This window comes from Cetorhinus maximus, chromosome 7, assembly GCF_964194155.1.
Source record: "Cetorhinus maximus chromosome 7, sCetMax3.hap1.1, whole genome shotgun sequence".
Classification (NCBI taxonomy): Eukaryota; Metazoa; Chordata; class Chondrichthyes; order Lamniformes; family Cetorhinidae; genus Cetorhinus; species Cetorhinus maximus.
The window spans coordinates 146,529,408-146,673,586 of record NC_135885.1 but is presented as its reverse complement, the minus strand read 5'-3'; positions in this window follow the sequence as shown (position 1 = coordinate 146,673,586).

Here is a 144,179-nt window from a genome sequence, read left to right as displayed (position 1 = left end):
CTCAGTCTCAGTGCTATGGCTCTCACTCTCAGCATGATGGATCTAAGTCTCAGTGCTATGGATCTCAGTCTCAGCACGAGGGATCTCAGTCTCAGCATCATGGAACTGAGCAGGTGGATCTCAGTCTCAGCATGATGGATCTCAGTCTCTGCATGATTGGTGTCAGCCTCAGTGCAATGCATCTCAATCTCAGCATGATGGATCTGAGCAGGTGGATCACAGTCTCAGCATGTTGGATCTCAGCCTCAGTGCAACGGATCTCAGTCTCAGCATATTGGATCTGAACAATGTGATTCTCAGTCTCAGCGTGATGGATCTCAGTCTCAGCATGATGGATCTGAGCAGGTCGATCTCAGTCTCAGCATGATTGATCTCAGCCTCAGTGCAATGGATCTAAGTCTCAGCATGATGGATCTGAGCAAGTGGATCTCAGTTTGAGCATGATGGAACTGAGCAGGTGGATCTCAGTCTCAGCAGGATGGATCTCAGACGCAGCATGATGGATCTGAGCATGTGGATCTCAGTCTCAGCATAATGGATCTCAGTCTGAGCATGATGGATCTGAGCAGGTGCATCTCAGTCTCAGCATGATGGATCTCAGACTCTGCACGATGGATCTAAGCAGGTCGACCTCAGTCTCAGCATGATGGATCTGAGCAGGTGGATCTCAGTCTCAGTATGATGAATCTCAGCCTCACTGCAATGGATCTCAGTGTCAGTACGATGGGTCTCAGTCTCAGCATGATGGATCTCATATCTCAGTGCGCTGGATGTCAGTCTCGGCAAGATGGATCTGAGGACGTGGATCTGAGTCGCAGCATGATGGATCTCAGTCTCAGTGCAATGGTTCTCAGTCTCAGCATGATGGATCTGAGCAGGTGGATCTCAGTCTCAGTATGATGGATCTCAGCCTCAGTGCAATGGATCTCAGTGTCAGCACGATGGGTCTCAGTCTCAGCATGATGGATCTCATATCTCAGTGCGCTGGATGTCAGTCTCGGCAGGATGGATCTGAGGACGTGGATCTGAGTCGCAGCATGATGGATCTCAGTCTCAGTGCAATGGTTCTCAGTCTCAGTGCAATGGATCTCAGTCTCAGCATGATGGATCTGAGCAGGTCGATCTCAGTCTCAGCATGATGGATCTGAGCAGGTGGATCTCAGTCTCAGTATGATGGATCTCAGCCTCAGTTTAATGGATCTCAGTTTCAGCACGATGGATCTCAGTCTCAGCACGATGGATCTCAGTCTCAGCACAATGGATCTCAGTCTTAGCGTGATGGATCTCAGTCTCAGTGCGATGGATCTCAGTCTCGGCATGATCGATTTTAGCAGCTGGATCTCAGTCTCAGCATGATGGATCTCAGTTTCAACATGATGGATCTCAGACTCAGCATGGCGGATCTCAGTTTCACATGATGGATCTCAGTCTCAGCATGATGGAAGTCAGTCTCAGTGCGATGGATCTCAGTATAATTGCGATGGATCTCGGTCTCAGTGCAATGGATCTCAGTCTCAGTGCGATGGATCTCAGTCTCAGCATGAACGATATCAGTCTCAGTGCGATGGATCTAAGTCTCAGCATGATGGGTCTCAGTGTCAGCACGATGGATCTCAGTCTCAGCACGATGGATCTCAGTCTCAGCACGATGGATCTCAGTCTCAGCGCAATGAATCTCAGTCTCAGCACGATGGATCTCAGTCTCAGCATGATGGATCTCAGTCTCAGTGCTATGGATCTCACTCTCAGCATGATGGACCTCAGTCTCAGTGCGATGGATCTCTGTCTCAGCACAAGGGATCTCAGTCTCAGCTTGAGGATCTGAGCAGATGGATCTCAGTCTCAGCGTGATGGATCTCAGTCTCTGCATGATGGATCTCAGCCTCATTGCAATGGATCTCAGTCTCAGAATGATGGATCTCAGTCTCAGCATGATGGATCTCAGTCTCAGGGCGATGGATCTCAGTCTCAACATGATCGATCTGAGCAGGAGGATCTCAGCCTCAGCATGATGAATCTTAGTCTCAGCATGATGGATCTCATTCACAGTGCGATGGATCTCAGTCTCAGCATGACGGATCTCAGGCTCAGTGCGATAGATCTCAGTCTCAGCACGATGGATCTCAGTCTCAGCATGATGGATCTGAGCAGGTCGATCTCAGTCTCAGCATGATTGATCTCAGCCTCAGTGCAATGGATCTAAGTCTCAGCATGATGGATCTGAGCAAGTGGATCTCAGTTTGAGCATGATGGAACTGAGCAGGTGGATCTCAGTCTCAGCAGGATGGATCTCAGACGCAGCATGATGGATCTGAGCATGTGGATCTCAGTCTCAGCATAATGGATCTCAGTCTGAGCATGATGGATCTGAGCAGGTGCATCTCAGTCTCAGCATGATGGATCTCAGACTCTGCACGATGGATCTAAGCAGGTCGACCTCAGTCTCAGCATGATGGATCTGAGCAGGTGGATCTCAGTCTCAGTATGATGGATCTCAGCCTCACTGCAATGGATCTCAGTGTCAGTACGATGGGTCTCAGTCTCAGCATGATGGATCTCATATCTCAGTGCGCTGGATGTCAGTCTCGGCAAGATGGATCTGAGGACGTGGATCTGAGTCGCAGCATGATGGATCTCAGTCTCAGTGCAATGGATCTCAGTCTCAGCATGATGGATCTGAGCAGGTGGATCTCAGTCTCAGTATGATGGATCTCAGCCTCAGTGCAATGGATCTCAGTGTCAGCACGATGGGTCTCAGTCTCAGCATGATGGATCTCATATCTCAGTGCGCTGGATGTCAGTCTCGGCAGGATGGATCTGAGGACGTGGATCTGAGTCGCAGCATGATGGATCTCAGTCTCAGTGCAATGGTTCTCAGTCTCAGTGCAATGGATCTCAGTCTCAGCATGATGGATCTGAGCAGGTCGATCTCAGTCTCAGCATGATGGATCTGAGCAGGTGGATCTCAGTCTCAGTATGATGGATCTCAGCCTCAGTTTAATGGATCTCAGTTTCAGCACGATGGATCTCAGTCTCAGCACGATGGATCTCAGTCTCAGCACAATGGATCTCAGTCTTAGCGTGATGGATCTCAGTCTCAGTGCGATGGATCTCAGTCTCGGCATGATCGATTTTAGCAGCTGGATCTCAATCTCAGCATGATGGATCGCAGTTTCAACATGATGGATCTCAGTCTCAGCATGGCGGATCTCAGTTTCACATGATGGATCTCAGTCTCAGCATGATGGAAGTCAGTCTCAGTGCGATGGATCTCAGTATAAGTGCGATGGATCTCGGTCTCAGTGCAATGGATCTCAGTCTCAGTGCGATGGATCTCAGTCTCAGCATGAACGATATCAGTCTCAGTGCGATGGATCTAAGTCTCAGCATGATGGGTCTCAGTGTCAGCACGATGGATCTCAGTCTCAGCACGATGGATCTCAGTCTCAGCACGATGGATCTCAGTCTCAGCGCAATGAATCTCAGTCTCAGCACGATGGATCTCAGTCTCAGCATGATGGATCTCAGTCTCAGTGCTATGGATCTCACTCTCAGCATGATGGACCTCAGTCTCAGTGCGATGGATCTCTGTCTCAGCACAAGGGATCTCAGTCTCAGCTTGAGGATCTGAGCAGATGGATCTCAGTCTCAGCGTGATGGATCTCAGTCTCTGCATGATGGATCTCAGCCTCATTGCAATGGATCTCAGTCTCAGAATGATGGATCTCAGTCTCAGCATGATGGATCTCAGTCTCAGGGCGATGGATCTCAGTCTCAACATGATCGATCTGAGCAGGAGGATCTCAGCCTCAGCATGATGAATCTTAGTCTCAGCATGATGGATCTCATTCACAGTGCGATGGATCTCAGTCTCAGCATGACGGATCTCAGGCTCAGTGCGATAGATCTCAGTCTCAGCACGATGGATCTCAGGCTCAGTGAAATGGATCTCAGTCTCAGTGCGATGGAACTCAGTCTCAGTGCGATGGATCTCAGTCTCAGCACGATGGATCTCAGTCTCAGCGCGATGGATCTCAGTCTCAGTGCGATGGATCTCAATCTCGGCATGATGGATTTGAGCAGGTGGATCTCAGTCTCAGCATGATGGATCTCAGTTTCAACATGATCGATCTCAGTCTCAGCATGTTGGATCTCAGTTTCAACATGATGGATCTAAGTCTCAGCATGATGTAAATCAGTCTCAGTGCAATGGATCTCAGTCTCAGTGCGATGGATCTCTGTCTCAGCACAATGGATCTCTTTCTCAGTGCGATGGATCTCAGTCTCACCATGATGGAACTTAGTCTCAGCATGATGGATCTCAGTCTCAGTGCGATGGATCTCAGTCTCAGTGCTATGGATCTCACTCTCAGCATGATGGATCTCAGTCTCAGTGCGATGGATCTCAGTCTCAGTGTGATGGATCGCAGTCTCAGTATGATGGATCTCAGTCTCAACACGATTGATCTCAGTCTCAGCATGACGAATCTCAGTCTCAGCGTGATGGATCTCAGTCGCAGCGTGATGGATCTCAGTCTCAGCATGATGGATCTCAGTCTCAGTGCGATGGATCTCAGTCTCAGTGCGATGGATCTGTCTAAGCACGATGGATCTCAGTCTCAGCACGATGGATCTCAGTCTCAGCATGATGGAACTCAGTCTCAGCGCAATGAATTTCAGTCTCAGCACGATGGATCTCAGTCTCAGCATGATGGATCTCAGTCTCAGCACGAGGGATCTCAGTCTCAGCACGATGGATCTCAGTCGAAGTGCAATGAATCTAAGTCTCATCACGATGGATCTCAGCCTCAGTGCGATGGATCTCAGTCTCAAAAATGGATCTCAGTCTCAGCATGATGGATCTCAGTCTCAGCATGATGGATCTCAGTCTCAGCATGATGGATCTCAGTCTCAGTGCGATGGATCTCAGTCTCAGCATGAAGGATCTCAGTCTCAGCATGATGGATCTCAGTCTCAGCATGATGGATCTCAGTCTCAGCATAATGGATCTCAGTCTCAGTGCGATAGATCTCAGTCTCAGCAAGATGAATCTCAGTATCAGAACGATGGATCTCAGTCTCAGTGCGTTGGATCTCAGTCTCAGTGCTATGGATCTCAGTCTCAGCATGATGGATCTCAGTCTCAGTGCGATGGATCTCAGTCTCAGCACGAGGGATATCAGTCTCAGCATGATGGACCTGAGCAGGTGGATTTCAGTCTGAGCGTGATGGATCTCAGTCTCAGCATGATGGATCTCAGCCTCAGTGCAATGGATCTCAGTCTCAGCATGATGGATCTCAGTCTCAGGGCGATGGATCTCAGTCTCGACATGATGGATCTGAGCAGGTGGATCACAGTCTCAGTATGATGGATCTCAGCCTCAGAGCAATGGATCTCAACCTCAGCACGATGGAACTCAGTCTCAGCACGATGGATCTCAGTCTCAGTGCGATGGATCTCAGTCTCAGTGTGATGGATCGCAGTCTCAGTATGATGGATCTCAGTCTCAGCACGATGGATCTCAGTCTCAGCATGATGAATCTCAGTCTCAGCGTGATGGATCTCAGTCTCAGCGTGATGGATCTCAGTCTCAGCATGATGAATCTCATTCTCAGCACGATGGATCTCAGTCTCAGCGTGATGGATCTCAGTGTCAGCGTGATTGATCTCAGTCGCAGCATGACGGATTTCAGTCTCAGTGCGATGGATCTCAGTCTCAATGAGAAGGATCGCAGTCTCAGTATGATGGATCTCAGTCTCAGCACGATGGATCTCAGTCTCAGCATGATGAATCTCAGTCTCAGCGTGATGGATCTCAGTCTCAGCGTGATGAATCTCAGTCTCAGCGCGATGGATCTCATTCTCAGCACGATGGATCTCAGTCTCAGCGTGATGGATCTCAGTCTCAGCGTGATGGATCTCAGTCTCAGCATGATGGATCTCAGTCACATCGTGATGGATCTCAGTCTCAGCATGATGGATCTCAGTATCAGCATGATGGATCTGAGCAGGTGGATCTCTGTCTCAGCATGATGGATCTCATCCTCAGTGCAATGGATCTCCGTCTCAGCATGATGGATCTGAGCATGTGGATCTCAGTCTGAGCATGATGGATCTGAGTATGTGGATCTCAGTCTCAGCATGATGGATCTCAGTCTCATCATGATGGATCTCAGTCTCAGCATGATGGATCTGAGCAGGTGGATCTCAGTCTCAGCATGATGGATCTCAGACTCAGCACGATGGATCGAAGCAGTTCGATCTCAGTCACAGAATGATGGATCTGAGCAGGTGGATCTCAGTCTCAGTATGATGGATCTCAGCCTCAGTGCAATGGATCTCAGTCTCAGCATGATGGATCTCAGTCTCAGCATGATGGATCTCATGTCTCAGTGCGCTGGATGACTGCCTCGGCAAGATGGATCTGAGCAGGTGGATCTCAGTCTCAGCATGATGGATCTCAGCCTCAGTGCAATGGATCTCAGTCTCAGCATGATGGCTCTCAGTTTCAACATGATGGATCTCAGTCTCAGCATTAAGGATCTCAGTCTCAGTGCTATGGATCTCAGTCTCAGTGCGATGTATCTCAGTCTCAGTGTGATGGATCTCAATCTCAGCATGATGGATCTCAGTCTCAGCATGATGGATCTGAGCATGTGGATCTCAGTCTCAGCATGATGGATCTCAGTCTCAGCATGATGGATCACAGTCTCAGCAAGATGGATCTGAGCATGTGGATCTCAGTCTCAGCATGATGGATCTCAGTCTCATCATGATGGATCTGAGCACGTGGATCTCAGTCTCAGTATGATGGATCTCAGCCTCAGTGCAATGGATCTCAGTCTCAGCACGATGGATCTCGGTCTCAGCATGATGGATCTCATATCTCAGTGCGCTGGATGTCAGTCTCGGAAAAATGGATCTGAGCAGGTGGATCTCAGTCTCAGCACGATGGATCTCAGACTCACCACGATGGATCTGAGCAGGTGGATCTCAGTCTCAGCACGATGGATCTGAGTCTCAGCATGATGGATCTCATATCTCAGTGCGCTGGATGTCAGTCTCGGCAAAATGGATCTGAGCAGGTGGATCGCAGTCTCAGTGCGATAGATCTCAGTCTCAGCATGATGGATCTGAGCAGGTCGATCTCAGTCTCAGCATGATGGATCTCAGTCTCAGCATGATGGATCTCAGTCTCAGCACGATGGAACTCAGTCTCACCATGATGAATCTGAGCAGGTGGATCACAGTCTCAGTGCGATGGATCTCAGTCTCAGCATCATGGATCTGAGTAGGTGGATCTCAGTATCAGTGCGATGGGTCTCAGTGTCAGTGTGATGGATCTCAGTCGCAGCATGACGTATTTCAGTCTCAGTGCGATAGGTCTCAGTCTCAGTGAGAAGGATCGCAGTCTCAGTATGATGGATCTCAGCCTCAGCACGATGGATCTCAGTCTCAACACGATGAATCTCAGTCTCAACATGATGGATCTCAGTCTCAGCATGATGGATCTCAGTTTCAACATGATGGATCTCAGTCTCAGCATGATGGATCTCAGTCTCAGTGCGATGGATCTCAGCCTCATTGCGATGGATCTCAGTCTCAGTGCATTGGATCTCAATCTCAGCATGATGGATCTCAGTCTCAGCATGATGGTTCTCAGTCTCAGCACGATGGATCTCAGTCTCACCATGATGGATCTGAGCATGTGGATCACAGTCTCAGTGCGATGGATCTCAGTCTCAGCATGATGGATCTGAGCAGGTGGATCTCAGTCTCAGTGCGATGGATCTCAGTGTCAGCGTGATTGATCTCAGTCGCAGCATGACGGATTTCAGTCTCAGTGCGATGGATCTCAGTCTCAATGAGAAGGATCGCAGTCTCAGTATGATGGATCTCAGTCTCAGCACGATGGATCTCAGTCTCAGCATGATGAATCTCAGTCTCAGCGTGATGGATCTCAGTCTCAGCGTGATGGATCTCAGTCTCAGCGCGATGGATCTCATTCTCAGCACGATGGATCTCAGTCTCAGCGTGATGGATCTCAGTCTCAGTGCGATAGATCTCAGTCTCAGCAAGATGGATCTCAGTGTCAGTGCTATGGATCTCAGTCTCAGCATAATGGATTTCAGTCTCAGTGCAATGGGTCTCAGTCTCAGTGCGATGGATCTCAGTCTCTGCACGAGGGATCTCAGTCTCAGCATGATGGACCAGAGCAGGTGGACCTCAGTCTCAGCGTGATGAATCTCAGTCTCAGCATGATGGATCTCAGACTCACCACGATGGATCTCAGTCTCAGCATGAAGGATCTGAGCAGATGGATCTCAGTCTCAGCATGACGGATCTCAGCCTCAGTGCAATGGATCTCAGTCTCAGCATGATGGATCTGAGCAAGTGGATCTCACTCTCAGCGTGATGGATCTCTGTCTCAGCATGATGGATCTCAGCCTCAGTGCAATGGATCTCAGTCTCAGCATCATGGATCTGAGCAGGTGGATCTCAGTCTCAGTATGATGGATCTCAGCCTCAGTGCAATGGATCTCAGTCTCAGCGTGATGGAACTCCGTCTCAGCATGATGGATCTCATGTCTCAGAGCGCTGGATGACAGCCTCGGCAAGATGGATCTGAGCAGGTGGATCTCAGTCTCAGCAGGATGGATCTCAACCTCAGTGCAATGGATCTCAGTCTCAGCATGATGGATCTCAGTTTCAACATGATGGATCTCAGTCTCAGCATGATGGATCTCAGTCTCAGTGCGATGGATCTCAGCCTCATTGCGATGGATCTCAGTCTCAGTGCAATGGATCTCAATCTCAGCATGATGGATCTCAGTCTCAGCATGATGGTTCTCAGTCTCAGCACGATGGATCTCAGTCTCACCATGATGGATCTGAGCAGGTGGATCACAGTCTCAGTGCGATGGATCTCAGTCTCAGCATGATGGATCTGAGCAGGTGGATCTCAGTCTCAGTGCGATGGATCTCAGTGTCAGCGTGATTGATCTCAGTCGCAGCATGACGGATTTCAGTCTCAGTGCGATGGATCTCAGTCTCAATGAGAAGGATCGCAGTCTCAGTATGATGGATCTCAGTCTCAGCACGATGGATCTCAGTCTCAGCATGATGAATCTCAGTCTCAGCGTGATGGATCTCAGTCTCAGCGTGATGGATCTCAGTCTCAGCGCGATGGATCTCATTCTCAGCACGATGGATCTCAGTCTCAGCGTGATGGATCTCAGTCTCAGCGTGATGGATCTCAGTCTCAGCATGATGGATCTCAGTCACATCATGATGGATCTCAGTCTCAGCATGATGGATCTCAGTATCAGCATGATGGATCTGAGCAGGTGGATCTCTGTCTCAGCATGATGGATCTCATCCTCAGTGCAATGGATCTCCGTCTCAGCATGATGGATCTGAGCATGTGGATCTCAGTCTGAGCATGATGGATCTGAGTATGTGGATCTCAGTCTCAGCATGATGGATCTCAGTCTCATCATGATGGATCTCAGTCTCAGCATGATGGATCTGAGCAGGTGGATCTCAGTCTCAGCATGATGGATCTCAGACTCAGCACGATGGATCGAAGCAGTTCGATCTCAGTCACAGAATGATGGATCTGAGCAGGTGGATCTCAGTCTCAGTATGATGGATCTCAGCCTCAGTGCAATGGATCTCAGTCTCAGCATGATGGATCTCAGTCTCAGCATGATGGATCTCATGTCTCAGTGCGCTGGATGACTGCCTCGGCAAGATGGATCTGAGCAGGTGGATCTCAGTCTCAGCATGATGGATCTCAGCCTCAGTGCAATGGATCTCAGTCTCAGCATGATGGCTCTCAGTTTCAACATGATGGATCTCAGTCTCAGCATGATGGATCTCAGTCTCAGTGCTATGGATCTCAGTCTCAGTGCGATGTATCTCAGTCTCAGTGTGATGGATCTCAATCTCAGCATGATGGATCTCAGTCTCAGCATGATGGATCTCAGTCTCAGCACGATGGAACTCAGTCTCACCATGATGAATCTGAGCAGGTGGATCACAGTCTCAGTGCGCTGGATCTCAGACTCAGTGCGATGGTTCTCAGTCTCAGTGCGATGGATCTCAGTTTCAGCACAATGGATCTCTTTCTCAGTGCGATGGATCTCAGTCTCAGCATGATGGATCTTAGTCTCAGCATGATGGATCTCAGTCTCAGTGCGATGGATCGCAGTCTCAGCACGATGGATCTCAGTCTCAGCATGATGGATCTCAGTCTCAGTTCGATGGATCTCAGTCTCAGCACGATGGATCTCAGTCTCAGTGCGATGGATCTCAGTCTCAGTGCGATGGATCTCAGTCTCAGTGCTATGGATCTCACTCTCAGCATGATGGATCTCAGTCTCAGTGCTATGGATCTCAGTCTGAGCACGAGTGATCTCAGTCTCAGCATGATGGATCTGAGCAGGTGGATCTCAGTCTCAGCATGATGGATCTCAGTCTCAGCATGATTGGTGTCAGCCTCAGTGCAATGGATCTCAATCTCAGCATGATGGATCTGAGCAGGTGGATCACAGTCTCAGCATGATGGATCTCAGCCTCAGTGCAATGGATCTCAGTCTCAGCATATTGGATCTGAGCAAGTGATTCTCAGTCTCAGCGTGATGGATGACAGCCTCGGCAAGATGGATCTGAGCAGGTGGATCTCAGTCTCAGCAGGATGGATCTCAACCTCAGTGCAATGGATCTCAGTCTCAGCATGATGGATCTCAGTTTCAACATGATGGATCTCAGTCTCAGCATGATGGATCTCAGTCTCAACACGATGAATCTCAGTCTCAGCATGATGGATCTCAGTCTCAGCACGATTGATCTCAGTCTCAGCACGATGGATCTCAGTCTCAGTGCAATGGATCACAGTCTCAGTGCGATGGATCTCAGTCTCAATACAATGGATCTCAGTCTCAGCACAATGGATCTCAGTCTCAGTGCGATGGATCTCAGTCTCAGCATGATGGATCTTAGTCTCAGCATGATGGATCTCAGTCTCAGTGCGATGGATCTCAGTCTCAGCATGATGGATCTCAGTCTCAGCATGATGGATCTCAGTCTCAGCACGATTGATCTCAGTCTCAGCACGATGGATCTCAGTCTCAGCACGATTGATCTCAGTCTCAGCACGATGGATCTCAGTCTCAGTGCAATGGATCTCAGTCTCAGTGCGATGGATCTCAGTCTCAGCACGATGGATCTCAGTCTCAGCACAATGGATCTCAGTCTCAGTGCTTTGGATATCACTCTCAGCATGATGGATCTCAGTCTCAGCATAGTAGATCTCAGACTCACTGCAATGGATCTCAGTCTCAGCATGATGGATCTGAGCAGGTGGTTCACAGTCTCAGCATGATGGATCTCAGCCTCAGTGCAATGGATCTCAGTCTCAGCATGATGGATCTGAGCAAGTGGATCTCAGTCTGAGCATGATGGATCTGAGCATGTGGATCTCAGTCTCAGCATGATGGATCTCAGTCTCAGCATGATGGATCACAGTCTCAGCATGATGGATCTGAGCAGGTGGATCTCAGTCTCAGCATGATGGATCTCAGACTCAGCACGATGGATCGAAGCAGGTCGATCTCAGTCTGAGCATGATGGATCTGAGCAGGTGGATCTCAGTCTCAGTATGATGGATCTCAGCCTCAGTGCAATGGATCTCAGTCTCAGCGTGATGGAACTCAGTCTCAGCATGATGGATCTCATGTCTCAGAGCGCTGGATGACAGCCTCGGCAAGATGGATCTGAGCAGGTGGATCTCAGTCTCAGCAGGATGGATCTCAACCTCAGTGCAATGGATCTCAGTCTCAGCATGATGGATCATAGTTTCAACATGATGGATCTCAGTCTCAGCATGATGGATCTCAGTCTCAGTGCGATGGATCTCAGTCTCATTGCGATGGATCTCAGTCTCAGTGCGATGGATCTCAGTCTCAGCATGATGGATCTGAGCAGGTGGATCTCAGTCTCAGTGCGATGTATCTCAGTGTCAGCGTGATGGATCTCAGTCGCAGCATGACGGATTTCCGTCTCAGTGCGATGGATCTCAGTCTCAGTGAGAAGGATCGCAGTCTCAGTATGATGGATCTCAGTCTCAGCACGATGGATCTCAGTCTCAGCATGATGGATCTCAGTCTCAGCGTGATGGATCTCAGTCTCAGCGTGATGGATCTCAGTCTCAGCGTGATGGATCTCAGTCTCAGCGCGATGGATCTCAGTCTCAGCGTATTGGATCTCAGTCTCAGCATGATGGATATCAGTCTCAGCATGATGGATCTCAGTCTCAGTGTGATAGATCTCAGTCTCAGCAAGATGGATCTCAGTGTCAGTGCTATGGATCTCAGTCTCCGCATAATGGATTTCAGTCTCAGAGCAATGGGTCTCAGTCTCAGTGCGATGGATCTCAGTCTCAGCACGAGGGATCTCAGTCTCAGCATGATGGACCAGAGCAGGTGGATCTCAGTCTCAGCGTGATGAATCTCAGTCTCAGCATGATGGATCTCAGACTCACCACGATGGATCTCAGTCTCAGCATGAAGGATCTGAGCAGATGGATCTCAGTCTCAGCATGATGGATCTCAGCCTCAGTGCAATGGATCTCAGTCTCAGCATCATGGATCTCAGTCTCAGTATGATGGATCTCAGCCTCAGTGCAATGGATCTCAGTCTCAGCGTGATGGAACTCAGTATCAGCATGATGGATCTCAGTTTCAACATGATGGATCTCAGTCTCAGCATGATCGATCTCAGTCTCAGTGCGATGGATCTCAGCCTCATTGCGATGGATCTCAGTCTCAGTGCAATGGATCTCAATCTCAGCATGATGGATCTCAGTCTCAGCATGATGGTTCTCAGTCTCAGCACGATGGATCTCAGTCTCACCATGATGGATCTGAGCAGGTGGATCACAGTCTCAGTGCGATGGATCTCAGTCTCAGCATGATGGATCTGAGCAGGTGGATCTCAGTCTCAGTGCGATGGCTCTCAGTGTCAGCGTGATTGATCTCAGTCGCAGCATGGCGGATTTCAGTCTCAGTGCGATGGATCTCAGTCTCAATGAGAAGGATCGCAGTCTCAGTATGATGGATCTCAGTCTCAGCACGATGGATCTCAGTCTCAGCATGATGAATCTCAGTCTCAGCGTGATGGATCTCAGTCTCAGCGTGATGGATCTCAGTCTCAGCGCGATGGATCTCATTCTCAGCACGATGGATCTCAGTCTCAGCGTGATGGATCTCAGTCTCAGCGTGATGGATCTCAGTCTCAGCATGATGGATCTCAGTCACATCATGATGGATCTCAGTCTCAGCATGATGGATCTCAGTATCAGCATGATGGATCTGAGCAGGTGGATCTCTGTCTCAGCATGATGGATCTCATCCTCAGTGCAATGGATCTCCGTCTCAGCATGATGGATCTGAGCATGTGGATCTCAGTCTGAGCATGATGGATCTGAGTATGTGGATCTCAGTCTCAGCATGATGGATCTCAGTCTCATCATGATGGATCTCAGTCTCAGCATGATGGATCTGAGCAGGTGGATCTCAGTCTCAGCATGATGGATCTCAGACTCAGCACGATGGATCGAAGCAGTTCGATCTCAGTCACAGAATGATGGATCTGAGCAGGTGGATCTCAGTCTCAGTATGATGGATCTCAGCCTCAGTGCAATGGATCTCAGTCTCAGCATGATGGATCTCAGTCTCAGCATGATGGATCTCATGTCTCAGTGCGCTGGATGACTGCCTCGGCAAGATGGATCTGAGCAGGTGGATCTCAGTCTCAGCATGATGGATCTCAGCCTCAGTGCAATGGATCTCAGTCTCAGCATGATGGCTCTCAGTTTCAACATGATGGATCTCAGTCTCAGCATGATGGATCTCAGTCTCAGTGCTATGGATCTCAGTCTCAGCATGATGGATCTCAGTTTCAACATGATGGTTCTCAGTCTCAGCATGATGGATCTCAGTCTCAACACGTTGAATCTCAGTCTCAGCATGATGGATCTCAGTCTCAGCACGATTGATCTCAGTCTCAGCACGATGGATCTCAGTCTCAGTGCAATGGATCACAGTCTCAGTGCGATGGATCTCAGTCTCAATACAATGGATCTCAGTCTCAGCACAATGGATCTCAGTCTCAGTGCGATGGATCTCAGTCTCAGCATGATGGATCTTAGTCTCAGCATGATGGATCTCAGTCTCAGTGCGATGGATCTCAGTCTCAGCATGATGGATCTCAGTCTCAGCATGATGGATCTCAGTCTCAGCACGATTGATCTCAGTCTCAGCACGATGGATCTCAGTCTCAGCACGATTGATCTCAGTCTCAGCACGATGGATCTCAGTCTCAGTGCAATGGATCTCAGTCTCAGTGCGATGGATCTCAGTCTCAGCACGATGGATCTCAGTCTCAGCACAATGGATCTCAGTCTCAGTGCTTTGGATATCACTCTCAGCATGATGGATCTCATTCTCAGCATTATAGATCTCAGACTCACTGCAATGGATCTCAGTCTCAGCATGATGGATCTGAGCAGGTGGTTCACAGTCTCAGCATGATGGATCTCAGCCTCAGTGCAATGGATCTCAGTCTCAGCATGATGGATCTGAGCAAGTGGATCTCAGTCTGAGCATGATGGATCTGAGCATGTGGATCTCAGTCTCAGCATGATGGATCTCAGTCTCAGCATGATGGATCACAGTCTCAGCATGATGGATCTGAGCAGGTGGATCTCAGTCTCAGCATGATGGATCTCAGACTCAGCACGATGGATCGAAGCAGGTCGATCTCAGTCTGAGCATGATGGATCTGAGCAGGTGGATCTCAGTCTCAGTATGATGGATCTCAGCCTCAGTGCAATGGATCTCAGTCTCAGCGTGATGGAACTCAGTCTCAGCATGATGGATCTCATGTCTCAGAGCGCTGGATGACAGCCTCGGCAAGATGGATCTGAGCAGGTGGATCTCAGTCTCAGCAGGATGGATCTCAACCTCAGTGCAATGGATCTCAGTCTCAGCATGATGGATCATAGTTTCAACATGATGGATCTCAGTCTCAGCATGATGGATCTCAGTCTCAGTGCGATGGATCTCAGTCTCATTGCGATGGATCTCAGTCTCAGTGCGATGGATCTCAGTCTCAGCATGATGGATCTGAGCAGGTGGATCTCAGTCTCAGTGCGATGTATCTCAGTGTCAGCGTGATGGATCTCAGTCGCAGCATGACGGATTTCCGTCTCAGTGCGATGGATCTCAGTCTCAGTGAGAAGGATCGCAGTCTCAGTATGATGGATCTCAGTCTCAGCACGATGGATCTCAGTCTCAGCATGGTGGATCTCAGTCTCAGCGTGATGGATCTCAGTCTCAGCGTGATGGATCTCAGTCTCAGCGTGATGGATCTCAGTCTCAGCGCGATGGATCTCAGTCTCAGCGTATTGGATCTCAGTCTCAGCATGATGGATATCAGTCTCAGCATGATGGATCTCAGTCTCAGTGTGATAGATCTCAGTCTCAGCAAGATGGATCTCAGTGTCAGTGCTATGGATCTCAGTCTCCGCATAATGGATTTCAGTCTCAGAGCAATGGGTCTCAGTCTCAGTGCGATGGATCTCAGTCTCAGCACGAGGGATCTCAGTCTCAGCATGATGGACCAGAGCAGGTGGATCTCAGTCTCAGCGTGATGAATCTCAGTCTCAGCATGATGGATCTCAGACTCACCACGATGGATCTCAGTCTCAGCATGAAGGATCTGAGCAGATGGATCTCAGTCTCAGCATGATGGATCTCAGCCTCAGTGCAATGGATCTCAGTCTCAGCATCATGGATCTCAGTCTCAGTATGATGGATCTCAGCCTCAGTGCAATGGATCTCAGTCTCAGCGTGATGGAACTCAGTATCAGCATGATGGATCTCAGTTTCAACATGATGGATCTCAGTCTCAGCATGATGGATCTCAGTCTCAGTGCGATGGATCTCAGCCTCATTGCGATGGATCTCAGTCTCAGTGCAATGGATCTCAATCTCAGCATGATGGATCTCAGTCTCAGCATGATGGTTCTCAGTCTCAGCACGATGGATCTCAGTCTCACCATGATGGATCTGAGCAGGTGGATCACAGTCTCAGTGCGATGGATCTCAGTCTCAGCATGATGGATCTGAGCAGGTGGATCTCAGTCTCAGTGCGATGGCTCTCAGTGTCAGCGTGATTGATCTCAGTCGCAGCATGGCGGATTTCAGTCTCAGTGCGATGGATCTCAGTCTCAATGAGAAGGATCGCAGTCTCAGTATGATGGATCTCAGTCTCAGCACGATGGATCTCAGTCTCAGCATGATGAATCTCAGTCTCAGCGTGATGGATCTCAGTCTCAGCGTGATGGATCTCAGTCTCAGCGCGATGGATCTCATTCTCAGCACGATGGATCTCAGTCTCAGCGTGATGGATCTCAGTCTCAGCGTGATGGATCTCAGTCTCAGCATGATGGATCTCAGTCACATCATGATGGATCTCAGTCTCAGCATGATGGATCTCAGTATCAGCATGATGGATCTGAGCAGGTGGATCTCTGTCTCAGCATGATGGATCTCATCCTCAGTGCAATGGATCTCCGTCTCAGCATGATGGATCTGAGCATGTGGATCTCAGTCTGAGCATGATGGATCTGAGTATGTGGATCTCAGTCTCAGCATGATGGATCTCAGTCTCATCATGATGGATCTCAGTCTCAGCATGATGGATCTGAGCAGGTGGATCTCAGTCTCAGCATGATGGATCTCAGACTCAGCACGATGGATCGAAGCAGTTCGATCTCAGTCACAGAATGATGGATCTGAGCAGGTGGATCTCAGTCTCAGTATGATGGATCTCAGCCTCAGTGCAATGGATCTCAGTCTCAGCATGATGGATCTCAGTCTCAGCATGATGGATCTCATGTCTCAGTGCGCTGGATGACTGCCTCGGCAAGATGGATCTGAGCAGGTGGATCTCAGTCTCAGCATGATGGATCTCAGCCTCAGTGCAATGGATCTCAGTCTCAGCATGATGGCTCTCAGTTTCAACATGATGGATCTCAGTCTCAGCATGATGGATCTCAGTCTCAGTGCTATGGATCTCAGTCTCAGCATGATGGATCTCAGTTTCAACATGATGGTTCTCAGTCTCAGCATGATGGATCTCAGTCTCAACACGTTGAATCTCAGTCTCAGCATGATGGATCTCAGTCTCAGCACGATTGATCTCAGTCTCAGCACGATGGATCTCAGTCTCAGTGCAATGGATCACAGTCTCAGTGCGATGGATCTCAGTCTCAATACAATGGATCTCAGTCTCAGCACAATGGATCTCAGTCTCAGTGTGATGGATCTCAGTCTCAGCATGATGGATCTTAGTCTCAGCATGATGGATCTCAGTCTCAGTGCGATGGATCTCAGTCTCAGCATGATGGATCTCAGTCTCAGCATGATGGATCTCAGTCTCAGCACGATTGATCTCAGTCTCAGCACGATGGATCTCAGTCTCAGCACGATTGATCTCAGTCTCAGCACGATGGATCTCAGTCTCAGTGCAATGGATCTCAGTCTCAGTGCGATGGATCTCAGTCTCAGCACGATGGATCTCAGTCTCAGCACAATGGATCTCAGTCTCAGTGCTTTGGATATCACTCTCAGCATGATGGATCTCATTCTCAGCATTATAGATCTCAGACTCACTGCAATGGATCTCAGTCTCAGCATGATGGATCTGAGCAGGTGGTTCACAGTCTCAGCATGATGGATCTCAGCCTCAGTGCAATGGATCTCAGTCTCAGCATGATGGATCTGAGCAAGTGGATCTCAGTCTGAGCATGATGGATCTGAGCATGTGGATCTCAGTCTCAGCATGATGGATCTCAGTCTCAGCATGATGGATCACAGTCTCAGCATGATGGATCTGAGCAGGTGGATCTCAGTCTCAGCATGATGGATCTCAGACTCAGCACGATGGATCGAAGCAGGTCGATCTCAGTCTGAGCATGATGGATCTGAGCAGGTGGATCTCAGTCTCAGTATGATGGATCTCAGCCTCAGTGCAATGGATCTCAGTCTCAGCGTGATGGAACTCAGTCTCAGCATGATGGATCTCATGTCTCAGAGCGCTGGATGACAGCCTCGGCAAGATGGATCTGAGCAGGTGGATCTCAGTCTCAGCAGGATGGATCTCAACCTCAGTGCAATGGATCTCAGTCTCAGCATGATGGATCATAGTTTCAACATGATGGATCTCAGTCTCAGCATGATGGATCTCAGTCTCAGTGCGATGGATCTCAGTCTCATTGCGATGGATCTCAGTCTCAGTGCGATGGATCTCAGTCTCAGCATGATGGATCTGAGCAGGTGGATCTCAGTCTCAGTGCGATGTATCTCAGTGTCAGCGTGATGGATCTCAGTCGCAGCATGACGGATTTCCGTCTCAGTGCGATGGATCTCAGTCTCAGTGAGAAGGATCGCAGTCTCAGTATGATGGATCTCAGTCTCAGCACGATGGATCTCAGTCTCAGCATGATGGATCTCAGTCTCAGCGTGATGGATCTCAGTCTCAGCGTGATGGATCTCAGTCTCAGCGCGATGGATCTCAGTCTCAGCGTATTGGATCTCAGTCTCAGCATGATGGATATCAGTCTCAGCATGATGGATCTCAGTCTCAGTGTGATAGATCTCAGTCTCAGCAAGATGGATCTCAGTGTCAGTGCTATGGATCTCAGTCTCAGCATAATGGATTTCAGTCTCAGTGCAATGGGTCTCAGTCTCAGTGCGATGGATCTCAGTCTCAGCACGAGGGATCTCAGTCTCAGCATGATGGACCAGAGCAGGTGGATCTCAGTCTCAGCGTGATGAATCTCAGTCTCAGCATGATGGATCTCAGACTCACCACGATGGATCTCAGTCTCAGCATGAAGGATCTGAGCAGATGGAGCTCAGTCTCAGCATGATGGATCTCAGCCTCAGTGCTATGGATCTCAGTCTCAGCATGATGGATCTGAGCAAGTGGATCTCACTCTCAGCGTGATGGATCTCTGTCTCAGCATGATGGATCTCAGCCTCAGTGCAATGGATCTCAGTCTCAGCATCATGGATCTGAGCAGGTGGATCTCAGTCTCAGTATGATGGATCTCAGCCTCAGTGCAATGGATCTCAGTCTCAGCGTGATGGAACTCAGTATCAGCATGATGGATCTCAGTTTCAACATGATGGATCTCAGTCTCAGCATGATGGATCTCAGTCTCAGTGCGATGGATCTCAGCCTCATTGCGATGGATCTCAGTCTCAGTGCAATGGATCTCAATCTCAGCATGATGGATCTCAGTCTCAGCATGATGGTTCTCAGTCTCAGCACGATGGATCTCAGTCTCACCATGATGGATCTGAGCAGGTGGATCACAGTCTCAGTGCGATGGATCTCAGTCTCAGTATGATGGATCTGAGCAGGTGGATCTCAGTCTCAGTGCGATGGATCTCAGTGTCAGCGTGATTGATCTCAGTCGCAGCATGACGGATTTCAGTCTCAGTGCAATGGATCTCAGTCTCAATGAGAAGGATCGCAGTCTCAGTATGATGGATCTCAGTCTCAGCACGATGGATCTCAGTCTCAGCATGATGAATCTCAGTCTCAGCGTGATGGATCTCAGTCTCAGCGTGATGGATCTCAGTCTCAGCGCGATGGATCTCATTCTCAGCACGATGGATCTCAGTCTCAGCGTGATGGATCTCAGTCTCAGCGTGATGGATCTCAGTCTCAGCATGATGGATCTCAGTCACATCATGATGGATCTCAGTCTCAGCATGATGGATCTCAGTATCAGCATGATGGATCTGAGCAGGTGGATCTCTGTCTCAGCATGATGGATCTCATCCTCAGTGCAATGGATCTCCGTCTCAGCATGATGGATCTGAGCATGTGGATCTCAGTCTGAGCATGATGGATCTGAGTATGTGGATCTCAGTCTCAGCATGATGGATCTCAGTCTCATCATGATGGATCTCAGTCTCAGCATGATGGATCTGAGCAGGTGGATCTCAGTCTCAGCATGATGGATCTCAGACTCAGCACGATGGATCGAAGCAGTTCGATCTCAGTCACAGAATGATGGATCTGAGCAGGTGGATCTCAGTCTCAGTATGATGGATCTCAGCCTCAGTGCAATGGATCTCAGTCTCAGCATGATGGATCTCAGTCTCAGCATGATGGATCTCATGTCTCAGTGCGCTGGATGACTGCCTCGGCAAGATGGATCTGAGCAGGTGGATCTCAGTCTCAGCATGATGGATCTCAGCCTCAGTGCAATGGATCTCAGTCTCAGCATGATGGCTCTCAGTTTCAACATGATGGATCTCAGTCTCAGCATGATGGATCTCAGTCTCAGTGCTATGGATCTCAGTCTCAGTGCGATGTATCTCAGTCTCAGTGCGATGGATCTCAATCTCAGCATGATGGATCTCAGTCTCAGCATGATGGATCTCAGTCTCAGCACGATGGAACTCAGTCTCACCATGATGAATCTGAGCAGGTGGATCACAGTCTCAGTGCGCTGGATCTCAGACTCAGTGCGATGGTTCTCAGTCTCAGTGCGATGGATCTCAGTTTCAGCACAATGGATCTCTTTCTCAGTGCGATGGATCTCAGTCTCAGCATGATGGATCTTAGTCTCAGCATGATGGATCTCAGTCTCAGTGCGATGGATCGCAGTCTCAGCACGATGGATCTCAGTCTCAGCATGATGGATCTCAGTCTCAGTTCGATAGAACTCAGTCTCAGCACGATGGATCTCAGTCTCAGTGCGATGGATCTCAGTCTCAGTGCGATGGATCTCAGTCTCAGTGCTATGGATCTCACTCTCAGCATGATGGATCTCAGTCTCAGTGCTATGGATCTCAGTCTGAGCACGAGTGATCTCAGTCTCAGCATGATGGATCTGAGCAGGTGGATCTCAGTCTCAGCATGATGGATCTCAGTCTCAGCATGATTGGTGTCAGCCTCAGTGCAATGGATCTCAATCTCAGCATGATGGATCTGAGCAGGTGGATCACAGTCTCAGCATGATGGATCTCAGCCTTAGTGCAATGGATCTCAGTCTCAGCATATTGGATCTGAGCAAGTGATTCTCAGTCTCAGCGTGATGGATGACAGCCTCGGCAAGATGGATCTGAGCAGGTGGATCTCAGTCTCAGCAGGATGGATCTCAACCTCAGTGCAATGGATCTCGGTCTCAGCATGATGGATCTCAGTTTCAACATGATGGATCTCAGTCTCAGCATGATGGATCTCAGTCTCAACACGATGAATCTCAGTCTCAGCATGATGGATCTCAGTCTCAGCACGATTGATCTCAGTCTCAGCACGATGGATCTCAGTCTCAGTGCAATGGATCACAGTCTCAGTGCGATGGATCTCAGTCTCAATACAATGGATCTCAGTCTCAGCACAATGGATCTCAGTCTCAGTGCGATGGATCTCAGTCTCAGCATGATGGATCTTAGTCTCAGCATGATGGATCTCAGTCTCAGTGCGATGGATCTCAGTCTCAGCATTATGGATCTCAGTCTCAGCATGATGGATCTCAGTCTCAGCACGATTGATCTCAGTCTCAGCACGATGGATCTCAGTCTCAGCACGATTGATCTCAGTCTCAGCACGATGGATCTCAGTCTCAGTGAGAAGGATCGCAGTCTCAGTATGATGGATCTCAGTCTCAGCACGATGGATCTCAGTCTCAGCATGATGGATCTCAGTCTCAGCGTGATGGATCTCAGTCTCAGCGTGATGGATCTCAGTCTCAGCGCGATGGATCTCAGTCTCAGCGTATTGGATCTCAGTCTCAGCATGATGGATATCAGTCTCAGCATGATGGATCTCAGTCTCAGTGCGATAGATCTCAGTCTCAGCAAGATGGATCTCAGTGTCAGTGCTATGGATCTCAGTCTCAGCATAATGGATTTCAGTCTCAGTGCAATGGGTCTCAGTCTCAGTGCGATGGATCTCAGTCTCTGCACGAGGGATCTCAGTCTCAGCATGATGGACCAGAGCAGGTGGATCTCAGTCTCAGCGTGATGAATCTCAGTCTCAGCATGATGGATCTCAGTCTCAGCATGATGGATCTCAGTCTCAACACGTTGAATCTCAGTCTCAGCATGATGGATCTCAGTCTCAGCACGATTGATCTCAGTCTCAGCACGATGGATCTCAGTCTCAGTGCAATGGATCACAGTCTCAGTGCGATGGATCTCAGTCTCAATACAATGGATCTCAGTCTCAGCACAATGGATCTCAGTCTCCGTGTGATGGATCTCAGTCTCAGCATGATGGATCTTAGTCTCAGCATGATGGATCTCAGTCTCAGTGCGATGGATCTCAGTCTCAGCATGATGGATCTCAGTCTCAGCATGATGGATCTCAGTCTCAGCACGATTGATCTCAGTCTCAGCACGATGGATCTCAGTCTCAGCACGATTGATCTCAGTCTCAGCACGATGGATCTCAGTCTCAGTGCAATGGATCTCAGTCTCAGTGCGATGGATCTCAGTCTCAGCACGATGGATCTCAGTCTCAGCACAATGGATCTCAGTCTCAGTGCTTTGGATATCACTCTCAGCATGATGGATCTCATTCTCAGCATTATAGATCTCAGACTCACTGCAATGGATCTCAGTCTCAGCATGATGGATCTGAGCAGGTGGTTCACAGTCTCAGCATGATGGATCTCAGCCTCAGTGCAATGGATCTCAGTCTCAGCATGATGGATCTGAGCAAGTGGATCTCAGTCTGAGCATGATGGATCTGAGCATGTGGATCTCAGTCTCAGCATGATGGATCTCAGTCTCAGCATGATGGATCACAGTCTCAGCATGATGGATCTGAGCAGGTGGATCTCAGTCTCAGCATGATGGATCTCAGACTCAGCACGATGGATCGAAGCAGGTCGATCTCAGTCTGAGCATGATGGATCTGAGCAGGTGGATCTCAGTCTCAGTATGATGGATCTCAGCCTCAGTGCAATGGATCTCAGTCTCAGCGTGATGGAACTCAGTCTCAGCATGATGGATCTCATGTCTCAGAGCGCTGGATGACAGCCTCGGCAAGATGGATCTGAGCAGGTGGATCTCAGTCTCAGCAGGATGGATCTCAACCTCAGTGCAATGGATCTCAGTCTCAGCATGATGGATCATAGTTTCAACATGATGGATCTCAGTCTCAGCATGATGGATCTCAGTCTCAGTGCGATGGATCTCAGTCTCATTGCGATGGATCTCAGTCTCAGTGCGATGGATCTCAGTCTCAGCATGATGGATCTGAGCAGGTGGATCTCAGTCTCAGTGCGATGTATCTCAGTGTCAGCGTGATGGATCTCAGTCGCAGCATGACGGATTTCCGTCTCAGTGCGATGGATCTCAGTCTCAGTGAGAAGGATCGCAGTCTCAGTATGATGGATCTCAGTCTCAGCACGATGGATCTCAGTCTCAGCATGATGGATCTCAGTCTCAGCGTGATGGATCTCAGTCTCAGCGTGATGGATCTCAGTCTCAGCGCGATGGATCTCAGTCTCAGCGTATTGGATCTCAGTCTCAGCATGATGGATATCAGTCTCAGCATGATGGATCTCAGTCTCAGTGTGATAGATCTCAGTCTCAGCAAGATGGATCTCAGTGTCAGTGCTATGGATCTCAGTCTCAGCATAATGGATTTCAGTCTCAGTGCAATGGGTCTCAGTCTCAGTGCGATGGATCTCAGTCTCAGCACGAGGGATCTCAGTCTCAGCATGATGGACCAGAGCAGGTGGATCTCAGTCTCAGCGTGATGAATCTCAGTCTCAGCATGATGGATCTCAGACTCACCACGATGGATCTCAGTCTCAGCATGAAGGATCTGAGCAGATGGAGCTCAGTCTCAGCATGATGGATCTCAGCCTCAGTGCTATGGATCTCAGTCTCAGCATGATGGATCTGAGCAAGTGGATCTCACTCTCAGCGTGATGGATCTCTGTCTCAGCATGATGGATCTCAGCCTCAGTGCAATGGATCTCAGTCTCAGCATCATGGATCTGAGCAGGTGGATCTCAGTCTCAGTATGATGGATCTCAGCCTCAGTGCAATGGATCTCAGTCTCAGCGTGATGGAACTCAGTATCAGCATGATGGATCTCAGTTTCAACATGATGGATCTCAGTCTCAGCATGATGGATCTCAGTCTCAGTGCGATGGATCTCAGCCTCATTGCGATGGATCTCAGTCTCAGTGCAATGGATCTCAATCTCAGCATGATGGATCTCAGTCTCAGCATGATGGTTCTCAGTCTCAGCACGATGGATCTCAGTCTCACCATGATGGATCTGAGCAGGTGGATCACAGTCTCAGTGCGATGGATCTCAGTCTCAGTATGATGGATCTGAGCAGGTGGATCTCAGTCTCAGTGCGATGGATCTCAGTGTCAGCGTGATTGATCTCAGTCGCAGCATGACGGATTTCAGTCTCAGTGCAATGGATCTCAGTCTCAATGAGAAGGATCGCAGTCTCAGTATGATGGATCTCAGTCTCAGCACGATGGATCTCAGTCTCAGCATGATGAATCTCAGTCTCAGCGTGATGGATCTCAGTCTCAGCGTGATGGATCTCAGTCTCAGCGCGATGGATCTCATTCTCAGCACGATGGATCTCAGTCTCAGCGTGATGGATCTCAGTCTCAGCGTGATGGATCTCAGTCTCAGCATGATGGATCTCAGTCACATCATGATGGATCTCAGTCTCAGCATGATGGATCTCAGTATCAGCATGATGGATCTGAGCAGGTGGATCTCTGTCTCAGCATGATGGATCTCATCCTCAGTGCAATGGATCTCCGTCTCAGCATGATGGATCTGAGCATGTGGATCTCAGTCTGAGCATGATGGATCTGAGTATGTGGATCTCAGTCTCAGCATGATGGATCTCAGTCTCATCATGATGGATCTCAGTCTCAGCATGATGGATCTGAGCAGGTGGATCTCAGTCTCAGCATGATGGATCTCAGACTCAGCACGATGGATCGAAGCAGTTCGATCTCAGTCACAGAATGATGGATCTGAGCAGGTGGATCTCAGTCTCAGTATGATGGATCTCAGCCTCAGTGCAATGGATCTCAGTCTCAGCATGATGGATCTCAGTCTCAGCATGATGGATCTCATGTCTCAGTGCGCTGGATGACTGCCTCGGCAAGATGGATCTGAGCAGGTCGATCTCAGTCTCAGCATGATGGATCTCAGCCTCAGTGCAATGGATCTCAGTCTCAGCATGATGGCTCTCAGTTTCAACATGATGGATCTCAGTCTCAGCATGATGGATCTCAGTCTCAGTGCTATGGATCTCAGTCTCAGTGCGATGTATCTCAGTCTCAGTGCGATGGATCTCAATCTCAGCATGATGGATCTCAGTCTCAGCATGATGGATCTCAGTCTCAGCACGATGGAACTCAGTCTCACCATGATGAATCTGAGCAGGTGGATCACAGTCTCAGTGCGCTGGATCTCAGACTCAGTGCGATGGTTCTCAGTCTCAGTGCGATGGATCTCAGTTTCAGCACAATGGATCTCTTTCTCAGTGCGATGGATCTCAGTCTCAGCATGATGGATCTTAGTCTCAGCATGATGGATCTCAGTCTCAGTGCGATGGATCGCAGTCTCAGCACGATGGATCTCAGTCTCAGCATGATGGATCTCAGTCTCAGTTCGATAGAACTCAGTCTCAGCACGATGGATCTCAGTCTCAGTGCGATGGATCTCAGTCTCAGTGCGATGGATCTCAGTCTCAGTGCTATGGATCTCACTCTCAGCATGATGGATCTCAGTCTCAGTGCTATGGATCTCAGTCTGAGCACGAGTGATCTCAGTCTCAGCATGATGGATCTGAGCAGGTGGATCTCAGTCTCAGCATGATGGATCTCAGTCTCAGCATGATTGGTGTCAGCCTCAGTGCAATGGATCTCAATCTCAGCATGATGGATCTGAGCAGGTGGATCACAGTCTCAGCATGATGGATCTCAGCCTTAGTGCAATGGATCTCAGTCTCAGCATATTGGATCTGAGCAAGTGATTCTCAGTCTCAGCGTGATGGATGACAGCCTCGGCAAGATGGATCTGAGCAGGTGGATCTCAGTCTCAGCAGGATGGATCTCAACCTCAGTGCAATGGATCTCGGTCTCAGCATGATGGATCTCAGTTTCAACATGATGGATCTCAGTCTCAGCATGATGGATCTCAGTCTCAACACGATGAATCTCAGTCTCAGCATGATGGATCTCAGTCTCAGCACGATTGATCTCAGTCTCAGCACGATGGATCTCAGTCTCAGTGCAATGGATCACAGTCTCAGTGCGATGGATCTCAGTCTCAATACAATGGATCTCAGTCTCAGCACAATGGATCTCAGTCTCAGTGCGATGGATCTCAGTCTCAGCATGATGGATCTTAGTCTCAGCATGATGGATCTCAGTCTCAGTGCGATGGATCTCAGTCTCAGCATTATGGATCTCAGTCTCAGCATGATGGATCTCAGTCTCAGCACGATTGATCTCAGTCTCAGCACGATGGATCTCAGTCTCAGCACGATTGATCTCAGTCTCAGCACGATGGATCTCAGTCTCAGTGAGAAGGATCGCAGTCTCAGTATGATGGATCTCAGTCTCAGCACGATGGATCTCAGTCTCAGCATGATGGATCTCAGTCTCAGCGTGATGGATCTCAGTCTCAGCGTGATGGATCTCAGTCTCAGCGCGATGGATCTCAGTCTCAGCGTATTGGATCTCAGTCTCAGCATGATGGATATCAGTCTCAGCATGATGGATCTCAGTCTCAGTGCGATAGATCTCAGTCTCAGCAAGATGGATCTCAGTGTCAGTGCTATGGATCTCAGTCTCAGCATAATGGATTTCAGTCTCAGTGCAATGGGTCTCAGTCTCAGTGCGATGGATCTCAGTCTCTGCACGAGGGATCTCAGTCTCAGCATGATGGACCAGAGCAGGTGGATCTCAGTCTCAGCGTGATGAATCTCAGTCTCAGCATGATGGATCTCAGACTCACCACGATGGATCTCAGTCTCAGCATGAAGGATCTGAGCAGATGGATCTCAGTCTCAGCATGATGGATCTCAGCCTCAGTGCAATGGATCTCAGTCTCAGCATGATGGATCTGAGCAAGTGGATCTCACTCTCAGCGTGATGGATCTCTGTCTCAGCATGATGGATCTCAGCCTCAGTGCAATGGATCTCAGTCTCAGCATCATGGATCTGAGCAGGTGGATCTCAGTCTCAGTATGATGGATCTCAGCCTCAGTGCAATGGATCTCAGTCTCAGCGTGATGGAACTCCGTCTCAGCATGATGGATCTCATGTCTCAGAGCGCTGGATGACAGCCTCGGCAAGATGGATCTGAGCAGGTGGATCTCAGTCTCAGCAGGATGGATCTCAACCTCAGTGCAATGGATCTCAGTCTCAGCATGATGGATCTCAGTTTCAACATGATGGATCTCAGTCTCAGCATGATGGATCTCAGTCTCAGTGCGATGGATCTCAGCCTCATTGCGATGGATCTCAGTCTCAGTGCAATGGATCTCAATCTCAGCATGATGGATCTCAGTCTCAGCATGATGGTTCTCAGTCTCAGCACGATGGATCTCAGTCTCACCATGATGGATCTGAGCAGGTGGATCACAGTCTCAGTGCGATGGATCTCAGTCTCAGCATGATGGATCTGAGCAGGTGGATCTCAGTCTCAGTGCGATGGATCTCAGTGTCAGCGTGATTGATCTCAGTCGCAGCATGACGGATTTCAGTCTCAGTGCGATGGATCTCAGTCTCAATGAGAAGGATCGCAGTCTCAGTATGATGGATCTCAGTCTCAGCACGATGGATCTCAGTCTCAGCATGATGAATCTCAGTCTCAGCGTGATGGATCTCAGTCTCAGCGTGATGGATCTCAGTCTCAGCGCGATGGATCTCATTCTCAGCACGATGGATCTCAGTCTCAGCGTGATGGATCTCAGTCTCAGCGTGATGGATCTCAGTCTCAGCATGATGGATCTCAGTCACATCATGATGGATCTCAGTCTCAGCATGATGGATCTCAGTCTCAGCATGATGGATCTGAGCAGGTGGATCTCTGTCTCAGCATGATGGATCTCATCCTCAGTGCAATGGATCTCCGTCTCAGCATGATGGATCTGAGCATGTGGATCTCAGTCTGAGCATGATGGATCTGAGTATGTGGATCTCAGTCTCAGCATGATGGATCTCAGTCTCATCATGATGGATCTCAGTCTCAGCATGATGGATCTGAGCAGGTGGATCTCAGTCTCAGCATGATGGATCTCAGACTCAGCACGATGGATCGAAGCAGTTCGATCTCAGTCACAGAATGATGGATCTGAGCAGGTGGATCTCAGTCTCAGTATGATGGATCTCAGCCTCAGTGCAATGGATCTCAGTCTCAGCATGATGGATCTCAGTCTCAGCATGATGGATCTCATGTCTCAGTGCGCTGGATGACTGCCTCGGCAAGATGGATCTGAGCAGGTGGATCTCAGTCTCAGCATGATGGATCTCAGCCTCAGTGCAATGGATCTCAGTCTCAGCATGATGGCTCTCAGTTTCAACATGATGGATCTCAGTCTCAGCATGATGGATCTCAGTCTCAGTGCTATGGATCTCAGTCTCAGTGCGATGTATCTCAGTCTCAGTGTGATGGATCTCAATCTCAGCATGATGGATCTCAGTCTCAGCATGATGGATCTCAGTCTCAGCACGATGGAACTCAGTCTTTCCATGATGAATCTGAGCAGGTGGATCACAGTCTCAGTGCGCTGGATCTCAGACTCAGTGCGATGGTTCTCAGTCTCAGTGCGATGGATCTCAGTTTCAGCACAATGGATCTCTTTCTCAGTGCGATGGATCTCAGTCTCAGCATGATGGATCTTAGTCTCAGCATGATGGATCTCAGTCTCAGTGCGATGGATCGCAGTCTCAGCACGATGGATCTCAGTCTCAGTGCGATGGATCTCAGTCTCAGTTCGATGGATCTCAGTCTCAGCACGATGTATCTCAGTCTCAGTGCGATGGATCTCAGTCTCAGTGCGATGGATCTCAGTCTCAGTGCTATGGATCTCACTCTCAGCATGATGGATCTCAGTCTCAGTGCTATGGATCTCAGTCTGAGCACGAGTGATCTCAGTCTCAGCATGATGGATCTGAGCAGGTGGATCTCAGTCTCAGCATGATGGATCTCAGTCTCAGCATGATTGGTGTCAGCCTCAGTGCAATGGATCTCAATCTCAGCATGATGGATCTGAGCAGGTGGATCACAGTCTCAGCATGATGGATCTCAGCCTCAGTGCAATGGATCTCAGTCTCAGCATATTGGATCTGAGCAAGTGATTCTCAGTCTCAGCGTGATGGATGACAGCCTCGGCAAGATGGATCTGAGCAGGTGGATCTCAGTCTCAGCAGGATGGATCTCAACCTCAGTGCAATGGATCTCAGTCTCAGCATGATGGATCTCAGTTTCAACATGATGGATCTCAGTCTCAGCATGATGGATCTCAGTCTCAACACGATGAATCTCAGTCTCAGCATGATGGATCTCAGTCTCAGCACGATTGATCTCAGTCTCAGCACGATGGATCTCAGTCTCAGTGCAATGGATCACAGTCTCAGTGCGATGGATCTCAGTCTCAATACAATGGATCTCAGTCTCAGCACAATGGATCTCAGTCTCAGTGCGATGGATCTCAGTCTCAGCATGATGGATCTTAGTCTCAGCATGATGGATCTCAGTCTCAGTGCGATGGATCTCAGTCTCAGCATTATGGATCTCAGTCTCAGCATGATGGATCTCAGTCTCAGCACGATTGATCTCAGTCTCAGCACGATGGATCTCAGTCTCAGCACGATTGATCTCAGTCTCAGCACGATGGATCTCAGTCTCAGTGCAATGGATCTCAGTCTCAGTGCGATGGATCTCAGTCTCAGCACGATGGATCTCAGTCTCAGCACAATGGATCTCAGTCTCAGTGCTTTGGATATCACTCTCAGCATGATGGATCTCAGTCTCAGCATTATAGATCTCAGACTCACTGCAATGGATCTCAGTCTCAGCATGATGGATCTGAGCAGGTGGTTCACAGTCTCAGCATGATGGATCTCAGCCTCAGTGCAATGGATCTCAGTCTCAGCATGATGGATCTGAGCAAGTGGATCTCAGTCTGAGCATGATGGATCTGAGCATGTGGATCTCAGTCTCAGCATGATGGATCTCAGTCTCAGCATGATGGATCACAGTCTCAGCATGATGGATCTGAGCAGGTGGATCTCAGTCTCAGCATGATGGATCTCAGACTCAGCACGATGGATCGAAGCAGGTCGATCTCAGTCTGAGCATGATGGATCTGAGCAGGTGGATCTCAGTCTCAGTATGATGGATCTCAGCCTCAGTGCAATGGATCTCAGTCTCAGCGTGATGGAACTCAGTCTCAGCATGATGGATCTCATGTCTCAGAGCGCTGGATGACAGCCTCGGCAAGATGGATCTGAGCAGGTGGATCTCAGTCTCAGCAGGATGGATCTCAACCTCAGTGCAATGGATCTCAGTCTCAGCATGATGGATCATAGTTTCAACATGATGGATCTCAGTCTCAGCATGATGGATCTCAGTCTCAGTGCGATGGATCTCAGTCTCATTGCGATGGATCTCAGTCTCAGTGCGATGGATCTCAGTCTCAGCATGATGGATCTGAGCAGGTGGATCTCAGTCTCAGTGCGATGTATCTCAGTGTCAGCGTGATGGATCTCAGTCGCAGCATGACGGATTTCCGTCTCAGTGCGATGGATCTCAGTCTCAGTGAGAAGGATCGCAGTCTCAGTATGATGGATCTCAGTCTCAGCACGATGGATCTCAGTCTCAGCATGATGGATCTCAGTCTCAGCGTGATGGATCTCAGTCTCAGCGTGATGGATCTCAGTCTCAGCGCGATGGATCTCAGTCTCAGCGTATTGGATCTCAGTCTCAGCATGATGGATATCAGTCTCAGCATGATGGATCTCAGTCTCAGTGCGATAGATCTCAGTCTCAGCAAGATGGATCTCAGTGTCAGTGCTATGGATCTCAGTCTCAGCATAATGGATTTCAGTCTCAGTGCAATGGGTCTCAGTCTCAGTGCGATGGATCTCAGTCTCAGCACGAGGGATCTCAGTCTCAGCATGATGGACCAGAGCAGGTGGATCTCAGTCTCAGCGTGATGAATCTCAGTCTCAGCATGATGGATCTCAGACTCACCACGATGGATCTCAGTCTCAGCATGAAGGATCTGAGCAGATGGATCTCAGTCTCAGCATGATGGATCTCAGCCTCAGTGCAATGGATCTCAGTCTCAGCATGATGGATCTGAGCAAGTGGATCTCACTCTCAGCGTGATGGATCTCTGTCTCAGCATGATGGATCTCAGCCTCAGTGCAATGGATCTCAGTCTCAGCATCATGGATCTGAGCAGGTGGATCTCAGTCTCAGTATGATGGATCTCAGCCTCAGTGCAATGGATCTCAGTCTCAGCGTGATGGAACTCAGTCTCAGCATGATGGATCTCATGTCTCAGAGCGCTGGATGACAGCCTCGGCAAGATGGATCTGAGCAGGTGGATCTCAGTCTCAGCAGGATGGATCTCAACCTCAGTGCAATGGATCTCAGTCTCAGCATGATGGATCTCAGTTTCAACATGATGGATCTGTCTCAGCATGATGGATCTCAGTCTCAGTGCGATGGATCTCAGCCTCATTGCGATGGATCTCAGTCTCAGTGCAATGGATCTCAATCTCAGCATGATGGATCTCAGTCTCAGCATGATGGTTCTCAGTCTCAGCACGATGGATCTCAGTCTCACCATGATGGATCTGAGCAGGTGGATCAGAGTCTCAGTGCGATGGATCTCAGTCTCAGCATGATGGATCTGAGCAGGTGGATCTCAGTCTCAGTGCGATGGATCTCAGTGTCAGCGTGATTGATCTCAGTCGCAGCATGACGGATTTCAGTCTCAGTGCGATGGATCTCAGTCTCAATGAGAAGGATCGCATCTCAGTATGATGGATCTCAGTCTCAGCACGATGGATCTCAGTCTCAGCATGATGAATCTCAGTCTCAGCGTGATGGATCTCAGTCTCAGCGTGATGGATCTCAGTCTCAGCGTGATGGATCTCAGTCTCAGCGTGATGGATCTCAGTCTCAGCGTATTGGATCTCAGTCTCAGCATGATGGATATCAGTCTCAGCATGATGGATCTCAGTCTCAGTGCGATAGATCTCAGTCTCAGCAAGATGGATCTCAGTGTCAGTGCTATGGATCTCAGTCTCAGCATAATGGATTTCAGTCTCAGTGCAATGGGTCTCAGTCTCAGTGCGATGGATCTCAGTCTCAGCACGAGGGATCTCAGTATCAGCATGATGGACCAGAGCAGGTGGATCTCAGTCTCAGCGTGATGAATCTCAGTCTCAGCATGATGGATCTCAGACTCACCATGATGGATCTCAGTCTCAGCATGAAGGATCTGAGCAGATGGATCTCAGTCTCAGCATGATGGATCTCAGCCTCAGTGCAATGGATCTCAGTCTCAGCATGATGGATCTGAGCAAGTGGATCTCACTCTCAGCGTGATGGATCTCTGTCTCAGCATGATGGATCTCAGCCTCAGTGCAATGGATCTCAGTCTCAGCATCATGGATCTGAGCAGGTGGATCTCAGTCTCAGTATGATGGATCTCAGCCTCAGTGCAATGGATCTCAGTCTCAGCGTGATGGAACTCAGTCTCAGCATGATGGATCTCATGTCTCAGAGCGCTGGATGACAGCCTCGGCAAGATGGATCTGAGCAGGTGGATCTCAGTCTCAGCAGGATGGATCTCAACCTCAGTGCAATGGATCTCAGTCTCAGCATGATGGATCTCAGTTTCAACATGATGGATCTCAGTCTCAGCATGATGGATCTCAGTCTCAGTGCGATGGATCTCAGCCTCATTGCGATGGATCTCAGTCTCAGTGCAATGGATCTCAATCTCAGCATGATGGATCTCAGTCTCAGCATGATGGTTCTCAGTCTCAGCACGATGGATCTCAGTCTCACCATGATGGATCTGAGCAGGTGGATCACAGTCTCAGTGCGATGGATCTCAGTCTCAGTATGATGGATCTGAGCAGGTGGATCTCAGTCTCAGTGCGATGGATCTCAGTGTCAGCGTGATTGATCTCAGTCGCAGCATGACGGATTTCAGTCTCAGTGCGATGGATCTCAGTCTCAATGAGAAGGATCGCAGTCTCAGTATGATGGATCTCAGTCTCAGCACGATGGATCTCAGTCTCAGCATGATGAATCTCAGTCTCAGCGTGATGGATCTCAGTCTCAGCGTGATGGATCTCAGTCTCAGCGCGATGGATCTCATTCTCAGCACGATGGATCTCAGTCTCAGCGTGATGGATCTCAGTCTCAGCGTGATGGATCTCAGTCTCAGCATGATGGATCTCAGTCACATCATGATGGATCTCAGTCTCAGCATGATGGATCTCAGTATCAGCATGATGGATCTGAGCAGGTGGATCTCTGTCTCAGCATGATGGATCTCATCCTCAGTGCAATGGATCTCCGTCTCAGCATGATGGATCTGAGCATGTGGATCTCAGTCTGAGCATGATGGATCTGAGTATGTGGATCTCAGTCTCAGCATGATGGATCTCAGTCTCATCATGATGGATCTCAGTCTCAGCATGATGGATCTGAGCAGGTGGATCTCAGTCTCAGCATGATGGATCTCAGACTCAGCACGATGGATCGAAGCAGTTCGATCTCAGTCACAGAATGATGGATCTGAGCAGGTGGATCTCAGTCTCAGTATGATGGATCTCAGCCTCAGTGCAATGGATCTCAGTCTCAGCATGATGGATCTCAGTCTCAGCATGATGGATCTCATGTCTCAGTGCGCTGGATGACTGCCTCGGCAAGATGGATCTGAGCAGGTGGATCTCAGTCTCAGCATGATGGATCTCAGCCTCAGTGCAATGGATCTCGGTCTCAGCATGATGGCTCTCAGTTTCAACGTGATGGATCTCAGTCTCAGCATGATGGATCTCATTCTCAGCACGATGGATCTCAGTCTCAGCGTGATGGATCTCAGTCTCAGCGTGATGGATCTCAGTCTCAGCATGATGGATCTCAGTCACATCATGATGGATCTCAGTCTCAGCATGATGGATCTCAGTATCAGCATGATGGATCTGAGCAGGTGGATCTCTGTCTCAACATGATGGATCTCATCCTCAGTGCAATGGATCTCCGTCTCAGCATGATGGATCTGAGCATGTGGATCTCAGTCTGAGCATGACGGATCTGAGTATGTGGATCTCAGTCTCAGCATGATGGATCTCAGTCTCATCATGATGGATCTCAGTCTCAGCATGATGGATCTGAGCAGGTGGATCTCAGTCTCAGCATGATGGATCTCAGACTCAGCACGATGGATCGAAGCAGTTCGATCTCAGTCACAGAATGATGGATCTGAGCAGGTGGATCTCAGTCTCAGTATGATGGATCTCAGCCTCAGTGCAATGGATCTCAGTCTCAGCATGATGGATCTCAGTCTCAGCATGATGAATCTCATGTCTCAGTGCGCTGGATGACTGCCTCGGCAAGATGGATCTGAGCAGGTGGATCTCAGTCTCAGCATGATGGATCTCAGCCTCAGTGCAATGGATCTCAGTCTCAGCATGATGGCTCTCAGTTTCAACATGATGGATCTCAGTCTCAGCATGATGGATCTCAGCCTCAGTGCAATGGATCTCAGTCTCAGCATGATGGCTCTCAGTTTCAACATGATGGATCTCAGTCTCAGCATGATGGATCTCAGTCTCAGTTCGATAGAACTCAGTCTCAGCACGATGGATCTCAGTATCAGTGCGATGGATCTCAGCCTCAGTGCGATGGATCTCAGTCTCAGTGCTATGGATCTCACTCTCAGTATGATGGATCTCAGTCTCAGTGCTATGGATCTCAGTCTGAGCACGAGTGATCTCAGTCTCAGCATGATGGATCTGAGCAGGTGGATCTCAGTCTCAGCATGATGGATCTCAGTCTCAGCATGATTGGTGTCAGCCTCAGTGCAATGGATCTCAATCTCAGCATGATGGATCTGAGCAGGTGGATCACAGTCTCAGCATGATGGATCTCAGCCTTAGTGCAATGGATCTCAGTCTCAGCATATTGGATCTGAGCAAGTGATTCTCAGTCTCAGCGTGATGGATGACAGCCTCGGCAAGATGGATCTGAGCAGGTGGATCTCAGTCTCAGCAGGATGGATCTCAACCTCAGTGCAATGGATCTCAGTCTCAGCATGATGGATCTCAGTTTCAACATGATGGATCTCAGTCTCAGCATGATGGATCTCAGTCTCAACACGATGAATCTCAGTCTCAGCATGATGGATCTCAGTCTCAGCACGATTGATCTCAGTCTCAGCACGATGGATCTCAGTCTCAGTGCAATGGATCACAGTCTCAGTGCGATGGATCTCAGTCTCAATACAATGGATCTCAGTCTCAGCACAATGGATCTCAGTCTCAGTGAGATGGATCTCAGTCTCAGCATGATGGATCTTAGTCTCAGCATGATGGATCTCAGTCTCAGTGCGATGGATCTCAGTCTCAGCATTATGGATCTCAGTCTCAGCATGATGGATCTCAGTCTCAGCACGATTGATCTCAGTCTCAGCACGATGGATCTCAGTCTCAGCACGATTGATCTCAGTCTCAGCACGATGGATCTCAGTCTCAGTGCAATGGATCTCAGTCTCAGTGCGATGGATCTCAGTCTCAGCACGATGGATCTCAGTCTCAGCACAATGGATCTCAGTCTCAGTGCTTTGGATATCACTCTCAGCATGATGGATCTCAGTCTCAGCATTATAGATCTCAGACTCACTGCAATGGATCTCAGTCTCAGCATGATGGATCTGAGCAGGTGGTTCACAGTCTCAGCATGATGGATCTCAGCCTCAGTGCAATGGATCTCAGTCTCAGCATGATGGATCTGAGCAAGTGGATCTCAGTCTGAGCATGATGGATCTGAGCATGTGGATCTCAGTCTCAGCATGATGGATCTCAGTCTCAGCATGATGGATCACAGTCTCAGCATGATGGATCTGAGCATGTGGATCTCAGTCTCAGCATGATGGATCTCAGACTCAGCACGATGGATCGAAGCAGGTCGATCTCAGTCTGAGCATGATGGATCTGAGCAGGTGGATCTCAGTCTCAGTATGATGGATCTCAGCCTCAGTGCAATGGATCTCAGTCTCAGCGTGATGGAACTCAGTCTCAGCATGATGGATCTCATGTCTCAGAGCGCTGGATGACAGCCTCGGCAAGATGGATCTGAGCAGGTGGATCTCAGTCTCAGCAGGATGGATCTCAACCTCAGTGCAATGGATCTCAGTCTCAGCATGATGGATCATAGTTTCAACATGATGGATCTCAGTCTCAGCATGATGGATCTCAGTCTCAGTGCGATGGATCTCAGTCTCATTGCGATGGATCTCAGTCTCAGTGCGATGGATCTCAGTCTCAGCATGATGGATCTGAGCAGGTGGATCTCAGTCTCAGTGCGATGTATCTCAGTGTCAGCGTGATGGATCTCAGTCGCAGCATGACGGATTTCCGTCTCAGTGCGATGGATCTCAGTCTCAGTGAGAAGGATCGCAGTCTCAGTATGATGGATCTCAGTCTCAGCACGATGGATCTCAGTCTCAGCATGATGGATCTCAGTCTCAGCGTGATGGATCTCAGTCTCAGCGTGATGGATCTCAGTCTCAGCGTGATGGATCTCAGTCTCAGCATGATGGATCTCAGTATCAGCATGATGGATCTGAGCAGGTGGATCTCTGTCTCAGCATGATGGATCTCATCCTCAGTGCAATGGATCTCCGTCTCAGCATGATGGATCTCAGTCTCATCATGATGGATCTCAGTCTCAGCATGATGGATCTGAGCAGGTGGATCTCAGTCTCAGCATGATGGATCTCAGACTCAGCACGATGGATCGAAGCAGTTCGATCTCAGTCACAGAATGATGGATCTGAGCAGGTGGATCTCAGTCTCAGTATGATGGATCTCAGCCTCAGTGCAATGGATCTCAGTCTCAGCATGATGGATCTCAGTCTCAGCATGATGGATCTCATGTCTCAGTGCGCTGGATGACTGCCTCGGCAAGATGGATCTGAGCAGGTGGATCTCAGTCTCAGCATGATGGTTCTCAGCCTCAGTGCAATGGATCTCAGTCTCAGCATGATGGCTCTCAGTTTCAGCATGATGGATCTCAGTCTCAGCATGATGGATCTCAGTCTCAGTGCTATGGATCTCAGTCTCAGTGCGATGTATCTCAGTCTCAGCATGATGGATCTTAGTCTCAGCATGATGGATCTCAGTCTCAGTGCGATGGATCTCAGTTTCAGCACAATGGATCTCTTTCTCAGTGCGATGGATCTCAGTCTCAGCATGATGGATCTTAGTCCTAGCATGATGGATCTCAGTCTCAGTGCGATGGATCGCAGTCTCAGCACGATGGATCTCAGTCTCAGCATGATGGATCTCAGTCTCAGTTCGATGGATCTCAGTCTCAGCACGATGGATCTCAGTCTCAGTGCGATGGATCTCAGTCTCAGTGCGATGGATCTCAGTCTCAGTGCTATGGATCTCACTCTCAGCATGATGGATCTCAGTCTCAGTGCTATGGATCTCAGTCTGAGCACGAGTGATCTCAGTCTCAGCATGATGGATCTGAGCAGGTGGATCTCAGTCTCAGCATGATGGATCTCAGTATCAGCATGATTGGTGTCAGCCTCAGTGCAATGGATCTCAGTCTCAGCATGATGGATCTCAGTCTCAGCATGATGGATCTCATGTCTCAGTGCGCTAGATGACTGCCTCGGCAAGATGGATCTGAGAAGGTGGATCTCAGTCTCAGCATGATGGATCTCAGTCTCAGTGCTATGGATCTCAGTCTCAGTGCGATGTATCTCAGTCTCAGTGTGATGGATCTCAATCTCAGCATGATGGATCTCAGTCTCAGCATGATGGATCTCAGTCTCAGCACCATGGAACTCAGTCTCTCCATGATGAATCTGAGCAGGTGGATCACAGTCTCAGTGCGCTGGATCTCAGACTCAGTGCGATGGTTCTCAGTCTCAGTGCGATGGATCTCAGTTTCAGCACAATGGATCTCTTTCTCAGTGCGATGGATCTCAGTCTCAGCATGATGGATCTTAGTCTCAGCATGATGGATCTCAGTCTCAGTGCGATGGATCGCAGTCTCAGCACGATGGATCTCAGTCTCAGCATGATGGATCTCAGTCTCAGTTCGATGGATCTCAGTCTCAGCACGATGGATCTCAGTCTCAGTGCGATGGATCTCAGTCTCAGTGCGATGGATCTCAGTCTCAGTGCTATGGATCTCACTCTCAGCATGATGGATCTCAGTCTCAGTGCTATGGATCTCAGTCTGAGCACGAGTGATCTCAGTCTCAGCATGATGGATCTGAGCAGGTGGATCTCAGTCTCAGCATGATGGATCTCAGTCTCAGCATGATTGGTGTCAGCCTCAGTGCAATGGATCTCAATCTCAGCATGATGGATCTGAGCAGGTGGATCACAGTCTCAGCATGATGGATCTCAACCTCAGTGCAATGGATCTCAGTCTCAGCATGATGGATCTCAGTTTCAACATGATGGATCTCAGTCTCAGCATGATGGATCTCAGTCTCAACACGATGAATCTCAGTCTCAGCACGATGGATCTCAGTCTCAGTGCAATGGATCACAGTCTCAGTGCGATGGATCTCAGTCTCAATACAATGGATCTCAGTCTCAGCACAATGGATCTCAGTCTCAGTGCGATGGATCTCAGTCTCAGCATGATGGATCTTAGTCTCAGCATGATGGATCTCAGTCTCAGTGCGATGGATCTCAGTCTCAGCATTATGGATCTCAGTCTCAGCATGATGGATCTCAGTCTCAGCACGATTGATCTCAGTCTCAGCACGATGGATCTCAGTCTCAGCACGATTGATCTCAGTCTCAGCACGATGGATCTCAGTCTCAGTGCAATGGATCTCAGTCTCAGTGCGATGGATCTCAGTCTCAGCACGATGGATCTCAGTCTCAGCACAATGGATCTCAGTCTCAGTGCTTTGGATATCACTCTCAGCATGATGGATCTCAGTCTCAGCATTATAGATCTCAGACTCACTGCAATGGATCTCAGTCTCAGCATGATGGATCTGAGCAGGTGGTTCACAGTCTCAGCATGATGGATCTCAGCCTCAGTGCAATGGATCTCAGTCTCAGCATGATGGATCTGAGCAAGTGGATCTCAGTCTGAGCATGATGGATCTGAGCATGTGGATCTCAGTCTCAGCATAATGGATCTCAGTCTCAGCATGATGGATCACAGTCTCAGCATGATGGATCTGAGCAGGTGGATCTCAGTCTCAGCATGATGGATCTCAGACTCAGCACGATGGATCGAAGCAGGTCGATCTCAGTCTGAGCATGATGGATCTGAGCAGGTGGATCTCAGTCTCAGTATGATGGATCTCAGCCTCAGTGCAATGGATCTCAGTCTCAGCGTGATGGAACTCAGTCTCAGCATGATGGATCTCATGTCTCAGAGCGCTGGATGACAGCCTCGGCAAGATGGATCTGAGCAGGTGGATCTCAGTCTCAGCAGGATGGATCTCAACCTCAGTGCAATGGATCTCAGTCTCAGCATGATGGATCATAGTTTCAACATGATGGATCTCAGTCTCAGCATGATGGATCTCAGTCTCAGTGCGATGGATCTCAGTCTCATTGCGATGGATCTCAGTCTCAGTGCGATGGATCTCAGTCTCAGCATGATGGATCTGAGCAGGTGGATCTCAGTCTCAGTGCGATGTATCTCAGTGTCAGCGTGATGGATCTCAATCGCAGCATGACGGATTTCCGTCTCAGTGCGATGGATCTCAGTCTCAGTGAGAAGGATCGCAGTCTCAGTATGATGGATCTCAGTCTCAGCACGATGGATCTCAGTCTCAGCATGATGGATCTCAGTCTCAGCGTGATGGATCTCAGTCTCAGCGTGATGGATCTCAGTCTCAGCGTGATGGATCTCAGTCTCAGCATGATGGATCTCAGTATCAGCATGATGGATCTGAGCAGGTGGATCTCTGTCTCAGCATGATGGATCTCATCCTCAGTGCAATGGATCTCCGTCTCAGCATGATGGATCTGAGCATGTGGATCTCAGTCTGAGCATGATGGATCTGAGTATGTGGATCTCAGTCTCAGCATGATGGATCTCAGTCTCATCATGATGGATCTCAGTCTCAGCATGATGGATCTGAGCAGGTGGATCTCAGTCTCAGCATGATGGATCTCAGACTCAGCACGATGGATCGAAGCAGTTCGATCTCAGTCACAGAATGATGGATCTGAGCAGGTGGATCTCAGTCTCAGTATGATGGATCTCAGCCTCAGTGCAATGGATCTCAGTCTCAGCATGATGGATCTCAGTCTCAGCATGATGGATCTCATGTCTCAGTGCGCTGGATGACTGCCTCGGCAAGATGGATCTGAGCAGGTGGATCTCAGTCTCAGCATGATGGATCTCAGCCTCAGTGCAATGGATCTCAGTCTCAGCATGATGGCTCTCAGTTTCAACATGATGGATCTCAGTCTCAGCATGATGGATCTCAGTCTCAGTGCTATGGATCTCAGTCTCAGTGCGATGTATCTCAGTCTCAGTGCGATGGATCTCAGTCTCAGCATAATGGATCTCAGTCTCAGTGCGATGGATCTCAGTCTCAGCATGATGGATATGAGCTGATGGATCTCAGTCTCAGCATGATAGATCTCAGTCTCAGCATGATGGATCTCAGTCTCAGCATGATGGATATGAGCTGATGGATCTCAGTCTCAGCATGATAGATCTCAGTCTCAGCATGATGGATCTCAGTCTCAGTGCTATGGATCTCAGTCTCAGTGCGATGTATCTCAGTCTCAGCATGATGGATCTCAGTCTCAGCACGATGGAACTCAGTCTCACCATGATGAATCTGAGCAGGTGGATCACAGTCTCAGTGCGCTGGATCTCAGACTCAGTGCGATGGTTCTCAGTCTCAGTGCGATGGATCTCAGTTTCAGCACAATGGATCTCTTTCTCAGTGCGATGGATCTCAGTCTCAGCATGATGGATCTTAGTCTCAGCATGATGGATCTCAGTCTCAGTGCGATGGATCGCAGTCTCAGCACGATGGATCTCAGTCTCAGCATGATGGATCTCAGTCTCAGTTCGATGGATCTCAGTCTCAGCACGATGGATCTCAGTCTCAGTGCGATGGATCTCAGTCTCAGTGCGATGGATCTCAGTCTCAGTGCTATGGATCTCACTCTCAGCATGATGGATCTCAGTCTCAGTGCTATGGATCTCAGTCTGAGCACGAGTGATCTCAGTCTCAGCATGATGGATCTGAGCAGGTGGATCTCAGTCTCAGCATGATGGATCTCAGTATCAGCATGATGTGTGTCAGCCTCAGTGCAATGGATCTCAGTCTCAGCATGATGGATCTCAGTCTCAGCATGATGGATCTCATGTCTCAGTGCGCTGGATGACTGCCTCGGCAAGATGGATCTGAGCAGGTGGATCTCAGTCTCAGCATGATGGATCTCAGTCTCAGTGCTATGGATCTCAGTCTCAGTGCGATGTATCTCAATCTCAGTGTGATGGATCTCAATCTCAGCATGATGGATCTCAGTCTCAGCATGATGGATCTCAGTCTCAACACGATGAATCTCAGTCTCAGCACGATGGATCTCAGTCTCAGTGCAATGGATCACAGTCTCAGTGCGATGGATCTCAGTCTCAATACAATGGATCTCAGTCTCAGCACAATGGATCTCAGTCTCAGTGCGATGGATCTCAGTCTCAGCATGATGGATCTTAGTCTCAGCATGATGGATCTCAGTCTCAGTGCGATGGATCTCAGTCTCAGCATTATGGATCTCAGTCTCAGCATGATGGATCTCAGTCTCAGCACGATTGATCTCAGTCTCAGCACGATGGATCTCAGTCTCAGCACGATTGATCTCAGTCTCAGCACGATGGATCTCAGTCTCAGTGCAATGGATCTCAGTCTCAGTGCGATGGATCTCAGTCTCAGCACGATGGATCTCAGTCTCAGCACAATGGATCTCAGTCTCAGTGCTTTGGATATCACTCTCAGCATGATGGATCTCAGTCTCAGCATTATAGATCTCAGACTCACTGCAATGGATCTCAGTCTCAGCATGATGGATCTGAGCAGGTGGTTCACAGTCTCAGCATGATGGATCTCAGCCTCAGTGCAATGGATCTCAGTCTCAGCATGATGGATCTGAGCAAGTGGATCTCAGTCTGAGCATGATGGATCTGAGCATGTGGATCTCAGTCTCAGCATGATGGATCTCAGTCTCAGCATGATGGATCACAGTCTCAGCATGATGGATCTGAGCAGGTGGATCTCAGTCTCAGCATGATGGATCTCAGACTCAGCACGATGGATCGAAGCAGGTCGATCTCAGTCTGAGCATGATGGATCTGAGCAGGTGGATCTCAGTCTCAGTATGATGGATCTCAGCCTCAGTGCAATGGATCTCAGTCTCAGCGTGATGGAACTCAGTCTCAGCATGATGGATCTCATGTCTCAGAGCGCTGGATGACAGCCTCGGCAAGATGGATCTGAGCAGGTGGATCTCAGTCTCAGCAGGATGGATCTCAACCTCAGTGCAATGGATCTCAGTCTCAGCATGATGGATCATAGTTTCAACATGATGGATCTCAGTCTCAGCATGATGGATCTCAGTCTCAGTGCGATGGATCTCAGTCTCATTGCGATGGATCTCAGTCTCAGTGCGATGGATCTCAGTCTCAGCATGATGGATCTGAGCAGGTGGATCTCAGTCTCAGTGCGATGTATCTCAGTGTCAGCGTGATGGATCTCAATCGCAGCATGACGGATTTCCGTCTCAGTGCGATGGATCTCAGTCTCAGTGAGAAGGATCGCAGTCTCAGTATGATGGATCTCAGTCTCAGCACGATGGATCTCAGTCTCAGCATGATGGATCTCAGTCTCAGCGTGATGGATCTCAGTCTCAGCGTGATGGATCTCAGTCTCAGCGTGATGGATCTCAGTCTCAGCATGATGGATCTCAGTATCAGCATGATGGATCTGAGCAGGTGGATCTCTGTCTCAGCATGATGGATCTCATCCTCAGTGCAATGGATCTCCGTCTCAGCATGATGGATCTGAGCATGTGGATCTCAGTCTGAGCATGATGGATCTGAGTATGTGGATCTCAGTCTCAGCATGATGGATCTCAGTCTCATCATGATGGATCTCAGTCTCAGCATGATGGATCTGAGCAGGTGGATCTCAGTCTCAGCATGATGGATCTCAGACTCAGCACGATGGATCGAAGCAGTTCGATCTCAGTCACAGAATGATGGATCTGAGCAGGTGGATCTCAGTCTCAGTATGATGGATCTCAGCCTCAGTGCAATGGATCTCAGTCTCAGCATGATGGATCTCAGTCTCAGCATGATGGATCTCATGTCTCAGTGCGCTGGATGACTGCCTCGGCAAGATGGATCTGAGCAGGTGGATCTCAGTCTCAGCATGATGGATCTCAGCCTCAGTGCAATGGATCTCAGTCTCAGCATGATGGCTCTCAGTTTCAACATGATGGATCTCAGTCTCAGCATGATGGATCTCAGTCTCAGTGCTATGGATCTCAGTCTCAGTGCGATGTATCTCAGTCTCAGTGCGATGGATCTCAGTCTCAGCATAATGGATCTCAGTCTCAGTGCGATGGATCTCAGTCTCAGCATGATGGATATGAGCTGATGGATCTCAGTCTCAGCATGATAGATCTCAGTCTCAGCATGATGGATCTCAGTCTCAGCATGATGGATATGAGCTGATGGATCTCAGTCTCAGCATGATAGATCTCAGTCTCAGCATGATGGATCTCAGTCTCAGTGCTATGGATCTCAGTCTCAGTGCGATGTATCTCAGTCTCAGCATGATGGATCTCAGTCTCAGCACGATGGAACTCAGTCTCACCATGATGAATCTGAGCAGGTGGATCACAGTCTCAGTGCGCTGGATCTCAGACTCAGTGCGATGGTTCTCAGTCTCAGTGCGATGGATCTCAGTTTCAGCACAATGGATCTCTTTCTCAGTGCGATGGATCTCAGTCTCAGCATGATGGATCTTAGTCTCAGCATGATGGATCTCAGTCTCAGTGCGATGGATCGCAGTCTCAGCACGATGGATCTCAGTCTCAGCATGATGGATCTCAGTCTCAGTTCGATGGATCTCAGTCTCAGCACGATGGATCTCAGTCTCAGTGCGATGGATCTCAGTCTCAGTGCGATGGATCTCAGTCTCAGTGCTATGGATCTCACTCTCAGCATGATGGATCTCAGTCTCAGTGCTATGGATCTCAGTCTGAGCACGAGTGATCTCAGTCTCAGCATGATGGATCTGAGCAGGTGGATCTCAGTCTCAGCATGATGGATCTCAGTATCAGCATGATGTGTGTCAGCCTCAGTGCAATGGATCTCAGTCTCAGCATGATGGATCTCAGTCTCAGCATGATGGATCTCATGTCTCAGTGCGCTGGATGACTGCCTCGGCAAGATGGATCTGAGCAGGTGGATCTCAGTCTCAGCATGATGGATCTCAGTCTCAGTGCTATGGATCTCAGTCTCAGTGCGATGTATCTCAATCTCAGTGTGATGGATCTCAATCTCAGCATGATGGATCTCAGTCTCAGCATGATGGATCTCAGTCTCAACACGATGAATCTCAGTCTCAGCACGATGGATCTCAGTCTCAGTGCAATGGATCACAGTCTCAGTGCGATGGATCTCAGTCTCAATACAATGGATCTCAGTCTCAGCACAATGGATCTCAGTCTCAGTGCGATGGATCTCAGTCTCAGCATGATGGATCTTAGTCTCAGCATGATGGATCTCAGTCTCAGTGCGATGGATCTCAGTCTCAGCATTATGGATCTCAGTCTCAGCATGATGGATCTCAGTCTCAGCACGATTGATCTCAGTCTCAGCACGATGGATCTCAGTCTCAGCACGATTGATCTCAGTCTCAGCACGATGGATCTCAGTCTCAGTGCAATGGATCTCAGTCTCAGTGCGATGGATCTCAGTCTCAGCACGATGGATCTCAGTCTCAGCACAATGGATCTCAGTCTCAGTGCTTTGGATATCACTCTCAGCATGATGGATCTCAGTCTCAGCATTATAGATCTCAGACTCACTGCAATGGATCTCAGTCTCAGCATGATGGATCTGAGCAGGTGGTTCACAGTCTCAGCATGATGGATCTCAGCCTCAGTGCAATGGATCTCAGTCTCAGCATGATGGATCTGAGCAAGTGGATCTCAGTCTGAGCATGATGGATCTGAGCATGTGGATCTCAGTCTCAGCATGATGGATCTCAGTCTCAGCATGATGGATCACAGTCTCAGCATGATGGATCTGAGCAGGTGGATCTCAGTCTCAGCATGATGGATCTCAGACTCAGCACGATGGATCGAAGCAGGTCGATCTCAGTCTGAGCATGATGGATCTGAGCAGGTGGATCTCAGTCTCAGTATGATGGATCTCAGCCTCAGTGCAATGGATCTCAGTCTCAGCGTGATGGAACTCAGTCTCAGCATGATGGATCTCATGTCTCAGAGCGCTGGATGACAGCCTCGGCAAGATGGATCTGAGCAGGTGGATCTCAGTCTCAGCAGGATGGATCTCAACCTCAGTGCAATGGATCTCAGTCTCAGCATGATGGATCATAGTTTCAACATGATGGATCTCAGTCTCAGCATGATGGATCTCAGTCTCAGTGCGATGGATCTCAGTCTCATTGCGATGGATCTCAGTCTCAGTGCGATGGATCTCAGTCTCAGCATGATGGATCTGAGCAGGTGGATCTCAGTCTCAGTGCGATGTATCTCAGTGTCAGCGTGATGGATCTCAGTCGCAGCATGACGGATTTCCGTCTCAGTGCGATGGATCTCAGTCTCAGTGAGAAGGATCGCAGTCTCAGTATGATGGATCTCAGTCTCAGCACGATGGATCTCAGTCTCAGCATGATGGATCTCAGTCTCAGCGTGATGGATCTCAGTCTCAGCGTGATGGATCTCAGTCTCAGCGTGATGGATCTCAGTCTCAGCATGATGGATCTCAGTATCAGCATGATGGATCTGAGCAGGTGGATCTCTGTCTCAGCATGATGGATCTCATCCTCAGTGCAATGGATCTCCGTCTCAGCATGATGGATCTCAGTCTCATCATGATGGATCTCAGTCTCAGCATGATGGATCTGAGCAGGTGGATCTCAGTCTCAGCATGATGGATCTCAGACTCAGCACGATGGATCGAAGCAGTTCGATCTCAGTCACAGAATGATGGATCTGAGCAGGTGGATCTCAGTCTCAGTATGATGGATCTCAGCCTCAGTGCAATGGATCTCAGTCTCAGCATGATGGATCTCAGTCTCAGCATGATGGATCTCATGTCTCAGTGCGCTGGATGACTGCCTCGGCAAGATGGATCTGAGCAGGTGGATCTCAGTCTCAGCATGATGGTTCTCAGCCTCAGTGCAATGGATCTCAGTCTCAGCATGATGGCTCTCAGTTTCAGCATGATGGATCTCAGTCTCAGCATGATGGATCTCAGTCTCAGTGCTATGGATCTCAGTCTCAGTGCGATGTATCTCAGTCTCAGCATGATGGATCTTAGTCTCAGCATGATGGATCTCAGTCTCAGTGCGATGGATCTCAGTTTCAGCACAATGGATCTCTTTCTCAGTGCGATGGATCTCAGTCTCAGCATGATGGATCTTAGTCTCAGCATGATGGATCTCAGTCTCAGTGCGATGGATCGCAGTCTCAGCACGATGGATCTCAGTCTCAGCATGATGGATCTCAGTCTCAGTTCGATGGATCTCAGTCTCAGCACGATGGATCTCAGTCTCAGTGCGATGGATCTCAGTCTCAGTGCGATGGATCTCAGTCTCAGTGCTATGGATCTCACTCTCAGCATGATGGATCTCAGTCTCAGTGCTATGGATCTCAGTCTGAGCACGAGTGATCTCAGTCTCAGCATGATGGATCTGAGCAGGTGGATCTCAGTCTCAGCATGATGGATCTCAGTATCAGCATGATTGGTGTCAGCCTCAGTGCAATGGATCTCAGTCTCAGCATGATGGATCTCAGTCTCAGCATGATGGATCTCATGTCTCAGTGCGCTGGATGACTGCCTCGGCAAGATGGATCTGAGAAGGTGGATCTCAGTCTCAGCATGATGGATCTCAGTCTCAGTGCTATGGATCTCAGTCTCAGTGCGATGTATCTCAGTCTCAGTGTGATGGATCTCAATCTCAGCATGATGGATCTCAGTCTCAGCATGATGGATCTCAGTCTCAGCACCATGGAACTCAGTCTCTCCATGATGAATCTGAGCAGGTGGATCACAGTCTCAGTGCGCTGGATCTCAGACTCAGTGCGATGGTTCTCAGTCTCAGTGCGATGGATCTCAGTTTCAGCACAATGGATCTCTTTCTCAGTGCGATGGATCTCAGTCTCAGCATGATGGATCTTAGTCTCAGCATGATGGATCTCAGTCTCAGTGCGATGGATCGCAGTCTCAGCACGATGGATCTCAGTCTCAGCATGATGGATCTCAGTCTCAGTTCGATGGATCTCAGTCTCAGCACGATGGATCTCAGTCTCAGTGCGATGGATCTCAGTCTCAGTGCGATGGATCTCAGTCTCAGTGCTATGGATCTCACTCTCAGCATGATGGATCTCAGTCTCAGTGCTATGGATCTCAGTCTGAGCACGAGTGATCTCAGTCTCAGCATGATGGATCTGAGCAGGTGGATCTCAGTCTCAGCATGATGGATCTCAGTCTCAGCATGATTGGTGTCAGCCTCAGTGCAATGGATCTCAATCTCAGCATGATGGATCTGAGCAGGTGGATCACAGTCTCAGCATGATGGATCTCAACCTCAGTGCAATGGATCTCAGTCTCAGCATGATGGATCTCAGTTTCAACATGATGGATCTCAGTCTCAGCATGATGGATCTCAGTCTCAACACGATGAATCTCAGTCTCAGCACGATGGATCTCAGTCTCAGTGCAATGGATCACAGTCTCAGTGCGATGGATCTCAGTCTCAATACAATGGATCTCAGTCTCAGCACAATGGATCTCAGTCTCAGTGCGATGGATCTCAGTCTCAGCATGATGGATCTTAGTCTCAGCATGATGGATCTCAGTCTCAGTGCGATGGATCTCAGTCTCAGCATGATGGATCTCAGTCTCAGCATGATGGATCTCAGTCTCAGCACGATTGATCTCAGTCTCAGCACGATGGATCTCAGTCTCAGCACGATTGATCTCAGTCTCAGCACGATGGATCTCAGTCTCAGTGCAATGGATCTCAGTCTCAGTGCGATGGATCTCAGTCTCAGCACGATGGATCTCAGTCTCAGCACAATGGATCTCAGTCTCAGTGCTTTGGATATCACTCTCAGCATGATGGATCTCAGTCTCAGCATTATAGATCTCAGACTCACTGCAATGGATCTCAGTCTCAGCATGATGGATCTGAGCAGGTGGTTCACAGTCTCAGCATGATGGATCTCAGCCTCAGTGCAATGGATCTCAGTCTCAGCATGATGGATCTGAGCAAGTGGATCTCAGTCTGAGCATGATGGATCTGAGCATGTGGATCTCAGTCTCAGCATGATGGATCTCAGTCTCAGCATGATGGATCACAGTCTCAGCATGATGGATCTGAGCAGGTGGATCTCAGTCTCAGCATGATGGATCTCAGACTCAGCACGATGGATCGAAGCAGGTCGATCTCAGTCTGAGCATGATGGATCTGAGCAGGTGGATCTCAGTCTCAGTATGATGGATCTCAGCCTCAGTGCAATGGATCTCAGTCTCAGCGTGATGGAACTCAGTCTCAGCATGATGGATCTCATGTCTCAGAGCGCTGGATGACAGCCTCGGCAAGATGGATCTGAGCAGGTGGATCTCAGTCTCAGCAGGATGGATCTCAACCTCAGTGCAATGGATCTCAGTCTCAGCATGATGGATCATAGTTTCAACATGATGGATCTCAGTCTCAGCATGATGGATCTCAGTCTCAGTGCGATGGATCTCAGTCTCATTGCGATGGATCTCAGTCTCAGTGCGATGGATCTCAGTCTCAGCATGATGGATCTGAGCAGGTGGATCTCAGTCTCAGTGCGATGTATCTCAGTGTCAGCGTGATGGATCTCAATCGCAGCATGACGGATTTCCGTCTCAGTGCGATGGATCTCAGTCTCAGTGAGAAGGATCGCAGTCTCAGTATGATGGATCTCAGTCTCAGCACGATGGATCTCAGTCTCAGCATGATGGATCTCAGTCTCAGCGTGATGGATCTCAGTCTCAGCGTGATGGATCTCAGTCTCAGCGTGATGGATCTCAGTCTCAGCATGATGGATCTCAGTATCAGCATGATGGATCTGAGCAGGTGGATCTCTGTCTCAGCATGATGGATCTCATCCTCAGTGCAATGGATCTCCGTCTCAGCATGATGGATCTGAGCATGTGGATCTCAGTCTGAGCATGATGGATCTGAGTATGTGGATCTCAGTCTCAGCATGATGGATCTCAGTCTCATCATGATGGATCTCAGTCTCAGCATGATGGATCTGAGCAGGTGGATCTCAGTCTCAGCATGATGGATCTCAGTCACAGAATGATGGATCTGAGCAGGTGGATCTCAGTCTCAGTATGATGGATCTCAGCCTCAGTGCAATGGATCTCAGTCTCAGCATGATGGATCTCAGTCTCAGCATGATGGATCTCATGTCTCAGTGCGCTGGATGACTGCCTCGGCAAGATGGATCTGAGCAGGTGGATCTCAGTCTCAGCATGATGGATCTCAGCCTCAGTGCAATGGATCTCAGTCTCAGCATGATGGCTCTCAGTTTCAACATGATGGATCTCAGTCTCAGCATGATGGATCTCAGTCTCAGTGCTATGGATCTCAGTCTCAGTGCGATGTATCTCAGTCTCAGTGCGATGGATCTCAGTCTCAGCATAATGGATCTCAGTCTCAGTGCGATGGATCTCAGTCTCAGCATGATGGATATGAGCTGATGGATCTCAGTCTCAGCATGATAGATCTCAGTCTCAGCATGATGGATCTCAGTCTCAGCATGATGGATATGAGCTGATGGATCTCAGTCTCAGCATGATAGATCTCAGTCTCAGCATGATGGATCTCAGTCTCAGTGCTATGGATCTCAGTCTCAGTGCGATGTATCTCAGTCTCAGCATGATGGATCTCAGTCTCAGCACGATGGAACTCAGTCTCACCATGATGAATCTGAGCAGGTGGATCACAGTCTCAGTGCGCTGGATCTCAGACTCAGTGCGATGGTTCTCAGTCTCAGTGCGATGGATCTCAGTTTCAGCACAATGGATCTCTTTCTCAGTGCGATGGATCTCAGTCTCAGCATGATGGATCTTAGTCTCAGCATGATGGATCTCAGTCTCAGTGCGATGGATCGCAGTCTCAGCACGATGGATCTCAGTCTCAGCATGATGGATCTCAGTCTCAGTTCGATGGATCTCAGTCTCAGCACGATGGATCTCAGTCTCAGTGCGATGGATCTCAGTCTCAGTGCGATGGATCTCAGTCTCAGTGCTATGGATCTCACTCTCAGCATGATGGATCTCAGTCTCAGTGCTATGGATCTCAGTCTGAGCACGAGTGATCTCAGTCTCAGCATGATGGATCTGAGCAGGTGGATCTCAGTCTCAGCATGATGGATCTCAGTATCAGCATGATGTGTGTCAGCCTCAGTGCAATGGATCTCAGTCTCAGCATGATGGATCTCAGTCTCAGCATGATGGATCTCATGTCTCAGTGCGCTGGATGACTGCCTCGGCAAGATGGATCTGAGCAGGTGGATCTCAGTCTCAGCATGATGGATCTCAGTCTCAGTGCTATGGATCTCAGTCTCAGTGCGATGTATCTCAATCTCAGTGTGATGGATCTCAATCTCAGCATGATGGATCTCAGTCTCAGCATGATGGATCTCAGTCTCAGCACGATGGAACTCAGTCTCTCCATGATGAATCTGAGCAGGTGGATCACAGTCTCAGTGCGCTGGATCTCAGACTCAGTGCGATGGTTCTCAGTCTCAGTGCGATGGATCTCAGTTTCAGCACAATGGATCTCTTTCTCAGTGCGATGGATCTCAGTCTCAGCATGATGGATCTTAGTCTCAGCATGATGGATCTCAGTCTCAGTGCGATGGATCGCAGTCTCAGCACGATGGATCTCAGTCTCAGCATGATGGATCTCAGTCTCAGTTCGATGGATCTCAGTCTCAGCACGATGGATCTCAGTCTCAGTGCGATGGATCTCAGTCTCAGTGCGATGGATCTCAGTCTCAGTGCTATGGATCTCACTCTCAGCATGATGGATCTCAGTCTCAGTGCTATGGATCTCAGTCTGAGCACGAGTGATCTCAGTCTCAGCATGATGGATCTGAGCAGGTGGATCTCAGTCTCAGCATGATGGATCTCAGTCTCAGCATGATTGGTGTCAGCCTCAGTGCAATGGATCTCAATCTCAGCATGATGGATCTGAGCAGGTGGATCACAGTCTCAGCATGATGGATCTCAGCCTCAGTGCAATGGATCTCAGTCTCAGCATATTGGATCTGAGCAAGTGATTCTCAGTCTCAGCGTGATGGATGACAGCCTCGGCAAGATGGATCTGAGCAGGTGGATCTCAGTCTCAGCAGGATGGATCTCAACCTCAGTGCAATGGATCTCAGTCTCAGCATGATGGATCTCAGTTTCAACATGATGGATCTCAGTCTCAGCATGATGGATCTCAGTCTCAACACGTTGAATCTCAGTCTCAGCATGATGGATCTCAGTCTCAGCACGATTGATCTCAGTCTCAGCACGATGGATCTCAGTCTCAGTGCAATGGATCACAGTCTCAGTGCGATGGATCTCAGTCTCAATACAATGGATCTCAGTCTCAGCACAATGGATCTCAGTCTCAGTGCGATGGATCTCAGTCTCAGCATGATGGATCTTAGTCTCAGCATGATGGATCTCAGTCTCAGTGCGATGGATCTCAGTCTCAGCATGATGGATCTCAGTCTCAGCATGATGGATCTCAGTCTCAGCACGATTGATCTCAGTCTCAGCACGATGGATCTCAGTCTCAGCACGATTGATCTCAGTCTCAGCACGATGGATCTCAGTCTCAGTGCAATGGATCTCAGTCTCAGTGCGATGGATCTCAGTCTCAGCACGATGGATCTCAGTCTCAGCACAATGGATCTCAGTCTCAGTGCTTTGGATATCACTCTCAGCATGATGGATCTCAGTCTCAGCATTATAGATCTCAGACTCACTGCAATGGATCTCAGTCTCAGCATGATGGATCTGAGCAGGTGGTTCACAGTCTCAGCATGATGGATCTCAGCCTCAGTGCAATGGATCTCAGTCTCAGCATGATGGATCTGAGCAAGTGGATCTCAGTCTGAGCATGATGGATCTGAGCATGTGGATCTCAGTCTCAGCATGATGGATCTCAGTCTCAGCATGATGGATCACAGTCTCAGCATGATGGATCTGAGCATGTGGATCTCAGTCTCAGCATGATGGATCTCAGTCTCATCATGATGGATCTGAGCACGTGGATCTCAGTCTCAGTATGATGGATCTCAGCCTCAGTGCAATGGATCTCAGTCTCAGCACGATGGATCTCGGTCTCAGCATGATGGATCTCATATCTCAGTGCGCTGGATGTCAGTCTCGGAAAAATGGATCTGAGCAGGTGGATCTCAGTCTCAGCACGATGGATCTCAGACTCACCACGATGGATCTGAGCAGGTGGATCTCAGTCTCAGTATGATGGATCTCAGCCTCATTGCAATGGATCTCAGTCTCAGCACGATGGATCTGAGTCTCAGCATGATGGATCTCATATCTCAGTGCGCTGGATGTCAGTCTCGGCAAAATGGATCTGAGCAGGTGGATCGCAGTCTCAGTGCGATAGATCTCAGTCTCAGCATGATGGATCTGAGCAGGTCGATCTCAGTCTCAGCATGATGGATCTCAGTCTCAGCATGATGGATCTCAGTCTCAGCACGATGGAACTCAGTCTCACCATGATGAATCTGAGCAGGTGGATCACAGTCTCAGTGCGATGGATCTCAGTCTCAGCATCATGGATCTGAGTAGGTGGATCTCAGTATCAGTGCGATGGGTCTCAGTGTCAGCGTGATGGATCTCAGTCGCAGCATGACGTATTTCAGTCTCAGTGCGATAGGTCTCAGTCTCAGTGAGAAGGATCGCAGTCTCAGTATGATGGATCTCAGCCTCAGCACGATGGATCTCAGTCTCAACACGATGAATCTCAGTCTCAACATGATGGATCTCAGTCTCAGCATGATGGATCTCAGTTTCAACATGATGGATCTCAGTCTCAGCATGATGGATCTCAGTCTCAGTGCGATGGATCTCAGCCTCATTGCGATGGATCTCAGTCTCAGTGCATTGGATCTCAATCTCAGCATGATGGATCTCAGTCTCAGCATGATGGTTCTCAGTCTCAGCACGATGGATCTCAGTCTCACCATGATGGATCTGAGCAGGTGGATCACAGTCTCAGTGCGATGGATCTCAGTCTCAGCATGATGGATCTGAGCAGGTGGATCTCAGTCTCAGTGCGATGGATCTCAGTGTCAGCGTGATTGATCTCAGTCGCAGCATGACGGATTTCAGTCTCAGTGCGATGGATCTCAGTCTCAATGAGAAGGATCGCAGTCTCAGTATGATGGATCTCAGTCTCAGCACGATGGATCTCAGTCTCAGCATGATGAATCTCAGTCTCAGCGTGATGGATCTCAGTCTCAGCGTGATGGATCTCAGTCTCAGCGCGATGGATCTCATTCTCAGCACGATGGATCTCAGTCTCAGCGTGATGGATCTCAGTCTCAGCGTGATGGATCTCAGTCTCAGCATGATGGATCTCAGTCACATCATGATGGATCTCAGTCTCAGCATGATGGATCTCAGTATCAGCATGATGGATCTGAGCAGGTGGATCTCTGTCTCAGCATGATGGATCTCATCCTCAGTGCAATGGATCTCCGTCTCAGCATGATGGATCTGAGCATGTGGATCTCAGTCTGAGCATGATGGATCTGAGTATGTGGATCTCAGTCTCAGCATGATGGATCTCAGTCTCATCATGATGGATCTCAGTCTCAGCATGATGGATCTGAGCAGGTGGATCTCAGTCTCAGCATGATGGATCTCAGACTCAGCACGATGGATCGAAGCAGTTCGATCTCAGTCACAGAATGATGGATCTGAGCAGGTGGATCTCAGTCTCAGTATGATGGATCTCAGCCTCAGTGCAATGGATCTCAGTCTCAGCATGATGGATCTCATGTCTCAGTGCGCTGGATGACTGCCTCGGCAAGATGGATCTGAGCAGGTGGATCTCAGTCTCAGCATGATGGATCTCAGCCTCAGTGCAATGGATCTCAGTCTCAGCATGATGGCTCTCAGTTTCAACATGATGGATCTCAGTCTCAGCATGATGGATCTCAGTCTCAGTGCTATGGATCTCAGTCTCAGTGCGATGTATCTCAGTCTCAGTGCGATGGATCTCAATCTCAGCATGATGGATCTCAGTCTCAGCATGATGGATCTCAGTCTCAGCACGATGGAACTCAGTCTCACCATGATGAATCTGAGCAGGTGGATCACAGTCTCAGTGCGCTGGATCTCAGACTCAGTGCGATGGTTCTCAGTCTCAGTGCGATGGATCTCAGTTTCAGCACAATGGATCTCTTTCTCAGTGCGATGGATCTCAGTCTCAGCATGATGGATCTTAGTCTCAGCATGATGGATCTCAGACTCAGCATGATGGATCTCAGTCTCAGTTCGATAGAACTCAGTCTCAGCACGATGGATCTCAGTCTCAGTGCGATGGATCTCAGTCTCAGTGCGATGGATCTCAGTCTCAGTGCTATGGATCTCACTCTCATCATGATGGATCTCAGTCTCAGTGCTATGGATCTCAGTCTGAGCACGAGTGATCTCAGTCTCAGCATGATGGATCTGAGCAGGTGGATCTCAGTCTCAGCATGATGGATCTCAGTCTCAGCATGATTGGTGTCAGCCTCAGTGCAATGGATCTCAATCTCAGCATGATGGATCTGAGCAGGTGGATCACAGTCTCAGCATGATGGATCTCAGCCTCAGTGCAATGGATCTCAGTCTCAGCATATTGGATCTGAGCAAGTGATTCTCAGTCTCAGCGTGATGGATCTCAGTCTCAGCATGATGGATCTGAGCAGGTGGATCTCAGTCTCAGCATGATGGATCTCAGCCTCAGTGCAGTGGATCTAAGTCTCAGCATGATGGATCTGAGCAACTGGATCTCAGTCTCAGCAGGATGGATCTCAGTCTCAGCATGATGGATCTGAGCATGTGGATCTCAGTCTCAGCATAATGGATCTCAGTCTCAGCATGATGGATCTCAGTCTCAGCATGATGGATCTGAGCAGGTGCATCTCAGTCTCAGCATGAAGGATCTCAGACTCTGCACGATGGATATAAGCAGGTCGATCTCAGTCTCAGCATGATGGATCTGAGCAGGTGGATCTCAGTCACAGTATGATGGATCTCAGCCTCAGTGCAATGGATCTCAGTGTCAGCACGATGGATCTCAGTCTCAGCATGATGGATCTCATATCTCAGTGCGCTAGATGTCAGTCTCGGCAAGATGGATCTGAGGACGTGGATCTCAGTCTCAGCATGATGGATCTCAGTCTCAGTGCGATGGATCTCAGTCTCAGTGCGATGGATCTCAGTCCCAGTGCGATGGATCTCAGACTCAGCAGGATGGATCTCAGTCTCAGCATGATGGATCTGAGCATGTGGATCTCAGTCTCAGCATAATGGATCTCAGTCTCAGCATGATGGATCTCAGTCTCAGCATGATGGATCTGAGCAGGTGCATCTCAGTCTCAGCATGAAGGATCTCAGACTCTGCACGATGGATCTAAGCAGGTCGATCTCAGTCTCAGCATGATGGATCTGAGCAGGTGGATCTCAGTCACAGTATGATGGATCTCAGCCTCAGTGCAATGGATCTCAGTGTCAGCACGATGGATCTCAGTCTCAGCATGATGGATCTCATATCTCAGTGCGCTAGATGTCAGTCTCGGCAAGTTGGATCTGAGGACGTGGATCTCAGTCTCAGCATGATGGATCTCAGTCTCAGTGCAATGGTTCTCTTTCTCCGTGCGATGGATCTCAGTCTCAGCATGATGGATCGGAGCAGTTCGATCTCAGTCTCAGCATGATGGATCTGAGCAGGTGGATCTCAGTCTCAGTATGATGGATCTCAGCCTCAGTGCAATGGATCTCAGTCTCAGCATGATGGATCTCAGTATCAGCATGATTGGTGTCAGCCTCAGTGCAATGGATCTCAGTCTCAGCATGATGGATCTCAGTCTCAGCATGATGGATCTCAGTCTCAGTGCGCTGGATGACTGCCTCGGCAAGATGGATCTGAGCAGGTGGATCTCAGTCTCAGCATGATGGATCTCAGTCTCAGTGCTATGGATCTCAGTCTCAGTGCGATGTATCTCAGTCTCAGTGTGATGGATCTCAATCTCAGCATGATGGATCTCAGTCTCAGCATGATGGATCTCAGTCTCAGCACGATGGAACTCAGTCTCTCCATTGATGAATATGAGCAGGTGGATCACAGTCTCAGTGCGCTGGATCTCAGACTCAGTGCGATGGTTCTCAGTCTCAGTGCGATGGATCTCAGTTTCAGCACAATGGATCTCTTTCTCAGTGCGATGGATCTCAGTCTCAGCATGATGGATCTTAGTCTCAGCATGATGGATCTCAGTCTCAGTGCGATGGATCGCAGTCTCAGCACGATGGATCTCAGTCTCAGCATGATGGATCTCAGTCTCAGTTCGATGGATCTCAGTCTCAGCACGATGGATCTCAGTCTCAGTGCGATGGATCTCAGTCTCAGTGCGATGGATCTCAGTCTCAGTGCTATGGATCTCACTCTCAGCATGATGGATCTCAGTCTCAGTGCTATGGATCTCAGTCTGAGCACGAGTGATCTCAGTCTCAGCATGATGGATCTGAGCAGGTGGATCTCAGTCTCAGCATGATGGATCTCAGTCTCAGCATGATTGGTGTCAGCCTCAGTGCAATGGATCTCAATCTCAGCATGATGGATCTGAGCAGGTGGATCACAGTCTCAGCATGATGGATCTCAGCCTCAGTGCAATGGATCTCAGTCTCAGCATATTGGATCTGAGCAAGTGATTCTCAGTCTCAGCGTGATGGATGACAGCCTCGGCAAGATGGATCTGAGCAGGTGGATCTCAGTCTCAGCAGGATGGATCTCAACCTCAGTGCAATGGATCTCAGTCTCAGCATGATGGATCTCAGTTTCAACATGATGGATCTCAGTCTCAGCATGATGGATCTCAGTCTCAACACGTTGAATCTCAGTCTCAGCATGATGGATCTCAGTCTCAGCACGATTGATCTCAGTCTCAGCACGATGGATCTCAGTCTCAGTGCAATGGATCACAGTCTCAGTGCGATGGATCTCAGTCTCAATACAATGGATCTCAGTCTCAGCACAATGGATCTCAGTCTCAGTGCGATGGATCTCAGTCTCAGCATGATGGATCTTAGTCTCAGCATGATGGATCTCAGTCTCAGTGCGATGGATCTCAGTCTCAGCATGATGGATCTCAGCCTCAGTGCAATGGATCTCAGTCTCAGCATGATGGCTCTCAGTTTCAACATGATGGATCTCAGTCTCAGCATGATGGATCTCAGTCTCAGTGCTATGGATCTCAGTCTCAGTGCGATGTATCTCAGTCTCAGTGCGATGGATCTCAATCTCAGCATGATGGATCTCAGTCTCAGCATGATGGATCTCAGTCTCAGCACGATGGAACTCAGTCTCACCATGATGAATCTGAGCAGGTGGATCACAGTCTCAGTGCGCTGGATCTCAGACTCAGTGCGATGGTTCTCAGTCTCAGTGCGATGGATCTCAGTTTCAGCACAATGGATCTCTTTCTCAGTGCGATGGATCTCAGTCTCAGCATGATGGATCTTAGTCTCAGCATGATGGATCTCAGACTCAGCATGATGGATCTCAGTCTCAGTTCGATAGAACTCAGTCTCAGCACGATGGATCTCAGTCTCAGTGCGATGGATCTCAGTCTCAGTGCGATGGATCTCAGTCTCAGTGCTATGGATCTCACTCTCATCATGATGGATCTCAGTCTCAGTGCTATGGATCTCAGTCTGAGCACGAGTGATCTCAGTCTCAGCATGATGGATCTGAGCAGGTGGATCTCAGTCTCAGCATGATGGATCTCAGTCTCAGCATGATTGGTGTCAGCCTCAGTGCAATGGATCTCAATCTCAGCATGATGGATCTGAGCAGGTGGATCACAGTCTCAGCATGATGGATCTCAGCCTCAGTGCAATGGATCTCAGTCTCAGCATATTGGATCTGAGCAAGTGATTCTCAGTCTCAGCGTGATGGATCTCAGTCTCAGCATGATGGATCTGAGCAGGTGGATCTCAGTCTCAGCATGATGGATCTCAGCCTCAGTGCAGTGGATCTAAGTCTCAGCATGATGGATCTGAGCAACTGGATCTCAGTCTCAGCAGGATGGATCTCAGTCTCAGCATGATGGATCTGAGCATGTGGATCTCAGTCTCAGCATAATGGATCTCAGTCTCAGCATGATGGATCTCAGTCTCAGCATGATGGATCTGAGCAGGTGCATCTCAGTCTCAGCATGAAGGATCTCAGACTCTGCACGATGGATATAAGCAGGTCGATCTCAGTCTCAGCATGATGGATCTGAGCAGGTGGATCTCAGTCACAGTATGATGGATCTCAGCCTCAGTGCAATGGATCTCAGTGTCAGCACGATGGATCTCAGTCTCAGCATGATGGATCTCATATCTCAGTGCGCTAGATGTCAGTCTCGGCAAGATGGATCTGAGGACGTGGATCTCAGTCTCAGCATGATGGATCTCAGTCTCAGTGCGATGGATCTCAGTCTCAGTGCGATGGATCTCAGTCCCAGTGCGATGGATCTCAGACTCAGCAGGATGGATCTCAGTCTCAGCATGATGGATCTGAGCATGTGGATCTCAGTCTCAGCATAATGGATCTCAGTCTCAGCATGATGGATCTCAGTCTCAGCATGATGGATCTGAGCAGGTGCATCTCAGTCTCAGCATGAAGGATCTCAGACTCTGCACGATGGATCTAAGCAGGTCGATCTCAGTCTCAGCATGATGGATCTGAGCAGGTGGATCTCAGTCACAGTATGATGGATCTCAGCCTCAGTGCAATGGATCTCAGTGTCAGCACGATGGATCTCAGTCTCAGCATGATGGATCTCATATCTCAGTGCGCTAGATGTCAGTCTCGGCAAGTTGGATCTGAGGACGTGGATCTCAGTCTCAGCATGATGGATCTCAGTCTCAGTGCAATGGTTCTCTTTCTCCGTGCGATGGATCTCAGTCTCAGCATGATGGATCGGAGCAGTTCGATCTCAGTCTCAGCATGATGGATCTGAGCAGGTGGATCTCAGTCTCAGTATGATGGATCTCAGCCTCAGTGCAATGGATCTCAGTCTCAGCATGATGGATCTCAGTATCAGCATGATTGGTGTCAGCCTCAGTGCAATGGATCTCAGTCTCAGCATGATGGATCTCAGTCTCAGCATGATGGATCTCATGTCTCAGTGCGCTGGATGACTGCCTCGGCAAGATGGATCTGAGCAGGTGGATCTCAGTCTCAGCATGATGGATCTCAGTCTCAGTGCTATGGATCTCAGTCTCAGTGCGATGTATCTCAGTCTCAGTGTGATGGATCTCAATCTCAGCATGATGGATCTCAGTCTCAGCATGATGGATCTCAGTCTCAGCACGATGGAACTCAGTCTCTCCATTGATGAATCTGAGCAGGTGGATCACAGTCTCAGTGCGCTGGATCTCAGACTCAGTGCGATGGTTCTCAGTCTCAGTGCGATGGATCTCAGTTTCAGCACAATGGATCTCTTTCTCAGTGCGATGGATCTCAGTCTCAGCATGATGGATCTTAGTCTCAGCATGATGGATCTCAGTCTCAGTGCGATGGATCGCAGTCTCAGCACGATGGATCTCAGTCTCAGCATGATGGATCTCAGTCTCAGTTCGATGGATCTCAGTCTCAGCACGATGGATCTCAGTCTCAGTGCGATGGATCTCAGTCTCAGTGCGATGGATCTCAGTCTCAGTGCTATGGATCTCACTCTCAGCATGATGGATCTCAGTCTCAGTGCTATGGATCTCAGTCTGAGCACGAGTGATCTCAGTCTCAGCATGATGGATCTGAGCAGGTGGATCTCAGTCTCAGCATGATGGATCTCAGTATCAGCATGATTGGTGTCAGCCTCAGTGCAATGGATCTCAGTCTCAGCATGATGGATCTCAGTCTCAGCATGATGGATCTCATGTCTCAGTGCGCTGGATGACTGCCTCGTCAAGATGGATCTGAGCAGGTGGATCTCAGTCTCAGCATGATGGATCTCAGTCTCAGTGCTATGGATCTCAGTCTCAGTGCGATGTATCTCAGTCTCAGTGTGATGGATCTCAATCTCAGCATGATGGATCTCAGTCTCAGCATGATGGATCTCAGTCTCAGCACGATGGAACTCAGTCTCTCCATGATGAATCTGAGCAGGTGGATCACAGTCTCAGTGCGCTGGATCTCAGACTCAGTGCGATGGTTCTCAGTCTCAGTGCGATGGATCTCAGTTTCAGCACAATGGATCTCTTTCTCAGTGCGATGGATCTCAGTCTCAGCATGATGGATCTTAGTCTCAGCATGATTGATCTCAGTCCCAGTGCGATGGATCGCAGTCTCAGCACGATGGATCTCAGTCTCAGTGCGATGGATCTCAGTCTCAGTTCGATGGATCTCAGTCTCAGCACGATGGATCTCAGTCTCAGTGCGATGGATCTCAGTCTCAGTGCGATGGATCTCAGTCTCAGTGCTATGGATCTCACTCTCAGCATGATGGATCTCAGTCTCAGTGCTATGGATCTCAGTCTGAGCACGAGTGATCTCAGTCTCAGCATGATGGATCTGAGCAGGTGGATCTCAGTCTCAGCATGATGGATCTCAGTCTCAGCATGATTGGTGTCAGCCTCAGTGCAATGGATCTCAATCTCAGCATGATGGATCTGAGCAGGTGGATCACAGTCTCAGCATGATGGATCTCAGCCTCAGTGCAATGGATCTCAGTCTCAGCATATTGGATCTGAGCAAGTGATTCTCAGTCTCAGCGTGATGGATGACAGCCTCGGCAAGATGGATCTGAGCAGGCGGATCTCAGTCTCAGCAGGATGGATCTCAGTCTCAGCATGATTGGTGTCAGCCTCAGTGCAATGGATCTCAATCTCAGCATGATGGATCTGAGCAGGTGGATCACAGTCTCAGCATGATGGATCTCAGCCTCAGTGCAATGGATCTCAGTCTCAGCATATTGGATCTGAGCAAGTGATTCTCAGTCTCAGCGTGATGGATGACAGCCTCGGCAAGATGGATCTGAGCAGGTGGATCTCAGTCTCAGCAGGATGGATCTCAACCTCAGTGCAATGGATCTCAGTCTCAGCATGATGGATCTCAGTTTCAACATGATGGATCTCAGTCTCAGCATGATGGATCTCAGTCTCAACACGTTGAATCTCAGTCTCAGCATGATGGATCTCAGTCTCAGCACGATTGATCTCAGTCTCAGCACGATGGATCTCAGTCTCAGTGCAATGGATCACAGTCTCAGTGCGATGGATCTCAGTCTCAATACAATGGATCTCAGTCTCAGCACAATGGATCTCAGTCTCAGTGCGATGGATCTCAGTCTCAGCATGATGGATCTTAGTCTCAGCATGATGGATCTCAGTCTCAGTGCGATGGATCTCAGTCTCAGCATGATGGATCTCAGTCTCAGCATGATGGATCTCAGTCTCAGCACGATTGATCTCAGTCTCAGCACGATGGATCTCAGTCTCAGCACGATTGATCTCAGTCTCAGCACGATGGATCTCAGTCTCAGTGCAATGGATCTCAGTCTCAGTGCGATGGATCTCAGTCTCAGCACGATGGATCTCAGTCTCAGCACAATGGATCTCAGTCTCAGTGCTTTGGATATCACTCTCAGCATGATGGATCTCAGTCTCAGCATTATAGATCTCAGACTCACTGCAATGGATCTCAGTCTCAGCATGATGGATCTGAGCAGGTGGTTCACAGTCTCAGCATGATGGATCTCAGCCTCAGTGCAATGGATCTCAGTCTCAGCATGATGGATCTGAGCAAGTGGATCTCAGTCTGAGCATGATGGATCTGAGCATGTGGATCTCAGTCTCAGCATGATGGATCTCAGTCTCAGCATGATGGATCACAGTCTCAGCATGATGGATCTGAGCATGTGGATCTCAGTCTCAGCATGATGGATCTCAGTCTCATCATGATGGATCTGAGCACGTGGATCTCAGTCTCAGTATGATGGATCTCAGCCTCAGTGCAATGGATCTCAGTCTCAGCACGATGGATCTCGGTCTCAGCATGATGGATCTCATATCTCAGTGCGCTGGATGTCAGTCTCGGAAAAATGGATCTGAGCAGGTGGATCTCAGTCTCAGCACGATGGATCTCAGACTCACCACGATGGATCTGAGCAGATGGATCTCAGTCTCAGCATTATGGATCTCAGTCTCAGCATGATGGATCTCAGTCTCAGTGCTATGGATCTCAGTCTCAGTGCGATGTATCTCAGTCTCAGTGCGATGGATCTCAGTCTCAGCATAATGGATCTCAGTCTCAGTGCGATGGATCTCAGTCTCAGCATGATGGATATGAGCTGATGGATCTCAGTCTCAGCATGATAGATCTCAGTCTCAGCATGATGGATCTCAGTCTCAGCATGATGGATATGAGCTGATGGATCTCAGTCTCAGCATGATAGATCTCAGTCTCAGCATGATGGATCTCAGTCTCAGTGCTATGGATCTCAGTCTCAGTGCGATGTATCTCAGTCTCAGCATGATGGATCTCAGTCTCAGCACGATGGAACTCAGTCTCACCATGATGAATCTGAGCAGGTGGATCACAGTCTCAGTGCGCTGGATCTCAGACTCAGTGCGATGGTTCTCAGTCTCAGTGCGATGGATCTCAGTTTCAGCACAATGGATCTCTTTCTCAGTGCGATGGATCTCAGTCTCAGCATGATGGATCTTAGTCTCAGCATGATGGATCTCAGTCTCAGTGCGATGGATCGCAGTCTCAGCACGATGGATCTCAGTCTCAGCATGATGGATCTCAGTCTCAGTTCGATGGATCTCAGTCTCAGCACGATGGATCTCAGTCTCAGTGCGATGGATCTCAGTCTCAGTGCGATGGATCTCAGTCTCAGTGCTATGGATCTCACTCTCAGCATGATGGATCTCAGTCTCAGTGCTATGGATCTCAGTCTGAGCACGAGTGATCTCAGTCTCAGCATGATGGATCTGAGCAGGTGGATCTCAGTCTCAGCATGATGGATCTCAGTATCAGCATGATGTGTGTCAGCCTCAGTGCAATGGATCTCAGTCTCAGCATGATGGATCTCAGTCTCAGCATGATGGATCTCATGTCTCAGTGCGCTGGATGACTGCCTCGGCAAGATGGATCTGAGCAGGTGGATCTCAGTCTCAGCATGATGGATCTCAGTCTCAGTGCTATGGATCTCAGTCTCAGTGCGATGTATCTCAATCTCAGTGTGATGGATCTCAATCTCAGCATGATGGATCTCAGTCTCAGCATGATGGATCTCAGTCTCAGCACGATGGAACTCAGTCTCTCCATGATGAATCTGAGCAGGTGGATCACAGTCTCAGTGCGCTGGATCTCAGACTCAGTGCGATGGTTCTCAGTCTCAGTGCGATGGATCTCAGTTTCAGCACAATGGATCTCTTTCTCAGTGCGATGGATCTCAGTCTCAGCATGATGGATCTTAGTCTCAGCATGATGGATCTCAGTCTCAGTGCGATGGATCGCAGTCTCAGCACGATGGATCTCAGTCTCAGCATGATGGATCTCAGTCTCAGTTCGATGGATCTCAGTCTCAGCACGATGGATCTCAGTCTCAGTGCGATGGATCTCAGTCTCAGTGCGATGGATCTCAGTCTCAGTGCTATGGATCTCACTCTCAGCATGATGGATCTCAGTCTCAGTGCTATGGATCTCAGTCTGAGCACGAGTGATCTCAGTCTCAGCATGATGGATCTGAGCAGGTGGATCTCAGTCTCAGCATGATGGATCTCAGTCTCAGCATGATTGGTGTCAGCCTCAGTGCAATGGATCTCAATCTCAGCATGATGGATCTGAGCAGGTGGATCACAGTCTCAGCATGATGGATCTCAGCCTCAGTGCAATGGATCTCAGTCTCAGCATATTGGATCTGAGCAAGTGATTCTCAGTCTCAGCGTGATGGATGACAGCCTCGGCAAGATGGATCTGAGCAGGTGGATCTCAGTCTCAGCAGGATGGATCTCAACCTCAGTGCAATGGATCTCAGTCTCAGCATGATGGATCTCAGTTTCAACATGATGGATCTCAGTCTCAGCATGATGGATCTCAGTCTCAACACGTTGAATCTCAGTCTCAGCATGATGGATCTCAGTCTCAGCACGATTGATCTCAGTCTCAGCACGATGGATCTCAGTCTCAGTGCAATGGATCACAGTCTCAGTGCGATGGATCTCAGTCTCAATACAATGGATCTCAGTCTCAGCACAATGGATCTCAGTCTCAGTGCGATGGATCTCAGTCTCAGCATGATGGATCTTAGTCTCAGCATGATGGATCTCAGTCTCAGTGCGATGGATCTCAGTCTCAGCATGATGGATCTCAGTCTCAGCATGATGGATCTCAGTCTCAGCACGATTGATCTCAGTCTCAGCACGATGGATCTCAGTCTCAGCACGATTGATCTCAGTCTCAGCACGATGGATCTCAGTCTCAGTGCAATGGATCTCAGTCTCAGTGCGATGGATCTCAGTCTCAGCACGATGGATCTCAGTCTCAGCACAATGGATCTCAGTCTCAGTGCTTTGGATATCACTCTCAGCATGATGGATCTCAGTCTCAGCATTATAGATCTCAGACTCACTGCAATGGATCTCAGTCTCAGCATGATGGATCTGAGCAGGTGGTTCACAGTCTCAGCATGATGGATCTCAGCCTCAGTGCAATGGATCTCAGTCTCAGCATGATGGATCTGAGCAAGTGGATCTCAGTCTGAGCATGATGGATCTGAGCATGTGGATCTCAGTCTCAGCATGATGGATCTCAGTCTCAGCATGATGGATCACAGTCTCAGCATGATGGATCTGAGCATGTGGATCTCAGTCTCAGCATGATGGATCTCAGTCTCATCATGATGGATCTGAGCACGTGGATCTCAGTCTCAGTATGATGGATCTCAGCCTCAGTGCAATGGATCTCAGTCTCAGCACGATGGATCTCGGTCTCAGCATGATGGATCTCATATCTCAGTGCGCTGGATGTCAGTCTCGGAAAAATGGATCTGAGCAGGTGGATCTCAGTCTCAGCACGATGGATCTCAGACTCACCACGATGGATCTGAGCAGGTGGATCTCAGTCTCAGTATGATGGATCTCAGCCTCATTGCAATGGATCTCAGTCTCAGCACGATGGATCTGAGTCTCAGCATGATGGATCTTATATCTCAGTGCGCTGGATGTCAGTCACGGCAAAATGGATCTGAGCAGGTGGATCGCAGTCTCAGTGCGATAGATCTCAGTCTCAGCATGATGGATCTGAGCAGGTCGATCTCAGTCTCAGCATGATGGATCTCAGTCTCAGCATGATGGATCTGAGCAGGTCGATCTCAGTCTCAGCATGATGGATCTCAGTCTCAGCATGATGGATCTCAGTCTCAGCACGATGGAACTCAGTCTCACCATGATGAATCTGAGCAGGTGGATCACAGTCTCAGTGCGATGGATCTCGGTCTCAGCATGATGGATCTGAGTAGGTGGATCTCAGTATCAGTGCGATGGGTCTCAGTGTCAGCGTGATGGATCTCAGTCGCAGCATGACGTATTTCAGTCTCAGTGCGATAGATCTCAGTCTCAGTGAGAAGGATCGCAGTCTCAGTATGATGGATCTCAGCCTCAGCACGATGGATCTCAGTCTCAACACGATGAATCTCAGTCTCAACATGATGGATCTCAGTCTCAGCATGATGGATCTCAGTTTCAACATGATGGATCTCAGTCTCAGCATGATGGATCTCAGTCTCAGTGCGATGGATCTCAGCCTCATTGCGATGGATCTCAGTCTCAGTGCATTGGATCTCAATCTCAGCATGATGGATCTCAGTCTCAGCATGATGGTTCTCAGTCTCAGCACGATGGATCTCAGTCTCACCATGATGGATCTGAGCATGTGGATCACAGTCTCAGTGCGATGGATCTCAGTCTCAGCATGATGGATCTGAGCAGGTGGATCTCAGTCTCAGTGCGATGGATCTCAGTGTCAGCGTGATTGATCTCAGTCGCAGCATGACGGATTTCAGTCTCAGTGCGATGGATCTCAGTCTCAATGAGAAGGATCGCAGTCTCAGTATGATGGATCTCAGTCTCAGCACGATGGATCTCAGTCTCAGCATGATGAATCTCAGTCTCAGCGTGATGGATCTCAGTCTCAGCGTGATGGATCTCAGTCTCAGCGCGATGGATCTCATTCTCAGCACGATGGATCTCAGTCTCAGCGTGATGGATCTCAGTCTCAGCGTGATGGATCTCAGTCTCAGCATGATGGATCTCAGTCACATCATGATGGATCTCAGTCTCAGCATGATGGATCTCAGTATCAGCATGATGGATCTGAGCAGGTGGATCTCTGTCTCAGCATGATGGATCTCATCCTCAGTGCAATGGATCTCCGTCTCAGCATGATGGATCTGAGCATGTGGATCTCAGTCTGAGCATGATGGATCTGAGTATGTGGATCTCAGTCTCAGCATGATGGATCTCAGTCTCATCATGATGGATCTCAGTCTCAGCATGATGGATCTGAGCAGGTGGATTTCAGTCTCAGCATGATGGATCTCAGACTCAGCACGATGGATCGAAGCAGTTCGATCTCAGTCACAGAATGATGGATCTGAGCAGGTGGATCTCAGTCTCAGTATGATGGATCTCAGCCTCAGTGCAATGGATCTCAGTCTCAGCATGATGGATCTCAGTCTCAGCATGATGGATCTCATGTCTCAGTGCGCTGGATGACTGCCTCGGCAAGATGGATCTGAGCAGGTGGATCTCAGTCTCAGCATGATGGATCTCAGCCTCAGTGCAATGGATCTCAGTCTCAGCATGATGGCTCTCAGTTTCAACATGATGGATCTCAGTCTCAGCATGATGGATCTCAGTCTCAGTGCTATGGATCTCAGTCTCAGTGCGATGTATCTCAGTCTCAGTGCGATGGATCTCAATCTCAGCATGATGGATCTCAGTCTCAGCATGATGGATCTCAGTCTCAGCACGATGGAACTCAGTCTCACCATGATGAATCTGAGCAGGTGGATCACAGTCTCAGTGCGCTGGATCTCAGACTCAGTGCGATGGTTCTCAGTCTCAGTGCGATGGATCTCAGTTTCAGCACAATGGATCTCTTTCTCAGTGCGATGGATCTCAGTCTCAGCATGATGGATCTTAGTCTCAGCATGATGGATCTCAGACTCAGCATGATGGATCTCAGTCTCAGTTCGATAGAACTCAGTCTCAGCACGATGGATCTCAGTCTCAGTGCGATGGATCTCAGTCTCAGTGCGATGGATCTCAGTCTCAGTGCTATGGATCTCACTCTCATCATGATGGATCTCAGTCTCAGTGCTATGGATCTCAGTCTGAGCACGAGTGATCTCAGTCTCAGCATGATGGATCTGAGCAGGTGGATCTCAGTCTCAGCATGATGGATCTCAGTCTCAGCATGATTGGTGTCAGCCTCAGTGCAATGGATCTCAATCTCAGCATGATGGATCTGAGCAGGTGGATCACAGTCTCAGCATGATGGATCTCAGCCTCAGTGCAATGGATCTCAGTCTCAGCATATTGGATCTGAGCAAGTGATTCTCAGTCTCAGCGTGATGGATCTCAGTCTCAGCATGATGGATCTGAGCAGGTGGATCTCAGTCTCAGCATGATGGATCTCAGCCTCAGTGCAGTGGATCTAAGTCTCAGCATGATGGATCTGAGCAACTGGATCTCAGTCTCAGCAGGATGGATCTCAGTCTCAGCATGATGGATCTGAGCATGTGGATCTCAGTCTCAGCATAATGGATCTCAGTCTCAGCATGATGGATCTCAGTCTCAGCATGATGGATCTGAGCAGGTGCATCTCAGTCTCAGCATGAAGGATCTCAGACTCTGCACGATGGATATAAGCAGGTCGATCTCAGTCTCAGCATGATGGATCTGAGCAGGTGGATCTCAGTCACAGTATGATGGATCTCAGCCTCAGTGCAATGGATCTCAGTGTCAGCACGATGGATCTCAGTCTCAGCATGATGGATCTCATATCTCAGTGCGCTAGATGTCAGTCTCGGCAAGATGGATCTGAGGACGTGGATCTCAGTCTCAGCATGATGGATCTCAGTCTCAGTGCGATGGATCTCAGTCTCAGTGCGATGGATCTCAGTCCCAGTGCGATGGATCTCAGACTCAGCAGGATGGATCTCAGTCTCAGCATGATGGATCTGAGCATGTGGATCTCAGTCTCAGCATAATGGATCTCAGTCTCAGCATGATGGATCTCAGTCTCAGCATGATGGATCTGAGCAGGTGCATCTCAGTCTCAGCATGAAGGATCTCAGACTCTGCACGATGGATCTAAGCAGGTCGATCTCAGTCTCAGCATGATGGATCTGAGCAGGTGGATCTCAGTCACAGTATGATGGATCTCAGCCTCAGTGCAATGGATCTCAGTGTCAGCACGATGGATCTCAGTCTCAGCATGATGGATCTCATATCTCAGTGCGCTAGATGTCAGTCTCGGCAAGATGGATCTGAGGACGTGGATCTCAGTCTCAGCATGATGGATCTCAGTCTCAGTGCAATGGTTCTCTTTCTCCGTGCGATGGTTCTCATTCTCAGCATGATGGATCTGAGCAGGTGGATCTCAGTCTCAGTATGATGGATCTCAGCCTCAGTGCAATGGATCTCAGTCTCAGCACGATGGATCTCAGTCTCAGCACGATGGATCTCAGTCTCAGCACGATGGATCTCAGTCTCAGCGCGTTGGATCTCAGTCTCAGTGCGATGAATCTCAGTCTCGGCATGATGGATTTGAGCAGGTGGATCTCAGTCTCAGCATGATGGATCTCAGTTTCAACATGATGGATCTCAGTCTCAGCATGGTGGATCTCAGTTTCAACATGATGGATCTCAGTCTCAGCATGATGGAAATCAGTCTCAGTGCGATGGATCTCAGTCTAAGTGCGATGGATCTCAGTCTCAGTGCAATGGATCTCAGTCTCAGTGCGATGGATCTCAGTCTCAGCATGATGGATCTCAGTCTCAGTGCGATGGATCTAAGTCTCAGCATGATGGATCTCAGTGTCAGCACGATGGATCTCAGTCTCAGCACGATGGATCTCAGTCTCAGCACGATGAATCTCAGTCTCAGCACGATGGATCTCAGTCTCAGCATGATGGATCTCAGTTTCAGCACGATGGATATCAGTCTCAGCACGATGGATCTCAGTCTCAGCACGATGGATCTCACTCTCAGCATGATGGATCTCAGTCTAAGTGCAATGAATCTCAGTCTCAGCACGATGGATCTCAGCCTCAGTGCGATGGATCTCAGTCTCAGAAAATGGATCTCAGTCTCAGCATGATGGATCTCAGTCTCAGCATGATGGATCTCAGTCTCAGCATGATGGATCTCAGTCTCAGCATGATGGATCTCAGTCTCAGTGCGATGGATCTCAGTCTCAGTGCGATGGATCTCAGTCTCAGTGCGATGGATCTCAGACTCAGTGCGATGGATCTCAGTCTCAATATGATGGATCTCAGTCTCAATGCGTTGGATCTCAGTCTCAGAACGATGGATCTCAGTCTCAGCATGATGGATCTCAGTCTCAGCATGATGGATCTGAGCAGGTGGATCTCAGTCTCAGCATGATGGATCTCAGTCTCAGCATGATGGATCTGAGCAAGTGGATCTCAGTCTCAGAATGATGGATCTCAGCCTCAGTGCAATGGATCTCAGTCTCAGCATGATGGATCTGAGCAGGTGGATCTCAGTCTCAGCGTGATGGATCTCAGCCTCAGTGCAATGGATCTCAGTCTCAGCATGTTGGATCTCAATCTCAGTGCTATGGATCTCAGTCTCAGCAGGAGGGATCTCAGTCTCAGCATGATGGATCTGAGCAGATGGATCTCAGTCTCAGCATGATGGATCTCAGTCTCAGCATGATGGATCTCAGTCTCAGTGCAATGGATCTCAGTCTCAGCATGATGGATCTGAGCAGGTGGATATCAGTCTCAGCATGATGGATCTCACCCTCAGTGCAATGGATCTCAGTCTCAGCATGATGGATCTGAGCAGGTGGATCTCAGTCTCAGCATGATGGATATCAGCCTCAGTGCAATGTATCTCAGTCTCAGCATGATGGTTCTGAGCAAGTGGATCTCAGTCTGAGCATGATGGATCTGAGTAGGTGGATCTCAGTCTCAGCATGATGGATCTCAGTCTCAGTGCGATGGATCTCAGTCTCAGCATGATGGATCTCAGTCTCAGTGCGATAGATCTCAGTCTCAGCACGATGGATCTCAGTCTCAGTGCGATGGATCTCAGTCTCAGTGCGATGGATCTCAGTCTCAGTGCTATGGATCTCACTCTCAGCATGATGGATCTCAGTCTCAGTGCTATGGATCTCAGTCTGAGCACGAGTGATCTCAGTCTCAGCATGATGGATCTGAGCAGGTGGATCTCAGTCTCAGCATGATGGATCTCAGTCTCAGCATGATTGGTGTCAGCCTCAGTGCAATGGATCTCAATCTCAGCATGATGGATCTGAGCAGGTGGATCACAGTCTCAGCATGATGGATCTCAGCCTCAGTGCAATGGATCTCAGTCTCAGCATATTGGATCTGAGCAAGTGATTCTCAGTCTCAGCGTGATGGATCTCAGTCTCAGCATGATGGATCTGAGCAGGTGGATCTCAGTCTCAGCATGATGGATCTGAGACTCAGTGCAGTGGATCTAAGTCTCAGCATGATGGATCTGAGCAACTGGATCTCAGTCTCAGTGCGATGGATCTCAGTCTCAGCATGATGGATCTGAGCATGTGGATCTCAGTCTCAGCATAATGGATCTCAGTCTCAGCATGATGGATCTCAGTCTCAGCATGATCGATCTGAGCAGGTGGATCTCAGTCTCAGCATGATGGATCTCAGCCTCACTGCAATGGATTTCAGTCTCAGCATGATGGATCTGAGCAGGTGTATCTCTGTCTCAGCATGATGGATCTCAGCCTCAATGCAATGGATCTCAGTCTCAGCATGATGTATTTGAGCAGGTGGATCTCAGTCTCAGCATGATGGATCTCAGCCTCAGTGCAATAGATCTCAGTCTCAGCATGATGGATCATAGCAATTGGATCTCAGTCTGAGCATGATGGATCTGAGCATGTGGATCTCAGTCTCAGCATGATGGATCTCAGTCTCAGCATGATGGATCTGAGCATGTGGATCTCAGTCTCAGCATGATGGATCTCAGTCTCAGCATGATGGATCTGAGCAGGTGGATCTCAGTCTCAGTATGATGGATCTCAGCCACAGTGCAATGGATCTCAGTCTCAGCACGATGGATCTCAGTCTCAGCATGATGGATCTGAGCAGGTGGATCTCAGTCTCAGTATGATGGATCTCAGCCACAGTGCAATGGATCTCAGTCTCAGCACGATGGATCTCAGTCTCAGTGCGATGGACCACAGTCTCAGTGCGATGGACCACAGTCTCAGCACGATGGATCTCAGTCTCATTGCGATTAATCTCAGTCTCAGCATAATGGATCTCAGTCTCAGTGCGATGGATCTCAGTCTCAGCATGATGGATATGAGCTGATGGATCTCAGTCTCAGCATGATAGATCTCAGTCTCAGCATGATGGATCTCAGTCTCAGTGCGTTGGATCTCAGTCTCAGTGCGATGGATCTCAGTCTCAGCGCGATGGATCTCAGTCTCAGCATGATGGATCTCAGTCTCAGCATGATGGATATAAGCAGCTGGATCTCAGTCTCAGTGCGATGGATCTCAGTCTCAGTGCGATGGATCTCAATCTCAGCACGATGGATCTCAGTCTCAGCATGATGGATCTCAGTCTCAGCATGATGGATCTCAGTCTCAGCATGATGAATCTCAGTCTCAGCATGATGGATCTCAGTCTCAGTGCGATGGATCTCAGTCTCAGTGCATTGGATCTCAGTCTCAGTGCATTGGATCTCATTCTCAGCGAGATGGATCTCAGTCTCAGTGCGATGGATCTCAGTCTCAATATGATGGATCTCAGTCTCAGTGCGATGGATCTCAGTCTCAGAACGATGGATCTCAGTCTCAGTGCTATGGATCTCACTCTCAGCATGATGGATATGAGCAGGTGGATCTCAGTCTCAGCATGATGGATCTCAGTCTCAGCATTATCGATATGAGCAGGTGGATCTCAGTCTCAGAATGATGGATCTCAGCCTCAGTGCAATGGATCTCAGTCTCAGTGCGATGGATCTGAGCATGTGGATCTCAGTCTCAGCATGATGGATCTCAGTCTCAGCATGATGGATCTGAGCATGTGGATCTCAGTCTCAGCATGATGGATCTCAGTCTCAGCATGATGGATCTGAGCAGGTGCATCTCAGTCTCAGCATGAAGGATCTCAGACTCTGCACGATGGATCTAAGCAGGTCGATCTCAGTCTCAGCATGATGGATCTGAGCAGGTGGATCTCAGTCACAGTATGATGGATCTCAGCCTCAGTGCAATGGATCTCAGTGTCAGCACGATGGATCTCAGTCTCAGCATGATGGATCTCATATCTCAGTGCGCTAGATGTCAGTCTCGGCAAGATGGATCTGAGGACGTGGATCTCAGTCTCAGCATGATGGATCTCAGTCTCAGTGCAATGGTTCTCTTTCTCCGTGCGATGGTTCTCATTCTCAGCATGATGGATCTGAGCAGGTGGATCTCAGTCTCAGTATGATGGATCTCAGCCTCAGTGCAATGGATCTCAGTCTCAGCACGATGGATCTCAGTCTCAGCACGATGGATCTCAGTCTCAGCACGATGGATCTCAGTCTCAGCGCGTTGGATCTCAGTCTCAGTGCGATGAATCTCAGTCTCGGCATGATGGATTTGAGCAGGTGGATCTCAGTCTCAGCATGATGGATCTCAGTTTCAACATGATGGATCTCAGTCTCAGCATGGTGGATCTCAGTTTCAACATGATGGATCTCAGTCTCAGCATGATGGAAATCAGTCTCAGTGCGATGGATCTCAGTCTAAGTGCGATGGATCTCAGTCTCAGTGCAATGGATCTCAGTCTCAGTGCGATGGATCTCAGTCTCAGCATGATGGATCTCAGTCTCAGTGCGATGGATCTAAGTCTCAGCATGATGGATCTCAGTGTCAGCACGATGGATCTCAGTCTCAGCACGATGGATCTCAGTCTCAGCACGATGAATCTCAGTCTCAGCACGATGGATCTCAGTCTCAGCATGATGGATCTCAGTTTCAGCACGATGGATATCAGTCTCAGCACGATGGATCTCAGTCTCAGCACGATGGATCTCACTCTCAGCATGATGGATCTCAGTCTAAGTGCAATGAATCTCAGTCTCAGCACGATGGATCTCAGCCTCAGTGCGATGGATCTCAGTCTCAGAAAATGGATCTCAGTCTCAGCATGATGGATCTCAGTCTCAGCATGATGGATCTCAGTCTCAGCATGATGGATCTCAGTCTCAGCATGATGGATCTCAGTCTCAGTGCGATGGATCTCAGTCTCAGTGCGATGGATCTCAGTCTCAGTGCGATGGATCTCAGACTCAGTGCGATGGATCTCAGTCTCAATATGATGGATCTCAGTCTCAATGCGTTGGATCTCAGTCTCAGAACGATGGATCTCAGTCTCAGCATGATGGATCTCAGTCTCAGCATGATGGATCTGAGCAGGTGGATCTCAGTCTCAGCATGATGGATCTCAGTCTCAGCATGATGGATCTGAGCAAGTGGATCTCAGTCTCAGAATGATGGATCTCAGCCTCAGTGCAATGGATCTCAGTCTCAGCATGATGGATCTGAGCAGGTGGATCTCAGTCTCAGCGTGATGGATCTCAGCCTCAGTGCAATGGATCTCAGTCTCAGCATGTTGGATCTCAATCTCAGTGCTATGGATCTCAGTCTCAGCAGGAGGGATCTCAGTCTCAGCATGATGGATCTGAGCAGATGGATCTCAGTCTCAGCATGATGGATCTCAGTCTCAGCATGATGGATCTCAGTCTCAGTGCAATGGATCTCAGTCTCAGCATGATGGATCTGAGCAGGTGGATATCAGTCTCAGCATGATGGATCTCACCCTCAGTGCAATGGATCTCAGTCTCAGCATGATGGATCTGAGCAGGTGGATCTCAGTCTCAGCATGATGGATATCAGCCTCAGTGCAATGTATCTCAGTCTCAGCATGATGGTTCTGAGCAAGTGGATCTCAGTCTGAGCATGATGGATCTGAGTAGGTGGATCTCAGTCTCAGCATGATGGATCTCAGTCTCAGTGCGATGGATCTCAGTCTCAGCATGATGGATCTCAGTCTCAGTGCGATAGATCTCAGTCTCAGCACGATGGATCTCAGTCTCAGTGCGATGGATCTCAGTCTCAGTGCGATGGATCTCAGTCTCAGTGCTATGGATCTCACTCTCAGCATGATGGATCTCAGTCTCAGTGCTATGGATCTCAGTCTGAGCACGAGTGATCTCAGTCTCAGCATGATGGATCTGAGCAGGTGGATCTCAGTCTCAGCATGATGGATCTCAGTCTCAGCATGATTGGTGTCAGCCTCAGTGCAATGGATCTCAATCTCAGCATGATGGATCTGAGCAGGTGGATCACAGTCTCAGCATGATGGATCTCAGCCTCAGTGCAATGGATCTCAGTCTCAGCATATTGGATCTGAGCAAGTGATTCTCAGTCTCAGCGTGATGGATCTCAGTCTCAGCATGATGGATCTGAGCAGGTGGATCTCAGTCTCAGCATGATGGATCTGAGACTCAGTGCAGTGGATCTAAGTCTCAGCATGATGGATCTGAGCAACTGGATCTCAGTCTCAGTGCGATGGATCTCAGTCTCAGCATGATGGATCTGAGCATGTGGATCTCAGTCTCAGCATAATGGATCTCAGTCTCAGCATGATGGATCTCAGTCTCAGCATGATCGATCTGAGCAGGTGGATCTCAGTCTCAGCATGATGGATCTCAGCCTCACTGCAATGGATTTCAGTCTCAGCATGATGGATCTGAGCAGGTGTATCTCTGTCTCAGCATGATGGATCTCAGCCTCAATGCAATGGATCTCAGTCTCAGCATGATGTATTTGAGCAGGTGGATCTCAGTCTCAGCATGATGGATCTCAGCCTCAGTGCAATAGATCTCAGTCTCAGCATGATGGATCATAGCAATTGGATCTCAGTCTGAGCATGATGGATCTGAGCATGTGGATCTCAGTCTCAGCATGATGGATCTCAGTCTCAGCATGATGGATCTGAGCATGTGGATCTCAGTCTCAGCATGATGGATCTCAGTCTCAGCATGATGGATCTGAGCAGGTGGATCTCAGTCTCAGTATGATGGATCTCAGCCACAGTGCAATGGATCTCAGTCTCAGCACGATGGATCTCAGTCTCAGCATGATGGATCTGAGCAGGTGGATCTCAGTCTCAGTATGATGGATCTCAGCCACAGTGCAATGGATCTCAGTCTCAGCACGATGGATCTCAGTCTCAGTGCGATGGACCACAGTCTCAGTGCGATGGACCACAGTCTCAGCACGATGGATCTCAGTCTCATTGCGATTAATCTCAGTCTCAGCATAATGGATCTCAGTCTCAGTGCGATGGATCTCAGTCTCAGCATGATGGATATGAGCTGATGGATCTCAGTCTCAGCATGATAGATCTCAGTCTCAGCATGATGGATCTCAGTCTCAGTGCGTTGGATCTCAGTCTCAGTGCGATGGATCTCAGTCTCAGCGCGATGGATCTCAGTCTCAGCATGATGGATCTCAGTCTCAGCATGATGGATATAAGCAGCTGGATCTCAGTCTCAGTGCGATGGATCTCAGTCTCAGTGCGATGGATCTCAATCTCAGCACGATGGATCTCAGTCTCAGCATGATGGATCTCAGTCTCAGCATGATGGATCTCAGTCTCAGCATGATGAATCTCAGTCTCAGCATGATGGATCTCAGTCTCAGTGCGATGGATCTCAGTGTCAGTGCATTGGATCTCAGTCTCAGTGCATTGGATCTCATTCTCAGCGAGATGGATCTCAGTCTCAGTGCGATGGATCTCAGTCTCAATATGATGGATCTCAGTCTCAGTGCGATGGATCTCAGTCTCAGAACGATGGATCTCAGTCTCAGTGCTATGGATCTCACTCTCAGCATGATGGATATGAGCAGGTGGATCTCAGTCTCAGCATGATGGATCTCAGTCTCAGCATTATCGATATGAGCAGGTGGATCTCAGTCTCAGAATGATGGATCTCAGCCTCAGTGCAATGGATCTCAGTCTCAGTGCGATGGATCTGAGCATGTGGATCTCAGTCTCAGCATGATGGATCTCAGTCTCAGCATGATGGATCTGAGCATGTGGATCTCAGTCTCAGCATGATGGATCTCAGTCTCAGCATGATGGATCTGAGCATGTGGTTCTCAGTCTCAGCATGATGGCTCTCAGTCTCAGCATGATGGATCTGAGCAGGTGGATCTCAGTCTCAGTATGATGGATCTCAGCCACAGTGCAATGGATCTCAGTCTCAGCACGATGGATCTCAGTCTCAGCATGATGGATCTGAGCAGGTGGATCTCAGTCTCAGTATGATGGATCTCAGCCACAGTGCAATGGATCTCAGTCTCAGCACGATGGATCTCAGTCTCAGTGCGATGGACCACAGTCTCAGTGCGATGGACCACAGTCTCAGCACGATGGATCTCAGTCTCATTGCGATTAATCTCAGTCTCAGCATAATGGATCTCAGTCTCAGTGCGATGGATCTCAGTCTCAGCATGATGGATATGAGCTGATGGATCTCAGTCTCAGCATGATAGATCTCAGTCTCAGCATGATGGATCTCAGTCTCAGTGCGTTGGATCTCAGTCTCAGTGCGATGGATCTCAGTCTCAGCGCGATGGATCTCAGTCTCAGCATGATGGATCTCAGTCTCAGCATGATGGATATAAGCAGCTGGATCTCAGTCTCAGTGCGATGGATCTCAGTCTCAGTGTGATGGATCTCAGTCTCAGTGCGATGGATCTCAGTCTCAATATGATGGATCTCAGTCTCAGTGCGATGGATCTCAGTCTCAGAACGATGGATCTCAGTCTCAGTGCTATGGATCTCACTCTCAGCATGATGGATATGAGCAGGTGGATCTCAGTCTCAGCATGATGGATCTCAGTCTCTGCATTATCGATATGAGCAGGTGGATCTCAGTCTCAGAATGATGGATCTCAGCCTCAGTGCAATGGATCTCAGTCTCAGCATGATGGATCTGAGCAGGTGGATCTCAGTCTCAGCATGATGGATCTCAGCCTCACTGCAATGGATTTCAGTCTCAGCATGATGGATCTGAGCAGGTGTATCTCTGTCTCAGCATGATGGATCTCAGCCTCAATGCAATGGATCTCAGTCTCAGCATGATGTATTTGAGCAGGTGGATCTCAGTCTCAGCATGATGGATCTCAGACTCAGTGCAATAGATCTCAGTCTCAGCATGATGGATCATAGCAATTGGATCTCAGTCTGAGCATGATGGATCTGAGCATGTGGATCTCAGTCTCAGCATGATGGATCTCAGTCTCAGCATGATGGATCTGAGCATGTGGATCTCAGTCTCAGCATGATGGATCTCAGTCTCAGCATGATGGATCTGAGCAGGTGTATCTCTGTCTCAGTATGATGGATCTCAGCCACAGTGCAATGGATCTCAGTCTCAGCACGATGGATCTCAGTCTCAGCATGATGGATCGGAGCAGGTGGATCTCAGTCTCAGTATGATGGATCTCAGCCACAGTGCAATGGATCTCAGTCTCAGCATGATGGATCTCAGTCTCAGCATGATGGATCTCAGTCTCAGCATGATGGATCTCAACCTCAGTGCAATGGATCTCAGTCTCAGCATGATGGATCTGAGCAGGTGGATCTCAGTCTCAGCATGATGGATCTCAGCCTCAGTGCAATGGATCTCAGTCTCAGCATGATGGTTCTGAGCAAGTGGATCTCAGTCTGAGCATGATGGATCTGAGTAGGTGGATCTCAGTCTCAGCATGATGGATCTCAGTCTCAGTGCGATAGATCTCAGTCTCAGCACGATGGATCTCAGTCTCAGTGCGATGGATCTCAGTCTCAGTGCGATGGATCTCAGTCTCAGAGCTATGCATCTCACTCTCAGCATGATGGATCTCAGTCTCAGTGCAATGGATCTCAGTCTCAGCACGAGGAATCTCAGTCTCAGCATGATGGATCTGAGCAGGTGGATCTCAGTCTCAGCATGATGGATCTCAGTCTCAGCATGATGGATCTCAGCCTCAGTGCAATGGATCTCAGTCTCAGCATGATGGATCTGAGCAGGTGGATCTCAGTCTCAGCATGATGGATCTCACCCTCAGTGCAATGCATCTCAGTCTCAGCATGATGTATCTGAGCAGGTGGATCTCAGTCTCAGCATGATGGATCTCAGTCTCAGTGCGATGTATCTCAGTCTCAGTGCAATGGATCTCAGTCTCAGCACGAGGGATCTCAGTCTCAGCATGATGGATCTGAGCAGTTGGATCTCAGTCTCAGCATGTTGGATCTCAGTCTCAGCATGATGGATCTCGGCCTCAGTGCAATGGATCTCAGTCTCAGCATGATGGATCTGAGCAGGTGGATCTCAGTCTCAGCATGATGGATCTCACCCTCAGTGCAACGCATCTCAGTCTCAGCATGATGTATCTGAGCAGGTGGATCTCAGTCTCAGCATGATGGATCTCAGCCTCAGTGCAATGGATCTCAGTCTCAGCATGATGGATCTGAGCATGTGGATCTCAGTCTCAGCATGATGGATCTCAGTCTCAGCATGATGGATCTGAGCATGTGGATCTCAGTCTCAGCATGATGGACCTCAGTCTCATCATGATGGATCTGAGCAGGTGGATCTCAGTCTCAGTATGATGGATCTCAGCCTCAGTGCAATGGATCTCAGTCTCAGCACGATGGATCTCAGTCTCAGCATGATGGATCTCATATCTCAGTGCGCTGGATGTCAGTCTCAGCAAAATGGATCTGAGCAGGTGGATCTCAGTCTCAGCACGATGGATCTCAGACTCACCACGATGGATCTGAGCAGGTGGATCTCAGTCTCAGTATGATGGATCTCAGCCTCATTGCAATGGATCTCAGTCTCAGCACGATGGATCTGAGTCTCAGCATGATGGATCTCATATCTCAGTGCGCTGGATGTCAGTCTCGGCAAAATGGATCTGAGCAGGTGGATCGCAGTCTCAGTGCGATCGATCTCACTCTCAGCATGATGGATCTGAGCAGGTCGATCTCAGTCTCAGCATGATGGATCTCAGTCTCAGCATGATGGATCTCAGTCTCAGCTCGATGGAACTCAGTCTCACCATGATGAATCTGAGCAGGTGGATCACAGTCTCAGTGCGATGGATCTCAGTCTCAGCATGATGGATCTGAGCAGATGGATCTCAGTCTCAGTGCGATGGGTCTCAGTGTCAGCGTGATGGATCTCAGTCGCAGCATGACGTATTTCAGTCTCAGTGCGATAGATCTCAGTCTCAGTGAGAAGGATCGCAGTCTCAGTATGATGGATCTCAGTCTCAGCACGATGGATCTCAGTCTCAACACGATGAATCTCAGTCTCAGCATGATGGATCTCAGTCTCAACATGATGGATCTCAGTCTCAGCACGATGGATCTCAGTCTCGGCACAACGGATCTCAGTCTCAGTGCGATAGGTCTCAGTCTCAGTGCGATGGATCTGTCTCAGTGAGATGGATCTCAGTCTCAGCATGATGGATCTTAGTCTCAGCATGATGGATCTCAGTCTCAGTGCGATGGATCTCAGTCTCAGCACGATGGATCTCAGCCTCAGCATGATGGATCTCAGTCTCAGTGCGATGGATCTCAGTCTCAGTGCGATGGATCTCAGTCTCAGTGCTATGGATATCACTCTCAGCATGATGGATCTCAGTCTCAGGGCGATGGATCTCAGTCTCAGCACGAGGGATCTCAGTCTCAGCATGTTGGATCTGAGCAGGTGGATTTCAGTCTCATCGTGATGGATCTCAGTCTCAGCATGATGGAACTCAGCCTCAGTGCAATGGATCTCAGTCTCAGCATGATGGATCTCAGTCTCAGCATGATGGATCTCAGTCTCAGGGCGATGGATCTCAGTCTCGACATGATGGATCTGAGAGGTGGATCTCAGTCTCAGCATGATGGATCTCAGTCTCAAAACGATGAATCTCAGTCTCAGCATGATGGATCTCAGTCACAGCATGATGGATCTCAGTCTCAGCACGATGGATCTCAGTCTCAGTGCGATGGATCTCAGACTCAGTGCGATGGATCTCAGTATCATTGCGATGGATCTCAGTTTCAGCACAATGGATCTCTTTCTCAGTGCGATGGATCTCAGTCTCAGCATGATGGATCTTAGTCTCAGCATGATGGATCTCAGTCTCAGTGCGATGGATCGCAGTCTCAGCACGATGGATCTCAGTCTCAGCATGATGGATCTCAGTCTCAGTTCGATAGAACTCAGTCTCAGCACGATGGATCTCAGTCTCAGTGCGATGGATCTCAGCCTCAGTGCGATGGATCTCAGTCTCAGTGCTATGGATCTCACTCTCAGCATGATGGATCTCAGTCTCAGTGCTATGGATCTCAGTCTGAGCACGAGTGATCTCAGTCTCAGCATGATGGATCTGAGCAGGTGGATCTCAGTCTCAGCATGATGGATCTCAGTCTCAACATGATTGGTGTCAGCCTCAGTGCAATGGATTTCTGTCTCAGCATGATGGATAGCAGTTTCAACATGATGGATCTCAGTCTCAGCATGATGGATCTCAGTCTCAGCATGATGGATCTCAGTCACAGCATGATGGATCTCAGTCTCCGCACGATGGATCTCAGGCTCAGCACGATGGATCTCAGCCACAGTGCAATGGATCTCAGTCTCAGCACGATGGATCTCAGTCTCAGCATGATGGATCTGAGCAGGTGGATCTCAGTCTCAGTATGATGGATCTCAGCCACAGTGCAATGGATCTCAGTCTCAGCACGATGGATCTCAGTCTCAGTGCGATGGACCACAGTCTCAGTGCGATGGACCACAGTCTCAGCACGATGGATCTCAGTCTCATTGCGATTAATCTCAGTCTCAGCATAATGGATCTCAGTCTCAGTGCGATGGATCTCAGTCTCAGCATGATGGATATGAGCTGATGGATCTCAGTCTCAGCATGATAGATCTCAGTCTCAGCATGATGGATCTCAGTCTCAGCATGATGGATATAAGCAGCTGGATCTCAGTCTCAGTGCGATGGATCTCAGTCTCAGTGCGATGGATCTCAATCTCAGCACGATGGATCTCAGTCTCAGCATGATGGATCTCAGTCTCAGCATGATGGATCTCAGTCTCAGCATGATGAATCTCAGTCTCAGCATGATGGATCTCAGTCTCAGTGCGATGGATCTCAGTCTCAGTGCATTGGATCTCAGTCTCAGTGCATTGGATCTCATTCTCAGTGTGATGGATCTCAGTCTCAGTGCGATGGATCTCAGTCACAATATGATGGATCTCAGTCTCAGTGCGATGGATCTCAGTCTCAGAACGATGGATCTCAGTCTCAGTGCTATGGATCTCACTCTCAGCATGATGGATATGAGCAGGTGGATCTCAGTCTCAGCATGATGGATCTCAGTCTCAGCATTATCGATATGAGCAGGTGGATCTCAGTCTCAGAATGATGGATCTCAGCCTCAGTGCAATGGATCTCAGTCTCAGTGCGATGGATCTGAGCATGTGGATCTCAGTCTCAGCATGATGGATTTCAGTCTCAGCATGATGGATCTGAGCATGTGGATCTCAGTCTCAGCATGATGGATCTCAGTCTCAGCATGATGGATCTGAGCATGTGGTTCTCAGTCTCAGCATGATGGCTCTCAGTCTCAGCATGATGGATCTGAGCAGGTGGATCTCAGTCTCAGTATGATGGATCTCAGCCACAGTGCAATGGATCTCAGTCTCAGCACGATGGATCTCAGTCTCAGCATGATGGATCTGAGCAGGTGGATCTCAGTCTCAGTATGATGGATCTCAGCCACAGTGCAATGGATCTCAGTCTCAGCACGATGGATCTCAGTCTCAGTGCGATGGACCACAGTCTCAGTGCGATGGACCACAGTCTCAGCACGATGGATCTCAGTCTCATTGCGATTAATCTCAGTCTCAGCATGATGGATATGAGCTGATGGATCTCAGTCTCAGCATGATAGATCTCAGTCTCAGCATGATGGATCTCAGTCTCAGTGCGTTGGATCTCAGTCTCAGTGCGATGGATCTCAGTCTCAGCGCGATGGATCTCAGTCTCAGCATGATGGATCTCAGTCTCAGCATGATGGATATAAGCAGCTGGATCTCAGTCTCAGTGCGATGGATCTCAGTCTCAGTGCGATGGATCTCGATCTCAGCACGATGGATCTCAGTCTCAGCATGATGGATCTCAGTCTCAGCATGATGGATCTCAGTCTCAGCATGATGAATCTCAGTCTCAGCATGATGGATCTCAGTCTCAGTGCGATGGATCTCAGTCTCAGTGCATTGGATCTCAGTCTCAGTGCATTGGATCTCAGTCTCAGTGTGATGGATCTCAGTCTCAGTGCGATGGATCTCAGTCTCAATATGATGGATCTCAGTCTCAGTGCGATGGATCTCAGTCTCAGAACGATGGATCTCAGTCTCAGTGCTATGGATCTCACTCTCAGCATGATGGATATGAGCAGGTGGATCTCAGTCTCAGCATGATGGATCTAAGTCTCTGCATTATCGATATGAGCAGGTGGATCTCAGTCTCAGAATGATGGATCTCAGCCTCAGTGCAATGGATCTCAGTCTCAGCATGATGGATCTGAGCAGGTGGATCTCAGTCTCAGCATGATGGATCTCAGCCTCACTGCAATGGATTTCAGTCTCAGCATGATGGATCTGAGCAGGTGTATCTCTGTCTCAGCATGATGGATCTCAGCCTCAATGCAATGGATCTCAGTCTCAGCATGATGTATTTGAGCAGGTGGATCTCAGTCTCAGCATGATGGATCTCAGCCTCAGTGCAATAGATCTCAGTCTCAGCATGATGGATCATAGCAATTGGATCTCAGTCTGAGCATGATGGATCTGAGCATGTGGATCTCAGTCTCAGCATGATGGATCTCAGTCTCAGCATGATGGATCTGAGCATGTGGATCTCAGTCTCAGCATGATGGATCTCAGTCTCAGCATGATGGATCTGAGGAGGTGGATCTCAGTCTCAGTATGATGGATCTCAGCCACAGTGCAATGGATCTCAGTCTCAGCACGATGGATCTCAGTCTCAGCATGATGGATCTGAGCAGGTGGATCTCAGTCTCAGTATGATGGATCTCAGCCACAGTGCAATGGATCTCAGTCTCAGCACGATGGATCTCAGTCTCAGTGCGATGGACCACAGTCTCAGTGCGATGGACCACAGTCTCAGCACGATGGATCTCTGTCTCATTGCGATTAATCTCAGTCTCAGCATAATGGATCTCAGTCTCAGTGCGATGGATCTCAGTCTCAGCATGATGGATATGAGCTGATGGATCTCAGTCTCAGCATGATAGATCTCAGTCTCAGCATGATGGATCTCAGTCTCAGTGCGTTGGATCTCAGTCTCAGTGCGATGGATCTCAGTCTCAGCGCGATGGATCTCAGTCTCAGCATGATGGATCTCAGTCTCAGCATGATGGATATAAGCAGCTGGATCTCAGTCTCAGTGCGATGGATCTCAGTCTCAGTGCGATGGATCTCAATCTCAGCACGATGGATCTCAGTCTCAACATGATGGATCTCAGTCTCAGCATGATGGATCTCAGTCTCAGCATGATGAATCTCAGTCTCAGCATGATGGATCTCAGTCTCAGTGCGATGGATCTCAGTTTCAGTGCATTGGATCTCAGTCTCAGTGCATTGGATCTCAGTCTCAGTGTGATGGATCTCAGTCTCAGTGCGATGGATCTCAGTCTCAATATGATGGATCTCAGTCTCAGTGCGATGGATCTCAGTCTCAGAACGATGGATCTCAGTCTCAGTGCTATGGATCTCACTCTCAGCATGATGGATATGAGCAGGTGGATCTCAGTCTCAGCATGATGGATCTCAGTCTCAGCATTATCGATATGAGCAGGTGGATCTCAGTCTCAGAATGATGGATCTCAGCCTCAGTGCAATGGATCTCAGTCTCAGCATGATGGATCTGAGCAGGTGGGTCTCAGTCTCAGCATGATGGATCTCAGCCTCACTGCAATGGATTTCAGTCTCAGCATGATGGATCTGAGCAGGTGTATCTCTGTCTCAGCATGATGGATCAGAGTAGGTGGATCTCAGTCTCAGCATGATAGATCTCAATCTCAACATGATGGATCTCAGTCTCAGCATGATGGACCTTAGACTCAGCACGATGGATCTAAGCAGGTCGATCTCAGTCTCAGTAGGATGGATCTCAGCCTCAGTGCAATGGATCTCAGTCTCAGCACGATGCATCTCGGTCTCAGCACGATGGATCTCAGTATCGGCAAGATGGATCTGAGCAGGTGGATCTCAGTCTCAGCATGATGGATCTCAGCCTCAGTGCAATGGATTTCTGTCTCAGCATGATGGATAGCAGTTTCAACATGATGGATCTCAGTCTCAGCATGATGGATCTCATTCTCAGCATGATGGATCTCAGTCACAGCATGATGGATCTCAGTCTCAGCACGATGGATCTTAGTCTCAGCACGATGGATCTCAGTGTCAGCACGATGGATCTCAGTATCAGCACGCTGGATCTCAGGCTCAGCACGATGGATCTCAGTCTCAGTGTGATGGATCTCAGTCTCAGCATGATGGATCTCAGTCTCAGCATGATGGATCTCAGTCTCAGTGCGATGGATCTCAGTCTCAGTGCGATGGATCTCAGTCTCAGTGCGATGGATCTCAGTCTCAGTGCGATGGATCTCAGTCTCAGTGCGATGGATCTCAGTCTCAATATGATGGATCGCAGTCTCAATGCGATGGATCTCAGTCTCAGAACGATGGATCTCAGTCTCAGATGATGGATCTCAGTCTCAGCATGATGGATCTCAGTCTCAGTGCGATGGATCTCAGTCTCAGTGCGATGGATCTCAATCTCAGCACGATGGATCTCAGTCTCCACATGATGGATCTCAGTCTCAGCATGATGGATCTCAGTCTCAGCATGATGAATCTCAGTCTCAGCATGATGGATCTCAGTCTCAGTGCGATGGATCTCAGTCTCAGTGCATTGGATCTTAGTCTCAGTGCATTGGATCTCAGTCTCAGTGTGATGGATCTCAGTCTCAGTGCGATGGATCTCATTCTCAATATGATGGATCTCAGTCTCAGTGCGATGGATCTCAGTCTCAGAACGATGGATCTCAGTCTCAGTGCTATGGATCTCACTCTCAGCATGATGGATATGAGCAGGTGAATCTCAGTCTCAGCATGATGGATCTCAGTCTCAGCATTATCGATATGAGCAGGTGGATCTCAGTCTCAGAATGATGGATCTCAGCCTCAGTGCAATGGATCTCAGTCTCAGCATGATGGATCTGAGCAGGTGGATCTCAGTCTCAGCATGATGGATCTCAGCCTCACTGCAATGGATCTCAGTCTCAGCATGATGGATCTGAGCAGGTGTATCTCTGTCTCAGCATGATGGATCTCAGCCTCAATGCAATGGATCTCAGTCTCAGCATGATGGATCTGAGCAAGTGGATCTCAGTCTGAGCATGATGGACCAGAGTAGGTGGATCTCAGTCTCAGCATGATAGATCTCAATCTCAACATGATGGATCTCAGTCTCAGCATGATGGATCTTAGACTCAGCACGATGGATCTGAGCAGGTCGATCTCAGTCTCAGTAGGATGGATCTCAGCCTCAGTGCAATGGATCTCAGTCTCAGCACGATGCATCTCGGTCTCAGCATGATGGATCTCAGTCTCGGCAAGATGGATCTGAGCAGGTGGATCTCAGTCTCAGCATGATGTATCTCAGCCTCAGTGCAATGGATCTCTGTCTCAGCATGATGGATAGCAGTTTCAACATGATGGATCTCAGTCTCAGCATGATGGATCTCAGTCTCAGCATGATGGATCTCAGTCACAGCATGATGGATCTCAGTCTCAGCACGATGGATCTTAGTCTCAGAACGATGGATCTCAGTGTCAGCACGATGGATCTCAGTATCAGCACGCTGGATCTCAGGCTCAGCACGATGGATCTCAGTCTCAGTGTGATGGATCTCAGTCTCAGCATGATGGATCTCAGTCTCAGCATGATGGACCTCAGTCTCAGTGCGATGGATCTCAGTCTCAGTGCGATGGATCTCAGTCTCAATATGATGGATCTCAGTCTCAATGCGATGGATCTCAGTCTCAGAACGATGGATCTCAGTCTCAGCATGATGGATCTCAGTCTCAGCATGATGGATCTGAGCAGGTGGATCTCAGTTTCAACATGATGGATCTCAGTCTCAGCATGATGGATCTCAGTCTCAGCATGATGGATCTCAGTCACAGCATGATGGATCTCAGTCTCAGCACGATGGATCTTATTCTCAGCACGATGGATCTCAGTGTCAGCACGATGGATCTCAGTATCAGCACGCTGGATCTCAGGCTCAGCACGATGGATCTCAGTCTCAGTGTGATGGATCTCAGTCTCAGCATGATGGATCTCAGTCTCAGCATGATGGATCTCAGTCTCAGTGCGATGGATCTCAGTCTCAGTGCGATGGATCTCAGTCTCAGTGCGATGGATCTCAGTCTCAGTGCGATGGATCTCAGTCTCAGTGCGATGGATCTCAGTCTCAATATGATGGATCTCAGTCTCAGTGCGATGGATCTCAGTCTCAGTGCGATGGATCTCAGTCTCAGTGCGATGGACCACAGTCTCAGCACGATGGATCTCAGTCTCATTGCGATTAATCTCAGTCTCAGCATAATGCATCTCAGTCTCAGTGCGATGGATCTCAGTCTCAGCATGATGGAAATGAGCTGATGGATCTCAGTCTCAGCATGATTGATCTCAGTCTCAGCATGATGGATCTCAGTCTCAGTGCGTTGGATCTCAGTCTCAGTGCGATGGATCTCAGTCTCAGCGCGATGGATCTCAGTCTCAGCATGATGGATCTCAGTCTCAGCATGATGGATATAAGCAGCTGGATCTCAGTCTCAGTGCGATGGATCTCAGTCTCAGTGCGATGGATCTCAATCTCAGCACGATGGATCTCAGTCTCAGCATGATGGATCTCAGTCTCAGCTAGATGGATCTCAGTCTCAGTGCGATGGATCTCAGTCTCAGTGCATTGGATCTCAGTCTCAGTGCATTGGATCTCAGTCTCAGTGTGATGGATCTCAGTCTCAGTGCGATGGATCTCAGTCTCAATATGATGGATCTCAGTCTCAGTGCGATGGATCTCAGTCTCAGAACGATGGATCTCAGTCTCAGTGCTATGGATCTCACTCTCAGCATGATGGATCTGAGCAGGTGGATCTCAGTCTCAGCATGATGGATCTCAGTCTCAGCATTATCGATATGAGCAGGTGGATCTCAGTCTCAGAATGATGGATCTCAGCCTCAGTGCTATGCATCTCAGTCTCAGCATGATGGATCTGAGCAGGTGGATCTCAGTCTCAGCATGATGGATCTCAGCCTCACTGCAATGGATTTCAGTCTCAGCATGATGGATCTGAGCAGGTGTATCTCTGTCTCAGCATGATGGATCTCAGCCTCAATGCAATGGATCTCAGTCTCAGCATGATGGATCTGAGCAAGTGGATCTCAGTCTGAGCATGATGGATCAGAGTAGGTGGATCTCAGTCTCAGCATGATCGATCTCAATCTCAACATGATGGATCTCAGTCTCAGCATGATGGACCTTAGACTCAGCACGATGGATCTGAGCAGGTCGATATCAGTCTCAGTAGGATGGATCTCAGCCTCAGTGCAATGGATCTCAGTCTCAGCACGATGCATCTCGGTCTCAGCACGATGGATCTCAGTCTCGGCAAGATGGATCTGAGCAGGTGGATCTCAGTCTCAGCATGATGTATCTCAGCCTCAGTGCAATGGATTTCTGTCTCAGCATGATGGATAGCAGTTTCAACATGATGGATCTCAGTCTCAGCATGATGGATCTCAGTCTCAGCATGATGGATCTCAGTCACAGCATGATGGATCTCAGTCTCAGCACGATGGATCTTAGTCTCAGCACGATGGATCTCAGTGTCAGCACGATGGATCTCAGTATCAGCACGCTGGATCTCAGGCTCAGCACGATGGATCTCAGTCTCAGTGTGATGGATCTCAGTCTCAGCATGATGGATCTCAGTCTCAGCATGATGGATCACAGTCTCAGTGCGATGGATCTCAGTCTCAGTGCGATGGATCTCAGTCTCAATATGATGGATCTCAGTCTCAGAACGATGGATCTCAGTCTCAATATGATGGATCTCAGTCTCAGTGCGATGGATCTCAGTCTCAGAACGATGGATCTCAGTCTCAGTGCTATGGATCTCAGTCTCAGTGCGATGGATCTCAGTCTCAATATGATGGATTTCAGTCTCAGTGCGATGGATCTCAGTCTCAGAACGGTGGATCTCAGTCTCAGTGCTATGGATCTCACTCTCAGCATGATGGATATGAGCAGGTGGATCTCAGTCTCAGCATGATGGATCTCAGTCTCAGCATTATCGATATGAGCAGGTGGATCTCAGTTTCAGAATGATGGATCTCAGCCTCAGTGCAATGGATCTCAGTCTCAGACTGATGGATCTCAGTCTCAGCATGATGGATCTCAGTCTCAGCATGATGAATCTCAGTCTCAGCATGATGTATCTCAGTCTCAGTGTGATGGATCTCAGTCTCAGCATGATGAATCTCAGTCTCAGCATGATGGATCTCAGTCTCAGTGCGATGGATCTCAGTCTCAGTGCATTGGATCTCAGTCTCAGTGCATTGGATCTCAGTCTCAGTGTGATGGATCTCAGTCTCAGTGCATTGGATCTCAGTCTCAGCATGATGGATCTCACTCTCAGCATGATGGATCTCAGTCTCAGTGCGATGGATCTCAGTCTCAATATGATGGATCTCAGTCTCAGTGCGATGGATCTCAGTCTCAGAACGATGGATCTCAGTCTCAGTGCTATGGATCTCACTCTCAGCATGATGGATATGAGCAGGTGGATCTCAGTCTCAGCATGATGGATCTCAGTCTCTGCATTATCGATATGAGCAGGTGGATCTCAGTCTCAGAATGATGGATCTCAGCCTCAGTGCAATGGATCTCAGTCTCAGCATGATGGATCTGAGCAGGTGGATCTCAGTCTCAGCATGATGGATCTCAGCCTCACTGCAATGGATTTCAGTCTCAGCATGATGGATCTGAGCAGGTGTATCTCTGTCTCAGCATGATGGATCTCAGCCTCAATGCAATGGATCTCAGTCTCAGCATGATGGATCTGACAAGTGGATCTCAGTCTGAGCATGATGGATCAGAGTAGTTGGATCTCAGTCTCAGCATGATAGATCTCAATCTCAACATGATGGATCTCAGTCTCAGCATGATGAATCTTAGACTCAGCACGATGGATCTGAGCAGGTCGATCTCAGTCTCAGTAGGATGGATCTCAGCCTCAGTGCAATGGATCTCAGTCTCAGCACGATGCATCTCGGTCTCAGCACAATGGATCTCAGTCTCGGCAAGATGGATCTGAGCAGGTGGATCTCAGTCTCAGCATGATGTATCTCAGCCTCAGTGCAATGGATTTCTGTCTCAGCATGATGGATAGCAGTTTCAACATGATGGATCTCAGTCTCAGCATGATGGATCTCAGTCTCAGCATGATGGATCTCAGTCACAGCATGATGGATCTCAGTCTCAGCACGATGGATCTTAGTCTCAGCACGATGGATCTCAGTGTCAGCACGATGGATCTCAGTATCAGCACGCTGGATCTCAGGCTCAGCACGATGGATCTCAGTCTCAGTGTGATGGATCTCAGTCTCAGCATGATGGATCTCAGGCTCAGCACGATGGATCTCAGTCTCAGTGCGATGGATCTCAGTCTCAGTGCGATGGATCTCAGTCTCAGTGCGATGGATCTCAGTCTCAATATGATGGATCTCAGTCTCAATGCGATGGATCTCAGTCTCAGAACGATGGATCTCAGTCTCAGCATGATGGATCTCAGTCTCAGCATGATGGATCTGAGCAGGTGGATCTCAGTCTCAGCATGATGGATCTCAGTCTCTGCATGATGGATCTGAGCAAGTGGATCTCAGTCTCAGAATGATGGATCTCAGCCTCAGTGCAATGGATCTCAGTCTCAGCATGATGGATCTGAGCAGGTGGATCTCAGTCTCAGCGTGATGGATCCCAGCCTCAGTGCAATGGATCTCAGTCTCAGCATGATGGATCTGAGCAAGTGGATCTCAGTCTCAGAGTGATGGATCTCAGTCTCAGCATGATGGATCTCAGACTCAGTGCAATGAGTTTCAGTCTCAGCATGATGGATCTGAGCAGGTGTATCTCAGTCTCAGCATGATGGATCTCAGCCTCAGTGCAATGGATCTCAGTCTCAGCATGATGGATCTGAGCAAGTGGATCTCAGTCTGAGCATGATGGATCTGAGTAGGTGGATCTCAGTCTCAGCATGATGGATCTCAGTCTCAGTGCGATGGATCTCAGACTCAGCACGATGGATCTCAGTCTCAGCATGATGGATCTCAGTCTCAGTGCGATAGATCTCAGTCTCAGCACGATGGATCTCAGTCTCAGTGCGATGGATCTCAGTCTCAGTGAGATGGATCTCAGTCTCAGTGCTATGCATCTCACTCTCAGCCTGATGGATCTCAGTCTCAGTGCTATGGATCTCAGTCTCAGCAGGAGTGATCTCAGTCTGAGCATGATGGATCTGAGCATGTGGATCTCAGTCTGAGCATGATGGATCTCAGTCTCAGCATGATGGATCTGAGCATGTGGATCTCAGTCTCAGCATGATGGATCTCAGTCTCAGCATGATGGATCTGAGCAGGTGGATCTCAGTCTCAGTATGATGGATCTCAGCCACAGTGCAATGGATCTCAGTCTCAGCACGATGGATCTCAGTCTCAGCATGATGGATCTGAGCAGGTGGATCTCAGTCTCAGTATGATGGATCTCAGCCACAGTGCAATGGATCTCAGTCTCAGCACGATGGATCTCAGTCTCAGTGCGATGGACCACAGTCTCAGTGCGATGGACCACAGTCTCAGCACGATGGATCTCAGTCTCATTGCGATTAATCTCAGTCTCAGCATAATGGATCTCAGTCTCAGTGCGATGGATCTCAGTCTCAGTGCGATGGATATGAGCTGATGGATCTCAGTCTCAGCATGATAGATCTCAGTCTCAGCATGATGGATCTCAGTCTCAGTGCGTTGGATCTCAGTCTCAGTGCGATAGATCTCAGTCTCAGCGCGATGGATCTCAGTCTCAGCATGATGGATCTCAGTCTCAGCATGATGGATATAAGCAGCTGGATCTCAGTCTCAGTGCGATGGATCTCAGTCTCAGCATGATGGATCTCAGTCTCAGCATGATGGATATAAGCAGCTGGATCTCAGTCTCAGTGCGATGGATCTCAGTCTCAGTGCGATGGATCTCAATCTCAGCACGATGGATCTCAGTCTCAGCATGATGGATCTCAGTCTCAGCATGATGGATCTCAGTCTCAGCATGATGAATCTCAGTCTCAGCGTGATGGATCTCAGTCTCAGTGCGATGGATCTCAGTCTCAGTGCATTGGATCTCAGTCTCAGTGCATTGGATCTCAGTCTCAGTGTGATGGATCTCAGTCTCAGTGCGATGGATCTCAGTCTCAATATGATGGATCTCAGTCTCAGTGCGATGGATCTCAGTCTCAGAACGATGGATCTCAGTCTCAGTGCTATGGATCTCACTCTCAGCATGATGGATATGAGCAGGTGGATCTCAGTCTCAGCATGATGGATCTCAGTCTCAGCATTATCGATATGAGCAGGTGGATCTCAGTCTCAGAATGATGGATCTCAGCCTCAGTGCAATGGATCTCAGTCTCAGCATGATGGATCTGAGCAGGTGGATCTCAGTCTCAGCATGATGGATCTCAGCCTCACTGCAATGGATTTCAGTCTCAGCATGATGGATCTGAGCAGGTGTATCTCTGTCTCAGCATGATGGATCTCAGCCTCAATGCAATGGATCTCAGTCTCAGCATGATGGATCTGAGCAAGTGGATCTCAGTCTGAGCATGATGGATCAGAGTAGGTGGATCTCAGTCTCAGCATGATAGATCTCAATCTCAACATGATGGATCTCAGTCTCAGCATGATGGATCTTAGACTCAGCACGATGGATCTGAGCAGGTCGATCTCAGTCTCAGTAGGATGGATCTCAGCCTCAGTGCAATGGATCTCAGTCTCAGCACGATGCATCTCGGTCTCAGCACGATGGATCTCAGTCTCGGCAAGATGGATCTGAGCAGGTGGATCTCAGTCTCAGCATGATGTATCTCAGCCTCAGTGCAATGGATCTCTGTCTCAGCATGATGGATAGCAGCTTCAACATGATGGATCTCAGTCTCAGCATGATGGATCTCAGTCTCAGCATGATGGATCTCAGTCACAGCATGATGGATCTCAGTCTCAGCACGCTGGATCTTAGTCTCAGCACGATGGATCTCAGTGTCAGCACGATGGATCTCAGTATCAGCACGCTGGATCTCAGGCTCAGCACGATGGATCTCAGTCTCAGTGTGATGGATCTCAGTCTCAGCATGATGGATCTCAGTCTCAGCATGATGGATCTCAGTCTCAGTGCGATGGATCTCAGTCTCAGTGCGATGGATCTCAGTCTCAGTGCGATGGATCTCAGTCTCAATATGATGGATCTCAGTCTCAATGCGATGGATCTCAGTCTCAGAACGATGGATCTCAGTCTCAGCATGATGGATCTCAGTCTCAGCATGATGGATCTGAGCAGGTGGATCTCAGTCTCAGCATGATGGATCTTAGTCTCTGCATGATGGATCTGAGCAAGTGGATCTCAGTCTCAGAATGATGGATCTCAGCCTCAGTGCAATGGATCTCAGTCTCAGCATGATGGATCTGAGCAGGTGGATCTCAGTCTCAGCGTGATGGATCCCAGCCTCAGTGCAATGGATCTCAGTCTCAGCATGATGGATCTGAGCAAGTGGATCTCAGTCTCAGAGTGATGGATCTCAGTCTCAGCATGATGGATCTCAGACTCAGTGCAATGAGTTTCAGTCTCAGCATGATGGATCTGAGCAGGTGTATCTCAGTCTCAGCATGATGGATCTCAGCCTCAGTGCAATGGATCTCAGTCTCAGCATGATGGATCTGAGCAAGTGGATCTCAGTCTGAGCATGATGGATCTGAGTAGGTGGATCTCAGTCTCAGCATGATGGATCTCAGTCTCAGTGCGATGGATCTCAGACTCAGCACGATGGATCTCAGTCTCAGCATGATGGATCTCAGTCTCAGTGCGATAGATCTCAGTCTCAGCACGATGGATCTCAGTCTCAGTGCGGTGGATCTCAGTCACAGCATGATGGATCTCAGTCTCAGCACGATGGATCTCAGTCTCAGCACGATGGATCTCAGTGTCAGCACGATGGATCTCAGTATCAGCACGCTGGATCTCAGGCTCAGCACGATGGATCTCAGTCTCAGTGTGATGGATCTCAGTCTCAGCATGATGGATCTCAGTCTCAGCATGATGGATCTCAGTCTCAGTGCGATGGATCTCAGTCTCAGTGCGATGGATCTCAGTCTCAGTGCGATGGATTTCAGTCTCAGTGCGATGGATCTCAGTCTCAATATGATGGATCTCAGTCTCAATGCGATGGATCTCAGTCTCAGAACGATGGATCTCAGTCTCAGCATGATGGATCTCAGTCTCAGCATGATGGATCTGAGCAGGTGGATCTCAGTCTCAGCATGATGGATCTCAGTCTCTGCATGATGGATCTGAGCAAGTGGATCTCAGTCTCAGAATGATGGATCTCAGCCTCAGTGCAATGGATCTCAGTCTCAGCATGATGGATCTGAGCAGGTGGATCTCAGTCTCAGCGTGATGGATCCCAGCCTCAGTGCAATGGATCTCAGTCTCAGCATGATGGATCTGAGCAAGTGGATCTCAGTCTCAGAGTGATGGATCTCAGTCTCAGCATGATGGATCTCAGACTCAGTGCAATGAGTTTCAGTCTCAGCATGATGGATCTGAGCAGGTGTATCTCAGTCTCAGCATGATGGATCTCAGCCTCAGTGCAATGGATCTCAGTCTCAGCATGATGGATCTGAGCAAGTGGATCTCAGTCTGAGCATGATGGATCTGAGTAGGTGGATCTCAGTCTCAGCATGATGGATCTCAGTCTCAGTGCGATGGATCTCAGACTCAGCACGATGGATCTCAGTCTCAGCATGATGGATCTCAGTCTCAGTGCGATAGATCTCAGTCTCAGCACGATGGATCTCAGTCTCAGTGCGATGGATCTCAGTCTCAGTGCGATGGATCTCAGTCTCAGTGCTATGCATCTCACTCTCAGCATGATGGATCTCAGTCTCAGTGCTATGGATCTCAGTCTCAGCAAAGGGGATCTCAGTCTCAGCATGATGGATCTGAGCAGGTGGATCTCAGTCTCAGCATGATGGATCTCAGTTTCAGCATGAGGAATCTCAGCCTCAGTGCAATGGATCTCAGTCTCAGCATGATGTATTTGAGCAGGTGGATCTCAGTCTCAGCATGATGGATCTCAGCCTCAGTGCAATAGATCTCAGTCTCAGCATGATGGATCATAGCAATTGGATCTCAGTCTGAGCATGATGGATCTGAGCATGTGGATCTCAGTCTCAGCACGATGGATCTCAGTCTCAGCATGATGGATCTGAGCATGTGGATCTCAGTCTCAGCATGATGGATCTCAGTCTCAGCATGATGGATCTGAGCAGGTGGATCTCAGTCTCAGTATGATGGATCTCAGCCACAGTGCAATGGATCTCAGTCTCAGCACGATGGATCTCAGTCTCAGCATGATGGATCTGAGCAGGTGGATCTCAGTCTCAGTATGATGGATCTCAGCCACAGTGCAATGGATCTCAGTCTCAGCACGATGGATCTCAGTCTCAGTGCGATGGACCACAGTCTCAGTGCGATGGACCACAGTCTCAGCACGATGGATCTCAGTCTCATTGCGATTAATCTCAGTCTCAGCATAATGGATCTCAGTCTCAGTGCGATGGATCTCAGTCTCAGCATGATGGATATGAGCTGATGGATCTCAGTCTCAGCATGATAGATCTCAGTCTCAGCATGATGGATCTCAGTCTCAGTGCGTTGGATCTCAGTCTCAGTGCGATGGATCTCAGTCTCAGCGCGATGGATCTCAGTCTCAGCATGATGGATCTCAGTCTCAGCATGATGGATATAAGCAGCTGGATCTCAGTCTCAGTGCGATGGATCTCAGTCTCAGTGCGATAGATCTCAATCTCAGCACGATGGATCTCAGTCTCAGCATGATGGATCTCAGTCTCAGCATGATGGATCTCAGTCTCAGCATGATGAATCTCAGTCTCAGCATGATGGATCTCAGTCTCAGTGCGATGGATCTCAGTCTCAGTGCATTGGATCTCAGTCTCAGTGCGATGGATCTCAGTCTCAATATGATGGATCTCAGTCTCAGTGCGATGGATCTCAGTCTCAGAACGATGGATCTCAGTCTCAGTGCTATGGATCTCACTCTCAGCATGATGGATCTCAGTCTCAGCATTATCGATATGAGCAGGTGGATCTCAGTCTCAGAATGATGGATCTCAGCCTCAGTGCTATGCATCTCAGTCTCAGCATGATGGATCTGAGCAGGTGGATCTCAGTCTCAGCATGATGGATCTCAGCCTCACTGCAATGGATTTCAGTCTCAGCATGATGGATCTGAGCAGGTGTATCTCTGTCTCAGCATGATGGATCTCAGCCTCAATGCAATGGATCTCAGTCTCAGCATGATGGATCTGAGCAAGTGGATCTCAGTCTGAGCATGATGGATCAGAGTAGGTGGATCTCAGTCTCAGCATGATGGATTTCAATCTCAACATGATGGATCTCAGTCTCAGCATGATGGACCTTGGACTCAGCACGATGGATCTGAGCAGGTCGATATCATCTCAGTAGGATGGATCTCAGCCTCAGTGCAATGGATCTCAGTCTCAGCACGATGCATCTCGGTCTCAGCACGATGGATCTCAGTCTCGGCAAGATGGATCTGAGCAGGTGGATCTCAGTCTCAGCATGATGTATCTCAGCCTCAGTGCAATGGATTTCTGTCTCAGCATGATGGATAGCAGTTTCAACATGATGGATCTCAGTCTCAGCATGATGGATCTCAGTCTCAGCATGATGGATCTCAGTCACAGCATGATGGATCTCAGTCTCAGCACGATGGATCTTAGTCTCAGCACGATGGATCTCAGTGTCAGCACGATGGATCACAGTATCAGCTCGCTGGATCTCAGGCTCATCACGATGGATCTCAGTCTCAGTGTGATGGATCTCAGTCTCAGCATGATGGATCTCAGTCTCAGCATGATGGATCTCAGTCTCAGTGCGATGGATCTCAGTCTCAGTGCGATGGATCTCAGTCTCAGTGCGATGGATCTCAGTCTCAGTGCGATGGATCTCAGTCTCAATATGATGGATCTCTGTCTCAATGCGATGGATCTCAGTCTCAGAACGATGGATCTCAGTCTCAGCATGATGGATCTCAGTCTCAGCATGATGGATCTGAGCAGGTGGATCTCAGTCTCAGCATGATGGATCTCAGTCTCTGCATGATGGATCTGAGCAAGTGGATCTCAGTCTGAGCATGATGGATCAGAGTAGGTGGATCTCAGTCTCAGCATGATAGATCTCAATCTCAACATGATGGATCTCAGTCTCAGCATGATGGATCTTAGACTCAGCACGATGGATCTGAGCAGGTCGATCTCAGTCTCAGTAGGATGGATCTCAGCCTCAGTGCAATGGATCTCAGTCTCAGCACGATGCATCTCGGTCTCAGCACGATGGATCTCAGTCTCGGCAAGATGGATCTGAGCAGGTGGATCTCAGTCTCAGCATGATGTATCTCAGCCTCAGTGCAATGGATCTCTGTCTCAGCATGATGGATAGCAGTTTCAACATGATGGATCTCAGTCTCAGCATGATGGATCTCAGTCTCAGCATGATGGATCTCAGTCACAGCATGATGGATCTCAGTCTCAGCACGATGGATCTTAGTCTCAGCACGATGGATCTCAGTGTCAGCACGATGGATCTCAGTATCAGCACGCTGGATCTCAGGCTCAGCACGATGGATCTCAGTCTCAGTGTGATGGATCTCAGTCTCAGCATGATGGATCTCAGTCTCAGCATGATGGATCTCAGTCTCAGTGCGATGGATCTCAGTCTCAGTGCGATGGATCTCAGTCTCAGTGCGATGGATCTCAGTCTCAGTGCGATGGATCTCAGTCTCAATATGATGGATCTCAGTCTCAATGCGATGGATCTCAGTCTCAGAACGATGGATCTCAGTCTCAGCATGATGGATCTCAGTCTCAGCATGATGGATCTGAGCAGGTGGATCTCAGTCTCAGCATGATGGATCTCAGTCTCTGCATGATGGATCTGAGCAAGTGGATCTCAGTCTCAGAATGATGGATCTCAGCCTCAGTGCAATGGATCTCAGTCTCAGCATGATGGATCTGAGCAGGTGGATCTCAGTCTCAGCGTGATGGATCCCAGCCTCAGTGCAATGGATCTCAGTCTCAGCATGATGGATCTGAGCAAGTGGATCTCAGTCTCAGAGTGATGGATCTCAGTCTCAGCATGATGGATCTCAGACTCAGTGCAATGAGTTTCAGTCTCAGCATGATGGATCTGAGCAGGTGTATCTCAGTCTCAGCATGATGGATCTCAGCCTCAGTGCAATGGATCTCAGTCACAGCATGATGGATCTGAGCAAGTGGATCTCAGTCTGAGCATGATGGATCTGAGTAGGTGGATCTCAGTCTCAGCATGATGGATCTCAGTCTCAGTGCGATGGATCTCAGACTCAGCACGATGGATCTCAGTCTCAGCATGATGGATCTCAGTCTCAGTGCGATAGATCTCAGTCTCAGCACGATGGATCTCAGTCTCAGTGCGATGGATCTCAGTCACAGCATGATGGATCTCAGTCTCAGCACGATGGATCTCAGTGTCAGCACGATGGATCTCAGTGTCAGCACGATGGATCTCAGTATCAGCACGCTGGATCTCAGGCTCAGCACGATGGATCTCAGTCTCAGTGTGATGGATCTCAGTCTCAGCATGATGGATCTCAGTCTCAGCATGATGGATCTCAGTCTCAGTGCGATGGATCTCAGTCTCAGTGCGATGGATCTCAGTCTCAGTGCGATGGATCTCAGTCTCAGTGCGATGGATCTCAGTCTCAATATGATGGATCTCTGTCTCAATGCGATGGATCTCAGTCTCAGAACGATGGATCTCAGTCTCAGTGCGATGGATCTCAGTCTCAGTGCGATGGATCTCAGTCTCAGTGCGATGGATCTCAGTCTCAATATGATGGATCGCAGTCTCAATGCGATGGATCTCAGTCTCAGAACGATGGATCTCAGTCTCAGATGATGGATCTCAGTCTCAGCATGATGGATCTCAGTCTCAGTGCGATGGATCTCAGTCTCAGTGCGATGGATCTCAATCTCAGCACGATGGATCTCAGTCTCCACATGATGGATCTCAGTCTCAGCATGATGGATCTCAGTCTCAGCATGATGAATCTCAGTCTCAGCATGATGGATCTCAGTCTCAGTGCGATGGATCTCAGTCTCAGTGCATTGGATCTTAGTCTCAGTGCATTGGATCTCAGTCTCAGTGTGATGGATCTCAGTCTCAGTGCGATGGATCTCATTCTCAATATGATGGATCTCAGTCTCAGTGCGATGGATCTCAGTCTCAGAACGATGGATCTCAGTCTCAGTGCTATGGATCTCACTCTCAGCATGATGGATATGAGCAGGTGAATCTCAGTCTCAGCATGATGGATCTCAGTCTCAGCATTATCGATATGAGCAGGTGGATCTCAGTCTCAGAATGATGGATCTCAGCCTCAGTGCAATGGATCTCAGTCTCAGCATGATGGATCTGAGCAGGTGGATCTCAGTCTCAGCATGATGGATCTCAGCCTCACTGCAATGGATCTCAGTCTCAGCATGATGGATCTGAGCAGGTGTATCTCTGTCTCAGCATGATGGATCTCAGCCTCAATGCAATGGATCTCAGTCTCAGCATGATGGATCTGAGCAAGTGGATCTCAGTCTGAGCATGATGGACCAGAGTAGGTGGATCTCAGTCTCAGCATGATAGATCTCAATCTCAACATGATGGATCTCAGTCTCAGCATGATGGATCTTAGACTCAGCACGATGGATCTGAGCAGGTCGATCTCAGTCTCAGTAGGATGGATCTCAGCCTCAGTGCAATGGATCTCAGTCTCAGCACGATGCATCTCGGTCTCAGCATGATGGATCTCAGTCTCGGCAAGATGGATCTGAGCAGGTGGATCTCAGTCTCAGCATGATGTATCTCAGCCTCAGTGCAATGGATCTCTGTCTCAGCATGATGGATAGCAGTTTCAACATGATGGATCTCAGTCTCAGCATGATGGATCTCAGTCTCAGCATGATGGATCTCAGTCACAGCATGATGGATCTCAGTCTCAGCACGATGGATCTTAGTCTCAGAACGATGGATCTCAGTGTCAGCACGATGGATCTCAGTATCAGCACGCTGGATCTCAGGCTCAGCACGATGGATCTCAGTCTCAGTGTGATGGATCTCAGTCTCAGCATGATGGATCTCAGTCTCAGCATGATGGACCTCAGTCTCAGTGCGATGGATCTCAGTCTCAGTGCGATGGATCTCAGTCTCAATATGATGGATCTCAGTCTCAATGCGATGGATCTCAGTCTCAGAACGATGGATCTCAGTCTCAGCATGATGGATCTCAGTCTCAGCATGATGGATCTGAGCAGGTGGATCTCAGTTTCAACATGATGGATCTCAGTCTCAGCATGATGGATCTCAGTCTCAGCATGATGGATCTCAGTCACAGCATGATGGATCTCAGTCTCAGCACGATGGATCTTATTCTCAGCACGATGGATCTCAGTGTCAGCACGATGGATCTCAGTATCAGCACGCTGGATCTCAGGCTCAGCACGATGGATCTCAGTCTCAGTGTGATGGATCTCAGTCTCAGCATGATGGATCTCAGTCTCAGCATGATGGATCTCAGTCTCAGTGCGATGGATCTCAGTCTCAGTGCGATGGATCTCAGTCTCAGTGCGATGGATCTCAGTCTCAGTGCGATGGATCTCAGTCTCAGTGCGATGGATCTCAGTCTCAATATGATGGATCTCAGTCTCAGTGCGATGGATCTCAGTCTCAGTGCGATGGATCTCAGTCTCAGTGCGATGGACCACAGTCTCAGCACGATGGATCTCAGTCTCATTGCGATTAATCTCAGTCTCAGCATAATGCATCTCAGTCTCAGTGCGATGGATCTCAGTCTCAGCATGATGGAAATGAGCTGATGGATCTCAGTCTCAGCATGATTGATCTCAGTCTCAGCATGATGGATCTCAGTCTCAGTGCGTTGGATCTCAGTCTCAGTGCGATGGATCTCAGTCTCAGCGCGATGGATCTCAGTCTCAGCATGATGGATCTCAGTCTCAGCATGATGGATATAAGCAGCTGGATCTCAGTCTCAGTGCGATGGATCTCAGTCTCAGTGCGATGGATCTCAATCTCAGCACGATGGATCTCAGTCTCAGCATGATGGATCTCAGTCTCAGCTAGATGGATCTCAGTCTCAGTGCGATGGATCTCAGTCTCAGTGCATTGGATCTCAGTCTCAGTGCATTGGATCTCAGTCTCAGTGTGATGGATCTCAGTCTCAGTGCGATGGATCTCAGTCTCAATATGATGGATCTCAGTCTCAGTGCGATGGATCTCAGTCTCAGAACGATGGATCTCAGTCTCAGTGCTATGGATCTCACTCTCAGCATGATGGATCTGAGCAGGTGGATCTCAGTCTCAGCATGATGGATCTCAGTCTCAGCATTATCGATATGAGCAGGTGGATCTCAGTCTCAGAATGATGGATCTCAGCCTCAGTGCTATGCATCTCAGTCTCAGCATGATGGATCTGAGCAGGTGGATCTCAGTCTCAGCATGATGGATCTCAGCCTCACTGCAATGGATTTCAGTCTCAGCATGATGGATCTGAGCAGGTGTATCTCTGTCTCAGCATGATGGATCTCAGCCTCAATGCAATGGATCTCAGTCTCAGCATGATGGATCTGAGCAAGTGGATCTCAGTCTGAGCATGATGGATCAGAGTAGGTGGATCTCAGTCTCAGCATGATCGATCTCAATCTCAACATGATGGATCTCAGTCTCAGCATGATGGACCTTAGACTCAGCACGATGGATCTGAGCAGGTCGATATCAGTCTCAGTAGGATGGATCTCAGCCTCAGTGCAATGGATCTCAGTCTCAGCACGATGCATCTCGGTCTCAGCACGATGGATCTCAGTCTCGGCAAGATGGATCTGAGCAGGTGGATCTCAGTCTCAGCATGATGTATCTCAGCCTCAGTGCAATGGATTTCTGTCTCAGCATGATGGATAGCAGTTTCAACATGATGGATCTCAGTCTCAGCATGATGGATCTCAGTCTCAGCATGATGGATCTCAGTCACAGCATGATGGATCTCAGTCTCAGCACGATGGATCTTAGTCTCAGCACGATGGATCTCAGTGTCAGCACGATGGATCTCAGTATCAGCACGCTGGATCTCAGGCTCAGCACGATGGATCTCAGTCTCAGTGTGATGGATCTCAGTCTCAGCATGATGGATCTCAGTCTCAGCATGATGGATCACAGTCTCAGTGCGATGGATCTCAGTCTCAGTGCGATGGATCTCAGTCTCAATATGATGGATCTCAGTCTCAGAACGATGGATCTCAGTCTCAATATGATGGATCTCAGTCTCAGTGCGATGGATCTCAGTCTCAGAACGATGGATCTCAGTCTCAGTGCTATGGATCTCAGTCTCAGTGCGATGGATCTCAGTCTCAATATGATGGATTTCAGTCTCAGTGCGATGGATCTCAGTCTCAGAACGGTGGATCTCAGTCTCAGTGCTATGGATCTCACTCTCAGCATGATGGATATGAGCAGGTGGATCTCAGTCTCAGCATGATGGATCTCAGTCTCAGCATTATCGATATGAGCAGGTGGATCTCAGTTTCAGAATGATGGATCTCAGCCTCAGTGCAATGGATCTCAGTCTCAGACTGATGGATCTCAGTCTCAGCATGATGGATCTCAGTCTCAGCATGATGAATCTCAGTCTCAGCATGATGTATCTCAGTCTCAGTGTGATGGATCTCAGTCTCAGCATGATGAATCTCAGTCTCAGCATGATGGATCTCAGTCTCAGTGCGATGGATCTCAGTCTCAGTGCATTGGATCTCAGTCTCAGTGCATTGGATCTCAGTCTCAGTGTGATGGATCTCAGTCTCAGTGCATTGGATCTCAGTCTCAGCATGATGGATCTCACTCTCAGCATGATGGATCTCAGTCTCAGTGCGATGGATCTCAGTCTCAATATGATGGATCTCAGTCTCAGTGCGATGGATCTCAGTCTCAGAACGATGGATCTCAGTCTCAGTGCTATGGATCTCACTCTCAGCATGATGGATATGAGCAGGTGGATCTCAGTCTCAGCATGATGGATCTCAGTCTCTGCATTATCGATATGAGCAGGTGGATCTCAGTCTCAGAATGATGGATCTCAGCCTCAGTGCAATGGATCTCAGTCTCAGCATGATGGATCTGAGCAGGTGGATCTCAGTCTCAGCATGATGGATCTCAGCCTCACTGCAATGGATTTCAGTCTCAGCATGATGGATCTGAGCAGGTGTATCTCTGTCTCAGCATGATGGATCTCAGCCTCAATGCAATGGATCTCAGTCTCAGCATGATGGATCTGACAAGTGGATCTCAGTCTGAGCATGATGGATCAGAGTAGTTGGATCTCAGTCTCAGCATGATAGATCTCAATCTCAACATGATGGATCTCAGTCTCAGCATGATGAATCTTAGACTCAGCACGATGGATCTGAGCAGGTCGATCTCAGTCTCAGTAGGATGGATCTCAGCCTCAGTGCAATGGATCTCAGTCTCAGCACGATGCATCTCGGTCTCAGCACAATGGATCTCAGTCTCGGCAAGATGGATCTGAGCAGGTGGATCTCAGTCTCAGCATGATGTATCTCAGCCTCAGTGCAATGGATTTCTGTCTCAGCATGATGGATAGCAGTTTCAACATGATGGATCTCAGTCTCAGCATGATGGATCTCAGTCTCAGCATGATGGATCTCAGTCACAGCATGATGGATCTCAGTCTCAGCACGATGGATCTTAGTCTCAGCACGATGGATCTCAGTGTCAGCACGATGGATCTCAGTATCAGCACGCTGGATCTCAGGCTCAGCACGATGGATCTCAGTCTCAGTGTGATGGATCTCAGTCTCAGCATGATGGATCTCAGGCTCAGCACGATGGATCTCAGTCTCAGTGCGATGGATCTCAGTCTCAGTGCGATGGATCTCAGTCTCAGTGCGATGGATCTCAGTCTCAATATGATGGATCTCAGTCTCAATGCGATGGATCTCAGTCTCAGAACGATGGATCTCAGTCTCAGCATGATGGATCTCAGTCTCAGCATGATGGATCTGAGCAGGTGGATCTCAGTCTCAGCATGATGGATCTCAGTCTCTGCATGATGGATCTGAGCAAGTGGATCTCAGTCTCAGAATGATGGATCTCAGCCTCAGTGCAATGGATCTCAGTCTCAGCATGATGGATCTGAGCAGGTGGATCTCAGTCTCAGCGTGATGGATCCCAGCCTCAGTGCAATGGATCTCAGTCTCAGCATGATGGATCTGAGCAAGTGGATCTCAGTCTCAGAGTGATGGATCTCAGTCTCAGCATGATGGATCTCAGACTCAGTGCAATGAGTTTCAGTCTCAGCATGATGGATCTGAGCAGGTGTATCTCAGTCTCAGCATGATGGATCTCAGCCTCAGTGCAATGGATCTCAGTCTCAGCATGATGGATCTGAGCAAGTGGATCTCAGTCTGAGCATGATGGATCTGAGTAGGTGGATCTCAGTCTCAGCATGATGGATCTCAGTCTCAGTGCGATGGATCTCAGACTCAGCACGATGGATCTCAGTCTCAGCATGATGGATCTCAGTCTCAGTGCGATAGATCTCAGTCTCAGCACGATGGATCTCAGTCTCAGTGCGATGGATCTCAGTCTCAGTGAGATGGATCTCAGTCTCAGTGCTATGCATCTCACTCTCAGCCTGATGGATCTCAGTCTCAGTGCTATGGATCTCAGTCTCAGCAGGAGTGATCTCAGTCTGAGCATGATGGATCTGAGCATGTGGATCTCAGTCTGAGCATGATGGATCTCAGTCTCAGCATGATGGATCTGAGCATGTGGATCTCAGTCTCAGCATGATGGATCTCAGTCTCAGCATGATGGATCTGAGCAGGTGGATCTCAGTCTCAGTATGATGGATCTCAGCCACAGTGCAATGGATCTCAGTCTCAGCACGATGGATCTCAGTCTCAGCATGATGGATCTGAGCAGGTGGATCTCAGTCTCAGTATGATGGATCTCAGCCACAGTGCAATGGATCTCAGTCTCAGCACGATGGATCTCAGTCTCAGTGCGATGGACCACAGTCTCAGTGCGATGGACCACAGTCTCAGCACGATGGATCTCAGTCTCATTGCGATTAATCTCAGTCTCAGCATAATGGATCTCAGTCTCAGTGCGATGGATCTCAGTCTCAGTGCGATGGATATGAGCTGATGGATCTCAGTCTCAGCATGATAGATCTCAGTCTCAGCATGATGGATCTCAGTCTCAGTGCGTTGGATCTCAGTCTCAGTGCGATAGATCTCAGTCTCAGCGCGATGGATCTCAGTCTCAGCATGATGGATCTCAGTCTCAGCATGATGGATATAAGCAGCTGGATCTCAGTCTCAGTGCGATGGATCTCAGTCTCAGCATGATGGATCTCAGTCTCAGCATGATGGATATAAGCAGCTGGATCTCAGTCTCAGTGCGATGGATCTCAGTCTCAGTGCGATGGATCTCAATCTCAGCACGATGGATCTCAGTCTCAGCATGATGGATCTCAGTCTCAGCATGATGGATCTCAGTCTCAGCATGATGAATCTCAGTCTCAGCGTGATGGATCTCAGTCTCAGTGCGATGGATCTCAGTCTCAGTGCATTGGATCTCAGTCTCAGTGCATTGGATCTCAGTCTCAGTGTGATGGATCTCAGTCTCAGTGCGATGGATCTCAGTCTCAATATGATGGATCTCAGTCTCAGTGCGATGGATCTCAGTCTCAGAACGATGGATCTCAGTCTCAGTGCTATGGATCTCACTCTCAGCATGATGGATATGAGCAGGTGGATCTCAGTCTCAGCATGATGGATCTCAGTCTCAGCATTATCGATATGAGCAGGTGGATCTCAGTCTCAGAATGATGGATCTCAGCCTCAGTGCAATGGATCTCAGTCTCAGCATGATGGATCTGAGCAGGTGGATCTCAGTCTCAGCATGATGGATCTCAGCCTCACTGCAATGGATTTCAGTCTCAGCATGATGGATCTGAGCAGGTGTATCTCTGTCTCAGCATGATGGATCTCAGCCTCAATGCAATGGATCTCAGTCTCAGCATGATGGATCTGAGCAAGTGGATCTCAGTCTGAGCATGATGGATCAGAGTAGGTGGATCTCAGTCTCAGCATGATAGATCTCAATCTCAACATGATGGATCTCAGTCTCAGCATGATGGATCTTAGACTCAGCACGATGGATCTGAGCAGGTCGATCTCAGTCTCAGTAGGATGGATCTCAGCCTCAGTGCAATGGATCTCAGTCTCAGCACGATGCATCTCGGTCTCAGCACGATGGATCTCAGTCTCGGCAAGATGGATCTGAGCAGGTGGATCTCAGTCTCAGCATGATGTATCTCAGCCTCAGTGCAATGGATCTCTGTCTCAGCATGATGGATAGCAGCTTCAACATGATGGATCTCAGTCTCAGCATGATGGATCTCAGTCTCAGCATGATGGATCTCAGTCACAGCATGATGGATCTCAGTCTCAGCACGCTGGATCTTAGTCTCAGCACGATGGATCTCAGTGTCAGCACGATGGATCTCAGTATCAGCACGCTGGATCTCAGGCTCAGCACGATGGATCTCAGTCTCAGTGTGATGGATCTCAGTCTCAGCATGATGGATCTCAGTCTCAGCATGATGGATCTCAGTCTCAGTGCGATGGATCTCAGTCTCAGTGCGATGGATCTCAGTCTCAGTGCGATGGATCTCAGTCTCAGTGCGATGGATCTCAGTCTCAATATGATGGATCTCAGTCTCAATGCGATGGATCTCAGTCTCAGAACGATGGATCTCAGTCTCAGCATGATGGATCTCAGTCTCAGCATGATGGATCTGAGCAGGTGGATCTCAGTCTCAGCATGATGGATCTTAGTCTCTGCATGATGGATCTGAGCAAGTGGATCTCAGTCTCAGAATGATGGATCTCAGCCTCAGTGCAATGGATCTCAGTCTCAGCATGATGGATCTGAGCAGGTGGATCTCAGTCTCAGCGTGATGGATCCCAGCCTCAGTGCAATGGATCTCAGTCTCAGCATGATGGATCTGAGCAAGTGGATCTCAGTCTCAGAGTGATGGATCTCAGTCTCAGCATGATGGATCTCAGACTCAGTGCAATGAGTTTCAGTCTCAGCATGATGGATCTGAGCAGGTGTATCTCAGTCTCAGCATGATGGATCTCAGCCTCAGTGCAATGGATCTCAGTCTCAGCATGATGGATCTGAGCAAGTGGATCTCAGTCTGAGCATGATGGATCTGAGTAGGTGGATCTCAGTCTCAGCATGATGGATCTCAGTCTCAGTGCGATGGATCTCAGACTCAGCACGATGGATCTCAGTCTCAGCATGATGGATCTCAGTCTCAGTGCGATAGATCTCAGTCTCAGCACGATGGATCTCAGTCTCAGTGCGGTGGATCTCAGTCACAGCATGATGGATCTCAGTCTCAGCACGATGGATCTCAGTCTCAGCACGATGGATCTCAGTGTCAGCACGATGGATCTCAGTATCAGCACGCTGGATCTCAGGCTCAGCACGATGGATCTCAGTCTCAGTGTGATGGATCTCAGTCTCAGCATGATGGATCTCAGTCTCAGCATGATGGATCTCAGTCTCAGTGCGATGGATCTCAGTCTCAGTGCGATGGATCTCAGTCTCAGTGCGATGGATTTCAGTCTCAGTGCGATGGATCTCAGTCTCAATATGATGGATCTCAGTCTCAATGCGATGGATCTCAGTCTCAGAACGATGGATCTCAGTCTCAGCATGATGGATCTCAGTCTCAGCATGATGGATCTGAGCAGGTGGATCTCAGTCTCAGCATGATGGATCTCAGTCTCTGCATGATGGATCTGAGCAAGTGGATCTCAGTCTCAGAATGATGGATCTCAGCCTCAGTGCAATGGATCTCAGTCTCAGCATGATGGATCTGAGCAGGTGGATCTCAGTCTCAGCGTGATGGATCCCAGCCTCAGTGCAATGGATCTCAGTCTCAGCATGATGGATCTGAGCAAGTGGATCTCAGTCTCAGAGTGATGGATCTCAGTCTCAGCATGATGGATCTCAGACTCAGTGCAATGAGTTTCAGTCTCAGCATGATGGATCTGAGCAGGTGTATCTCAGTCTCAGCATGATGGATCTCAGCCTCAGTGCAATGGATCTCAGTCTCAGCATGATGGATCTGAGCAAGTGGATCTCAGTCTGAGCATGATGGATCTGAGTAGGTGGATCTCAGTCTCAGCATGATGGATCTCAGTCTCAGTGCGATGGATCTCAGACTCAGCACGATGGATCTCAGTCTCAGCATGATGGATCTCAGTCTCAGTGCGATAGATCTCAGTCTCAGCACGATGGATCTCAGTCTCAGTGCGATGGATCTCAGTCTCAGTGCGATGGATCTCAGTCTCAGTGCTATGCATCTCACTCTCAGCATGATGGATCTCAGTCTCAGTGCTATGGATCTCAGTCTCAGCAAAGGGGATCTCAGTCTCAGCATGATGGATCTGAGCAGGTGGATCTCAGTCTCAGCATGATGGATCTCAGTTTCAGCATGAGGAATCTCAGCCTCAGTGCAATGGATCTCAGTCTCAGCATGATGTATTTGAGCAGGTGGATCTCAGTCTCAGCATGATGGATCTCAGCCTCAGTGCAATAGATCTCAGTCTCAGCATGATGGATCATAGCAATTGGATCTCAGTCTGAGCATGATGGATCTGAGCATGTGGATCTCAGTCTCAGCACGATGGATCTCAGTCTCAGCATGATGGATCTGAGCATGTGGATCTCAGTCTCAGCATGATGGATCTCAGTCTCAGCATGATGGATCTGAGCAGGTGGATCTCAGTCTCAGTATGATGGATCTCAGCCACAGTGCAATGGATCTCAGTCTCAGCACGATGGATCTCAGTCTCAGCATGATGGATCTGAGCAGGTGGATCTCAGTCTCAGTATGATGGATCTCAGCCACAGTGCAATGGATCTCAGTCTCAGCACGATGGATCTCAGTCTCAGTGCGATGGACCACAGTCTCAGTGCGATGGACCACAGTCTCAGCACGATGGATCTCAGTCTCATTGCGATTAATCTCAGTCTCAGCATAATGGATCTCAGTCTCAGTGCGATGGATCTCAGTCTCAGCATGATGGATATGAGCTGATGGATCTCAGTCTCAGCATGATAGATCTCAGTCTCAGCATGATGGATCTCAGTCTCAGTGCGTTGGATCTCAGTCTCAGTGCGATGGATCTCAGTCTCAGCGCGATGGATCTCAGTCTCAGCATGATGGATCTCAGTCTCAGCATGATGGATATAAGCAGCTGGATCTCAGTCTCAGTGCGATGGATCTCAGTCTCAGTGCGATAGATCTCAATCTCAGCACGATGGATCTCAGTCTCAGCATGATGGATCTCAGTCTCAGCATGATGGATCTCAGTCTCAGCATGATGAATCTCAGTCTCAGCATGATGGATCTCAGTCTCAGTGCGATGGATCTCAGTCTCAGTGCATTGGATCTCAGTCTCAGTGCATTGGAACTCAGTCTCAGTGTGATGGATCTCAGTCTCAGTGCGATGGATCTCAGTCTCAATATGATGGATCTCAGTCTCAGTGCGATGGATCTCAGTCTCAGAACGATGGATCTCAGTCTCAGTGCTATGGATCTCACTCTCAGCATGATGGATCTCAGTCTCAGCATTATCGATATGAGCAGGTGGATCTCAGTCTCAGAATGATGGATCTCAGCCTCAGTGCTATGCATCTCAGTCTCAGCATGATGGATCTGAGCAGGTGGATCTCAGTCTCAGCATGATGGATCTCAGCCTCACTGCAATGGATTTCAGTCTCAGCATGATGGATCTGAGCAGGTGTATCTCTGTCTCAGCATGATGGATCTCAGCCTCAATGCAATGGATCTCAGTCTCAGCATGATGGATCTGAGCAAGTGGATCTCAGTCTGAGCATGATGGATCAGAGTAGGTGGATCTCAGTCTCAGCATGATGGATTTCAATCTCAACATGATGGATCTCAGTCTCAGCATGATGGACCTTGGACTCAGCACGATGGATCTGAGCAGGTCGATATCATCTCAGTAGGATGGATCTCAGCCTCAGTGCAATGGATCTCAGTCTCAGCACGATGCATCTCGGTCTCAGCACGATGGATCTCAGTCTCGGCAAGATGGATCTGAGCAGGTGGATCTCAGTCTCAGCATGATGTATCTCAGCCTCAGTGCAATGGATTTCTGTCTCAGCATGATGGATAGCAGTTTCAACATGATGGATCTCAGTCTCAGCATGATGGATCTCAGTCTCAGCATGATGGATCTCAGTCACAGCATGATGGATCTCAGTCTCAGCACGATGGATCTTAGTCTCAGCACGATGGATCTCAGTGTCAGCACGATGGATCACAGTATCAGCTCGCTGGATCTCAGGCTCATCACGATGGATCTCAGTCTCAGTGTGATGGATCTCAGTCTCAGCATGATGGATCTCAGTCTCAGCATGATGGATCTCAGTCTCAGTGCGATGGATCTCAGTCTCAGTGCGATGGATCTCAGTCTCAGTGCGATGGATCTCAGTCTCAGTGCGATGGATCTCAGTCTCAATATGATGGATCTCTGTCTCAATGCGATGGATCTCAGTCTCAGAACGATGGATCTCAGTCTCAGCATGATGGATCTCAGTCTCAGCATGATGGATCTGAGCAGGTGGATCTCAGTCTCAGCATGATGGATCTCAGTCTCTGCATGATGGATCTGAGCAAGTGGATCTCAGTCTGAGCATGATGGATCAGAGTAGGTGGATCTCAGTCTCAGCATGATAGATCTCAATCTCAACATGATGGATCTCAGTCTCAGCATGATGGATCTTAGACTCAGCACGATGGATCTGAGCAGGTCGATCTCAGTCTCAGTAGGATGGATCTCAGCCTCAGTGCAATGGATCTCAGTCTCAGCACGATGCATCTCGGTCTCAGCACGATGGATCTCAGTCTCGGCAAGATGGATCTGAGCAGGTGGATCTCAGTCTCAGCATGATGTATCTCAGCCTCAGTGCAATGGATCTCTGTCTCAGCATGATGGATAGCAGTTTCAACATGATGGATCTCAGTCTCAGCATGATGGATCTCAGTCTCAGCATGATGGATCTCAGTCACAGCATGATGGATCTCAGTCTCAGCACGATGGATCTTAGTCTCAGCACGATGGATCTCAGTGTCAGCACGATGGATCTCAGTATCAGCACGCTGGATCTCAGGCTCAGCACGATGGATCTCAGTCTCAGTGTGATGGATCTCAGTCTCAGCATGATGGATCTCAGTCTCAGCATGATGGATCTCAGTCTCAGTGCGATGGATCTCAGTCTCAGTGCGATGGATCTCAGTCTCAGTGCGATGGATCTCAGTCTCAGTGCGATGGATCTCAGTCTCAATATGATGGATCTCAGTCTCAATGCGATGGATCTCAGTCTCAGAACGATGGATCTCAGTCTCAGCATGATGGATCTCAGTCTCAGCATGATGGATCTGAGCAGGTGGATCTCAGTCTCAGCATGATGGATCTCAGTCTCTGCATGATGGATCTGAGCAAGTGGATCTCAGTCTCAGAATGATGGATCTCAGCCTCAGTGCAATGGATCTCAGTCTCAGCATGATGGATCTGAGCAGGTGGATCTCAGTCTCAGCGTGATGGATCCCAGCCTCAGTGCAATGGATCTCAGTCTCAGCATGATGGATCTGAGCAAGTGGATCTCAGTCTCAGAGTGATGGATCTCAGTCTCAGCATGATGGATCTCAGACTCAGTGCAATGAGTTTCAGTCTCAGCATGATGGATCTGAGCAGGTGTATCTCAGTCTCAGCATGATGGATCTCAGCCTCAGTGCAATGGATCTCAGTCACAGCATGATGGATCTGAGCAAGTGGATCTCAGTCTGAGCATGATGGATCTGAGTAGGTGGATCTCAGTCTCAGCATGATGGATCTCAGTCTCAGTGCGATGGATCTCAGACTCAGCACGATGGATCTCAGTCTCAGCATGATGGATCTCAGTCTCAGTGCGATAGATCTCAGTCTCAACACGATGGATCTCAGTCTCAGTGCGATGGATCTCAGTCACAGCATGATGGATCTCAGTCTCAGCACGATGGATCTCAGTGTCAGCACGATGGATCTCAGTGTCAGCACGATGGATCTCAGTATCAGCACGCTGGATCTCAGGCTCAGCACGATGGATCTCAGTCTCAGTGTGATGGATCTCAGTCTCAGCATGATGGATCTCAGTCTCAGCATGATGGATCTCAGTCTCAGTGCGATGGATCTCAGTCTCAGTGCGATGGATCTCAGTCTCAGTGCGATGGATCTCAGTCTCAGTGCGATGGATCTCAGTCTCAATATGATGGATCTCTGTCTCAATGCGATGGATCTCAGTCTCAGAACGATGGATCTCAGTCTCAGCATGATGGATCTCAGTCTCAGCATGATGGATCTGAGCAGGTGGATCTCAGTCTCAGCATGATGGATCTCAGTCTCTGCATGATGGATCTGAGCAAGTGGATCTCAGTCTCAGAATGATGGATCTCAGCCTCAGTGCAATGGATCTCAGTCTCAGCATGATGGATCTGAGCAGGTGGATCTCAGTCTCAGCGTGATGGATCCCAGCCTCAGTGCAATGGATCTCAGTCTCAGCATGATGGATCTGAGCAAGTGGATCTCAGTCTCAGAGTGATGGATCTCAGTCTCAGCATGATGGATCTCAGACTCAGTGCAATGAGTTTCAGTCTCAGCATGATGGATCTGAGCAGGTGTATCTCAGTCTCAGCATGATGGATCTCAGCCTCAGTGCAATGGATCTCAGTCTCAGCATGATGGATCTGAGCAAGTGGATCTCAGTCTGAGCATGATGGATCTGAGTAGGTGGATCTCAGTCTCAGCATGATGGATCTCAGTCTCAGTGCGATGGATCTCAGACTCAGCACGATGGATCTCAGTCTCAGCATGATGGATCTCAGCCTCACTGCAATGGATTTCAGTCTCAGCATGATGGATCTGAGCAGGTGTATCTCTGTCTCAGCATGATGGATCTCAGCCTCAATGCAATGGATCTCAGTCTCAGCATGATGTATTTGAGCAGGTGGATCTCAGTCTCAGCATGATGGATCTCAGCCTCAGTGCAATAGATCTCAGTCTCAGCATGATGGATCATAGCAATTGGATCTCAGTCTGAGCATGATGGATCTGAGCATGTGGATCTCAGTCTCAGCATGATGGATCTCAGTCTCAGCATGATGGATCTGAGCATGTGGATCTCAGTCTCAGCATGATGGATCTCAGTCTCAGCATGATGGATCTGAGCAGGTGGATCTCAGTCTCAGTATGATGGATCTCAGCCACAGTGCAATGGATCTCAGTCTCAGCACGATGGATCTCAGTCTCAGCATGATGGATCTGAGCAGGTGGATCTCAGTCTCAGTATGATGGATCTCAGCCACAGTGCAATGGATCTCAGTCTCAGCACGATGGATCTCAGTCTCAGTGCGATGGACCACAGTCTCAGTGCGATGGACCACAGTCTCAGCACGATGGATCTCAGTCTCATTGCGATTAATCTCAGTCTCAGCATAATGGATCTCAGTCTCAGTGCGATGGATCTCAGTCTCAGCATGATGGATATGAGCTGATGGATCTCAGTCTCAGCATGATAGATCTCAGTCTCAGCATGATGGATCTCAGTCTCAGTGCGTTGGATCTCAGTCTCAGTGCGATGGATCTCAGTCTCAGCGCGATGGATCTCAGTCTCAGCATGATGGATCTCAGTCTCAGCATGATGGATATAAGCAGCTGGATCTCAGTCTCAGTGCGATGGATCTCAGTCTCAGTGCGATGGATCTCAATCTCAGCACGATGGATCTCAGTCTCAGCATGATGGATCTCAGTCTCAGCATGATGGATCTCAGTCTCAGTGCGATGGATCTCAGTCTCAGTGCATTGGATCTCAGTCTCAGTGCGATGGATCTCAGTCTCAATATGATGGATCTCAGTCTCAGTGCGATGGATCTCAGTCTCAGAACGATGGATCTCAGTCTCAGTGCTATGGATCTCACTCTCAGCATGATGGATATGAGCAGGTGGATCTCAGTCTCAGCATGATGGATCTCAGTCTCAGCATTATCGATATGAGCAGGTGGATCTCAGTCTCAGAATGATGGATCTCAGCCTCAGTGCAATGGATCTCAGTCTCAGCATGATGGATCTGAGCAGGTGGATCTCAGTCTCAGCGTGATGGATCCCAGCCTCAATGCAATGGATCTCAGTCTCAGCATGATGGATCTGAGCAAGTGGATCTCAGTCTGAGCATGATGGATCAGAGTAGGTGGATCTCAGTCTCAGCATGATAGATCTCAATCTCAACATGATGGATCTCAGTCTCAGCATGATGGATCTTAGACTCAGCACGATGGATCTGAGCAGGTCGATCTCAGTCTCAGTAGGATGGATCTCAGCCTCAGTGCAATGGATCTCAGTCTCAGCACGATGCATCTCGGTCTCAGCACGATGAATCTCAGTCTCGGCAAGATGGATCTGAGCAGGTGGATCTCAGTCTCAGCATGATGTATCTCAGCCTCAGTGCAATGGATCTCTGTCTCAGCATGATGGATAGCAGTTTCAACATGATGGATCTCAGTCTCAGCATGATGGATCTCAGTCTCAGCATGATGGATCTCAGTCACAGCATGATGGATCTCAGTCTCAGCACGATGGATCTTAGTCTCAGCACGATGGATCTCAGTGTCAGCACGATGGATCTCAGTATCAGCACGCTGGATCTCAGGCTCAGCACGATGGATCTCAGTCTCAGTGTGATGGATCTCAGTCTCAGCATGATGGATCTCAGTCTCAGCACGATGGATCTCAGTCTCAGTGCGATGGATCTCAGTCTCAGTGCGATGGATCTCAGTCTCAGTGCGATGGATCTCAGTCTCAGTGCGATGGATCTCAGTCTCAGTGCGATGGATCTCAGTCTCAATATGATGGATCTCAGCCTCAATGCGATGGATCTCAGTCTCAGAACGATGGATCTCAGTCTCAGCATGATGGATCTCAGTCTCAGCATGATGGATCTGAGCAGGTGGATCTCAGTCTCAGCATGATGGATCTCAGTCTCTGCATGATGGATCTGAGCAAGTGGATCTCAGTCTCAGAATGATGGATCTCAGCCTCAGTGTAATGGATCTCAGTCTCAGCATGATGGATCTGAGCAGGTGGATCTCAGTCTCAGCGTGATGGATCCCAGCCTCAGTGCGATGGATCTCAGTCTCAGCGCGATGGATCTCAGTCTCAGCATGATGGATCTCAGTCTCAGCATGATGGATATAAGCAGCTGGATCTCAGTCTCAGTGCGATGGATCTCAGTCTCAGTGCGATAGATCTCAATCTCAGCACGATGGATCTCAGTCTCAGCATGATGGATCTCAGTCTCAGCATGATGGATCTCAGTCTCAGCATGATGAATCTCAGTCTCAGCATGATGGATCTCAGTCTCAGTGCGATGGATCTCAGTCTCAGTGCATTGGATCTCAGTCTCAGTGCATTGGAACTCAGTCTCAGTGTGATGGATCTCAGTCTCAGTGCGATGGATCTCAGTCTCAATATGATGGATCTCAGTCTCAGTGCGATGGATCTCAGTCTCAGAACGATGGATCTCAGTCTCAGTGCTATGGATCTCACTCTCAGCATGATGGATATGAGCAGGTGGATCTCAGTCTCAGCATGATGGATCTCAGTCTCAGCATTATCGATATGAGCAGGTGGATCTCAGTCTCAGAATGATGGATCTCAGCCTCAGTGCAATGGATCTCAGTCTCAGCATGATGGATCTGAGCAGGTGGATCACAGTCTCAGCATGATGGATCTCAGCCTCAGTGCAATGGATCTCAGTCTCAGCATATTGGATCTGAGCAAGTGATTCTCAGTCTCAGCGTGATGGATCTCAGTCTCAGCATGATGGATCTGAGCAGGTGGATCTCAGTCTCAGCATGATGGATCTGAGACTCAGTGCAGTGGATCTAAGTCTCAGCATGATGGATCTGAGCAACTGGATCTCAGTCTCAGCGCGATGGATCTCAGTCTCAGCATGATGGATCTCAGTCTCAGCATGATGGATATAAGCAGCTGGATCTCAGTCTCAGTGCGATGGATCTCAGTCTCAGTGCGATAGATCTCAATCTCAGCACGATGGATCTCAGTCTCAGCATGATGGATCTCAGTCTCAGCATGATGGATCTCAGTCTCAGCATGATGAATCTCAGTCTCAGCATGATGGATCTCAGTCTCAGTGCGATGGATCTCAGTCTCAGTGCATTGGATCTCAGTCTCAGTGCATTGGAACTCAGTCTCAGTGTGATGGATCTCAGTCTCAGTGCGATGGATCTCAGTCTCAATATGATGGATCTCAGTCTCAGTGCGATGGATCTCAGTCTCAGAACGATGGATCTCAGTCTCAGTGCTATGGATCTCACTCTCAGCATGATGGATATGAGCAGGTGGATCTCAGTCTCAGCATGATGGATCTCAGTCTCAGCATTATCGATATGAGCAGGTGGATCTCAGTCTCAGAATGATGGATCTCAGCCTCAGTGCAATGGATCTCAGTCTCAGCATGATGGATCTGAGCAGGTGGATCACAGTCTCAGCATGATGGATCTCAGCCTCAGTGCAATGGATCTCAGTCTCAGCATATTGGATCTGAGCAAGTGATTCTCAGTCTCAGCGTGATGGATCTCAGTCTCAGCATGATGGATCTGAGCAGGTGGATCTCAGTCTCAGCATGATGGATCTGAGACTCAGTGCAGTGGATCTAAGTCTCAGCATGATGGATCTGAGCAACTGGATCTCAGTCTCAGTGCGATGGATCTCAGTCTCAGCATGATGGATCTGAGCATGTGGATCTCAGTCTCAGCATAATGGATCTCAGTCTCAGCATGATGGATCTCAGTCTCAGCATGATGGATCTGAGCAGGTGTATCTCTGTCTCAGCATGATGGATCTCAGCCTCAATGCAATGGATCTCAGTCTCAGCATGATGTATTTGAGCAGGTGGATCTCAGTCTCAGCATGATGGATCTCAGCCTCAGTGCAATAGATCTCAGTTTCAGCATGTTGGATCATAGCAATTGGATCTCAGTCTGAGCATGATGGATCTGAGCATGTGGATCTCAGTCTCAGCATGATGGATCTCAGTCTCAGCATGATGGATCTGAGCATGTGGATCTCAGTCTCAGCATGATGGATCTCAGTCTCAGCATGATGGATCTGAGCAGGTGGATCTCAGTCTCAGTATGATGGATCTCAGTCTCAGCATGATGGATCTGAGCAGGTGGATCTCAGTCTCAGTATGATGGATCTCAGCCATAGTGCAATGGATCTCAGTCTCAGCACGATGGATCTCAGTCTCAGCATGATGGCTCTGAGCAGGTGGATCTCAGTCTCAGTATGATGGATCTCAGCCACAGTGCAATGGATCTCAGTCTCAGCACGATGGATCTCAGTCTCAGTGCGATGGACCACAGTCTCAGTGCGATGGACCACAGTCTCAGCACGATGGATCTCAGTCTCATTGCGATTAATCTCAGTCTCAGCATAATGGATCTCAGTCTCAGTGCGATGGATCTCAGTCTCAGCATGATGGATATGAGCTGATGGATCTCAGTCTCAGCATGATGGATATAAGCAGCTGGATCTCAGTCTCAGTGCGATGGATCTCAGTCTCAGTGCGATAGATCTCAATCTCAGCACGATGGATCTCAGTCTCAGCATGATGGATCTCAGTCTCAGCATGATGGATCTCAGTCTCAGCATGATGAATCTCAGTCTCAGCATGATGGATCTCAGTCTCAGTGCGATGGATCTCAGTCTCAGTGCATTGGATCTCAGTCTCAGTGCATTGGAACTCAGTCTCAGTGTGATGGATCTCAGTCTCAGTGCGATGGATCTCAGTCTCAATATGATGGATCTCAGTCTCAGTGCGATGGATCTCAGTCTCAGAACGATGGATCTCAGTCTCAGTGCTATGGATCTCACTCTCAGCATGATGGATATGAGCAGGTGGATCTCAGTCTCAGCATGATGGATCTCAGTCTCAGCATTATCGAAATGAGCAGGTGGATCTCAGTCTCAGAATGATGGATCTCAGCCTCAGTGCAATGGATCTCAGTCTCAGCATGATGGATCTGAGCAGGTGGATCACAGTCTCAGCATGATGGATCTCAGCCTCAGTGCAATGGATCTCAGTCTCAGCATATTGGATCTGAGCAAGTGATTCTCAGTCTCAGCGTGATGGATCTCAGTCTCAGCATGATGGATCTGAGCAGGTGGATCTCAGTCTCAGCATGATGGATCTGAGACTCAGTGCAGTGGATCTAAGTCTCAGCATGATGGATCTGAGCAACTGGATCTCAGTCTCAGTGCGATGGATCTCAGTCTCAGCATGATGGATCTGAGCATGTGGATCTCAGTCTCAGCATAATGGATCTCAGTCTCAGCATGATGGATCTCAGTCTCAGCATGATGGATCTGAGCAGGTGGATCTCAGTCTCAGCATGATGGATCTCAGCCTCACTGCAATGGATTTCAGTCTCAGCATGATGGATCTGAGCAGGTGTATCTCTGTCTCAGCATGATGGATCTCAGCCTCAATGCAATGGATCTCAGTCTCAGCATGATGTATTTGAGCAGGTGGATCTCAGTCTCAGCATGATGGATCTCAGCCTCAGTGCAATAGATCTCAGTCTCAGCATGATGGATCATAGCAATTGGATCTCAGTCTGAGCATGATGGATCTGAGCATGTGGATCTCAGTCTCAGCATGATGGATCTCAGTCTCAGCATGATGGATCTGAGCATGTGGATCTCAGTCTCAGCATGATGGATCTCAGTCTCAGCATGATGGATCTGAGCAGGTGGATCTCAGTCTCAGTATGATGGATCTCAGCCACAGTGCAATGGATCTCAGTCTCAGCACGATGGATCTCAGTCTCAGCATGATGGATCTGAGCAGGTGGATCTCAGTCTCAGTATGATGGATCTCAGCCATAGTGCAATGGATCTCAGTCTCAGCACGATGGATCTCAGTCTCAGTGCGATGGACCACAGTCTCAGTGCGATGGACCACAGTCTCAGCACGATGGATCTCAGTCTCATTGCGATTAATCTCAGTCTCAGCATAATGGATCTCAGTCTCAGTGCGATGGATCTCAGTCTCAGCATGATGGATATGAGCTGATGGATCTCAGTCTCAGCATGATAGATCTCAGTCTCAGCATGATGGATCTCAGTCTCAGTGCGTTGGATCTCAGTCTCAGTGCGATGGATCTCAGTCTCAGCGCAATGGATCTCAGTCTCAGCATGATGGATCTCAGTCTCAGCATGATGGATATAAGCAGCTGGATCTCAGTCTCAGTGCGATGGATCTCAGTCTCAGTGCGATGGATCTCAATCTCAGCACGATGGATCTCAGTCTCAGCATGATGGATCTCAGTCTCAGCATGATGGATCTCAGTCTCAGCATGATGAATCTCAGTCTCAGCATGATGGATCTCAGTCTCAGTGCGATGGATCTCAGTCTCAGTGCATTGGATCTCAGTCTCAGTGTGATGGATCTCAGTCTCAGTGCGATGGATCTCAGTCTCAATATGATGGATCTCAGTCTCAGTGCGATGGATCTCAGTCTCAGTGCTATGGATCTCACTCTCAGCATGATGGATATGAGCAGGTGGATCTCAGTCTCAGCATGATGGATCTCAGTCTCAGCATTATCGATATGAGCAGGTGGATCTCAGTCTCAGAATGATGGATCTCAGCCTCAGTGCAATGGATCTCAGTCTCAGCATGATGGATCTGAGCAGGTGGATCTCAGTCTCAGCGTGATGGATCCCAGCCTCAATGCAATGGATCTCAGTCTCAGCATGATGGATCTGATCAAGTGGATCTCAGTCTGAGCATGATGGATCAGAGTAGGTGGATCTCAGTCTCAGCATGATAGATCTCAATCTCAACATGATGGATCTCAGTCTCAGCATGATGGATCTTAGACTCAGCACGATGGATCTGAGCAGGTCGATCTCAGTCTCAGTAGGATGGATCTCAGCCTCAGTGCAATGGATCTCAGTCTCAGCACGATGCATCTCGGTCTCAGCACGATGGATCTCAGTCTCGGCAAGATGGATCTGAGCAGGTGGATCTCAGTCTCAGCATGATGTATCTCAGCCTCAGTGCAATGGATCTCTGTCTCAGCATGATGGATAGCAGTTTCAACATGATGGATCTCAGTCTCAGCATGATGGATCTCAGTCTCAGCATGATGGATCTCAGTCACAGCATGATGGATCTCAGTCTCAGCACGATGGATCTTAGTCTCAGCACGATGGATCTCAGTGTCAGCACGATGGATCTCAGTATCAGCACGCTGGATCTCAGGCTCAGCACGATGGATCTCAGTCTCAGTGTGATGGATCTCAGTCTCAGCATGATGGATCTCAGTCTCAGCATGATGGATCTCAGTCTCAGTGCGATGGATCTCAGTCTCAGTGCGATGGATCTCAGTCTCAGTGCGATGGATCTCAGTCTCAGTGCGATGGATCTCAGTCTCAGTGCGATGGATCTCAGTCTCAATATGATGGATCTCAGTCTCAATGCGATGGATCTCAGTCTCAGAACGATGGATCTCAGTCTCAGCATGATGGATCTCAGTCTCAGCATGATGGATCTGAGCAGGTGGATCTCAGTCTCAGCATGATGGATCTCAGTCTCAGAATGATGGATCTCAGCCTCAGTGCAATGGATCTCAGTCTCAGCATGATGGATCTGAGCAGGTGGATCTCAGTCTCAGCGTGATGGATCCCAGCCTCAGTGCAATGGATCTCAGTCTCAGCATGATGGATCTGAGCAAGTGGATCTCAGTCTCAGAGTGATGGATCTCAGTCTCAGCATGATGGATCTCAGACTCAGTGCAATGAGTTTCAGTCTCAGCATGATGGATCTGAGCAGGTGTATCTCAGTCTCAGCATGATGGATCTCAGCCTCAGTGCAATGGATCTCAGTCTCAGCATGATGGATCTGAGCAAGTGGATCTCAGTCTGAGCATGATGGATCTGAGTAGGTGGATCTCAGTCTCAGCATGATGGATCTCAGTCTCAGTGCGATGGATCTCAGACTCAGCACGATGGATCTCAGTCTCAGCATGATGGATCTCAGTCTCAGTGCGATAGATCTCAGTCTCAGCACGATGGATCTCAGTCTCAGTGCGATGGATCTCAGTCTCAGTGCGATGGATCTCAGTCTCAGTGCTATGCATCTCACTCTCAGCCTGATGGATCTCAGTCTCAGTGCTATGGATCTCAGTCTCAGCAGGAGGGATCTCAGTCTCAGCATGATGGATCTGAGCAGGTGGATCTCAGTCTCAGCATGATGGATCTCAGTCTCAGCATGAGGAATCTCAGCCTCAGTGCAATGGATCTCAGTCTCAGCATGATGTATTTGAGCAGGTGGATCTCAGTCTCAGCATGATGGATCTCAGCCTCAGTGCAATAGATCTCAATCTCAGCATGATGGATCATAGCAATTGGATCTCAGTCTGAGCATGATGGATCTGAGCATGTGGATCTCAGTCTCAGCATGATGGATCTCAGTCTCAGCATGATGGATCTGAGCATGTGGATCTCAGTCTCAGCATGATGGATCTCAGTCTCAGCATGATGGATCTGAGCAGGTGGATCTCAGTCTCAGTATGATGGATCTCAGCCACAGTGCAATGGATCTCAGTCTCAGCACGATGGATCTCAGTCTCAGCATGATGGATCTGAGCAGGTGGATCTCAGTCTCAGTATGATGGATCTCAGCCACAGTGCAATGGATCTCAGTCTCAGCACGATGGATCTCAGTCTCAGTGCGATGGACCACAGTCTCAGTGCGATGGACCACAGTCTCAGCATGATGGATCTCAGTCTCATTGCGATTAATCTCAGTCTCAGCATAATGGATCTCAGTCTCAGTGCGATGGATCTCAGTCTCAGCATGATGGATATGAGCTGATGGATCTCAGTCTCAGCATGATAGATCTCAGTCTCAGCATGATGGATCTCAGTCTCAGTGCGTTGGATCTCAGTCTCAGTGCGATGGATCTCAGTCTCAGCGCGATGGATCTCAGTCTCAGCATGATGGATCTCAGTCTCAGCATGATGGATATAAGCAGCTGGATCTCAGTCTCAGTGCGATGGATCTCAGTCTCAGCATGATCGATATAAGCAGCTGGATCTCAGTCTCAGTGCGATGGATCTCAGTCTCAGCATGATCGATATAAGCAGCTGGATCTCAGCCTCAGTGCGATTGATCTCAGCAGGTGGATCTCGGTCTTTGCATATTGGATCGTGCAGCAGATTCCAATTTCTGAGCTTGGAGTCAGTTAAAATGATGTCATCATGTGTGGGAGCTTTGCTCCCCATGGTCACATGATACTGAGTCTTGTTTTTCAGCTCCTTATCTTAACCGGGTCTACTCCTCTTTATTGTTGCAACCCACAAACTAATGATTTACAGCTTTTCAAAGACTAATCTGTGGAGCATCAGCAGCATTTAGCCACTACTCTGAATATATTTGGTATTTATACTGAGACCTGCATAGCAGCATTAAAGAGTTGGGAAATGCTTTGTTCCATTGTACTTTTGGAGAGTGAAGAAATGATTTCTCGCTGCTCTTCCCCGCCCACCAAAATAACAAAGAATTGGTTGAGTCAACAGCATCACTTTGTCTACAACGTGCGCCTTGTTGGATTCTGGCTTGTTTTCTAAACCCATTGAGATCCCCTGATTCAAATCAGGCCACACAGGCCAAATCAGGCATTCCTTCTCAAGCAATCCACCGAGGTGCAGCCGAGATCAGAGTTGTTAAATTCTACTGTCCCCAAAAGGGAAAGGACAGGGTGCCAGGATTATAGAGAGTGAAATCCACTCGCCCTATCCAAAGCCCATTCCCTGTCTGGCTGGTGGCCAGGACAGCCTCAATCCGGAGTGCTTCCGCTTGGATAGCACAATCCCAGTAAATTTCCTGCCCAGGAGAGGGAGAGGGATACCCCATCAGCAATTGAGATGGAATAAAGGGGACAGCTTTTGCCTCCTGTTTTTGAATAAGGGCTCTACTGGCAGCCATTATACTCACCCCTCAGCCTGCAACTCACTTCTTAGCAGCTTTTAGAAACATGAGTTTTATTATAACATTGCATCCCAAAAGGAAAGACTGAGCTGCTGCATTATATAAAGACTTGTCACATTTCAGGAACCAACTGACGTTGACAATTATTTTGAAATCGCTGATGATTTGATGACCAGGATGACAAACAATATATGCTTAATAATGTCAAAACCAGATAAGTAACCAGGCAAGTTATTTTAGTGATGTCAGTTTAGGGATGAATATTGACCAGGTCAATGAGGCTGCGCTGTCAGAGATGTTGGGCTGCGTTTTATGTGCCCTCGCCAGGCGAGTTTTCAACGTAGACTAAGTTGGGTGTGTACCCCATCACATTCCTGCTCACCTCCAGAAAACAGGAATGGGTGGCAGCCCACTCACTGTAATTAAATAGATAATAAAGGGTTAATTGGACTTGTAATCAAGCGAATTGACGCTGATATTACGCTGCCCACACCATTTTTTTTTAATTCTTCAAAGGATGGGAAGGAAAGGGGAGGTTCAATCTTCAGGGGCTACCCTTTTCGAACTGGGGGGGGGGCACTCCCCCTAAGATAGAAGCCCACCCTTCCTTCCTATCCACCTTCTGCCTTAAACACACCGCCCCCACCACCCTCCCACCCACCTCTCTAACCTGCCCAAACACTCCCTGCCCAGGATCCCAGACTTAACTGTCTCTGGGGTCCATACCAGGTCTTTTTCTTCTTCCTGGCTGCAATCTGAGCAGCGCCCACCAATAGGTTCTTGGTGCTGCCAGGACTGGTGGAGCTGTCGGCCAATCAGATTGGCTGGCAGCTTCCAAGGGTGGGACTCTCTCCCCAGCGAGGGGTGGAAGTCCCACTGCCAGGCTCTGTAGCGATGGCTGCAGCACGAGCTGGGACAAAGCGGGTCAGCTCCATCTCACCTTTGCTTCTGGGGGGGGTTTGCAAGCCACCCACCGCCCCAGTAATGTTCTGCCCATTGTTTTCCAGATGAGACGTTAATCTGACACCCCGTCTGCCCGCTAAGGACGGCGACTGGAGAAGCTGGAGCTGTTCTGCTTGGAAAAAAGGAGGTTGCGAGGTGATTTGATGGAGGTTCGAAATCATGAGGGGCCTGAATAGAGTGGATAGGGAGAAATCACTCTGATTGGAGGAGGGACTGAGAACCAGAGAGCACCAGTTTAAGGTGAATGGCAAAAAGGCAACATGAGGAAAAGCTTTTTTATGCAGCGAGTGGTTAGGATTTGGAATGCACTGCCCGAGAGTGTGGGGGAGGCAGATTCAATCGGAACCTTCAAAAGGGAATTGGATCATTATCTGAAGAGAAAACTGAAGGCAATGGGGAAAGAGTAGAGTGAGGGACTAGCTGTGTCGTTCTTGAAGGGAACCAGCACAGACACGATGGATCAGATGGTCTCCTCTATGTTGTAATCATTATATAATTCTATAAAAGATTTCATGGCCATTATTTTGAAGAAGAGCAGAGATTTCCCACCCTTACCCACCCTGCTCCCCCCACCCACCATTGGCCTGGCCAAAAATTACATCACAAACATATCTTATCTGGTCATCATCCCTTTAATATTTGTGGGAGCTTGCTGTGCACACTTTGGAGGCTACATTACAACAGTGACTAGACATTACAGTGTGGTAAAAACAGTGTCTCACTGGCTGGGAAGTGCTTTGGGACATCCAATGGTTGTGAATTGTACATAAATTGGAAGTCTTCCTTTTTTAACTCTTTGGTGCCTGTATTTCTCTTCATGTTTTAAAGGTCCAAAGCAAGCATGAGCATATGATGAATCCCTGAGCACAATCCAGCTCAGCAATTGTTCCGGCCAATTGAACAATCAATGGGTGTGAATGGTCCCCGGAGTTTCAAATCATCCCTGCAGCCTCTCGGACATGATGTCAGGTTGCCATGCCTGAAACCTGATCCACACCAGCCAACTGTGCTAAATTAACCCAAAATTAAAGCAAGATTTTTAACATAACAGGACATTTTAAAATTACTGAAACCTAGTGTTCCTTTCAATGCTAAAATGGATAAAGAAATCCAAAAGTTGACACTCCCAATAATTCAATCATGAGAATGTTGTTAGAACGGGTTTAATAGATACTCTGATTCTTACCTATCATCAAGTCTGTCCTTTCATTGATCATTTTTCAATGGGCAAAGTCAAGGAGATGAAATCACCTGGTATGATTTAATTTCAGTTCTAATTTGAATTCAGCTTTTGTAGCTAAAGCCATTTTCTTCCCTCTGTACAAGTGGTTCTGCTGGTTCACATTCAAATCTTCACATACAAGGTGGTTTGTACTGTTAGATTCTTTTACATTACAGTTAAGGTTCATGATCATCATGCACCACAATCTCTCAAATCACCTCCTATTGGCCGATTTTTGATCCATGGTGGCTCAACAGGGCCAAATGCTCATCATAGATACACAAACCAGCAATTCCAGGATTAAAGACATTTCAGATGTAATTATATTCCACAGAGTGTGTGGAATGGACAGTCCAGGGCTTATTCTGCCAGCAAATTCAGTCCAGAGTTGGATAAGTGCCTGGAGAAACATTTTGTAGAAAATAGGATGTGTGCTGTGGAGTACAATGGTCCTGAGGCACTAGGGCTGGCTTTTCCTCTCCTCCACCTTTTCACGTTGCTTTGTTAGTTTTCCTGCAATTAATCCCTGTATCAATCCCAAAAACAGGGGATGTGGTGGCATAGTGGTATTGTCACTGGACTAGTATTCCAGACACTCGGGGTAATGCTCTGGGGACCAGGGTTCGAATCCCACCACGGCAGATGATTTGAATTCAATAAAAATCTGGAATTAAAAGTCTGATGATGACCATGAAACCATTGCCGATTGTCATAAAAACCCATCTGGTTTACTAATGCCCATTGGGGAAGGAAATCTGTTGTCCTCACCTGGTCTGGCCTACACATGATTCCAGACCTACAGCAATGTGGTTGACCCTGAACAAGGGCAATTATGGATGGACAATAAATGCTGGCCTAGCCAGTAACACCCACATCCTATGTGTGAATTAAAATAATAATTCATAGGATCTGTGGAGCATCTGATCACTGGGAAACAAATTAATTACATGATTTGTTTCAAATCTGAGATTCCTGTAACCATGATGCTCAGGGTTGTTGGGAGTGTTTTGTTACTTGGAGTCTAGTCCAAAATAGATGTAGCTAAAATAGGGTAACCCAAATGGTTTCTCAAAGATAACAAGTTGTCGTCTTATAATAAAAACGGAAACAGCAAGAATAAAAATGGGAATTTTTTAAACTCATGAAGAATGTCATGAGAGAGTTGGATAATGTCTTGATTTTAAAATTGTCATCCTTGAGTTTAAATTCCACCATGGCCTTGCTCCTGTCTCTACAACCCTTACAACCCTTCCAGCCCTACAACCCTCCACGATCTCTGCGCTCCTCTAATTCTGGCCTCTTGAGCTGCTCCAGTTTTAATCACTCCACCATTGGTGGCCGTGCCTTCAGTACCTAGGCCCTAATCTCTGGAATTCCCCAACCTCACCACCTATGTATCATCGCCTCCCCTTCTACACTCTTTAAAATCTACCTCTTTGACCGTCCTAATATCTCCTTTTTAGTGCAGTGTTAAGTTTTGTTTATTAGCTCTCCTAAGAAGCGTCTTGGGAGGTTCAAAGATGCTATATAAATGCAGGTTATTGTTGTTAACAATACAGGTCACGGGAGATATAAAACTTCTGTCTGAAGTGTTAAATACATTTATATTAGTCATTGTCTGACAGGGTTAAAATAATAAGCAGCTTTTTTTAATATGGAAATCTGAAAGCCATAATAGGTGCGATTTCATACTTATAACTCATATTATAGCATTTTGAACATATCTTATTTACAAAATGAAGTCTGGCCATTGTTGCTTAAGTGACTCATTATGTGTTGCTGATACATTTAGGAAAAAGCACCATCCACAAGATAGAATCCTTTGAGGACACTGAGAATTGTAATGGAGCTTTTAACAACTGGCAGTAGCTGATGATGTTAACCTCTGAACGTTCAATTTCCCTGAGTGTCTCCTGAACAAAAACATGATTCCTACAATATATATATTCCTAACTTTTAAAAACTGAGCCTTCAGAAATTACCATGACAATACTGCACCACAGTCGCCAAGGAAAGTAAGCAAATTCTCCCCCATCGACAGACACACATTAACATATCGCAAAGCACTTCTCCCCATGTGAATGGAATACATCCCACACACCACAAACTGCAACGCACTCACTGAAACTGTCCCAACTGCAGACTCCAGTAAGGTTTTTAAAGGCTTTGTGATCTTATTGGAACTAATTAACATTTTAATATTTATAATACAAATTTATGCTGCCTGTTTAAGTATAGAAATCAGAAAACTTTAATAATTTTACACCTTTAACTTGTACGATAGTGATGTGGGTAGCGTAGTGGACTGGCCATGTTAATGGATCAGAATCCAAGGAATGGGAATTCTAAATCCCACCAGGAGCAGCTTCAGAATATGCATTCAGTTTAAAACAAACACTTAGAAATAAAAAGCCAGAAGCAGTAAAAGTGGCCCTTGAGGCTGTCAGGTTGCTGTAAAAACTCAACAGGTTCACTGAAGCCTTTAGGAAAGCGCAGTTGATGTCCTTACCCAAACTGGGCCTATACTGACTCCAGTCCCACACCCACATGGTTGCCTTTTAACTATCCTCTGAAGCGGCCCAGGAAGCCAACTCAGCAGTACCTAAACTCGTAGACACATAGACGTTTACAGCACAGAAGGAGGCCATTCCGCCCATCGTGTCCATGCCGCTAAACAAAGATCTGACTACACTAATCCCATTTTCCAGCGCTTGGCCCATAGCCCTGGAGGCTATGGCAATGCAAGTGAATATCTAAATACTTCTTAAATGTTACGAGAGTTTCTGACTCAACCACCCTTTCAGGCAGTGAGTTCCAGACTCCCACCACCCTCTGGGTGAAAAAGTTTCTCCTCAACTCCCCTCTTAGCCTTCTACCTCTTACCTTAAATCTGTGCCCCCTGGTTATTGACCCCTCTACTAATAGAAAAAGTGCCTTCCTATCCACCCTATCTATCCCCCTCCTAATCTTATACACCTCTATCAGGTCCGCTCTCAACCTTCACTGCTCCAAGGAAAACAACCCCAGCCTATCCAATCTTTCCTCATAGCTCAGACCCTCCAGCCCAGGCAGCATCCTGGTAAATCTCCTCTGCACCCTCTCCAGTGCAATCACATCCTTCCTATAATGTGGTGAACAGGACTGTAGGCAGTACTCCAGATGTGGCCTAACCAGCATTTTATACAGTTCCAGCGTAACCTCCCTGTTCTTGTATTCTATGCCTCGGCTAATAAAGGCAAGTATTCCATATGCCTTCTTAACCACCTTATCTACCTGCCCTGCTACCTTTAGGAACCTGTGTGTTTGCACACCAAGGTCCCTCTGATCTTCAGTACTTTCCAGGGTCCTTCCATTCATAGTGTAATCCCTTGCCTTGTTAGCCCTCCCCAAGTGTATTACCTCACACTTTCCCGGGTTGAATTCCATTTACCACTGCTCTGCCCACCTGACCAGTCCATTGATATCCTCCTGCATTTTACGGCTATCCTCCTCACTATTTACCATCCTACCAATTTTCATGTCATCCACTAACTTCTTGATCATACTCCCTACTTTTAAACCCAAATCATTTATGTACACCACAAACAGCAAGGGCCCCAGCACTGAGCCCTGTGGAACCCCACTGGAAACAGACTTCCAGTCACAGAAACATCCCTCTACCACCACCCTCTGCTTCCTGCCTCTCAGCCAATTTTGGATCCAACGTGCCACTTTGCCTTGGATTCCATGGGCTCTTACTTTCTTCACCTGTCTGCCATGAGGGACCTTATCAAAAGCCTTGCTAAGGTCCATGTAGACCACATCAAATGCATTACCCTCATCAACATTCCTGGTTACCTCCTCAAAAAATTTGATCAAATTTGTCAAACACGACATTCCCTTAACAAATCCATGCTGACTATCCCTGACTAATCCGTGTGCAGATATATTCTGTCCCTCAGAATTCTTTCGAGTAACCTCCCCACCACCAAGGTTAGACTGACTGGCCTGTAATTTCCTGGTCTATTCCTCCCTTTTTTAAATAATGGGACAACGTTAGCAGTCCTCCAGTCCTCTGGCACCTCACCTTGGCCTGAGAGGATTTGAAAATTACTGCCAGGGCCCCTGATATCTCTTCCCTTGCCTCCCTCAACAGCCTGGGATACATATCATCAGGGCCTGTGAATTTATCCACTTTTAAGGCCACTAAACCCACTAGTGCCTCCTCTCTCTCTATGTTAATTTCCTCTAATATTTCAGAGTCCTCCACCCTGATGTCTTTACCTGTATTGTCCTTTTCCATTGTGAAGACCGACGCAAAGTATTCATTGAGGACATCTTCTGGGTCCACACACAGATTATCTCTATGGTCCCTAATTGGTCCTACTCTTTCCCTAGTTATTCTCCTGCTCTTTATATACTTAAAAAAAAACCTTTGGGTTTTCCTTTATTCTACCCACCAATGTTTTCTCATGCACTCTCTTAGCTTTCCTAATTTCCTTTTTAAGATCCCCCCCTACGCTTTTTACACTCCTCTAGGGACTCTGCTGTATTGAGCTCTCAGTATCTGTCATAAGCTTCTCCTTTTTTCTTAATCCTAACCTTTATGTCCCTTGACACCAAGGGTTCTCCGGACTTGGTCCCAACCTCCCCCCACCCCAGCAACCTTTGTCTTTACGGGAACATATTTGCCCTGTACTCTCGCTATTTCCTCCTTGAATGCCTCCCACTGCTCTGACACAGTTTTATCTGCAAGTAGCTGCTCCCACTCCACTTGGGCCAAATCGTATCTCATCTTAGTAAAATTAGTCTTTCCCCAGTTTAGAACTTTTATTCCCAGCCCAACCTTATCCTTTTCCATAACTATCCTAAACCTCACTGAGTTATGGTCACTATCTCCAAAATGCTCCCCTACTGATACGCCTTCCACCTGCCTGGGTTCATTTCCAAATATTAGGTCCAGAACTGCCCCCTCCCTTGTTGAGCTTTCTATGTACCGGCCAAAATAGTTCTCCTGGGTGCAACTTAAGAATTTTGCTCTCTCCCTAACTTGCACACTAAAACTATCCCAGTTAATATTTGGGCAGTTAAAACTGCTACCAATGGTTCAGGAAGACAGCCCACCCACCATCACCCTCCCAGGGCAATTAGGGATGGGCAGTAAATGCCAGCCTTGCCAGTGACACCCACATCCCAAAAGCTAATTAAAAATATTACTCCAATCAGTTCTTCTTGTGGTCATTGAAATATCCACCCTTGGGAAACCTAGTATTTTTGGTTCCAGTGCCTAACTGAGACTATGAGACATCCAGTGTTATCTTGAAGCATAGGTGATCCTTCGCATGAACCCATACTGTTTTCTCAGAGTGTGTCTGGAATCTCTGTCTTGGGCATGTTTAGTTCTTTTGGCCCACAGGCATATGCAGCCTGGCTTGGCTGTGAACAGAAGGTGTTGGGGTTACTGGGCAAGGGCTGACAGTGCCTCTTCCCTGGACACTCACGCTCCTCACAGCAGTGTGAGATGGGAAGTCTAAGAGAGATCTCTTTGTTTCCAAGGCCCAGCCTGGAGGGTTAAACTTAAGAACATACAGAAGTTCCGAATTTTAAAATTCTTATCTTGTTTTCAAATGCTCCATAGCCTCACCCCTCCCTCTCTCTGCAATCTTCTACAACCCTGTAACCCTCCAACATCTCCTCAGTTCTACAGTTTTGGCCTCCTGCCCATTCCCGATTTTCCTCACCCCACTTTTGGTGGCGGTGTCTTCGGTTGCCTGGGCCCTAAATTCTGGAATTCCCTAAACATCTCTCACAGCCGCTTCACCTTTAAAATGCTTCTTTAAACCTACGTCTTTGACCAAATGTGTGGCCATCTATCCTAACCCTTCTTTGACTTGGTATTAATTTGTGTCTCACACGCTCTTGTGAAGCACCTTAGGATATTTTAACTATGTTAAAGATGCTATTTAAATGTAAGTTATTGTTGAAGCGTTAAAAAACTTAAACATAGTTTAAAAAAATCACTTGCCCCTCAGGCATAAACATCAAACCCAAGGCTAAAGGATTCTAAACTCACCAATTTCTTTCTGTAATTTTTTTTAACCTCTACAGTGTTTGTCCAAACGCGTCTATGGAAATGTGTGTGACATGGGGCTGCACTGTCAGTGCTAAATAAACTTTTATTGATTTGTAATTGATTAAGAAAAGCACTATTCAAACAGAAGTTGTGCTTCTGCTTCTGTTAAATGAATTCATGAGAAAGCTGCCCTCTGACCCCTGCTCTCTCACCACATTATAATTCTCTGTCAAACAATCTGTCATTATCACACCAGCCTGATTCTCCCAATCTCGCTTCTAGCATCGCAACAATCTGTGCTCATCCCAGAAATTGGGAATAAACACTAAGAATGAAGTTTATTTTTGAAATAATATTTATTTTCTATGGAAAATGCGGGCACTTCACTCCTTGGGTTCCTCACTGAGAAGCTGCAAAGTGCACATAAACCCCCATAATTACACTTTATAAACTGCCACAATTTCCCTTAAAAGTAATTCTAGATTACTTGAAAGCGCCGCCAATTCCACATAACAAATTAGCTTTCTGCTTTTTATGTACTGCTCTGCAGGCAGGAATATCAACATTCATAAATTGGCAAACTGAATGATAACTATCGGCCTGACAATGATGCTGTCTGGCTGTAACAGCAAAGATTTGTACTCTGTGAGGAACAGCTATAAAAACAGCACCAATTATCCAAAAGGCAAATGTTAGGCAGAGTCTAACCTGATTACTAACCCGCTTAATTATTTTGTTTCTTACAAGCCTGTCGTTATATTCTACTCAATATTCACAGCTGTTAAAAATTATTACATTTCAGCAAACATATATTGGCAGCACGCCCTCACCCACCCTTACAACCCCATAGCCACCCCAGCCTAATCCACCCTCAGCTTCACCATCCTGCACCCAGCTCACCCTGAAATTGTTGCAAGATCTTATTTTTTTTAAACCTATTCTTTCATGGGATGTGGGCATCACTGGCAAGGCCAGGAATTGTTGCCCCTCCCTAATTGTCCTTGAACTGAGTGACTTGCAAGGCCATTTCAGAGGGCAGCTAAGAGTCAGCCACATGGCTGTGGGTCTGGAGTCACATGTAGGCCAGACCAGGTAAGGACGGCAGATTTCCTTCCCTAAAGGGCATTAGTGACCCAGACAGGTTTTTACAACAATCATTTCATGGCCACCATCACTGAGACTAGTTTTCAATTGCAGATTCATTAATTGAACTTAACTTCCACCACCAGCTGCTGCTGTGGGATTTGAACCCATGTCCCCAGAGGATCAGCCAAGATTTTGGGATTTCTAACCTAGTGATGTTACCACGACATCACCATCTCCCCTTTTACATTCCCTACAATTTCCTTACTTCCCTGATTTATTTGGCCCACAGCTTCCATTCCCCCGTGTGGAGGGGAGGAGAGGAGAGGAGAGGGGGGGGTCTTACCCCAGTTGGGGCCCCTCCCCGGAAGTCCCTAAGCAAGGTCTGCAGGGGAATTGCCCGGGAAGTTTAAACTTCCGATGGACAATTACCCTGCACTGGGAAACATCCGATAATCTGGGCAGAATATTCCGCGCCCACCAGCGCTGGGAATCCTGGCGGATGGGGTCATGTCATTTGGCGTCAGTTCCCCGTCGGCAGAAAATCAGTTTGGAATTTTATTCTCCCGACTTTGACGGCAGGTTAGAGGTGGCTCGAGTTTCCCAACGGACAATGTCGGGAACCATTTGCGATCATTAGCATCTCGTGCAGGCTAATTAAAAAGCCGCCTCCCCAGAATTAAACTCATCCTCCAAAATATAACCCTCGTCAGCGAGAGTCTGGGAGGGTCAGTTTCCCGTGGCCCGGGCCACATTCACCCTCCTCCACAACCTTCCCTTTCTCAGAAACCCTGCACAACTTCACCGGAGCACCGCGGACAAACACCACGCCAGGGCTGGACACGGGGGGCGGCTGGACACGGGGGGGGGCGCTGGACACGGGGGGTGGGGCGGAGGCTGGACACGGGGTGGGGGTGGGGAGGGGGGAGGGGGCAGGAAGTCAGCACAAGGGGCAGAAATTGGTTTTGCACTGGTGTGAAATGACCGGGGGATGATCCGATGGGCCTCACCCTGGCGGAGTGCGAGTCCCGATGGAGCCGGGCCTGGACCTGGTCTGTGTCCCCAGAATGGATGCAAAGGTGCAAAGTAAGGCCCGACTGGAATCGCCCCCCACACCCCCTCACCCCTCACGCCAATTTACCGGTATGCCAGCGGGTAAACACAGCAGCCCAGGACACAGCTGGACAGATGGGACGTGCAGATGTTGGGACTCACCATTAGGGCCTTGCTCATGTCGCGGACACTAGAGGAGGAGAGGATGCTGGAGCCCAGCAGCTACCGGACGCTGGAGAATGACCTGTACCGCAGGCTGGGTGGATGCTCATGGACACGGCTCTGCAGCTCACTCAGGGTGGGAGGTGAGCACTGATGTCCCGGGGCTGCTTTGGGGATCACAGTCTTGGCCATGGGCTGCTGGGGGAGAGGGGGAGGGGGGGAAGAGGGAGGTGAGTGGGAGGGAAGTGTACCGGGGGGAGGGGTGGGGAGAGAAAGGTCTGGGTTTCACTGGTAGAGGACGGTGCACCGGAGTGGGGGGGGGAGGGGACCGTGGGGGTGAGGTTGGGAGGGTGGGTCGATGGTGTCGGGGGGTGAGTGACAATGGTGTCGATTGGGCTAAGGTTGGGAGGGGGAAGGTCGATGTCTGGGGTGGGGGGAGGAGGGAGCTCGGTGGGGGAGGAGAGTGTAACAGGGAGAATGCTGCAAGTGGGAAGGTAGGAAGTTAGGTGTAAATGGGGAGGAAGGTGTAAGGGAGGGAGTTTGGAGGGAGGAAGGTGTCCAGGGTGGAGGAGGGAGTAAGCGGGGGTTGGGATGGGGTGCGATGTGCAGGTGAATGTGCAAGGGAGGGGTCTGTGGAGTCAATGACTGACTCCTGGTGAGTGAAATGAGGGTGAATGTGGTAGGAGGGAATGGTGAGTGTTAGAGGGGACAGAGGGAGGCAGTAGTGTGGGAGGTAGCGATAAATGGGACAGCGAGGGTGGTTGGTGGGGACCCGGAGGCTGATACAGGGCCTGGGGGTGAGAAGGTGGAGGTCAGGGACTTCAATGTGGATGTGCTGGGATTTTCAGGACTGAAGGGAATGTGCATTTCACCCGGACATCCTGGAGCGACAAGGGTTGTGGCTGGTAGGAGACGGTGGGGAGGTGGGAGCTGACACCGGACAGCGGGGGGGTTCCACAGTGATGGGGAAAAGGATACTGGTGACTGGGGGAGGGGAAAGGACGGGAAAGCTTAGCAAGAACTTTACCACCACCGTGTTTTGTCAAATCGGAAGTGAGCAGAGTCTCGTGTTGGACGGGCACAGGTGCTGCAGGGAGTGCGGCCAGTGGCTGGGTGGAGATGCAGCTCAGATGGACAACAGAAAGCGAATCCCAGTGGGCAGCGTTCAGAATGCACAGGACAGTGAGCTGGGTGATGGGGGAAAAGCTCCGTGTGTGTGGGAGAGGCTCACACGAGGCTCCGAAATGCCCTGCCCCACACACACACACATTTCCCCCTCCAGAATCACTCATGGTCTGGCTGTGTCCAGCTGAACTGTCATTGGTGGGGGACACGGGGGCCAAGACTCACAAAGCCTGCAAATGAAGCTGAAAGACACCATTACACATTATTCACTGGAAGTGGATATATTTTCAGATCATAAAATGACAAACTGTGTTCACCCTGTGCAACTATTTGTGATCAGAATTTCTTAACTTTTCTGGGCCGACCACTTCCTCCAGGTGCTACCCTGACATCTGCAGCAGGGGCGGGGACAGCCTGGGTGTCCTTGTACACCAGTCACTGAAAGCAAGCATGAAGGTGCAGCAAGCAGTAAAGGAGCCAAATAAGTGAGTGCTATGTAACTCGGTCAGTAATGGCCTTCCCACTCTCGGGGGCACAGTATCCCTGGCTCCCCACAGTAATATGGCAGGTGAGCTCATACCTGCAACCGAAATAGGGCTTCATGTCATCGGACTTTGGCTCTCCTGACCATCCATTGAAGACCTGCTCCCGGACGTGAGATAAAAGTGGATCTCGGCTTATCCACTCACGGATTTGTTTGGCCTGGACAGGGGAGGAATCCAAAAAATTTAAAACTGGGATAAGCTGCTGGGGAATTGGAACCTTCATGTTGTTATCTGGCAGGGGGAGGAGGCTCAGTGAGTCAGTACGTGTGATCTGGCTTCCCGATCGGTGAATAAAAGCGTATTCGTAAGCAGCCAATATCAGTGCCTACCTCTGGGTGCAGGGAGATGGGATGGCGGGGTCGGGTAATCACTTTATCCTCCCCAAATAATCCCAGAACCACTGAGTGTGCGAGATGTATAACCAATGGGTCATTCACAGCCAACTGCCATCCGATGTGACAGTCCAGCCCCTGCTCCATAAGGGGATGTGTCACAACTTAAAATCAATTCTTTCTTTGGGTCAAAGTGGGCCAGTAGGGCTGAATCTTAACAATTGCTTTACCTTCAGAAACACATCCTGGTGCAGAGATTGCCAAATCCATTTATGGTTTTTCTTAAGCAATGTGTATAACGGAGTCAGAGTGGTTATAGATTTGGGAGAAATCGCCCAGAGTAGTTTATCATGGCCAAGAAGGCCATTAGTTCTGTAGTAAACAAAAAACAAAAAACCCTGGAAAATCTCAGCAGGACTGACAGGATCTGTGGTGAGAAAGACAGAGTTAATGTTTCGAGTCCGTATGACTCTTCTCCAGAGCAGTTCTGTAGTTCAGAGCAGTTCAGTTTAGTTCTGTAGTGTTTCTTGGTGCAGGTGCCTCGCGAATAGCCTTGACATTTTCTTCCACAGGATGCAGGCCCTGTGAGTCGATCTTGTGGCCCAATTAAACTACCTCTTTGGCTTGGAAAATACATTTCTCTCACTTCAAGCATAGCCCCGCTTGTGAGAAACATTTCAGCACCTCCTCCAAATTCGCTAAGTGTTCTTCGTCAGTTCGCCCAGTGACTGAGACATCATCCAGATAAACAGCAACATGGGGCAGTCCCTGAAGCAGATTTTCCATGGTAGGCTGGAAAACAGCACACGCCGATGAGACCCCAAAGGGTAGTCGAGTATATTGATACAATCCTCAATGTGTATTGATGGTCATGAACTCCCTCGAGCTGCCTTCCAGCTCCACCTGCTGGTAGGTGTGGCTCATGTCGAGTTTGGAATGTGTGATGCCTCCTGCCAATTTCGAACATAATTTGTTAATCTTCGGTATTGGGTGTCTATCAAGTTTGGCCACTCTGTTCACAGTTAATTTACAGCTACCGCATAAGCAAACACTTTGGTCTGGCTTCAGTACGAGTACTATGGGTGTCACCCACTCAGAAAATTGCACAGGTTGCAAGATAGCCCACTTTTCCAGCCGGTTTAGCTCGATCTCAACCTTGGCCCATAAAGCATAAGGGACTGGGCTTAAAGGATGGATTCCTCTGAACGTATGTTCTCCTATGACAGACACTGATGCCCCAGTATCAACCTCCACCTTGATGGGTTGTTTGTTGGCTTTACTGACAACCTGGATTGGCTCAGTTCTACCCACTTTCAGGTTGTGTGATGAATAGATGTTTAGCTTCTGCTTCCTCTGGTTCTTCAAAGAGACAGATTTTGTGATTTCTACCATTGTTTTTAAAATGCTGTCTCAGGCGAGCTGGACACTGCTGCACATTCTGTGACCATTGCAGTGACAGAAGAAGCATTCGATATTTCTGAACTGTCGATGGCGTGCAGGCTGCCCGGAGGCATTTCTCTCATTAATGTCATGGGTTTTCACTGTAGCATTGTTGTTCTTCAATGGTCTGTACATAGTGGGTGTTTCCCGCCTTTCTGCGGAGTCCAACGTTTTCGCACCTTTTGTTACTGACCCTTCCCACCCTACAAGATGGACGGCGCCATTTTGTGTGTCTTTTATTGCCTCCAAGTCTCTAACAGCCTCTCCATGGCTGTTGCCAATTCTAATGCCTTACTGAAGACTAGGTTAGTTTCACATAGCCACCGCTTTTGAATAGCATCGTCCCCAATTCCACATATCAACCAGTCTCTCAACGTGTCATTAACTGAAGTTCCAAACTCACAATATTCCACTAATTCCTTTAAAGCAGCTACACAGCCAGCGATTGTCTCTCCTGGAAACCTGTTCCTCGAATTGAATTTAAAACGCTGAATAGTGACTGAGGACTTTGGCTTCAGGTTGTTTTTTTTTTAAACAATATTTACTAACTTGTCCAAAGTTTTCCTATTGGGGGTGTTAGGTGACGCGAGGCTGTGGGTCAGCCCATACGTTTTGCTCCCACATGCAGACAAAAGAATCTCCCTCTTGTCCTCCCCGCAATGTTGTTAGTGATAAAGAAGAACACTGGGCGGTCGATGTAATGAGACCAGTCATCGGAAACGGGGTCGAACAGTTCAAGGTGCCCAATCTGCTGCGTTCTCGATGATTAAGGAGACTGCACTTTCAAACAGCTTCAAGGTAGTGGCGAAGTAACATAACTGGCTTGCTGCAGCTTTCTTCATTACCATCAATTGATCTGGTTTATCCTCATCACCAGTTTTTTGTTTTCGGTTATCAGGTTTGCTTTGTCTGGCGAACGCTAACTGCGCCCTTGATATTAACACAGTCGGTGCTTGGAACAATACAGGCAGAGAGACCGATTCACTGAACAAACACTGGTAGTTTATTGGAACTGAGAACGAACACCATGTGTGCATCTTCAATCACCTCCAGTTCTAGACTTCCAGTTACCCAAGCTCTGTAGCGATTGGTCAATACAGTTACATGGTCAACTAACAGCATTCTCTTAAAGGTACATAGCTCTCCACTTTACCATAGGGCCAACCAGGCTTGTATTCACTGGAGTTTAGAAAAATGAGAGGGGATCTCCAGGACAAGGGGTCACAATCTCAGGATACGGGGTAGGCCATTTAGGACTGAGATGAGGAGAAACTTCTTCACTCAGAGGGGTGGTGAACCTGTGAAACTCTCTAACAAAAACAGAAAATACTGGAAAAACTCAGCAGGTCTAACAGCGTCTGTGGAGAGAAAAACAGAGTTAACGTTTTGAGTCCATAGCGAGAAATTCTCTACCACAGAGGCTGTGGAGGCCAAGTCACTGAATGTATTTAAGAAGGAAACAGATAGATTTCTAGACTCTAAAGGCGTCAAGGGGTTTGGGAGAGAGCAGGAGTACGGCGTTGAGATAGAGGATCAGCTATGATCATATTGAATGACGGAGCGAGCTCGAAGGGCTGAATGACCCACTCCTGCTTCCATTGTCTATGTTTCTGTGGGCCAGCTGCTCCCTCTGTGGTGACAGAGGTTGAGGTTGAGGGAGTAACAGGCAAAGGGGGCTCGGAGAGAGAGGACAACCTCTGAGTTTCCTGAGTGGATGATCCAGCTGCCGCTCCTCCTCCCTTCGGGTGCCAGAGGGCCCCGGCCTGACTCCTTGAGGGGAAGGAGCACCTGGAGGTGCCTGTTTCCCTCTCGCGTTGCCACTGCAGGAACTCACCCATGGCTCCCGTGATGGAGGGCGGGTCTGCGCACATCTCCACGTTCTGCTGGACCAGGGTCTCCATGGCGTCTGCCATCCTCCCCATGGAGACCTCCATACGGGCACATGTGGGCACCACTTCATCAGAGAGCAGGCGGACGCACTCCTCCGACTCTGCTGAGGGCCTCCAACAGCTCTGTGTGATGTTCCCCCACCTTCTGCTGACTCTCCACAATGAGTTGGAAAGGCCGAATCCAGAGACTCGTCATCTGACTCGGGCCTCACAGACGCCTCTTACCCAGCAGCCCTCCGAGTGCCGGGGATCTCAGCTGAACCTGCCTCCTCCTGCTGTGGACACGTGTCTGTGCAGTGACCACCAGATTGTGAACCTGAGCCTGCACTAGATCTAGGTCCCACCGAGGTGTGTGTCTCTGCGCTGGTGCAGGGTGTGGGTAGGCGCTGTGATGGATCTTCCAGGCTGCTTATTTCCAGCTCTACAATGAAGGAGGTGTCCATTGACGATGCCCTGGATGGAGCTGAGGGACTGGCTGGCTGGGGGTGTCAGTCGCTTGGCAGAGCTCCCTGTGAACCAAAGTAGAGATAATGAGCACGGCAGCAGAGTCAAAAGCAGGAGAGAGAGACACTCACAGTTGTGTTGAGAGAGGGATGATGTGATGCAGGATCCTCACAAGGGTATTCACTGCCTCACCGTCACCACAGGCAGGGTCCACACCCTCACCAGTCAGCGCGATGGCCACTCCTCACAGTGAGTGAGGGGCCTAATGTGGGGTCACTCTATCCCCTGGTCTGGGACCTCTCCCTGCTGTTGTGAGCCAGCTTCTCCTGCATGGAAATAGATGGAGAGAGTGTGAGCAGGACACATGGCACTGAGTGGAATGTTTGTGTGGTGAGCGGAGCCATGGACGGGATGAGGACACGAGCTCCGGAGGGTATGAGCCTGATGGGGATGTGAGGGTGTGTGTGAGAGTTAGTGGTGTTGTCCCTTGAGGTGTGAGATCCCTGTGGATGTGTGATGGGTTTGTGAGTGTGAGAGTTGAGAGTGACGAGGTGGTTGATTTACCCTGGCGGAACAGAGGAGACCATCCACCCTCTTCCTGCACTGGATGGCTGACCTCCTCTGTGCTCCAGTGGTTCTGACCACCACTGCCATTGCCTCCCAGGCTGGATTGGTGACTCTGGTGAACCTCCTGCAGCCAGAGCGGGGGTAGAGGACATCGCAGCAACCTTCGCTGTGTCCAGAAGGTGCCCCAAGAGGCGTCACTAAATTTGGGGGCTGCAGCCATGTTTTCTTTCAGGGCCACCTGTTACCTGGAGCAGCCCTGCTCTGGAGACATGAAGTTGGCTGCGCTCTGGGGTGTTATGAATATGGTGCCCGGAGCGAGGAAGCATCAGGTCCACGACATGGTGGGCAAACCCCAGCCAGCCCACCACTGATCCAGAGAGTTACCTGTGAACGTATTATTAATGAGGCCGGACACACCAGGAAGGCGGAGATAAGGCGCGATAAACTGCTAATGCAGCCGGCAGGGAAAACATCCTTTTTCCCACCCGCTACCGCACTTAGTGCAAATCTGGGATGATTCCGTCCAATGTCCTCATGTCCACCTAACTCCGACAGTGCAGCACTCCCTCAGTACTGACCCTCTGACAGTGCAGCACTCCCTCAGTACTGACCCTCTGACAGTGCGGCACTCCCTCAGTACTGACCCTCCGACAGTGCAGCTCTCCCTCAGTACTGATCCTCCAACAGTGCAGCACTCCCTCAGTACTGACCCTCTGACAGTGCAGCACTCCCTCAGTACCGACCCTCCAACAGTGCAGCACTCCCTCAGTACTGATCCTCTGACAGTGCAGCACACCCTCAGTACTGACCCTCTGACAGTGCGGCACTCCCTCAGTACTGACCCTCTGACAGTGCAGCACTCCCTCAGTACCGACACTCCGACAGTGCAGCACTCCCTCAGTACTGATCCTCTGACAGTGCAGCACACCCTCAGTACTGACCCTCTGACAGTGCGGCACTCCCTCAGTACTGACCCTCTGACAGTGCAGCACTCCCTCAGTACCGACCCTCCGACAGTGCAGCACTCCCTCAGTACTGACCCTCCGACAGAGCAGCACTCCCTCAGTACTGACCCTCTGACAGTGCAGCACTCCCTCAGTACTGATCCTCTGACAGTGCAGCACTCCTTCAGTACTGACCCTCTGACAGTGCAGCACTCCCTCAGTACTGACCCTCTGACAGTGCAGCACTCCCTCAGTACTGACCCTCTGACAGTGCAGCACTCGCTCAGTACTGACCCTCTGACAGTGCAGCACTCCCTCAGTACTGACCCTCTGACAGTGCAGCACTCCCTCAGTACTGACCCTCCGACAGTGCAGCACTCCCTCAGTACTGACCCTCTGACAGTGCAGCACTCCCTCAGTACTACACTGTGAGCATCAGCCTGGTTTCTGTGCTGAAATCAATGGAATGTGACCTGAACCCTGACCCTTTGACTCAGAGACAAGAGTGCTGACAAATGCATGTCAACTTACACTGCGCTAGATTTGACACTGGGCTTCTACAGTTGACACTGGACTATGGTGGAAACTGAACGAAGGAAGGGTATAAACATTCAAGTTCAGAGGAAAGCATCTGATTTTGACAGTGATTTGCAATAAACCTTTGCAATAATTTAGTCACAGGAACATCTCAAAGTCCTTGGTACAGGGGCTTTAATTTGACTGACAGTCAGTGACAACACACTGAAATTTAATTCAGCACAGAACACCTTAATATCTGAAATCACACGTGAAAAAATAATGGTGTCGGACAATTCTGATTGAGTGTGGAGGCTGATTGTGCACACGTGTTGCCTGACCTGTGATCAGGAATCACCACCCACCAATCCTTGGCACAAACCAAGCGGGAGAGAGTTCCTGCCAGTGATATCAGTTCAGAGTAATGGTTTTTTGCTTATTTCCCTCTGGTTGGTTGACGTTTTCTGTGTTTGAGCAGTGAACATTCCTGATTCCATCACAGACCCATCGTATAAGAAGTTACTGAAGCAGACAGGACAAAAGGACTGAATTAGCGCAGGCTGGGAATGAGGGAATCAGTTCTATACTCTAGGATTGACGAGGCTTTTTGTAACGTGGTTACACATCAGCCTGTCTTTCCTTACCCATTACCTTGATTAAATTATCAACCCTCATCATTTAAAAGAATATACTTGACAAAATATGGAGCAAAGTATTATCATGATTATATTTCATTCTTAATGGGCCATCGATTGCACATTGAATTATTTGTCAAATCTTTTTCAAGTTTATGACAAAATAATTGCACAAGGAACGTAAACACATTGTTGCATAATCTCACATAACATCACAAATCAGGGCGATTCCCTTCTCGATTTCTCTCCAGTTCCAAATAACAAGACATGTTGCACACAGATCTTGTTCATAGTTGTGTTATTGATGAGAGTACCTTTAAAATCATTTAGTTCTCAATACGTCACCGGAGATGTTTTGTCCCGATCTCCTTATCCTTGTGTCTCCCTTTTACAAAAGGCTGACATCACACTGACATCACACTGACATCACACTGACATCATCCAACCAGCTTCAGCTTGGAGCACAAGAGAATTCTCAACTTGTCACAAATGAAGAGCTTGATTCAGAGAGAAACATGAATTTAACTTTAAAAACTTCTTCAGACAAACAAATAGTAGGTATAACCGCACATATTCTCTCATAAATAATTCCAAATAGTTCTAAATCGTGAGAGTTGTTTGCCAGACAGTGCAGCACTCCCTCAGTACTGACCCTCTGACAGTGCAACGCTCCCTCAGTACTGACCCTCTGACAGTCCAACGCTCCCTCAGTACTGACCCTCTGACAGTGCAACGCTCCCTCAGTACTGACCCTCTGACAGTGCAACGCTCCCTCAGTACTGACCCTCTGACAGTGCAACGCTCCCTCAGTACTGACCCTCTGACAGTGCAGCACTCCCTCAGTATTGACCCTCTGACAGTGCAGCACTCCCTCAGTACTGACCCTCCGACAGTGCAGCACTCCCTCAGTACTGACCCTCTGACAGTGCAACGCTCCCTCAGTACTGACCCTCCAACAGTGCAGTACTCCCTCAGTACTGACTCTCTGACAGTGCAGCACTCTCTCGGTACTGACCCTCTGACAGTGCGGCACTCCCTCAGTACTGACCCTCTGACAGTGCAACGCTCCCTCAGTACTGACCCTCCGACAGTGCAGTGCTCCCTCAGTACTGACCCTCTCACAGTGCGGCACTCCCT